At 39.3% G+C, this 144,179-nt stretch overlaps 8 protein-coding genes across 20 annotated transcripts; 5 read left to right on the plus strand and 3 right to left on the minus strand.

Annotated features, from left to right (window-relative positions):
- Nucleotides 1–26,183: 26,183 nt before the first annotated feature.
- LOC116267099 (WAT1-related protein At1g68170-like) lies at nt 26,184–32,654 on the minus strand. Its single transcript, XM_031648669.2, has 7 exons — nt 32,285–32,654; nt 31,978–32,040; nt 30,699–30,815; nt 29,072–29,309; nt 28,388–28,546; nt 27,224–27,375; nt 26,184–26,676 (listed from the first exon to the last, which is right to left on the minus strand). Exons 1-7 carry the CDS (start codon nt 32,461–32,463, stop codon nt 26,463–26,465), a joined length of 1,122 nt encoding a protein of 373 aa, XP_031504529.1. The 5' UTR covers nt 32,464–32,654; the 3' UTR covers nt 26,184–26,462.
- Nucleotides 32,655–35,937: 3,283 nt separating this feature from the next.
- Nucleotides 35,938–55,466, plus strand: LOC116267232 (phosphatidylinositol:ceramide inositolphosphotransferase-like). 8 transcript variants are annotated; one of them, XM_031648851.2, is made up of 15 exons: nt 35,938–36,134; nt 36,385–36,527; nt 43,474–43,557; nt 43,739–43,869; nt 44,109–44,198; nt 50,371–50,457; nt 50,540–50,608; nt 52,388–52,468; nt 53,603–53,674; nt 54,000–54,060; nt 54,156–54,258; nt 54,619–54,714; nt 54,792–54,841; nt 54,925–55,046; nt 55,134–55,466. In XM_031648851.2, exons 4-15 carry the CDS (start codon nt 43,837–43,839, stop codon nt 55,212–55,214), a joined length of 945 nt encoding a protein of 314 aa, XP_031504711.1. In that variant the 5' UTR covers nt 35,938–36,134; nt 36,385–36,527; nt 43,474–43,557; nt 43,739–43,836; the 3' UTR covers nt 55,215–55,466. The 8 variants fall into 8 exon arrangements, with proteins under 8 accessions (XP_031504711.1, XP_049937224.1, XP_031504710.1 ...); XM_050081267.1 differs by having other exon boundaries at nt 36,421–36,527; nt 43,452–43,557; nt 43,718–43,869; XM_031648850.2 differs by having other exon boundaries at nt 36,421–36,527; nt 43,452–43,557.
- A 4,416-nt stretch (nt 55,467–59,882) lies between these two features.
- LOC116267235 (WAT1-related protein At1g68170-like) lies at nt 59,883–64,521 on the plus strand. Its single transcript, XM_031648857.1, has 7 exons — nt 59,883–60,265; nt 60,412–60,474; nt 60,697–60,813; nt 61,833–62,076; nt 62,166–62,324; nt 63,715–63,866; nt 63,974–64,521. The coding sequence occupies exons 1-7, from the start codon at nt 60,063–60,065 to the stop codon at nt 64,179–64,181; spliced, it is 1,146 nt and encodes a 381-aa protein (XP_031504717.1). The 5' UTR covers nt 59,883–60,062; the 3' UTR covers nt 64,182–64,521.
- Nucleotides 64,522–66,419: 1,898 nt separating this feature from the next.
- LOC116266580 (proteasome subunit beta type-3-A) lies at nt 66,420–78,944 on the plus strand. The gene is made up of 7 exons (XM_031647840.2): nt 66,420–66,685; nt 67,546–67,727; nt 67,837–67,944; nt 69,025–69,114; nt 77,542–77,626; nt 78,356–78,450; nt 78,693–78,944. The coding sequence occupies exons 1-7, from the start codon at nt 66,680–66,682 to the stop codon at nt 78,739–78,741; spliced, it is 615 nt and encodes a 204-aa protein (XP_031503700.1). The 5' UTR covers nt 66,420–66,679; the 3' UTR covers nt 78,742–78,944.
- Nucleotides 78,945–82,371: 3,427 nt separating this feature from the next.
- LOC116266731 (pentatricopeptide repeat-containing protein At2g20540-like) lies at nt 82,372–84,495 on the minus strand. Of its 2 annotated transcripts, XM_031648040.2 has the most exons (2): nt 83,725–84,489; nt 82,372–83,628 (listed from the first exon to the last, which is right to left on the minus strand). In XM_031648040.2, the coding sequence occupies exons 1-2, from the start codon at nt 84,221–84,223 to the stop codon at nt 82,565–82,567; spliced, it is 1,563 nt and encodes a 520-aa protein (XP_031503900.1). In that variant the 5' UTR covers nt 84,224–84,489; the 3' UTR covers nt 82,372–82,564. The 2 variants fall into 2 exon arrangements, with proteins under 2 accessions (XP_031503900.1, XP_049937182.1); XM_050081225.1 differs by having other exon boundaries at nt 82,372–84,495.
- A 1,160-nt stretch (nt 84,496–85,655) lies between these two features.
- On the plus strand, nt 85,656–97,644 carry LOC116267222 (cellulose synthase-like protein G3). Of its 3 annotated transcripts, XM_031648835.2 has the most exons (8): nt 85,656–86,085; nt 86,247–87,109; nt 89,059–89,208; nt 92,062–92,187; nt 92,819–93,268; nt 95,087–95,437; nt 95,733–96,303; nt 97,391–97,644. In XM_031648835.2, the coding sequence occupies exons 2-7, from the start codon at nt 86,522–86,524 to the stop codon at nt 96,279–96,281; spliced, it is 2,214 nt and encodes a 737-aa protein (XP_031504695.1). In that variant the 5' UTR covers nt 85,656–86,085; nt 86,247–86,521; the 3' UTR covers nt 96,282–96,303; nt 97,391–97,644. The 3 variants fall into 3 exon arrangements, with proteins under 3 accessions (XP_031504695.1, XP_049937248.1, XP_031504694.1); XM_050081291.1 differs by lacking the exon at nt 97,391–97,644 and having other exon boundaries at nt 86,478–87,109; nt 95,733–96,426; XM_031648834.2 differs by lacking the exon at nt 97,391–97,644 and having other exon boundaries at nt 85,657–86,085; nt 95,733–96,426.
- A 2,816-nt stretch (nt 97,645–100,460) lies between these two features.
- On the minus strand, nt 100,461–115,094 carry LOC116266898 (transcription factor RF2b-like). Its single transcript, XM_031648355.2, has 4 exons — nt 114,364–115,094; nt 113,629–113,761; nt 111,966–112,050; nt 100,461–100,888 (listed from the first exon to the last, which is right to left on the minus strand). The coding sequence occupies exons 1-4, from the start codon at nt 114,945–114,947 to the stop codon at nt 100,626–100,628; spliced, it is 1,065 nt and encodes a 354-aa protein (XP_031504215.1). The 5' UTR covers nt 114,948–115,094; the 3' UTR covers nt 100,461–100,625.
- Nucleotides 115,095–133,330: 18,236 nt separating this feature from the next.
- LOC116267092 (adenine DNA glycosylase) lies at nt 133,331–140,374 on the plus strand. Of its 3 annotated transcripts, none has more exons than XR_004175510.2 (8): nt 133,331–133,914; nt 135,077–135,136; nt 135,934–136,053; nt 136,158–136,255; nt 136,770–137,353; nt 137,806–137,912; nt 138,336–138,488; nt 140,010–140,374. XR_004175510.2 is itself a non-coding variant. In XM_031648659.2 (7 exons), the coding sequence occupies exons 1-7, from the start codon at nt 133,396–133,398 to the stop codon at nt 138,414–138,416; spliced, it is 1,569 nt and encodes a 522-aa protein (XP_031504519.1). In that variant the 5' UTR covers nt 133,331–133,395; the 3' UTR covers nt 138,417–138,585. The 3 variants fall into 3 exon arrangements, 1 of the variants encoding a protein (XP_031504519.1); XR_007575176.1 differs by having other exon boundaries at nt 140,013–140,374; XM_031648659.2 differs by lacking the exon at nt 140,010–140,374 and having other exon boundaries at nt 138,336–138,585.
- Nucleotides 140,375–144,179: the final 3,805 nt, after the last annotated feature.

A 144,179-nucleotide genomic window follows, 5' to 3' on the forward strand; every position in this document is an offset into this window, starting at 1 on the left:
TGTGGAATATTTCTGGTTAAAAACCTCCTTGAAAGTGCTTGAATGGGTCAAGAACAGAACAATACTAGATAATATTCAAGCAACCGATTGGGTTTGATGCTTAAGCAGTTTTCTTGAGTTTTCTGATCTATCCTTGTCTGCATTGTTATTTTTTGGCATGAACGGCTGCTTATTTGACAGAGTACGCTTAGGCCAGTTGATGAATTGCTTATCATTTTTTTAACATCATGAACAGAAGGTTTGAACTCTTTTTTTGTGATCTTGTATAAGATGTTAATTCTGTTTTGCATTTCCTTATTGAAGCAGGCATATTTGACTTTACATACTACCACCATCAGTCATTGATTAAAGTTCTGTTTAGATTGATGAAAACCACTTCAGAAAACAGGCTGAATGACATGTACTGAATATATAGCTACAGACTATCGTTTTTTTTTTTTTCATTTGCATATTCCAGCAGGGAGTCCAGAGCATTGAACTAGTGATCCTAAAATTTAGGAATTAATTATAGCCTTAGACTATGCATTCCTAGAGTATTTTGTTAAACAATGTTGGAATTTCTGGTTGTGAATTTTCCCTTGCTGTTACATTTGCCTTTTATCAATTTATTTTTAAAAAATGTAAAATCAGGAAAAAAAATGGATTCACTCTAGTCTTTAAGTATCGAGTAGGCAACTTCAGATCCTAGTGGGCCTCTATTAGAAGCCCTCCAACACTCAAATTCAGCAAGTTGGCTGGCATACTAGTTTTAGTTCCTATTAATGGCAATAACAAAGGATTTCTAAGAGTTTATATATAACCCGGCCTTCTCTGCCAAGTTATCAAGGATGGCCTTGATACCTTTAACTAGTCTTTTTATAACACTACTAAATAGCAGTACATCATCTGCAAAAATAAGGGCCACAAAAATCAAGAGTCGGCATCTTTGGGTAGTAGATGTTGCCTTCCATGCTCCTTTGGTTAAGGCCTCTCAAGAAACCTCCATCACCATAATGAATGAGTATGAAGACAGGTGCATGTGCTCATAACTAATGCATAAAAATACCCTCAATGAAATGCATTAAAAACAAATGGAAATGAGTCTGCATCCATTTGAGGACCTCAGCCAGAGGTTGGAGCACCCACTCGAGCTATCTAGGCTAAAAAATCTACATGTTGGGAAGAACCATCCGTGAATGACTCAATCCATGTGCAAAGTCTGATAAGTCGAGAAAATAACATATTGCACCTTTTATGCAATTACGTTTAAGCATAAATTATTTGCATTCTTTTATATAGAAAAGAAACGATTGAAGGAATTGCTGTTTCATGGGAAGGGAAAACCATGTGGATTGACATGATGTCGAGGGTTGAGTGGTTGAAATTAAGGAACAGAGACATGTTGTAGCTATAGATTATGTTGTAGCTATAGATATGGAGGAGGAGATGAACTCAGTTATGCTAATAATAAAAACACACACACGAAAGGGAAATACCCTTAAAATAGGGCATTCTAACTATTTGTGTAATAGTCAAACAAAGTGTGAGAATTTGGAGTTAGAATATCTGGAAGGGAGAGCGCCACACATTAATTAATGAATCATTAGTTCAACCGCATTGACCAATAATTGACTGAAGCCTATTTCTCATGCGATTATGAATAAAGAACAATTCTCAAACTAAAATCAAATGCAACTCAGCAACTATTCTTCATTCTATCCTCTCATTTTCAAGATTAAAGAAAATTCCCATTCATACTCACTGACTATTTCTCAAGTATAAAGTCTAGAAATAAAAATAGACACCAGCATCCGGATGGAAAAGCAGAAGCCAATGTTCATAATAAACTATCCTCTTCCCCACACCATGATCAATTACTCAATATCTACAGGGAGAAACACGGGAATTGCGCGTACAAAAATTAACATGCTTAATTCCAAGATGAAAAAGCAAAAGGGGATTGGTCAATTCATCTGTTGAAAATTTTCTTTTGGTCCCTGTAGAAATTTTCAGAAAACGTCTACCTCTGCCCCGGAAACGAAGGTTTTACAAGGGAGATAGAGAGAGAGAGAGAGAAAGTGAGAGACTGAGCTTTACTAGTCCTGCCAGTTAACACAACCCTATCGTCCCATGCGGCGGTGAACACAAGTCTCTTTACCTGTTGTCTCTGTCCAATGGAAGGGAGCAAATCTATAGAAGGGACCAGTTTTGCTGCCGTTGCCCGTTGGGTCATAGTTGGTCTCCGTGGTTGCTTCAGTTTTCGGTTCTAGTTCTAATCATAGGTTCTATTCATAGTAACAAAAACACTTTCTCTAATTCTCTTGTTTTAGACGATCACTTTTTCCTTGGGTATAATATGGTGAGCCAAAAAAATATGAAAAATTATGATAAATTGTAAAAAAATAAAAAAATAAGAAGAAAATAAAATAAGTAAGAAACTAATAACACAATTCAAAAACATAAAAAAATAAGTAGAATTGCAAAAAAATAAAAATTAGAAAATGAAAAGAAACTGTTTGGCATTTAAAAAAAGTGAAATTTTGAATAACAGAAAAATAAAAGAAAAAACATGAATTTTTTTTTTATTAGGCTTTAAATAAGTCTAATTTTTTCATTAAATTCTTCGCTATTCAATAAATTCTTCTATAGTCCAACCTCCTGCCCCCAACATTTTGAAAAAATAATTTACCATTATATTTTTTACAAAAATTTAGCTTGGCCTCTATAAAAACTTTTAAAAATTATACTATGACCCTATAAAATTTTGAAAAATTATATTTTGGCACTTCTCCTGCCAGTAAAAATTTCTTGTTCTGCCTTTACTTCCCAAACGGATTGGGGCAACAAGAAACATCCTGTCTATGACGAAAAACAGATCGGCTATTTTTGCTGTCAAATGTTGTCACGCGCTTTTTAAGGTGCAACATTAAGTATTGAAAAGGAAAACTTGTTAAAATGATAACTTAGAGATGTAGTTTTGAGATCTCCCATCACCTCATCAACCATTCTGTCAACAATTGCAGTTATCATTTAACGCTGATATCTTGGTAATCAAGCATCAATTAACCCCGTAAAATCAAATGACATATCGTTTCTTATCTTCTAGCCTACGTGAAAAGCATTAATAAACAAAAAAGAAAAGTACCAATATTACAAAAAAACAAAAAAAAAAAAAGATTAGAACAAACAACCACAGAGTTTTCATTTTCCTGTTGAAGTCAAGTCTTCATTTCTGCAAAGAAAAAATTAAACCAATCACAGGCGTGGAGGCAGCCATGGACTTCTGTGGGCAATTGCCCACACAGACCCATGAGAAATAATTAGTTCTACACGAATACCTCATGGTTTTTCTCAATTTAAAAATACTTTTATATAAATACTAAACTACTTGGAAAATCAGGGAGGGCATGGCCACTCATAGCTTGGAAACTTTTGGCATCAAAGAGTTAGAACTTCAAAGAAAATGAAAAACTTTACAAGTAGAAAACAAATTAAGCTGGCAAGTCTGAGATGCCCTTACAAACCTAAGTGCTGTTTGTTTACCTAGGAGTTGATGTCGGAGGTGATATGAGATGTTCAAGGACGTCAGATCCGAGGATTTGAGCTCAGACCCGAAGATCTGAAATCCACATTTTTCTATAGATTAAATCTGGTGTTTGTCTATTTTCTGGTCTCTACAGAAAGAGGATTTTGGTAATTAATGAATTTATTTTTTGGACTAATTTTTAAATCCACCACTTTCTTGGCAATCAATCAAACAATGTAAGAGTTGGTACCAAAGCGGCCACCTTGTTCCTGATTTTTTGGAACATGACAAGTGATATTGTATGTGGAATCCAAGATTGCCTAGCAACATTAATTACTACACAAAATTGGAAATTGGTTTTGCTTTTGGTCAGAACAGGTTACGGAACAGTCATGTTCTATCCGAGAGCGGTTTCTTTTCAGGAAGAGGTAAGTTTACTCCCCGACTGTGAGAATGTGTCCTAACTATATTAAACTGCATTACAATAAGAATTTGCATAAAAATTCGGTATACTAAAATAAACTAACATCATTAATTTATGCAACTGATCGGAAACTAATCCGGCCACCGGCCCGCAAAACCGATCTTGGCCCAAAGGAGTTAGCTCAGTTCAAAAGATCCTAATCAACTCAGTACGAGAATTTTCAACTACCATGAAGAGAAAATTCCATGCAATTAAGACAGCTATCCAGTGCACAACACGATAAATGGTTGCATCACGTCGGATTCACAACTCGTTGTATTAATGTTAAACAAAAATATAGTTGTGGTAAAACAACTTAGTGAAGGCACGTTTCTTGCTCATCACAAGCAGCATAGGAAGAAAAACGGAGTTCTAACAGTCCGTGGGTCTCATCAGCTAGACAGATTCCATCGATGGCAATTTTAGTTGGCTACAAATTTTCATCCCTTTTGTGAATTAGAAAGAGAAAGATTCTGAAAGAAAATGATGGAAATTAAAGCCCTGGAGATCAGGAAATGAATATGCTTTACTCGACAACATTTCAGGAGCATAATTTTGAGTACATGAATGAATACATGAAAGGACAAGAAAAGACATGCACAAAGTAGAAGAAAGGAACAGATGTTCTGAAAATATTGCTTTGTTAGCAATTGGTAAAATTCAGAGAATCTGTATAACGTGGGTAGCCAGTTAAACGCAAAGCCAATTTTAGAAAGAAATGAATAATTAGGGCTAGCTTTTTAATAGTTTCTTAAAAAGAAAAACGAAGAGGAAAAAAACGAAGAACATCCAGAGAGAGAGAGAGAGAGAGAGAGAGAGGGAGAGAGTACCTTATTACCAGGCAACCCATGAGTCCACAACCAACGCATTACCGGCGTCTGCCTGCTTCTTTCTCACCCACCTAGACACCATGATTCCGTCCATCTGCTTGCTCATCATGCATCGGAACTATCTCTTCTTGCTTTGTTTTTGTTCAATAAAGGTTCTATGAAAAATTTAAAGGAGTCCGGTATCAAATTTTACAAAAAACTGTTGAGAAATCGATCAGATTTCGTTCGAATCCACTCCTGCACATGCCGCACATGTTCTTCCCATTTTCTGGTGGCGATTTCTGATTTTTAATGCAAAACTGGAGTTTTTTTTTTTATTACAAGTCGGGGCTTTAGAGTGTCATATGATGATTTGGAAACCAGAATAAATAGAAATTGGTCCACATTACGTTCGATTTTGATCAAAATCATGCTGCCAGTCAAGTTTTCTAAAATTCCAGCTACAACTTTGATTTTCAGTAAAAAAAAAAAACGCTGATTTTCTGGTCCAATCCAATTGCTCGAAGCAGAGATGGAGAGATCAAGAGAGACATAGGCAATGCTAATGAGGGATAGAGAGAGCCAAAGAACTCGATCGGTCGATGGTAAGAAATAGAGAACTCACCGTTCATTAAGAACACGAGTACAGAGCTTCTTTTGCTGCCCCTTTTTTTTGTCCCTTACTCCTTCAATCACCACTCTGCGCTGCTTCTCTGGACTTCACTACTTCAGGCTTTAAAGAGTTTTTGGAAGGAAGGAGGGTTTGGTTTGTTGGAAGGAGATCGATCGAGGCCGCATGATGGAGAGGAAGACGAAGGACGAGAGGACGGCGACGGGAGAGTTCCTGTAGGGAGTTTTTCACGGTGCATTTTTACCGCGACTATTTTTCCGGCCGGTTGGGTGTGGTTCAGACAACTGCGTGTTTCGCTTGGATGTCTTGAATCAGTACCAAGCACTGTGAAAAAAGGATCCATCGCCGACACATGACGTTCCATGTGGTGGGAACGGAGCGTTGGCAAAAGTTATATTTGTTGTTTCTACATTACACTACACTGAACCAGACAGAGTTGTTGTTGATCTCAACCTGTAAATTCTAAATATATAGGTTAATTATTGCGTACATTGAGTCGATCAACTTCATTAATGAATCATTAATCAACTACCAACATCGTTATGCAAATATGAAGCATCTTATAGGAAGCAAATCCGGCCACCGGCCGGCAACCCAAAACCAATCTTGGCTCCGTCATTAAGATGATATGCCATACACTGAACCAGACAGAGTTAATCCCGATCAAAACTTCCAAAAGAACATTAACAAGACCAAGAAATGGAAGGAAGGAAGATCAGTTACATGCTGCAAGGAAAATATATATTTACAATTTAATTGAATGGAATCCCTAGCTTATAATCAAATCTTCAAAAACCAGTACAAAGAGAAAAGCTACAAAAAGAAGCACCGTAACTGAAATAAGCGACCATGAAGCCAAGACTGACTGAAGCAACTAGGAAGAACCCGTGACTACCCATGGCCTCGTGCACGCATGACTTCAATCCATCAAGTAATCAAACGCCGGCATGGGGTCCGATTGATCCAGGAGGCCCATAAAGAGATCCATGTCCTCCTGCATCAGAGGGAGTGGGGGTAGGGAATAAGGCGGTGCTTGAGAGACAAGCTGTTGTTGATGCTTCATCATCTTCTGATCATCGATATCAGTGGTGAACGTTTCTTCAGCCATGAAGAAGGCGTTGCTCTCCTGCATCCCCCACCCGAACGCCGCCGGTGTGTGCATGCATGGCGTCGGTTGGGTGCAGTAGTAAGCCGGAGTGGCGCCAGTGATGAGAGCGGCCTCATAGTCGCTGAGCCAGTAGCCGGATGAGCCGCCACCACCACCACAAGGCGCGTTGTAATGGCCGATGTTATTGTCGTAACCCAAATGCACTAGCACTTCTTCTGATTCCGGCAGAGTAATGGTGGCTGCCGGCAGCGCAGGCAGCGGAAGAAGAGCGGACTGCAACGGGGTCTCGCACCATGCGACGTCAAGCCTCTCGGCGCCTCCAAGGCATTGAAAGTGTGGGCTCGTGCTTCCCGGCACCTTCGATGACTCGCCCATGTCTTGGTTGAAGCTATTCTCCTCGAAACCCTTAATGCTGCCGCTCACCTGCTTGATCTTGGAGTCCAGCCGTTGCTGCAAATCGAGAACTTTGTTCAGGTTCATATTTTCCAGGCTCGATCGGTTCCACAGCAACAGAGACGCCAGCTTCGCGTTCTCCTTCCGCCTGTCCTCCAGTTCGTCTTGTAGCTTCTTGTTCTTCGATCGCAGAAGGCTCGAGATGTCCTGCTGCCGCTTGTCGCGCTCCTCCTTAGGCGCTCGCTGGAACCGCTCGATCACCCTCCGGACCTCGGCGGGGTCCTCCGGCCACGTCTGGGGGCAGGAGTCCGGCGCTGAGCTGTAGACGATCATGCACGCCTCCACGTCGCATAGCGTCGAGAACTCAAAGATCTTCTTCGTCAGGCCCCGACGGCGCTTGGTCAAGGTGGTGTTGCGGGATCGTTCGCCGGTGATGAGTTTGTTGGGAAGCTTGGCACGCCCCATCGGAGTTGATCGGGAAACAGGATACGGCGGACGGAAATATGGAGGAAAGCGACGTATGGCCTGGTTGAGTCTCAGAGAGAGAGAGAGAGAGAGAGAGAGAGCAAGAGAAAGAGCGGGACCAGAGGTGCCTCCTTTGATTGCCAACGTCTATTGAAAATCAAATCCGCGTTCCTATTTCGGAAACCCTGCACAGGTGAAGCTGGATTTGTTTCACACTTGAATGTAATCTTGCAATCTTTTGTAATGTCTGTTCAGCACAAAGTGAAAGACGGGATTGAACTAATCAAAACCATCGCCATGTTCAGTCCACTCGTATCTCCATCATCCTGAAATAAGTGGGGCTAGGAATTTTTCTTTGCAATATAGTTTCAAAATTTTAATTGATACTGAAATATAAATTTTCAAAAATTTTATATCGGTGAAACTAAAGTTTTTAAAATTTACATATAAGTTTTTGAAGTTTTGGCTCTGATACGGATAAAGGTACAAGTGTGGAGAGATGACTTGCAGTTTCATTGATCAACGTTATCAATGCTAAATTGAGAAAAAGAGCCGATCAAATGAAATTTAGATGCATTAAAACAAATTTGAGTCACCGATTTTACAAAATTCAACATGAACAAAAGAAATTGGGTTGTGGGGGCTAGAGAAACCAACCTATTTTAATGCAATGGGGGATAGAGAAATATTCACTCGTAGACATGAATATTTCAGACATTTTTTTTCATTTATAAAGTGGTGCTTATTAAAAATTCAAAGTTTTATAAATTGAAGTTTTAAAATATGGTCCCATCCTTGTGCTTGTTCAATTGAACGTTAATTTTTGGCGAAATTTGTGGAATTCATTTATTTTGTTTATTGTTTGGAACGCGTATCTATTTCAGGAGTTTATAAGGATTTTGACGTCTACCTAAACAGACCAACTAATTTAGATCATTAGAGATTAGTTAATGACCAACTAATTTGGATCTCAAAAATATGCCCAAGATTTGATCTAAAGCATTCTTAGACTAATCTATTTTAGAGATGTAGTTTTGAGATATTCCATCACCTCATCAAACGCGTCTCAAATCATAATGCACCATTGTATCAATTATTGTAGTTATCAAGTAACGCCGATTTCTTGGTAATCAAACATACCTAAGTGTTTTTGTTTACCTCGGAGGTGAGATGAGATTTATCGAGGATGTTAGATCCAAGAATTTGAGGTCAGACCGGAAGATCTGAAATCCACATTTTTTATAGATTGAATCTTGTTTGTCTATTTGGTGGGATCTAAAGAAAGAGGATTTTCTTTGGATTAATTTTTGAATCCGCCACTTTCTTGGCAATCAATCGAACAATGTAAGAGTTGGTACAAAAGCGGCCACTTGTTCCTGATTTTTAGGAACATGACAAGTGACGTATGTGGAATCCAAAAATTGGAAACTAGTTTTGCTTTGATTACGAAACAGTAACGTTCTATCCAAGAGCGGTTTCTTTTTATGAAAAGATACAGAACGCAACGCCATAAACGGATTCCACCGACACTTAAAAGTTGCCGGGAGAAGTCAGCGTTCGTAGAATTCACGTGCTTGTTGGAAATGTCGGGAAAAGACTCTCTATGCAACTGAGATTAATATGTCATCTCAGAAAATTATATACATTTTTCAACCTCCATCATCTGCAACCTTTTGTCCTACAGCACCTTGAAGCAAAGCTTCACAGAGCGCATATTTTGCATAAGCAGATACCTGCAAAAGTGTGCAGCATTAGCAGTCTCCACGAGAAAATCCTAACCCTCAAAACTCAAAAAGCAGATGTGGTTGATAAACGATTCACAAAGTCATCGAGATTTAAGATATAAATTTACTGCCACAAGAATCACTTCAACATAAGGAAGGAAGCTACCAAAAGAAACATCAGAAAACAATAGTTTTCTAATTATTGGGACACTTTTTAGGTGTAAAATTGTGATGTTCTAATATGGTTGATTTCAAGAGGAGAAGGCAATAAGAGACCATCTAAATGGCAAAGCCAACCTGTTCAGAACTCTGCAATGGAGCTTCTCAAATACGCATATTCATTGCTATGTCCATAGACATTTCCGGCAGGCACAACAACATTGTCTATGATCCACCCCTACAAGAATAAGAAAGAAAATTCTAGGTGAGTGATTTGTTCCTTAAAGTTCAATTAAAGCTTAATTCACTTCGACTATCTAAACCGTTTCCTGAAATTTTGAAAAAAGGTCGAGAGAGTTGAGACACATAAAAAGAGAGATAGAGCCGATAAAATGGGAATGTATATCAAAATTTGGGGACAAGAAGTCTCTTAGATACAAAAATTGGGGATAAGAAGTCCCCTAGTTACAGTAACAAACCGCATGAGCCAGCCCCAAATTGTATGTCTATACCAAATTTTTCATAAAGATGTCCATCTTAACTTCACATCTCTCCTAGAAAAATCAGACCACAAAATAAAGGAGGCAGTGATGCAATGTCATTTCAATGTCCATCTTAAATTTAATTATAATGCATTGTTCTGTTTGGCATTTTAATAAATCAGAAACTTACACGAGCACATGGAGCAATAGTATATTAACTTAATGCAACAGTGCCTTATAATATGTACAATTATTATTTTCATATAGTATATGCGAAGAATGTGAACTATATTGATGCTTAATTGGACGAGAGCTTTTTTCTGTCAAATTTCACTCGCAATGAGCATTAGCTAATGAATAGTTAGGTTTTTCTCTTTAATTTCCAAATTAAAAACAAAAGCAACAAAAGTTCCATCTACTTGAGTAGGGGTAGTTCAGAGTTTGAACTTTATGATGGTTTGGAGTTCAAATAGTTGGTAGTGCTTGTTTACCTCAGATATTGGATCTGATCTATTACAACTGAGGTTGTGTTTGTTTTACATTGGATCTCAGGTCCATGGTTAGGATGACAGATCCATGAATTTAAGATCGAACCTCCTCCCATCCCTGGGATAACTCTCGGCCAGGCAAGCCAAGTCCCTGGAGGCACCATCGGTGGTACCCTCGGCCAGGCGGGCCGAGCTCCATCTCCAGCAGCTCCTACACTCACCCTCGTTTCCTCGGCCAGGCGGGCCGCTTCCATCCGTCGGCAGATCATCACCATCCTCGGTCAGGCGGATCGAGCCATCCCCTCTTCTCCGCCAGAGTGTGTCGATAGTCCTCGGCATTAGGTCAGCGTCTTTGTCTTGGTCTTCTTGTTTAATGATAGTGTCAAGCCAAGGTCCTGCCTAGTGTAGTCGTCTTGTAATAGGAGTTTGTTTAGCTAGATTTCGGTTTTAGGCTACCCCGAGAAGTCTTGGGTAGAGGATTCGGCCTAGGATAGTGATTCTACTGGCTCAAGGTTTAGTATCCTCAGCAGTTGGTATCAGAGCCTGCTTGAGGATTTCAGTCGTCAGTGCAGATTGCATTCGAGTGTCAGTTGTACCGACTGATACCAACTTAACAGTTGGTATCAAAGTAGCTCGAGGCATCAGCCAGCTTCGTGTTCAGTAGTTTCAATTTTCCTTTATAGGTGTTTTTTATTTTCAGTAGTAGAATTGCAGTCATGTTTCCTTGGAATAGTGAAGATTCGGGCAATGAATCATTTCGGAATCAATACTCGGAAGACAACGAGTCTTATGGGCCATATGAGGACTACTCCGACAACAAAGTCTACAACTCATACCCAGACGAATAATCAAAGGCTCCAGACCAAGACAGCCAGCAGGAGCAAGACTACTCAGATTTGTCATCCAACCCTGGTGAAGACACAGAGGAGGAGCCGGTTGAAAAATCGGAACAAGACTTGGTTGATGAAGAGGAGGCAGAACAAGAAGACAAAGACGAGGAGCGGTCTTCTGACAGTGAAGACGATGATCCTCCCCCCTCCAGTTTCGCAAGTTCCCAGTCCAGTGCAGCTAAGCGGCATGAGTTGAACCACCACAACCTGTTGGGAGACACTTCGGTACCAAGTGGTTACGAGAACCACTATAGGAGTACCAGCACCAACAGGTCAAGCAGCCCTCGCGACCACCGGAGTAACCGTCCCAAACACACAAAGTGGCACATCGTTCTATATGCTTTCGTGGAGGGCTGGTATACATACAAGTGGGTCCTGTGGCAAGGATCGGAAGTCACCAAAGGTTCTCAATGGAGGCACGCACTGGGTGGATCAAACTCTGAATGCGACGTGCGCATCCGAGGCTTGGGTCTAGAAGATTACCATTTTCAGATATGGATGAACCTGCAAAGCCAAGTCTTATGCATCACCAACATCGCCCAAGTGGGGAAGCTCGGAGTAGTTGGATGGATGGTGCAACCTCAAGAGACTGTGCGTATCTGCCTGGAAGAGGCAATCAAGGCCGGAAGTTGGGAGTGCCACTACGCTCTGGCAGTAGAACCCTCTCAACCGAGCCCTACAGAAAGTAAAAGCCCGCAAGCCCACGTAGTGGAGATGCGTTATAGCCCAGCACGTGATTCCAGACCAATGATGTCTTACTCCACCGAGCCAGGCCCAACAGACCGAGCGGCGGCCATGTCCAACCAGGCGTAGCGCAAGAACGAGGCATGCAGTCCGCCTCGGCCAACCTTGGAACAGACAAGCGGGTCGACAACGTCAAAGGGTAAGGCGGCGCAAGCAATGGTAGCTGAACTACCTTTCCACATGGACCGGCAATCTAAAGAACATGGCACCTCAACTCTGGGAGCGCAGAGACAACAGGAGAAATGGAGTCAACCCCAATTGGAACCTGCAAGCAAGCACGAGAAAACCAGTGATGTTCGAGTGTACTGGCACACGTATACCAACCAACCGGTAGCTGGTCATCCTGTCGTACCCACAACGAGCAGCCCTGAGATTAGGGCTCGGTCACAACCGATCGAAGGGTACGAGCCAAGGAAGACCGAAAATGCTACAACTTATCGGCAAGCATACTGCAACACCCTTGCAGATCGCCCCCAACCTGGGACCGCCAAGAGCTCCCAACGAAGCGAGAGTCACCCCCTGCAAGGAGTGATAGTCAAGGTAAGAAGGACAGGGAATGCCAAGGTTTATCGGCAAATATTTGCCAACAATACAAGGAGAATCAGCCCGAGCCAAAGGGAGTCGATACCTGCCCTCAACAAGAAGTACAGACCGGCAGCGCTTGAGCAAACCAGCCAGGCGGAATCATGGACTACATTTGATTGGTTAAAGGAAGTTGACCACGCATGCCAGAGGCTGGATCAGCTCACGGGTGATATGGAGATAGCGGCGGCGGAAGTCGCAACTACCCAAAGGATCGCTGCTCTTAGGCAACTTCCTAAGGATGGTGGACACAATCCACCATCCGAGAAGACTGCGGCAAGAAGCAGAAGGGTAGCCCTACAAAAGCAGGCATTGGAAAAGATCGGCGAAGGAAAAAGCTCGAGCTTGGAAGATGAGTCACTTCTGAGCAAGGCACTAGATGAACGGCTAGGTACAACCAGGCTGCTCCCAACACCTTGGATGGAACTCGAACCTGTTTCCTTGGAAGAGATACTACCAGCATACAGTAAATCGCCAACCAGCCTAGACTCTTCCCAAAAGGCAGAAGGGTACCGGAACCCGCCCGAAGGTGCGACAAGCAAGAGCCCACTGCCAGGCGAAAAAGGAAGATTGCGACCGGCGCCTGCCTTCGTAGTGCCTCCGGCGAAGCCTAAGGAGGGTGGCGCTTCACAAGCCAGAGGAGTAGCCAAGGCTTCGAATGTGGGCCCAGGCAGGGAGCCCCATGCCCGACTACACAATGACTTAGTAAGAGAAACCCCACACTATTATGGGTACTCAGTCAAGGGCAAAGAGCACTAGCCCAAGGAGTGGAATGGCTGATTCAGAGAGAGTGCACAGTGGAAGCGTGGGCAAGGATTGTGATGGCACTCGACAGAGGGAGGGAGCAACGAAGGGCAGAGCGCTACGCAAACTCCAAACAACAGGAAAAACATCGGGGGTTACTGTTAGGAAAACTCCGTCGCGACTACGGTCCCAAACCGAGGGAGGAGCAAATTGAGTTGTTAGAAAAAAATGCCTTCAAGAAGGACAACTTAAGTCTATTCAAGAGGGCCAAGGAAGGTGTTTCTTCAAAGAAAGACTTCCATTGAACTCCTACCGAGAGACTACGGGTCAATCTGTAGAAGAGGGGATCTAGTGGGTGAAAACAAGGAGGATGGGATCTACCCTGAGGAAGACCTAGCAAGCGCTTGGGATCAAGCTCTTTGTAAGGAGGGTGGATTGTTACGAGCCCATCTTAACCCACACCGAGAACAGTTGGGAGAATGGTAGAGGCCGGTCAAGGCAACGCCAAGAGAACATGGCTAGGGCCTAGACCACTTCAATGTTGACCGCAAGCCCACGACCGGGCTAGAAAAGCTAAGGCCCAAGGAGGCTGCGGCCCAGCACGCGGCTGCAGATGGCAGACATCCAAAGGAATAAGCCCCTGCGTCAGGTAATAAGCACCAAGAGTGGATCGGCAATACACGCCCGAACCAGGGAAGGTGATGTTGCCATAGGACCTGCAGCCCAAGAAAGGCGATAACCCAAGGAAAGAGGCGTCAGTTCTACCCAGAAAGAGATAGAGTGCCAAGTAAGGGGAGGCTGTATGAGTGAGGTTAACAACAGACAACAAAGACGTAACGGTTAGCCCTAAAACAAAACTCTCACCCACCACCCATGGCACGACCACACGATGGGGCATAATGCAATCCAACAAGGACGACAACCGACAGGTCATGGTAGGTCACAGCTCAGGCAAGGACCCAGAATGCAACCCGCAAACAGACCAAACGCCGGACACAGATGATGTATCCTATCTAACATGGTCAAGGGTAGTCTTTGACAGCATGGAAGGTTGGAACACGGACAGAGGAGGACCCAGCCTAGAGGAGCCAGTGGAACTCAGACCCAAGCCGAGTCCAAGCCCGAGTCCATCTAGGGAGTCTAGGATCGAGTTCTAAGTTACGTCAAGTCTTAACTAGCTCAAGTTCGTCTATCGCCAATAGTCCTTAAATCAAAGTCGAGTCTAATCCTTTCTTTAATCAGTCTCAGTTTCAGTTAAGTTAAGTCTTGCTAGTGTTTCGGTTCGGTAGCCGAACCGGTTTGAGCTTTTCCATTTAAACTCCTTGTAGCCCTTACGCAAACATTTTTTGGCAAATTAATAGAAGTTTATTTTGAGTTGAAGGCGTTGTCTCTCTCTCCTCCCCACCTGAGTGGTGTGATTCTCTCTGCCGTGTAGGCATGTATTCCCCGTCGTGTAGGTGTGCATCTTCCCTACCTTGTGTAGTAGTGTATTCTCTGTCGGAAGGTGGTGAACAAATCTCTCCAACTATGGTTCTGTCGGAAAAGGAGACTAGAGGTCGTCGCTAAGGAGGTTGCCGATAAATCTCTCTCAACGCCGACTTTCTACGCTATAATACCCTGAAGCTTTTACAATCCATGCACCGTGCAGCTATCCTCAACAACGGAGGGTAGATTGAGGTGGGCGGAGTGATTGGGAAGGCCTGTAAGAAGAACAACCGGTGGATTAGGCTGTACAGTATCAAGGGTGACAACTGACCGGCGGCGAAAGGAAGGTAGGTCCCATGAAACTCCCATCGGATCTTACCCCCTTTCCTGTTCTAGACAAGGTTGACGCCACCCTAGTCGGAAGTCTCCTCCCCGGACACATCGGGAAGGTGGTTGGCCGGAGAGGTCGGCCGACTCCAAGTCTTGGCGAGCTTCGTTAGGACCGACCATAGTAGGTGGCCCATCCCCTACATGATCTAGGGAGTGTGTTGTCGGAAAGGTCGAGCTCGGCGGTAGTTTGATTGGTTTTCGGCTGTAAAGAGCCGTGTGGCATCGACGGTTACTCCCGATTGACGACCGAAAGTGATTATGGTGACCGCAGAAGATTACAGTGGAGACCACGTGTGGCACCAAGCCTGAACTCTATCAGGAGAGAGGGAGATGTTGTGCAAGGAGTACAGCCGAGGCAAAGCCTTGGTATTGATCGCCCAGTCAAGTCTTGCATATTGAGCCAATGAGCAGCTGAAACCCGACCACGGGCGGCTGTTTGACGGAAATCACCGACAACGGCTGGAATTCTCACCGCTGCTACTTTTCTGGCAACCCCTCGTGAACTGAGGTAGTTACCCAAACTGCCCCCATGTAATTAAATTAATTAGAAGACAGGCTCCAACTCGAGGAGGGCAGATTAGTCATTGGTTGGGCTCCATTAAGTTAATTGTGTCAACCGGTGAGTATTAATTCTTCGAAGCAACTCTTGGAGTCCTCCGCATCACCATCGGGGCGCTTGTTCCTCAAGCCTTCCATCTCCACCGTCCATCTGCCACGTGTCTTCATCCGAGGTCTCAAGCCCTTCGAACCCCTAGGCACATTTAAGGTAAGTATCATTATTCACATCGCACCATTCTCCCTTCTCTTCGTAATCCTCATCATTCACTCTCGTAATCTCATCCCTAGCCCTTATTCCTCCTCCATATCCGCACCGGGGTAATAACTCTACCCTCGTGGTCCCCCACCCTCGTTGCCACCCTAGCCTCTTAACTCTCATTTGATACCTTAACTCACCCCTCGATTAACCTATACCTAGCCCGAGTCAACCTAGTCAACCCCTAGCCTACCCCAACTCGTCCTACCTCACACACCCATCTTGAGTTAGCCCAGACCACACTCACTTCTCTACTAAGCTCAACCCCTCATCTCGATCTTAGCCCCGATGTCTTTTAGCCTTGTAGCTAGGCTCCCTCCAAGGCTATTCAGTGTCGGCTGCGTATGACCCGTGGTCATTGCTCCACCATCACCTATTCACCACCAACACTGGCCAGGCGGGCCATTGTCTCCCTCGGCCAGGCGGGCCGAGCACCGTAGACGTTCGCACCTCCACCGGAAACTCTTCTTCGCGGCCTCCCCGCAGCCATTACCAAGCCCTCGTTAAGGGTACCTTGGCGACCTCGGCCAAGCGGGCCAACTCCGTCGTCACCACTCACTCATCGTCAAGATTGCTGCCATAGCGGTAGCAGCCTCTCTAAGCGTATCGTCCTCGCCCCTCGGCGCACTCGACCAGGTGGGACGAGCTCCTCGAATCATTCCCTTGGGTCACTCTCGGCCAGGCAGGCCAAGTCCCTGGAGGTGCCATCGGCGGCACCCTCGTCCAGGCGGGCCAAGCTCCATCTACAGTAGCTCCTACACTCACCCTCGTTCCCTCGGCCAGGCGGGTCGAGCCCCTCACGTATCACCGTCGACCACGGCCAAGCGGGCCGCTACCATCCGTCGGCAGATCATCTCCATCCTCGGTCAGGTGGACCGAGCCATCCCCTCTTCTCCGCCAGAGTGTGCCGACAGTCCTCGGCATTAGGTCAACGGCCTTGTCTTGGTTTTCTTGTTTAATGATAGTGTCAAGCCGGGGTCCTGTCCAACGTAGTCGTCTTGTAATAGGAGTTTGTTTAGCTAGATGTCGGTTTTAGGCTACTCCGAAATGTCTTGGGTAGAGGATTCGGCCTAAGATAGTGATTCTACTAGCTTCAGGTTTAGGGTCATCAATAGAATCCCTCTAACACTCAAATTCAGCAAGTTGGCTAGCATACTAGTTTTAGTTCCTATTAATGGCAATAACAAGGGATTTTTAAGAGTTTATATATAACCCGGCCTTCTCCGCCAACTTATCAAAGAAGGAATTGATACCTTTAATCTTTTTATAACACTACTATATAGCAGTACATCATCTGCAAAAATAAGGGCCACAATGCTGAAATCAAGAGTCGACGTCTTTGGGTAGTAGATCTTGCCTTCCATGCTCCTGCTCCTCTGGTTGAGTCCTCTCAAGAAACCTCCATCACCATAATGAATGAGTATGGAGACAAGTGCATCTCCTCATAACTAATGCATAAAAGTACCCTAATGAAAATGCATTAAAACAAATGGAAATTAGTCTGCATCCATTTGAGGACCTCAACCAGAGGTTGGAGCACCCACTCAGGCCAGCTCGGCTCAAAAATCAACATGTTGGGAAGAACCATCCGTGAATGACTCAATTCATGTGCAAAGCCTCATAAGTCAAGACAATAACATATTGCACATTTTATACAATTACTTTTAAGCATAAATTATTTGCATTCCTTTATATAGAAAATAAAGGATTGATCTAAGGATTTGTTGTTTCATGACAAGGGGAAAGCATGTCGATTGACATGATGTCGAGGGTGAGAGGTTGAAATTAAGGAATAGAGACATGTTGTAGTTAGAGATTATGTTGTCCTTCATCTTCCCTACATGTACGATAAGATGCGAGATGGACTCAGTTATGCTAAACTACTAATAATAAGGCCAAAGCCTCCCAGCCTAGTATTTAGTTGTCTACTTAATTCTTCCAAGATCTCACATATGTAGTAGTGACTCTAGAACCCTCAAATCAGAGCTGCCCGATCACTTTAGATGGGCAGCTCTGAGTTTTAACTTTTTTTATTTTTCATACGTCCTCTCACCAGCAGCCCCCACAGACCCACTGGCGATAGTATGAGGGGAGTCATTGGCACCCCCCTGCCACCTAACCCATGGAAAGGCAAGGAGAGACACAGTGGCTCACTCCATTTCATCGCTGCTAGGTCCACGGACAACAACGTCATGGGGAGAGATACTGGGACTCCCCCTACCCTCTTACCTGTCGTTGGGTTGGCCATGGCAAGCCCACAGGCCATTAAGCATGGCATCGACCTGGGTACCTGTTATTGGGTTGGCTAGGCTCGGTTCGGCCCAATAAGATTTGTTAAATATTATTTTTATTATTTTACATATCATTATAATACTTTATTATGATTAATTATATTTATATATTATTTTATGTTAAAATATATACCTTTTTTAATTTTAATATGGTCGGGCTCAAGTACAGGTTTTAGGTGTCAAGCAAGTCCCAAGCTTGGGAGTATTGGACTGACATTATGCCCAGGCCTATAGGCCATGAGAAGGTGGTCCAATAGAGCTTCCATTCCTGCTCTATTTACCTGTCTATTTGTCTTTGTCCAATAGAACAGAGCAAATCTATAGAAAGGACCAGTTCTGCTGCTGATAGTTGATCTTTGTGGTGGGTTCAGTTTTGGGCGGAAGCTTTTAATTTTGGTGGGCTTAAAAAAAGAAAAAAAAAAATATGAAGAAATATATTAAATTTTTTAAAATTAAAAAAAATGAGGGAAAAATAAAATAAATAAGAAACTAATAACACAATTCAAAAACATAAAAAAATAAGTAGAATTGTGAAAAAATAAAAATTATAAAATGAAAAGAAACAGTTTGGCATTAAAAAAAAGTGAAAATTTGAATAACAGGAAAAAAAACATGAAAAAATATGTTTTTTTTTGTTTTGATGGTTTTTTTTAAATCGTTTATATTTATCGCATTTTTTCATAATAAAAAAATACATTCTAATATGGTTCTTATATAGGTTTTGCTTTGGCTTGGACGCATCACCCCAAGGCTATGAAAGCAATCAGGGATGATGCCTTCACTGCGGCGGTGGGATTAGTCTTTCTATTGGATTCTTTCCTTGTTTTCGGTGAACGCAGCTATTTTAGTGGAATTTTAATATACTTTCTTGCTACACAGGACTAACTATTTTCAATTGGATCCGATGAAGTAAGAACAAGTAGACGCACTTCCTGCACACGACAGTTAGCTCTCTGTTTTTTATCAGCTTTTCTAAAACATATGATTGGAAATGAAGATCTAAACGGAGTTGCCAATAAGACTGGATGGGAGTCAAGAAGTTTGTCTACACAAACTGTTTAACGCTCGGGTCGACCCAAGAATTAAAACCCGAGCTCGACTGGACCCAACTCAATTAAATAAAAAAATATATTTTAAAATATAAAATATATAAATTAATAAAATAAATATTAAAAAATTATTAGGTCCACTCCGGCTGGTGGGGTGCCATTTTTTTGAGGCTGAGTCCCGGTCCCATGCTCAATCTTATGTAAGAATCCATTTTTTAAGGCTTTAAATAAGTCCCTAATTTTTTCAATAAATTCTTCTATATTTCGCCCCCTAACATTTTGGAAAAATAATTTACCATTATATTTTTACGTTCTCGTTCTGCCTTTACTTCCGTTCCCAAACGGATTGGGGCAACAAGAGACATCCTGTCTAGGACGAAAAACAGATCGCCCATTCTTGCTCTCAAATGTTGTCACACGCTTTTTAAGGTGCAACATTAAGTATTGAAAAGGAAAACTTGTTAAAATTATAACTTAGAGATGTAGTTTTGAGATCTCCCATCACCTCATCAACCATTCTGTCAACCATTGCAGTTATCAATTAACGCAGATTTCTTGGTAATCAAGCATCATTAACCCCGTAAAATCAAATGATATATCGTTTCTTATCTTCTAGCCTACGTGAAAAGCATTAAAGAAAAGTACCAATATTACAAAAAAACAAAACAAAAAAAGATTGGTACAAACAACCACAGAGTTTTCATTTTCCTGTTGAAGTGAAGTCTTCATTTCTGCAAAGAAAAAAATTAAACCAATCACAGGCGTGGAGGCAGCCATGGGCTTCTGTGGGCAATTGCCCACACAGACCCATGAAAAATAATTAGTTCTACACGAATACCTCATGGCTTTTTTCCATTTAAAAATACTTTTATATAAAAACTAAACTACTTGGAAAATCAGGGAGGGCATGGCCACTCATAGCTTGGAAACTTTTGGCCTCAAAGAGTTAGAACATCAAAGAAAATGAAAAACTTTACAAGTAGAAAACAAATTAAGCTGGGAAGTCTGAGATGCCCTTGCAAACCTAAGTGTTGTTTGTTTACCTCGGAGGTGATATGAGATGTTCAAGGACGTCAGATCCAAGGGTTTGAGCTCAGACCCGAAGATCTGAAATCCACATTTTTCTATAGATTGAATCTGGTGTTCGTCTATTTTCTGGTCTCTACACAAAAGAGGATTTTGGTAATTAATGAATTTATTTTTTAGACTAATTTTTAAATCCACCAGTTTCTTGGCAATCAATCAAACAATGTAAGAGTTGGTACAAAAGCGGCCACCTTGTTCCTAATTTTTAGGAACTTGACAAGTGATATTGTATGTGGAATCCAAGATTGCCTGACAACATTAATTACTACACAAAATTGGAAATTGGTTTTATGAACAGTCATGTTCAGTCCAAGAGCGGTTTCTTTTTATGAAAAGGTAAGTTTACTCCCGAGTGTGAGAATATGCCCTAACTATATTAAACTGCATTACAATAAGAATTTGTATAAAAAATTGGTATGTTAAAATATACCAACATCAATTTATGCAACTGATCGGAAGCCAATCCGGCCACCGGCCGGCAAACCGATCTTGGCCCAAAGGAGTTAGCTTATTTGCCGAAAGAGAACACACGGAGAAGTAAACTTGCAGCAGTCAATTCAGAAGATCCTAATCAACTCAGTACGAGAATTTTCAACAACTTTGAAGAGAAAATTCCATGCAATTAAGACAACTACACGTCGGATTCACGACTCGTTGTATTAATCTTAAACAAAAATATAGTTGTGCTGAAACAACTTAGTTAAGGCACGTTTCTTGCTCATCACAAGCAGCATAGGAAGAAAAACGAAGTTCTAACAGTCGGTGGGTCTCATCAGCTAGACAGATTCCATCGGCGACAATTATAGTTGGCTACAAATTTTCATCCCTTTTGTGAATTAGACAGAGAAAGATCCTGAAAAAATGATGAAAACTAAAGCCCTAGAGATCAGGAAATCAATATGCTTTACTCGATAACATTGCACGAGCACAATTTTGAGCAAATGAAGGAATACATGAAAGGACAAGAAAAGATATGCACAAAGTAGAAGAAAGAAACAGATGTTCTCAAAATATTGCTTTGTTAGCAATTGATAGATTTCAGAGAATCTGTATAACGTGGGAAGCCAGTTAAAAGCAAAGCCAATTTTAGAAAAGAAATGAAAAATTAGGACTAACTTTTTAAAAATTAAAAATCGGGGCCTTTGTGTATAAACGTATTATGACTGTGCATATGATGACTTGGAAACCAGAATAAATAGAAATTGGTTCACATTAGGTTGGATTTTGATCAAAGTCATGCCGCCAGTCAAGTTTTCTAAAATTCCAGCTACAACTCTTGATTTTCAACTTGATTTTCTGGTCCAATTCAATTGCTCGCAGCAGAGATGGAGAGATCAAGAAAGACACAGGCAATGAGAGAGAGAGGGAGAGAGAGAGAGAGAGGGAGGCCAAAGAACTCGATCGGTCGATAGTAAGAAATAAAGTACTTACCGATCGGTCGATAGTAAGAAATAAAGAACTTACCGTGCATTAAGAACACGAGTACAGAGCTTCTTTTGCTCCCTCCCCTTTTGTTTTTTCCTTGCTCCTTCAATCACCACTCTGCGCTGCTTCTCTGGACTTCACTACTTCAGGCTTTAAATAGATTTTGGAAGGAAGGAGGGTTTGGGTTGTTAGAAGGAGACCGATCGAGGCCGCATGATAGAGAGGAAGACGAAGCGCGAGAGGACGGCGACGGGAGATTTCGTGTAGGGAGTTTTTCACGGTGCAGGGGTTATCTTGGTGAAAGTAGAGAGAGGAAGAAGTGAGGAAAGGAACATACATTGGTTGGGTGTGGTTCTAACAAATGCATGTTTTCCTTTGATGTGATGAAAAAAGAAGCCGTCGCCGACACATGACGTTCCCTGTGTTGGGAACAGAGCGTTGGCAAAAGTTATCTTTGGTGTTACCAGTTTGTGTGGCTCCTTCTATAACATGATCTACATTACATGCACTGAACCAGACAGAGTTGTTGTTGATCTCAACATGTAAATTCTAAATATATAGGTTAATTATTGCGGACATTGAGTCGATCAACTTCATTAATGAATCATTAATCAAGTACCAACATCGTTTATGCAAACATGAAGCATCTTATAGGAAGCAAATCCGGCCATGGGCCACCCAAAACCAATCTTGGCTCCGTCAATAAGATGATATACATTACATTACACTGAACCAGACAGAGTTAATCCCGATGAAAACTTCCAAAGGAACATTAACAAGACCAAGAAATGGAAGGAAGGCAGATCAGTTACATGCTGCAAGGAAAATATATATTTACAATTTAATTGAATGGAATCCCTAGGTTGTAATCAAATCTTCAAAAACCAGTATAAAGAGAATAGCTACAAAAAGAAGCACCGTAACTGAAATAAGCGACCATGATGCCAAGACTGACTGAAGAAACTAGGAAGAACCCGTGACTACCCATGACCTCGTGGAAGCATGACTGCAATCCATCAAGTAATCAAACGCCTGCATGGGGCCGGAGTGATCCAGGAGGCCCATAAAGAGATCCATGTCCTCCTGCATCAGAGGGAGTGGGGGTAGGGAATAAGGCGGTGCTTGAGAGACAAGCTGCTGTTGATGCTTCATCATCTTCTGATCATCGATATCAGTGGTGAACGTTTCTTCAGCCATGAAGAAGGCGTTGCTCTCCTGCATCCCCCACCCGAACGCCGCCGGTGTGTGCATGCATGGCGTCGGTTGGGTGCAGTAGTAAGCCGGAGTGGCGCCAGTGATGAGAGCGGCCTCATAGTCGCTGAGCCAGCAGCCGGATGAGCCACCACCACCACCACAAGGCGCGTTGTAATGGCCGATGTTATTGTCGTAACCCAAATGCACTAGCACTTCTTCTGATTCCGGCAGAGTAATGGTGGCTGCCGGCAGCGCAGGCAGCGGAAGAAGAGCGGACTGCAACGGGGTCTCGCACCATGCGACGTCTAACCTCTCGGCGCCTCCAAGGCATTGAAAGTGTGGGCTCGTGCTTCCCGGCACCTTCGATGACTCGCCCATGTCTTGGTTGAAGCTATTCTCCTCGAGACTCTTAATGGTGCCGCTCAGTGCGCTCACCTGCTTGATCTTGGAGTCCAGCCGTTGCTGCAAATCGAGAACTTTGTTCAGGTTCATATTTTCCAGGCTCGATCGGTTCCACAGCAACAGAGACGCCAGCTTCGCGTTCTCCTTCCGCCTGTCCTCCAGTTCGTCTTGTAGCTTCTTGTTCTTCGATCGCAGAAGGCTCGAGATGTCCTGCTGCCGCTTGTCGCGCTCCTCCTTAGGCGCCCGCTGGAACCGCTCGATCACCCTCCGGACCTCGGCGGGATCCTCCGGCCACGTCTGGGGGCAGGAGTCCGGCGCTGAGCTGTAGACGATCATGCACGCCTCCACGTCGCATAGCGTCGAGAACTCAAACATCTTCTTCGTCAGGCCCCGATGGCGCTTGGTGAAGGTGGCGTTGCGGGATCGTTCGCCGGTGATGAGTTTGATGGGAAGCTTGGCACGCCCCATCGGAGTTGATCGGAAAACAGGATACGGGGGACGGAAATATGGAGGAAAGCAACGTACGGTATGGCCTGGTTGAGTCTCAGAGAGAGAGAGAGAGCAAGAGAAAGAGCGGGAACAGAGGGAGGGTGCCTCTTTTGATTGCAACGTCTATTTAAAATCAAATCCGCCTTCCCATATCGGAAACCCTGCACAGGTGAAGCTGGATTTGTTTCACACTTGAATGTAGATCTTGCAATCTTTTATAATGTCTGTTCAGCACAAAGTGAAAGACGGGATTGAACTAATCAAAACCATCGCCATGTTCACAATTTTAATTGATACTGAAATATAAAATTTCAAAATTTCATATATGTTAAACTAAAGTTTTTGAAATTTACACGCAAGTTTTTGAAGTTTTGGCTCTCATACGGATAAAGGTGCAAGTGTGGAGAGATGACTTGCAGTTTCATTGATCAACGTTATCAACGCAACGCTAAATTGAGAAAAAGAGACGATCAAATGAAAATTAGATGCATTAAAACAAATTTGAGTCACCGATTTTACAAAATTCAACATGAACAGTTGTGGGGGCTAGAGAAACCAACCTATTTTAATGCAGTGGGGGATACAGAAATATTCATTCGTAGACATGAATATTTCATACAATCTTTTTCATTTATAAAGTGGTGCTTATTAAAAATTCAATGTTTTATAATTAATACTCTTTAACCACAGTTGAAATGTGGTCATGCGTATGTGTGGGGATGCAATCATGCAGGGAAATGCAAAAGAGAGTCAAATAAAGACAATTAACTAAGTTTTAAAATATAGTCCCATCCTTGTTCTTGTTCAATTGAAGGCAACATTAATTTTTGGCGAAATAAGTGGAATTCATTTATTTTGTTTATTGTTTGGAACGCGTACCTATTTCAGGAGTTTACCATTTGGGTGAATTAAGTTAAGGATTTTGACATCTACCCAAACAGACCAACTAATTTAATTTAGATCATTAGAGATTAGTAGTTGACCAACTAATTTGGATCTCAAAAATATGCCCAAGATTTGATCTAAAGCCCTCTTAGGCTAATCAATTTTAGAGATGCAGTTTTGAGATATTCCATCACCTCATCAAACACGTCTCAAATCATAATGCATCATTGTATCAATTATTGTAGTTATCAAGTAACGCCGATTTCTTGGTAATCAAACATACCTAACTGTCGTTTGTTTACCTCGGAGGTGACATGAGATTTATCGAGGATGTTAGATCCAAGGATTTGAGGTCAGACAAGAAGATCTGAAATCCGCATTTTTTATAGATTGAATCTTGTTTGTCTATTGGTGGGATCTACAGAAAGAGGATTTTTTTTTTTTGATTAATTATTAAATCCGTCACTTTCTTGGCAATCAATCGAACAATGTAGGAGCTGGAATAATCTTGGCCACTTGTTCCTAATTTTTAGGAACATGACAAGTGACGTATGTGGAATCCAAGATTGCCTACCGACAGTAATTAACCACCCAAAATTGGAATTTAGTTTTGCTTCTGGTCAGAACAGATTACGGAACAGTAATGTTCTATCCAAGAGCGGTTTCTTTTTATGAAAAGATGTAGAACACAACACCATAGACGGCCTCCACCGACATTTAAAATTTGCCGGGAGAAGTCAGTGCTGGCATTTTTCCGGTGATGGCTTTGCCTGTGTTCGGAAAACCATAGCCGGCAGTTTCGTAGAATTGTCAGGGTTTAAGGTTTAGTCCCAAGTTCAGTCATGAATTGTATGACCTGTACTTGTGCATGGCATGTGCAATGCTGTCATGATGATGGAAGAAGCCTAGCTCCTTCTTCTACCGCAGGTGCGACAGCCACCGAAGGTTACACTGTGATCCTCAACTCAAGTTCGTCTTCTTAATTGAAGCCATGAAAAAAAAAAAAAAGATTGTCAACATCTGAGTTATGGCCACCCCCAACAAGGTGGTGTTGCGGGATCGCTCTGCGGTGATGAGGTTGATCGGTAGCTTGGCATTGCCCATCAAACGAGTCGATCGGAAGAGAGGAGAGGGCCGCACGAAAATGGAGGAAAGCAACATCGTAGAAGAAAGACTACTCCTGAAGCGAGAATAGATGCCTCGCTCTTTTGAATTTTCTTGCTGAACTTACGTGATGGAGTTGCTTTAGTTATATATACAAGAGCATGAACGGAGGACGGTGGAAACCAGAAAGTGTTCCGGCGGTTTTGAATAATTATGGAAAGCGGTGAGATTTTTTTTCGTCCACTTGCCTTAACGAAAGAGATCTTCTGACAAGATTTCCTGCTGTCACCCTCAACTCTTGCGTCGACGTGGAATGTTTGAAAGTTTGAAACTATCTGTTTGATTTCTACTGTCATATAATCTAACAAGAGATATAATTAGTGAGAAATAATACATAAGATCACAAGTTTTTTAGATCGAATTAAAGAGGGCATTGTTTACCCCTTCTTTTTGATTCCTGTTAGTCCATGTACTCTACATGCGCAGATGTTGGCAACTCGACGTCGTTTCATGCATCATTGCTTGAACATCGCATGCATGTCTGAACATGTTTTCTTTTCCTTTTTCTTTTTGTTTGTTGGAGGTTTTAATTCACTGTGATCAAAGATATTGCAGTTCCATGTCTCTCTTTTCTCTCGACAGAAATAGCGACTCTTCCCCAATGCCCAATGTCAAGAGTTACAGTCTACTTGAGAAAATTTTTCCTGAGAAAAAATCTTGATCACGCGGCGAGGATTAAGCCAGGAGGGTTGCTTTCTTTCCTGCTGCCTTCTGATTTCTCGTCACGATCTGAAGCCTGAGATTCTGGGCACACGGCAGCACTGTCTGGGGCTGATGGTCTTCGGCTGGGCAGCTTCACAAGCTTCTGCATCTCCTTCCCCTTGCCCCACAACACAGAGTACAGTCCAACGATGATCAGAGCAGCACCAAGAATGCTACAACCACAATGAAGGCAAGATGGCAGCTGGTTAGCACACGAATCTAGATGCTGAGTAGGGGCAAAGCTAAGAATTTTTTAACTGAATTGTATTTTTCAAATTTTAAACGATCAAAATACAATGTTCAAAACTTTTATATAAGCTAAATGAAAATGTTTAAAAATACTTTTTCGAAATTTTGAAGGGGAGCCATGGCCCCTAGGAACCCCTGATTCTGCCATGATGCTAGTGGAGCAACAAATTTGAACCTAAAGGAGTAGTTAATTATCTTTTGAGAGTTTATCTAATTAGAGAAGTTGTAAGTTCTTTTTATAATACAACGTCAAGGGCGTACTTGAAATACTAATTTGAGAGATGCCATTTTCTCCTTAATATAATTTTGAAAAGAAGTGTTTTATTTTCTTTTTTATATTTCCAATATCATGTTGTTGTTCTACACAGTCCTGCTCCTCAATCATTTACTTATAGACATATGAACTCGATGATCTGACACCATTTATTAATTTATTATTGCTATCAATATCGCTATTTAAAACTCTAGTACCTTCCGAGATGGAGAATCTCATCGAGGAGGAGGGAGCCCAGAAGTGCCACTATAATAAGCATCAGAGGATTGAATACTGAAACAAAGAGTGGACCTCTCTTCTGTAGGCACCATGAAATGGGTGGCATCATCAACGCTGTAACCAATATCCCCTGCAAATTAACAAAAGAAAAGAAAAAAAAAATTAATTAATTATATCGTCATAACCGCATGCACAATCGTTTGTTTTCGAAATGGCTTGTTTGGCAGCAAGGACACATAGTGAATGTCTAATAAATCTGCCTCAAATATTAGGACATGTTCATGAAACAATAGTTTTAACGTTTCATCAACCTGCCCTAATATCTAAGGCAGATCCGTTAGACACTCTTTGAATGCTCTTCCTACCAAATGACCTAGAAACGTTTAATACTGACAAGAGACACTCAACTTTTGAAAATACTTGCTCCCCCTACTATGTTTGATCTTCCAAGAGATGAGTGATTGTCGTGATAAATATTTTTCTCTAATTTTTACATTATAAATTAATAATTTTAGGTAATTCTATGAGAACTTCTCTCAAATCTTAAGCACCTATTGTTAGCTTTTAGATATTGAAGGGTAATAATGTGTTATTTTCCTAAACAACAAGTGCTCAGACTCTCACAGCACATAATAGTCATTATATATACGTGCAAAGGAATTAGTGATTCCAAAATGGAATGTGGCCATGGAGGGAGAAATGTAGAAAATATAATGTTCTCTTTTGCCTTTCATCATATCATAGAAAGATGAACCATGAAGAGATATATATATATATATATATATATATGAGGCAACAAATATACACCCCCAACAAAGAGAAAGTGCTAAGGGCATTTTAGAAATTTTTTATAATAAAATGTAATTTTTAATCTTTTTACCTTTTTACAATGTCAAAACCTTCATTTTTTTTCACTTTATGAGATGCACTTTAGCTATTACACACACCTCTATGAGAGAAGGAGCGAGCTAACAATCGTCTCTTGAACCTCTCAACCTAATACCAACATCCGTCAAAGCCATTAACAATGCAGTTCTACCGTGAATTGAAGAGGAGATGTGCTCATTACATGCAAACTTGGCCCGACTAATTGTGCTACTCCTCGTTTAGAGACTGAGATCGAGACAGAGAAGAAGTCATACCGCGTAAGCGACTGTGAGAAACTTAACATCCCAGACAAGCTTCCAGGCAGCGGGGTCGCGATCAGTAACCGCAGCAATGCAAGTGGATTGGATGGCAGCCATTAGGCAGATAAGTGCTGTGTTGGAATATGGATGTGGGTACTTCTCTGTCATCTTGGCCTGCACCAATGGATCGAACACTCTGTTAGTTTAACGGCCCCGGCGAGGGCAGGTGGATGTCAACGGATCGGATTCGGATCGAATATATCTTTAATTATATCCACTTTTTTCGGATATTCATATATTCAGATTCAGATTCGAATTCGAATAAAGCAAAGTCATATCCAAATCCGTATCCGAAATCCGATTTTACAATCCGAATCCGATTTTTATATTTATATCCGAATCCGAATTTTGAACCGGATTTTGCCATTTTCCAAGTATTAGATAGAGGATATTTGTCTAAAAATGAATCCGATCCGAATCCGTATCCGAATCTGATCTGATATTCATGTATATCCGAATCTGAATCCGATCGGATGTCATTTATGAAATCCGAATCCGATCCAATTTCTGAATCGGATATTAAATTTTTATCCATATCTGATTTTTTCAGATCGGATCGGTCGGATATCCGATTCAAATCGGATATATTGACATCCCTAGTTGTGATCAATGTTTTTGATAATGAAAAAGGATCGCGACCTGGATTATCAACCACATTGCATAACAGAAATTGCTGGCCGTGGCTAGAAGCGAGCCCATGGATGGGTTACTGGGCTGGAGTCCGCCGGCGTGCTGGTGCAGCAGGTGGGCATGGATGGTCCAGAAGTTGAAACTTGGGCCCTTATAGAACGTGAGCAGCATGGCCCCGGCGATACATATGAGCGTTCCTACCACCTTGGCTTGCCCTGCTGCCGTCATTATTGCCAGCCTTTCTAGTCTGTTCGGCAGTGTACCATTAATTTGCCAAGGATCAGGCGAAATAAGCAAATTGATTGATCATGATCATGGTTCATGATGTAGCCCAAAGGCCCAAACCAAAAATTCACGAGAGAATAGGTGCAGGCAACAGATAATGAAAAAAAATAAAGAAGGTGGGAGTAGGAATATTTTGAAATTTTTTAAAAAAGAAATGTCTTTTTTTAGACTTTTAATTTCTTCACTACATATTTTTGTCCTAAAGGATTCTCCTTTTTTTTTTTTTTTGCTGACCAAAGGCATTATGATCATTATATATTTTTTTGTACTTTTTTTTACATAAAGTAGTGCGTCAAGGTATGAAATGACCATAATGCAAAGGAATAAGCATTTGTATTTTATAAGGATAAAAAGATGTAAAATGGAAAAATGAAATAATTCCCAGAAATGCGTTTTTTCAAAAATGACTAAAATGCCCTCACAAATGTTGGTGTGTATTTGTTGTGGCTGGATGTATCTGCCGCCGATGTGGTTTTCCAAACGTTTGGCTGGCTTTTTATTAGTGCTTTTCACTATATATAATTGTATAAATGCGGAGTGCATAATGTCGAAAGCATATGTTTAAAAAATAAAAAATGATTTATACAGTTAATTTCATAGATATAGTAACGTCAATGGTTTTAACATTCCCAAAGCAAAAGTTCGACGGAGATATATATACCCATGTTTTGTTTCTTGTATTGTATTTGTAGGGGAAAAGTTTCAAAAATACATACATACACACAATGGACGGCTTAGAAGATAAATGGCAGGGTTCATTCCACACATGGGAGTCATATACGTATATATAAAAGGTCTCTAGATTCTACATATCGATTATATGGTAGTGTAAAAGACATCAATTAATATAGGAGACTAGCATAGAAAGAGATGTGTGGCTATGATGCCTTTAAGCGAAAGACCAAATGAGGAAGCTTGATATTTTATGAAAACACAAAAGGGATTCTTATATAAAGGAAAGTTTCACATCTTAACAGTTGAGAGTTGGTGGACACATGTGACGCCATTGATGAGTTTTTATGTGCATAAAACTTTACGTGATTGTATATATGCTAAAACATCCCTAAAGAAGCATCATTGACGACACTAAAACAGCTTTAAACCCTGAGAGGAAGGGAGAGAGGAAGAGTCATTAGCCCTTACTCAGACCATAGGATTAGCCTTCTACTCACCCAAACAATAATATATATGCCGGATCATTAATTTATTTCTTCCTTAATTATGATGGCAAGGTTTCTTAATTAACCAAGATAAGTAACATCATAGCTAAATTTATATAGAAAAGGGAACATCTAATTACAGTGAAATTAAACCGAGAGGGAAGAAAGAGGGAAACTGGAAAATTATTTACCGAAAAAGTATGGCGAGGATGAAAGTGATGGCAGGAAGCAGGTTGGCCATTGCACTTACAAATGTTGCTGAAGTCATCCGCATCGCCGAAATGTAGAAATTTTGTGCTAATGTTGACCTGCATGCATGAGATTAGTGTTTCCTTTTAACACAATTAGAAAATAAGAAAGAATTAACAAGCTGGTTTAATTTAAAGAAAATCAGCGGCAAATTGATTCAATTCATACTTATTATTAGTTTCTTTAATATTTTATAAAGTTATTCTACTTCATTTTAATTTCTATAAATTTTTCATTTGATTTTTTAATCAAGAACATGCAGATTAAATAGGCAGCTCCGTCTATTTTGGGTGAGTTGGGTTTTTCACTGCTTGGTAGAAGGCCGAAGACCTAACCCAATCTCTTATTTTGTTATAGTGCAGGATTTACTTTTGGTGTTTCGAGTTGTCACTCTTGTCGCACTTCAACTTCTGCAAACATGGCTTCCTTTTTGCTAAACAAAAATGACATAAAGAGGATTTGAAAACAACTTCTCCACCATTTCCATTGCCCCAAGCTCATTCAAAATGGCAGCTCTGCCTATTGGCACGCAGTTCAACTTTTGAATCTCATATGTTACATACATAACATACAACGAGCGTAATTAAGCAAAACTCGTTATGTTAACACTCTTAATGCACGAGAAAATTATGCACTGGGACATGAAATGACTAAAATACTCTCATTAAAATAAGTAAAAAAGAAAACTTTTTAAAAGGGTAAAAAGAAGTGTATAAAAGTTAAAAAAATTAAAAAATATCTATTATTTTATTAAAAAAATTCAAAAATACAACTCACTCGGTCTAGTAATTAAGAATCACGAACTGCCAACGCTTTCCAGTACTAATATCATGAACTTGGTCAACTGTGAAAGATGGAAGTTGAGAAAACAGAGAACAAGCCGTCCAATCTAGAAATATTTTAAGAAAAGGTGTATACGCAGCAGTCGACAAGTATGTAACAGCTTCACTTTCCTTGTGATAACAAAGCAAGAATTCATGCTACTATTCATTCTCTCTCTCTCTCTCTCCCTCCCTCTGAAAACCCTAAAAGGTGTGCCAGAAGAGGAGATGAAGCAGAAAATGATCAGAAAAAGTTTGCCTATAAAGACGGCGACATCCCTGAATTATCGGGATTACCAAATTCCCATCTTCATTAATCATCATGATGCAAATTGTGCTACAGTCCGATCGCCGGCGATCGTTATCATTCATTAACTTTCAGCAGGTGTACATTGCTCACCCGAAAAAGCCGCAGCAGAAAGCCTGCCCTACCACCATCCATGTCAACTTCGTCCTGTTCTTCCTGCACCACCACCACACGTCAAAAGAAGCACAACTTCGTAACATTTTCCATGGGAAACGACCATCCACAAACACGGGGATCCAGCGTCTTCCATGGAAACGAAACGAGCACCAGCATCCATGCATGGAAAAGAAAAACCAAGAAGAAGACCACAGGGAACGACTTTTCTTATGTGTGCGGGAAACAAACGCGAAATACCCACCAGATATGACCAGGAAGAACTAAGAAGTAATATTATGCGTACCTCTCCACGAAGAAGGCGAAAGGGCATAAGAGGGCAGCGCCGAAGAGGAAGCGGTAGGCGATGAGCACCCGAAGGCTGATCCCCTCCGCCACCGACAGCTTGTAAAGCACGTTCATCCCCGCCAGAACCACCTGCACCATCACCATCAGCACCACCGGCTTCATTTTCTCCACCTCCATTCCCTCCTCCCCTTCCTTCTTCCTTCTTCCTTCTTCTTTCCCCCTTCCTTCCACCCGCCGATCGTAGCCGGCGAAAAGAAGAGGAAAAGAAACAGAAGGAAGAAGGCAGTACACGATCGGACCTGTATCGCCCCCCTGATTAATTTCTCAGATCGTTATATATATATATGAGAGAGAGAGAGAGAGAGAGAGAGAGAAGCCTTGGTGATTCCCCAGGAAATCGTTGCCGTCGCCTTTCCTTGGTTTGTTACAGCAGCGTCTCCTTTTTCTTTCTTTTTCCTGAAAGATCGGAGCAGCAACCGAGTCGGTTTAACCGGACGGACCGATTCCGTTGCAATTACCGTGGCTGGTCGAGGAACGTCTGGCAGCATCCCCTGCACAATTAAGTCAAATCTTTTCAAGGCAATATCAACATGCAACGAACAGGGTTGAGTGAGACCCGGGTTGAGAGAGACCCGGTTTGAAAGGTGGGACTCGTTCACTGTAGGAGCTTCTAGAGAGTCGGCCATCTAGGCAACAGAGTAAATGACCAAAATGCACGACCCAGGGCTCTTTTTTGTTGCAACGTTTTCTGTTTGGGGGAGGGTAATAAGGTAAAAATGCTTGCAGAAGGTTGTGTTGACAGCGTGAAGACAGAGAAGGTGCGGGTTGGAAGGAGCTGTGGGTGTGGCTACTCGTGTTTGTTATCTAAATTTGGAATCATCACCAGCTTCTTGCATTGGTGTGCAATGGCGAATTCAGATTTTTTTTTTACTCAGAAGCATTAATTAAAAAAAAATTAAATTTTAAGAAGCACCATCATATACAAATGAATAAATCATGGGCAGAATCATACTTTTTTTTTTTCAATCATACATTAAATAATTAAATAAAAAGTTAACAAATTTTCAATTGACCTTGAGACAATGACACAGATCTCGTGGGCTGCCTTATGTAATTAGATTCAGGTTCACTCAAATCCAACATGTAAATTTAAAGATTTAGATTAAACTTTGTTATACCCTATGGAAACCCTAAGTATTTCTGCCCCTTATGCAAATTATTGAAGGTAGCTACATATATATATATTAGGAAATCTTGATGAGCAAATGCCTACACCAACCTATATACTATTCTGCCATTGGTTCGACCTGATAATGGAAATAAACAATATAGATTAAATTATATTTGTTTCCTCATGTGGGGAAAATTAAAAAATTTGTGATTTCTTGATGTGAAATGAGTTGATTAAAATTGCTGTGTCTTTTGTGAAGTTTATTAGGTGTTTTTGTCTTCTAATATTGGTTGTAAATCTACTACTTAATTATTATATGTAGTTTTATATAGGAATGTCAATGGGTTAGTTTCAAATGTATCCATCTTTTTTTTTATACTCATGCATTTGGATTCGAAAATGCAAGTAAATAGACTTGTATATGAATCTGAATTTCAAATTTGATTTCACAATATGGATTTGATTTTAATCTTATTTTACATTCACATATGAATATGAATCCGAATTTTGAACTGAATCTGGTCAATTTTTGAAATGTAAGTGCATATTTATTTAAAACTAAATTCGATGTGAATCCAAATTTGGATCGGATCGAATAATGATGTACATTTGATCATGGATTGTAAATTATGTACAAAATAGTTTTAAGAATATGAATAATTTTTTCCTATTTGGATTGGATCGAATAATCCTAGTTATGTAAATTATTTATAAAATAGGAATGATCTTTTCCTTTCCATGTGCAATGTGTATATGCTTCAGAAATTGGTAGTGTAATTGCACTCCTTATCGCTTTATGCCTCTAATTCTTTACCTTCTTGCAAGATAGCACCATGGTACTACAGTCGTGGATTTTGAATTAAAAAACATAATATATATGCTCCTAAACTTATAACATTAGGTCTATATTCAATAGGTAGGACAAGTTTTTGCCATTAAAAAAAAAGAAGTAAAAATCATTTTACTAAAGTTTTCCCAAACGCCTCAATGGGTGCATGCTAGCTAGTTGCATGGAGAAAGTGAATGACACATGAGCACTACGTTTCTGTGTTGCATGAGATCGATCGTCTCACAATTATGTTCTTTCAAACAAAACAATGCTTTGCTTATTAGGCAAAACCTTTTCTATTTTAAAATATAAAAAAGGGCTTTCTCTCAAACCATCTTATGTATACAACCTTCTCATTCTTTTTAAAAAAAAAAAAAAAATAGTATGGAAAACCTATAGTGAAATTTTTTTTTGGAGGTTCCACCTTTGATCGAACCTGAAGGGGTGCTTAATAGCTTCAGACATAAGATCCAAGGTGATTTGGGATTGTTGAAATTCTTGGATCCATTAATTTGAGGTTACACCTTCCTTCCTCATAAGGATTTCAAATTATCTTTTTCACGTAGTGGTAAAATTCGTTGTTTCATTACATTTCACATTTTAGGTATGACATAAAAAAGAGTTTAGATCAATCTCGGATCTTCTATCCCAGGCTATCAAATGTACTCTAAGGATAGACAAGTTAACTTAAAATCTAAGGGTATCTCCACAAATGGGACAGTATGTCATGTCAAATATATGTGGTTGTTATGTTGAAATGAATGTAATTGATTGGTTTATGCAATTCAAGAAATTTCAAAAGGGCTCCCAGATTTTAGTGGTTTACATACATGTTTAAGTTTGAAAATATTCATTTAACATCCTTTTTTACTTTTAAGTTGCTAAACACAAGGCATGCAAACATGATAAAGCTCATTCATAAGTATAGTTTGTATTGTTCGAATTTGAAGTGCCACAATTTTACTCTTTATACTCCATGAAAGCTGCAACCATAGAAATCAAATAGAGCATCGGGTCGGCCCGACCCGATAACGAGTCGGGCCTGGGCTCGACTGGACTTGAAAAACCTGAGCCGCGCCCGATTAAATTTTAAAATAATATTTTAATATAAAATAATATATAAATATAATTAATTATAATAAAATTATTATAATTATATAAATTAATAAAAAATAAATTATTAGGTCTGAATCAAACTTATCAAGCCCACTCACGCCGGCTCGTTAACGAGTCGGACCGGCTCGAGTCCCTTTTTTTTCAGTCCCAGGCCCAAACCTGGGTCGGGGCCGAATACCGGGTACTCAGTGGCTCCGCCCAATGCTCAACCTTAACTATACTACACCAAAATAAATGCATAAATGCTTTGAAAAACATGATTCTACCATTCATGGATTGTTTCACTCTATTACTCTTCAGGTTGTTTTAAGTTCATGAAACAACAGATGGAAAATATTGAATCCAAATTTCTCATCCTATCAAACACAAGCCCAATTTATTTGGTGAACGAAGGAAAAAAATTTCCTTGACGCTGCTCTAAGGCAGTTTCTTTCGAAGCAATAGTGGGGCCCGCGGAAACGATGAAAATTGAAACAGACAGGCGGCCCCCACTGGACCGGCCCATGTCCTTCAGACCCGCTGTCCAAAGGCTTTTTGCATGGCCCATCGATGATCAACGCCGAAGCCCCTGTCGGAAATTTTGAATCAGAGCACCCTCGCAGGCTCCCTCCCCTCTCTCTCTCTTCCTCCTCCTCGCCGTCTTCGTTTTCCAGATTTACGACTTGCTTCAGTGCCATCCGGCGTGCGCCATCGCCGTTGTTCGTTGCACGTTAGCCGTCGCCTATTCACACTGTACGTCTCATTCTCTTTCATTCGCTTTTTCTTCTTGTTCTTGGCATCTGATTGGGCATTTTTGGTCGTCGATATGGGGGTGTCAGTTGGGGTTACAATTTGGGCATTCTGATTTGGGAGTTTCTGTTTAGGCGTTTTGAATCTTTGCTTTGGGGGTTCTGATTTTATGTGTTTGTTTGGACGCAATTTGAATCGCAACCTAGTTCCTCCGTTGCTCTCGTCGCTTCTGTGGTGATTAACCTGATTGCAGTTTTTTTTTTCCCCTGCCCTTGCATCTTCGTCCCAGGTTACGCCCGAGCGCTTGCTGCATCTTCGTCTTCGGCTGCTGCTTTCCGCCCCGTGCATCCTCCTCTTCAGCAGCTTTCTTCCTGTCCGGCCGCTCTTGGATAAGACGTGCTCATCTCTCTCTCTCTCTCTCTCTCTCTCTCTCTCTCTCTCTTTCTTTCCCGCCGGCCAGCGATGGTCACTCTGACGGACGGACGGACCGCCCCTCTTTCATTTTTTTTTTGGGCCGGTGATGGCCAGGCGGATCCGCGCCGTCTTTCATTTTTTAGTCTCTTGCTCCTTCCTTGTTGAGGAATTGTAGCACTACTGACCAAGTCCGCCAAGTTCATGTTCAACTTGTCGTCCATGTCTTCCCTTTTCATAACCATTTTCTGTTGAAGCTTGCCGAGTTCAGGTGCATGGCCTATGCTCACCCAACCTTTGATCATCTGCCTGTTCTGAACGATTTCTCCTGGAATATCATGATTAAGAACCTTAGTTGCCAAGGCGTCATGGCTTGCCTAGCCTAAAAAGGCGGCTGAATCCAGTATTACATTTCTTTGGTTATTTTTAGTTGTAACATGTTGGTTTTGTGTTTTATGTATTAACTTAGCATGTTAGCAAGTTAGTATCAGTCAAAATCAACTTATAAAACAACAAAATAAAATGTTTTATGTATTTTTTGTAGAAACTTCCTGTAGAAACTTCCTTCTCGGTTTCCACAATCAGAATTTACCTTTTTAACAGTTTTTATAACTGTATTTAGCAGTAATTATCTGTTAAATTAAGTATTATCTGTTAAACAAGTCAATTTTACCGCAAAAGGTATACAACTTTTTTATTCCCATGGGTAGGCGCCTCGTATTCATGCCTAGGCGCCAACCCATATTCAAGTGATGGACTTAGGGGATGGAGGTCGCCTGGCATCTAGGCGATGCCTAGGCGTCGCCTTAACAACCAAGTTAAGAACCATGCCATCAACGGCCTTCCAGATAATTCAATCTTTTTATACTCTAAAATGCTTGAAAATTCCATCAAACCGAGTAATTTCACCTTTCCCATGGTGCTAAAAGCTTGTTCACCTATCTTGGCTATTGAAGAAGGCAAGCAGATCCATGCCATGTACTGAAACTTGGGTTTAATTCGAATTTGAATGATGGGAACTCTATTAGCTTCTATTCATCATTTCCTTCCATAAACACCATAGAGCAAGTATTTGGTTAAATGCCTGAGAGAAATCTGGTATCATGGAACTCAATTATTGCAGTGTATGTCAATGTTGGTGAAGTTGAGATTGCACATTGATTGTTTAATGAAATTCTTATGCTATGGAATGTGGTATATTGGACTTCACTAATAGGTGGATATGGTCAAGATGCAAGACCAGTTGAGATGGTGCATTTGTTTGTTCAAATGTTTGATTTCAATAGACGATGTTAATCTAAGTTAAGCTACTATGGTGTGTCTTGTATCAGTTCAGACCTTTGTAACTTTGGGGCAAGTGGATTTGTGCATTAACAAAGTTCCTTCAGATATGATATTGAGCACTTCTGGGTCTCTATGGTGAATGTGGCATGATTTATAAAGCACAGAAAATGTTTAATTCCGTGTCAGGAAAAAATTTGATATTCTGGAATGCAATGATTAATTGTTATGTGCAGTTCAAGATGCCAAATGAAGCAATTCGTTTATTTGATTAGATCATTAGATGTATAGGGAAGACATCAAACCAAATGAGATCACTATGGTGAATTTGCTATCTGCTTGTGCTGTTTTAGCCTTTTAGGTGTATTAACCTTGGAAAGTGGCTTCATCTTTGTATAAGTAGGAGTTTTCTCAATTTGAATGTGATCCTAGGACTGCTCTAGTGCTCTGGTTGACATGTACTCCGAATGTGGATGTCTAGATAATGCTTGTCATGTTTTTGTACAGATGCTGAGCAAATATGTAGTTACTTGGAATTCTATGATATATGGTGGCTTCATCTTTGTATAAGTAGGAGTTTTCTCAATTTGAATGTGATCCTAGGACTGCTCTAGTGCTCTGGTTGACGTGTACTCCAAATGTGGATCTCTAGATAATGCTTGTCATGTTTTTGTAAAGATGCTGAGCAAATATATAGTTACTTGGAATTCTATGATATCTGGAGTCCTGGACTCGCAACCCATGGAAATGGTAAGGATGTACTTACTATTCTTGCTCAGATGAAGAGAGTTGTTTTGCTTCCTAATAATATCACTTTTGTTGGAATTCTTTGTGCCCTCGACTCTCACTACTTTGCGTTACTATAGGCGTGAATGCAGCTAGGCTCACCATTGTTGTACATCTTGACCACAAGCATCTAAATGGTTGCACTTACAAGGGGTACAATGATTGTGAAGGAGAACTAGAACAACATGATGCCTTCTAAAGTGCTTACCATGTCAAAGTTTACAAAACAACTATAGGTGAAAAATCAAGTTTTGATACTGAAAGTAAAGAATTTCTGTATGTTTTTAGTGTTAAACCGAAATAACAAATCGAGCACTTATCTTGTCTTTGAGTGGCTTTCTACAGCCTAGACAGTAAGGCCCCGTTTGATGGCTGGGGTAAAATGAGAGGAGGGGGTGAAATTTGTATGGGCGGGTGAAATTTCACCCGCCCGACTAAAAACACAACAAATGGGGTGAAATTTCACCCGTTTGTTGTAAAAGGGAGCGGGTGAAATTTCACCCGCTCGACATGCTTTCTCACCGTTGCATTTGAGTCGTTGGCGGCAATCGCCGTTTCTCTCCACATCTCTGCACCCTCATCTCTTTCAATCTATCATCTCCACATCTCCGTTTCCCTCATCTCTTCCAATCTATCATCTCCACATCTCCGTTTATCTCTTGGCCGCGCATCATCAATGAAGTTCAGAAGCTGCTCTTTCGTCACCTCATGAGTTTCAAAGATGCTCGTCGTGTCATGAGTTCCAGAGATGCTCGACAATGAAAAGAAGAACTAGGGCTTTGCGTGGGATGAAGATCGACCTTCAGGCAGACTTCCCAATCTTGGGGGTTGGCTTGGAGCAGTACGACGGCCATTGTAGGGATAAGAATGGAATAAAATCCTGTTCAAGTTCTTCCCAGCATCCACCCTCACCGAAACTCCACCGCCTCCCGCCTGAACCCAACATCGATTGTTCCCCCACCATCCCATGATTGTGAAGCATTCGAGCTGTGCTTGTTAAACCAACATCGTTCTTGTGTGATTCCTTTGTTTTGGTAAGTCCTCCCCTATCTGACCGCTATTATTGGCTTCTGCCTTGCAATGCATCATTCTTAGTTATTTTCCCTCTCTCGGTGGTCGAGCTCAACCACCAGTAACCATTTGAAACCTCAGTGTCATTCAGCTCTGGCCCCAGCATCATTCGCCGATGCCATCCCTGCTTCACTGCTCGCTTGCTTCATTGTCCATTGCCCCTGTCCATCGGCTTCAGCCAGAATCGACAAGCGACGCCATTGTCTTCACCTCCTTCCAATTGCCTCCCCATTTTCAGCCGCTTCTTTCTTCCTGTGCATCAAACAAGATTAAATTTACCACGTTAAATTTCACCCGACAATCAAACAGGGACTTAGATTGGAAGAGGGAGAAATTTCATCTTGTAAATTTTTCCAGAAAAATTTACCATAGTAAATTTATCATGTTAAATTTACCGTGTTAAATTTCAACCGACAATCAAACGGGCCCTAAGGATGTCCCTGATAATTTATCTAGTTAATCAAAGCACAATGCCCTTTGCAAACCAAGAACAAGCTGGACTCTCTTTATAGTACCATAGTCACAAATAATGTTTTGGAGTTTTAAACGGTGAGGTTTTTCTTGGGTATAATACAGCGAGCTCGAAAAAAAGGAAAAAATGGGGAAAGTATGGTAAATTTTTTTTTTTTTTAAAATCCTAAAAATTAAGGAAAATAAAATAAATAAAAAACTTATAAGACAATACATGTATGATTTTATATATATGTATATTATATGATTATAATTATATATACAACATAAACACAATAACCATGCATTATTAAGCTGCACCCACTGCACACCCAATGTGCACCTGATTTCTTGTGTAGCAGCAAATTTACAGCGTGGTCAGCACCCATGTGACAAACCTAGTAATCACGATCTTTTAATGGACACACTTCAACACGATGTGTGCAGTCCATTTAGAGCCCCTTAATCCACACGAACATGTAACCCATCATAAGAACGTGAGAAGTTAAAAACAAGAGGGAGCGAGAGACACTGAGAGAACCGCTGGCTGTGTGGAAACTGGACACCCAGCATAGCAACGGCAGAAACTGAGGGATGGGTAAAAGAATGGACAGAAATTGAGAGAGATGGAAGGAGAACAGGCAGAAAGAGAGACGGGGAATAGAGAGATTGCTAAGAAGAGATTTAAACTTTGGGTAAGACCTAAAGAGAAAGAAAATGAAGAATGAAATCTGTTGCCTATCTCAATGGACTGAATAAGCAGTTGTTTTCTCCAACTCCCATGGCATAACTCGGCTTTTTCAGAAACCCTAGAACGCCCATTTCCTTCCTTCGAACTCGATTTAGGTATAATCGATGAAGTCGACCTTTTTTTTACGTCTGTTTACTTTAAAGCCATTATACTTTTCAAATATTACAAGTTATTCCACCGAGCCCCAAAAAAATTTACACATCAAAAAAGACATGAGAAAATGCGTTTTAAATGTGTATCTTTTGTGTCTTTTTCATTTTTTCTGTTTTTTCAAAAAAATGCGAATTTTTTCCCTTTTTTTGGCAAATGCATTTCTTGCGTTTTTTCACGTTTTTTTCTAAAATAAATCTTTTTATACTAAAGTATTGTGGTGAGCTATTGGCTTTGGCTTATGTTATTTGATGGTTTCCTTAATTACGAGCTATGAAAGGAAAAAGAAAGAAGATTAATATTTTTTTTTTCAAGAGAGAACAAAGGGGGTTGAAGTTAGACAGCTGATATCTAAAAGACTAAAACTACCAGTTGAACAGTGATATTATATGGTTGAGGTGCATGCATCAGGCCTTGTGCTCAGCGAGACCAGTGAGAATCATGACAGCAAATAACTGCCCTTGCTTCTTGTCTAAGGTCATCATCCATTTTGATCTCAGTGGCATGGCATTGCTTTTGGCTTCATGGCCCTGCTTGGCAAGGCAGACAAGTTAAGGTCTAGTTGCTGCTAAATGTTGTTAAAGGTGTATGCTTCGAGGCATCAACCATAGTCACAAATATTGATAATGGGTTTCAAACGATGGGGTTTTCTCTTGAGTATTTTTTGCCAAAGCTGAAAATCTCGAAAAATGTTCGTCAATTTTTTAGAAAAGAAAAAATCTTAAAAATTAGGAAAACGTAAAATAAATGAAAAATAACAAAAAAAATTCATAAAATGATAAAACTGATGTTTTAGTAATGATAGAAATGAAGACAAATAATTTAACTTAAGTTTTAAACTTTAAAGCAAAAATAATATAAAAATAACGAGAAAAAGCAAAAAAACGTGAAAAATGCTAAAAAACACAAAAAAAAATTCATTTTGGAGTTATTTTTAACATAAAAAGTGGGTTTCCTTTGTCTTCATTGTTTTTGACATTTTTTGGGTCTTTTTCGAAAAAGTCGGGTTTTTGTGACTATGCAGTGAACTGTATGCCTCAAAGCATTTTCAAATAAAAGGCACCTCAAAGCATTAAGTGCAAGCCTCATTTGATTTGCATATCATGCCTGAGGCATGACTTTTTTTTTTCTTATAGAAAAAAAAAAACAAAACTTGAGGTTATCTCATTTTCACCTTTTCTTTTGCTGCATAACCTACCGAACCTTCTCTCCTCTTGTTCCTCATCATTGAAGCTGCCAAGGGTTCACTGCTACCTAGCTTCTCTCAAAATTCATTGTCAGTGCTACTTAGGGGTCTCTTTCTTTTTCTGTCTCCCTCTCTCAATTGAGGGCTGTTGGAGAGGGAGGCTCAGTCAAGTTGAGTGCCAGATAGGGATTTCTTTAACAGAATTGTTAATAGCCAAAGTAGAAGTCTTGATTGTTTGGGGAAACCACACAATTTTGGTTAGCATCTAGCATGCTGCACCAGATGGGTGGCTATGTTGATGTAAATGTTTTTGCAGTTGATATTGTTTTCTTTCTCTTCTTCTCTACGCGTTTGGCTTTCAGGATGTGATTTTACTGTTATAATGGGACATGTATAGATATACCCCTGTTCCCCTGCACGCCAACAAATCAACAATAAGATGTTCTTGTGATTTGATAGAATGCAGATCATACCTTTTATATCTACTATGAGTATTGTACAAAATGGTATTCTTCGCACCTTGCATCAGTACTATATTTTGTCTCCTTTCTTCACTGTATAATTTCTTGGAATATTTTGAATACTGAATTGCATACCTTTTAGTTTGGCAGTCAGGCTTCATTCAATTTACTACATCTCATCCTCTTGCTTTTTTGCGCATTAGAGGATAGGTAATGTGAGTGTGTGTCCCTTTCATCACTAAGATCCATGATTTTCACATGTGACTGGTCGTATAGTTGTTTTCTGTATGTCATTTTCTTAACCATGAGTGTGCAATCCTGACGGGCTCCAGTAACAGGCTTTGTTGCCATCTTGAGAGCAAACATATAATTTGCACTGCTTATTTTTATGTTTTTATCAGCACAAAAGTTTGTATGAGTGTTAGTGTTTGAGTTGTTTGGAGTCATCTTCATAGTCGTGTGCATTCTTATGTTAATTACAGTAACTGCTTCTCATGTTTAGGCTACAATCCAGGTCTTAGGAAACCATTGAGCATATTAGGGATAGTGCAGAAGAGGGTTGTACATGAAAATTCTAGTAGCTGATTGGTTTTCTGTTTTTTTCTTTTTCTTTTGTTCTTCTTTTATTCTTTTTAGATACTTGGTGTTACAGAAGGCTATTTAGCACAGTTGCTGATTTTGTTGTAGTAATGGCTTAAGATGTTACATTTGTATGTTCATCTTGTTGTTTTTCATCCTTAAGCTCAGTTATGAAAATCACTTATGGTGAGCAGAAATCTTCTATTCATGGAGCAGGGAATGGAGTCGGCCAGGAATTGTGATTCTCAAACATGAGCCTGATTTGTTTTGTTGGAGGTGCGGGCTTGAGAAGGTCCTTGGGTAAGAATTAGTACTTGGACCATTATCTTTTCCATTCAAGATGGAGGCTGACTTTGGGATCGATTCAATAGATAAGAATTAATTTGTTTATGTGGGTTTTCTTTTAATTTTTTTCATTATTTTAGTGGATATTATATATTTTACAATTTTGATCCTGAAGCCTATGCTTCAACAATGCAAGGCCTATGCCTCGCCTTACAATAGGCTCAATGCGTTGCTTCGCCTCGTTGCATTTAACAACATTGGCTCCTGCTAGCACAGAGAGTGGCGGATCGAGGGATGACGCTTTACATTGCTCGTGAAGCTTCCAAGGCATGTTTTTTTTTTCTCTATCTTTTCCTCTTCTTCCATTCTCTTCTCCTTCTCTCTTTGTTTTCCCTTCTTTTTGTTTTATCCATTTTCGTTCTTTTTGTTTGGAGCTCGACACAAGTTGTCAATTTTTATCTAACAGAGATGGCTAATGAGAATTTGCCAAAAAAAGAACTTTTTCTTTTTCCTTTATTTATTTATTTTGCTGATTTAAGTCAAACGCCAACGCATTTCACTGACAGCTATGGAGGAGGATCACGTTGGAGATGACGATAGAGTTACTTCTTCTGGCTGAGAAATGGAAGTTTCTTCTGCTAGGACTTATTTTTCAGGTTCTCTCTCTCTCTCTCTCTCTCTCTCTTGTGCGCGCACAATCACTCTCACACTCTCTTTCTTTTGAATTTCTTGATAACTGTGGATTGTGTTCATGGCAAGGGTCTTTATTGAATATCTATATGTTCGAGGGTTTGATTTGTTTAGTTTTCATCTTCAAAAAGAGGCTTCCCGTTGAAGAAATTATAGAGACCGAAGGCAATTTATGGGTCAAGTATTGTGAGGAATTAGCTTCCCATTGTTCGGAAATGTATCCTCTTTCATCAAACAATAATGTATTCTATGTGTCTTTATAGTTTTATGGTTTAATGTTTCAAAACCTGTAAGGTGATCATTGCATACTTAGGTACTGCCTGATAGAAATGTAGCACCAATATCTGTAACCCGAAAACAGCACTCACGCAGGAAGATAGAGAGAGAGAGAGAGAGAGAGAGAGAGAGAGAGAGAATGAAAACAAGAAGAAACTGAGGAGAAGAAGCCGTAGCCAAAATGGTTTGCACGGCCTCTATTTATAATCTCATTTTCAGAATTCTAAGAGTCTCCAATCGTAGAATCCTAGGAGATTTCACAAGCTCCAAGGACATTAATTACATCATAGAAACCTAAGAGACTTCACATATTACAAGGATATTAACTACAACATAGAATCCTAGGAGACTTCCCATATAGATATTAACTATAACATAGAATCCTAAGAGACTCTTCACATGTTACAAGGACATTAAATATTTTAACACATTCTACAAGGAGGTGGAATCCTAAGAGACTCCTCTTCAACGTGCTGGTGAAGGATTTATATTTTAACACCCTCCCTCAAGTTGTGCATGGTTTTGCACCATGTACAACTTGCCTTTTAGAAACCAGAATCGTTCCTTTGTTAATCCTTTTGTAAATAAGTCTGCAACTTGTTCATCTGTACGAACATAAATAGGCTGAATTTCCTTGTCTTCCACCTTTTGTCTAACAAAGTGTTGATCAATCTCAATGTGCTTTGTTCGACCATGTTGTACGGGATTAAAGGCAATGTTAATAGCGCTTTGATTATCGCACATTAACATTGATGTTTTAATCTTTTCTCCAATGTCTTCTAGCAAATGTCTAACCCATGTAACTTCAGCAGTACCTGCAGCCATGCATCTGTATTCAGCTTCAGTGCTGGATCTTGCTACTGCCTTTTGCTTTCGACAACTCCAAGACACAAGATTACGTCCAATGAAAATACAAAAACCAGAAATGGACTTTCTTTGATCGGGATCTCCAGCCCAATCTGCATCTGTGAATGTCATAAGTTGATGTCCAGTAGTTATATTTTCACTCTTACCATAAACTAAGCCATCTCCTGCTGTCCCTTTAAGATATCTTAATATTCTTTTGACAGCATCCATGTGAGTATCTCTAGGTGCAGGCATAAATTGGGATACTTGATTCACAGCATATATAATATCTGGTCTAGTAAATGTAAGATATTGAAGTGCCCCAACAATACTTCGATATTGCGTAGGATCTTCATATAACTCCCCATCTTGAGCACTTAGTCTTTGATTTAGAACACTAGGAGTTCCAACAGGCTTACAATCAGACATACCTGACTTTTTCAACAAATCCAACGTGTATTTCTGTTGTGTCAATGTGAGGCGATTATTGTGCCTATCAATCTCCACTCCAAGAAAGAATCGTAAATCACCAAGCTCTTTCATTTTGAAGTTTTGCATCATCAAAACTTTAGCTTCTTCTATGTGTTTTTCTGAATTGCCTGTGATAACAATATCATCAACATATATAAGAAGTAAAGTAAATATGTTTTCCTTTCGATAAATGAAAAGAGAGTGATCTAGAGGACATCTCCGAAAACCACATTCTTGAATCTTGCAAGAGAAACTGTCAAACCACGAACGTGAGGCCTGTTTAAGTCCATAAATAGATTTTCTTAGTTTGCAAACCCATGCATGAGAGTCTCCTTTCGTGTATCCTGGAGGTTGTTCCATATATACTTCCTCCCTTAAATCACCATGAAGAAAAGCATTCTTCACGTCCATTTGATGTAGTCTCCATCCATATTCAACTGCCAATGATATAATCACGCGAATTGTTCCCATTTTGATCACAGGGCTGAATGTCTCATCATAATCTTCTCCATATTGTTGTGTAAACCCTTTTGCTACTAACCTTGCTTTGTGTCTTTCTATGCTGCCGTCAGGTTTGTATTTAATTTTGTATACCCATTTGGAGCCCACTACGTTCTTTTCGTGTGGCCTCGGAACGATCTCCCATGTTCCACATTCATGCAAGGCATCCATTTCTTCTTTCATAGCCTTTCTCCAATGATGTGATTTTGATGCTTCATCAAATGAAGTAGGTTCTTCCTCCTTGCCAACTTTTGCCATGAATAACTGAAAATCAAGTGATAAAGAATCATAGCTAACCCACCTGTGAATGGGATGACGAATGCGTTGGGATCTTCTAAGGTGGGGCATGTTGTCTTCTTCACTGTGAGCATCTCTGTCCCTTAGTCGTCGACTGTAGATAAGACCCGAATACCGATGTGCATCGTTGCTCTGTTCATTATTGTTTTCGTGATGACTTAATGACTGTGTTGGATCTTCTTGATTTTCACTTTGAGCCATATCCGACGGTTGTATTGCTCTCTCTGAATCTTCACTTTGAGGCACATCATTTTCTATAACAGGATCTGCATTGAATAACTGTGTACTGGTCCAGGGATCATAAGATTCAATGGTCATAGGCATTTCATTTGTATTATCAAAACTATGTTCATCAAAAATGACATTTCTTGAAGTTTTGATACGTTTAGTTGTTGGATCATAGCATCGAAAACCTTTATATTCATCAGCATATCCAACGAATCTACATTGAATAGCTTTGTCTTGAAACTTGTTCCTCAAGGCAGCATCAACGTGAACATAGCATACACAACCAAAAACCTTCAAGTTCTTGTAATCAGGTTGTTTGCCTAAGAGTGTAAAATATGGCGATTTAGACATCAAGAGTGTCATAGGCAAACAATTTATTATGTATACAGCAGTATGGAAGGCTTCAGTCCACAAGGAAATGGGCACATTAGTATCATGCATCATGCTCATAGCGCTTTCAACTATATGTCGATGTTTTCGCTCAACTACACCATTTTGTTGTGGTGTGTAAGGGCAGGAAATTTGTCTAGTTATCCCTTTTTCACGTAGAAATTCAATAAAATCAAGCGAGGAATATTCTCCTCCTCCATCACATTGAAAATGCACCACATTGGATGAAAATTTAGTTTGAATCATGGCATAGAAGTTTCGAAATATGTGAGGTACTTCTGATTTGTGTTTCATGAAGTAAATCCAGGTGAAACGTGAGTAAGAGTCAATGAATAAGACATAATATCTTGACCCAGACATGGAATCAATAGGGGCTGGCCCCCATACATCAGAAAAAATAGTTTCAAAAGGTTTGGAAGCCCTTTGATTTATATTATGGAAAGGTAAAACATGACTCTTACAAAGTCCACAACTTGAACATTTTTTGACACTTGAAGTAAGAGGTAAACTTGATCTTGGAATGAGACTATCTGTGACAAGTTTTTCAATGAAATGTCGACCACAGTGTCCTAGCCGACTATGCCACAAATCAGACTCCAAAAATTGGTTAGGGCCCCTTACTTTTGATTGAAAATGGCAAGAACTTGGCACTGATGACGCATTATGAGAAAGAGAAAATGTCTTCAATCCTATATCAAAAGTGGATGAATCCTTGGGTAGACATTCCTTGAGGACGTACATATTCCCTTGACGCTCCCCTCTAGCGAACATTTTCTTCGTTTGGAGGTCCTTGACATAGACAGAAGAAGGTGTGAATTCAACAGAAGAGCTTGTATCATCAATGAGTTTAGAAATGGATATGATGTTCTTTTTGATATTGGGAGCAAGAACAACATTAGACAGTGATAGAGACGAGGATGACAATGGAATATGTGCATTTCCAATATGTGTAATAGGATGAGATTTTCCATCACCTGTTATAATGCAACTTCTACCGTAATGAGGGGATAAGTTAGTCAATTTACCTGCATTTCCTGTCACATGGGTAGCTGCACCTGAATCCAAGAACCATTCTCCCTGCTCATTTTGCTTTATAGTCATCTTTGAGAATGCGGCCATCAATAGCTGTTGCATATCTTCAGCGGTGGATTTAGAACTTTGTCCTCCTTGTTTATAATCATGTCTTACCCCTTTGTTTTTATTTTGAGGATTAAACCAACATTGTGCCTTCATGTGTCCTTTCTTGTTGCACTGAAAACAAATTGGTATTTTTCTTGAAGTATCCAAAAGAGACATACCTTGGTTATGTGGTGTTGGTAGAATGCCACGACCACTATGGTTGGAGTTCCCATGGCTCTTACCAAACTTTACATTCATAGCCAACACATTTTGGGAGTTCCCTTGATCAGTCCTTTCAATGACTCTTTTCATATTCATTTCATGTTGGAGAAGTTTACCTTGTAGTTCGTTGAAGGAAGGCAGAACAGGAAGGACCTCAAGAGCTGTAATAAAAGCATGATAATCATGCCCAAGTCCATTCAAGGTTTGCTGCACCTTTTCCTTATCAGAAATGTTATTCCCTGAGGCAGCAAGTTGGTCTGCGACGGCCTTAATACGCCCCAAATAATCCATGATAGACGTTGAACCTTTGCTCAAATTCTGAAATTCTTTCTTTAAGTACATAATTCGAGCTTCTGATATTTGGAAAAAGGTATCAGCAAGGGTTTCCCATAATTCTTCTGCAGTACAATCATCAGAAACTGAAAGTAACACTTGTTGAGATAAAGTGGACAAAATATACGCAACCAGACTTTGATCACGTCTCATCCACATAGCATGTTCAGGATTGTTGTCTTCATGAACAGCAATAACTTCTCCTGCCTCATTTTTTATTTCCTGTAAGACGGATATTGGTGGAGCCTTTGTTGAACTATCGAGATGTCCAAAGAGGCCTTGACTTCTTATGAAAGGCATGATTTGCCTTTTCCAGATCAGATAATTCTCATGGTTGAGTTTTTCGGTAATAAGGTGAGGAAGAAAACTTGAGGACATGCCAGAATGCGAAAGGTTTTCCATGACAACAGAAAGGAATGGTATATAGGTAGAAGATGAGAGAGAAAGAAGACACGATATAACAAGATGTGCCCTTGGTAAGCAAGAAGAAAAAGGAACAAGAATTGCGCAAGGGAAAAGTAAATTCAGGATAGAGACAAGATGAGAAAAGAGTTCTAACCAGATCAGACTTGTTTGGGCATTTCGTTTGGTAGAGATAACGTAACCTGGCGCTCTGATACCATGATAGAAATGTAGCACCAATATCTGTAACCCGAAAACAGCACTCACGCAGGAAGATAGAGAGAGAGAGAGAGAGAGAGAGAGAGAGAGAGAATGAAAACAAGAAGAAACTGAGGAGAAGAAGCCGTAGCCAAAATGGTTTGCACGGCCTCTATTTATAATCTCATTTTCAGAATTCTAAGAGTCTCCAATCGTAGAATCCTAGGAGATTTCACAAGCTCCAAGGACATTAATTACATCATAGAAACCTAAGAGACTTCACATATTACAAGGATATTAACTACAACATAGAATCCTAGGATACTTCCCATATAGATATTAACTATAACATAGAATCCTAGGAGACTCTTCACATGTTACAAGGACATTAAATATTTTAACACATTCTACAAGGAGGTGGAATCCTAAGAGACTCCTCTTCAACGTGCTGGTGAAGGATTTATATTTTAACACTGCCTTCCATAATATAGTTACTGAGTGACGAGAAAAGTTCACCTTATTGCAAGCTTCTGTTCTGCCTGAAAATAAAAATATCAATATCAAGTTCTGGATGACTCTTGTTCTGGTTAGCCATTCATTATCATTACAACCCTTCTGACCATCAGGAAATTGAAAGAGTATCGAAAGAAAAATGAAGAGCTGTTGGTTATTGAGGTCTTTTGCTTGGACACACTATCGTTGTTTCTTAATCTATGTGTGGCTTGCAAGCACATCAAATTGGCTCTATTCTTTTCTCACGCACTCTTTTCAGTAGTTCCACTATTTTTTATTTTTGCTTTTATTCTGCTGATTGTTATTTGAGGGATCATGCTTACTATCTATTTCCATGTGCAGTATCTCCATGGATTGGCTGCTCGAGGAGTTCATTATTTGCATCGTCCAGGTCCAATACTTCAAGATGTTGGGTTTGCGATTCTTCCAGTATGTATACTCTTGCTTCTTGTTGGACAATTGGTCTTTTGAGTGCATTTGGAGAATAAATTAATCACTTGGCATGTCTTAGGAGCTTGGTCCAGATGAAGGGTACATTAGTGAGACCGTCTTTACATTCATTTTCTTCTCCTTCGTCTTGGTGAGCTTCTATTTCTCCTTGTTCAACATATTGTGAATCTTGTTTCCTTACCTTGTTCAACATATTGTGAATCTTGTTTCCTTACCTTGTTCAACATATTGTGAATCTTGTTTTCATGGGCCAAGTGAAAGTCCTATGTGTGAAGATTCTTACTCAGTGATTGGTCTACTCATAATAACCTTGGATTTACTTCCTGTCTTTAATTGCAACTGCTGCATCACTAAAACCTTTAAGTTTATCTATGCATTTCCTTATAAAATGAAGTGTTATACATCTTAATTTGTTGAACCGAGAGTTTAAGAATAGTCTGCTTGGTAAAGAGGTTCCTTCAGAATTTAAAAAGAAATAGAAGGAGAGAAAAAAAATGTGCCTTTCTATTTTGAATTTCTGTGCATTTTCTAAGAAGTTCAGTGCTGAAAATAATGGAGAAGATGGACCATGACAACTCAGTTTAATAATTTAATCTGAAGGTTGCATTTGATAGTAGATATTACACAGATAAACAATGAACCTTACCATGCAAATTTTTGTTGCCGAATTCCTATGACGGTAATTCAAATTGAGGGCAGTTAATGAGAATTCGGGCTCAAATTTGACTTCCTTGGGGGAAATAAGGATTGGGAAAAACCAGAACTTGTTGTACAGCTGTTTCATGTGTTTAATGACAAAGTATACTGTTATCCCTTTGAATGTAAATTTGCTCTGATCATCTCTCTATTGCTTGGACTATCTTCAACAATCAGCATTTTGAAATCGGTTTCGTTATAGCCTCAGATAGGTTCTTTTTGACCGAATTTTCATTTTTCACTTTTATTTGTTTTTGGCCACTAATTCCGCTTTTTTCTAGTGATGTTAGATAGTGTTGCTTTTAGGAGTTTATGTATCAGAGTAGCCAAACATAAATGTGAGGTGCTTACATGCAAGATGCTTCTATCTTTGGCGTTTTTGTTTATGAGTTGCAATGAAGTACTTTTGTCACACACTAGAAGTTAGAGACTCAGCACACTCTTTTGCCCCATTCTTCTTCATTAGCCATTTTCGATGATTTTCCTAGTTGTTGTTACCATCAATTTGCTCCACCTTGTTGGTCATTGTATGAGGACAATCAGGTATAGATTTCTTGTAATAATATTCTGCAGCTTTGCAAATATGACCTGTTTAGAGCAGACAAGATTGGGGCTCTAGGTCTAAGTGCTTCGTGAGGTCCTTGGAACGAGATTCTTCCTTGAGAATGTAAAGCTCCGACTTCTGTTTGCAACTTAGGAATTAGTGGAGATAATCCTGTTTGTGTATTTTTTCTCCCTCACATGTTTGATGATTTATTATTTGTTCACAGCATTGCTGTTCGAAGACGATGTTGTATTGCACAAAACAGAGAATTATGGTCCGGTTGTTAATAATTTTAATCTTGTAGCCAAACACTAGACATGTATGGAATCGACAGTCAACCTGAAGCAGCCATTATGCTTGAACCATGATTGAGTTGGTTATGGGATCTGGACAAGAACATGTGTTTCCTTTGATCACTGCTGAGTTCAGTTTACCTTTTCTCTAATCTATTGGTTGCTTTGCTACCTTTTCTTTCTGTTCCATCTTTGTGTGCATGTGCATGCATTGGTGTATGATCTCTGCTTGCGTGTGTGCACATGTGCAGGTGCTAGTGTGTACTTGATATCTTTCTGTTAGCTGTGTAACTACAGTTGTTGAATGATGTTGCCTTGTTCTCTTGTTAGTGTTTCATTTGTTGATTATTCTAATTGTCCGTCATTGCTGTTGCAGTGGACTTTTAATCCTTTTATCTTTCACAGCAAGAGGTTCTACACTGTACTGCTCTGGTGTAGGGTGCTGGCTTTTCTAGTGGTCAGTTGAGATTTATCAAATTTTGTTCTCTTTTTTTTTGTATAATTTTGTAGCACTGGCATGAAGTTAGTTTAATTACATCTGCAATCAATAGCACCTATCAACATTATTCTATTCCTGTATAGGTTTAGAAAACCTATATGGTATGCTTACGATACACGCCATATAGGTTTAGAAAACTTGTACGGTGTGCTTACGATAGACGATATGCTCGTGTGTTGTAAGCATATCGTCCGTATCGTACGATATGGGCGATGCACCCCCGTATCGTACGATACAGGGAGAAACACAAAAAAGGGGCCCAACGCCCCCTTTTTTGCGTTATGTTTTAAAGTTTAAAGTTTAAACACTCTTCTCTCTCTCTCTCTTTTCTTGTTTCTAAAGACTGTGGGGGGGAGAGATTTTGCCTATTTTCAGTAAAAATCACTGAGGATTCATCGATTTGGGAGAGCCTACTAGCTGGTGAAGAAGCTTTCTCGTAGTGGGAACAGTGGGAAGCTTGTTGAAAGAGGGTTTTTTTGGTTCCTAAGATTCTATAAAATTTTCAAGATTAAAATTGTGATCAAAGCTTATTATGTTATTTTGAATTTTTGATTTCTTACTTTTGAATGTGTTGTTGATATACATGAATGTTCCTTATATATGATGATTTTTTTATATTGAATACATTTTTCTTGATTTTTCTGTTTTTTTTGTTTATTTTCTGGAATTTTTATGATTCTTTCTCTATTTTTTCTGATTTTAATATATTTTAACTTAAAAAATTAATTTTATGATACGCTACGCTACATTTGTGATACGTTACGATACGGCGTATAGGTCGGCCTGACCGATGGCTGTTACTCTACACCTTTTACAACATTGCAATAAGTTACTAAATTCTAGTCCAGCATGAAACTTCTTTCCAACATTTAAGTTGCTTAAAATTTACCAATGAGGATGACCTCTAGAACAGGTACACTTAAACAGTCCCCATGCCTTGGTGCATTACGTGCATGGAATGTTGCATTTCTTGCATTTTGCTTGCTTAAAATATCAAGGTGTAAGCATTTCAGCACAAATGACCGTCATTCTATTGAAGCTTCTGGTCACGGTATGCTGATATGCATCATTATCTTTCAATTGCTTACACAGGCTTGTCAATTTTTGAGAATCCTTACTTTCATGGCAACTCAGCTTCCAGGCCCCAACTATCATTGTCGTGAGGTTTGTATTTAATGTGAATATTGCGCACATGCTTTTGGAATAGGAAAAAGGAAATTGGTGTAAAGTTTCGGGTGTTTACTAGGTCATTATGGAGGTTTGTGAGGCTGGTCTAAAACATCTTCAAAAATGGGTTAAACATATAAACAGGTTAACTTTTTAGTGGGGTAGAATTAAAAATAGTTTTGCTAAGAAAGGCTTAAATGGATTTTTGTAGACTGATAAAATATCCATTTGAAAATCCATTTTGTAAAATTAGGGGTGACCTTTTCATCAGCCGTTCAGCAAGTATTCTATTTAATGTGTGTTTCATTTATTTCTTTTTCAGGGAGCGAAGCTTGCTCGTTTGCCACCCCCAAGGAGTGCTCTGGAAGTGCTTTTGATCAACTGTATGGCGTCTGCTGATGGGAATTTGTGTTTCAGTTGATGTTATACTAATGTCTCTGATTTATTATTATTTTTTTCACCTGTTTGACATGTGCAGTCCCTAGAGGCGTGTTATTTGGCTGTGGTGACCTCATATTTTCATCGCATATGATCTTCAGTCTTGTATTTGTTCGAACATACCAAAAATATGGGGCAAAGAGGTATCTCTGTTTGTGTGTGTGTGTGTGTGTGTTTGTGTGTGTGCAGGCAAACAACTGCATGTTGCATTTGGGCTTAGGTTGTTGGTTTTTCCCAGTCCTTGGTACTTGCTAGTAGTCATTCATTTTTGGACTGTGTCAAAGCTATGCAGCAAGAACAGTTAAAATGACAGAATGTGTCGTTCCATAGTAAAAAGGTGCTGCACGAACAAATTAGTCATGGTAACAAATTGGACAGTTTGTAATCGAGTATTTGACTATTAACATTCTTTCACAGTGCATATTTTTCCTGAAATTTCAGAAAATAATTTTAGTTTTATCATTTTATTGCCTTTTACGGGTCTTTTGCATGGACATGTGCAGATTGATAAAGCAGCTTGCTTGGCTGGTGGTGGTTATTCAAAGTCTGCTGATCATTGCTTCCCGCAAACACTATACAGTTGATGTTGTTGTTGCATGGTAATAAATTGTTAAATTTGCTCGTCAACCTACTATTTTTGTCCGAATGATGTCCGTGTTGTCTTTAAATAAAATAGGTATACCGTGAATTTGGTGGTGTACTTCGTGGAGAAACAGCTACCTGAAGGTCAGTGGTCTATCTTTGGAATTCACTGGTGCTATTTTCCTAGCATGGATCGCTCTCAAATATGGTTGTCTTTCTTCATGCAGACATAGTGGAACGTAATGGCGGAAATCCATCACTGTTGCTGCCCATGAATGGAAAAGATGTTAGATCCAAAGAAGAGCTCCTCAAGTTGATCAATGGAAACTCTATTGATAACACTGATCGGGTATTGTCTAAGGTCACAAATTTCTCATTTTACAGAACCACAAATTCGTTTCTGATGTTTTAACGCTTGGGGCATTTGGTATCTCAGAGGCCAAGAATAGAAGGAAACGGAAAGATTTTGGATGATGGAAACCAAGTTCACGTTGATTTGGGGATGAATGGTGCTTGAGACAAGCTGCCTGTTCCACTAGTTCTGGCATTTGTGTGGCACAGTATTCCTATTGGACACTACTGCAAGCAACTGTCTAAATCTGCATAGTTGATTCTTCAACAAGCAATGGTAACCCAGGTGTTTTTAGATTGGGTTCTCAATTTTGATACATCTCTCTGTATCATGGAAGTAAATAGTGTATCAAGTGAATAGAATGGTGATTATTTTTTTGGCCTTATTGATTTTAAATTGAAGCGGTGACTTGGTCCACTGAGCCATGTCCGATTGTGTGGCTGTGTGAGCTTTTGTTCACTTACAAAGGCGATGGCCACTGGAGTTGTCGTTCTTGTGGAAGCATATGGGAGTTGTGTACCCCGGTACATCTAAAGCACCGAAACAAAACAGGAGCATGTGTGCCCTTGGGAGCATGTGTTAACAACCTCTGATAGAAGGTTCCATTGGAAAAATTATTTATTTCAGGGCACTTCGTCTCTTTCCTTTGTTTTGGAAGAAGTGTGAGGATAAGTGATAAGAAGATATTGAAACAAGAATTTGCAAGATGTGATGGAAGCGGGGGGGTATAAAAATTCTAGAATGACATCTTACATCACCACGAAGCGTACAGGTATCCATTGTACAAATCTTGCTCGTGAAAACACTTTCTAGTAGACGGTACAAAAGATAAGGCAGTTGATTCGTAGCACGAATGATATAAATACTACTGGTGCTTTAGCTTTACCCATATCAGTTGCATATTTCTATGCAAGCCATACTAAAAAGGGATCTCAATGATGCCTATTATTTTAAAAATAGTTTTGACGATTTTTCTAGAGTTATTTCTGTTTTTCTAATGAAGTACATTGATGAACCTCTTCTATCATTAAGAGTTTATACACTTATTGAAAACCAAATTGGTAAAAGAGTGAAAAATTGAACAGATCGGGACTAAATTGTCAAAACAAATGGAATCTCGTTTGAGGGCAATGGGGATACAGTGCCAACATAGTTGCATTGGCATGCCTCAAAAAATTGAGTAGGGAATACAAACACCATGATTTTTCGAATGCAGCTTGTGTTCTCTCTTTTCAAAGTGGACTTCCCACAAAATTTTGAGGAGAAAGCATCATAACTGCCACTTAACTCTTGAACCAAATTAAGAACTAGTGATATCTCAAACAGCCTTTTATGAGGTTTTACACAACCATCCTAGCTCCTAAATATGAACACTCCACATCTTTTGAATGTCTTTGTTATGCTTATAACATCCATAAGCAAAAAGATGCATCTTTGTAGGTTACCCATATGGCTAAAGCGCATAAATTTATGATTTAGAAAACAATATATCTTTTACTGCTCGAGATGTTTGCTTTTGTGAAAATAAGTTTCCTTGTAAAAAAAAAAAGGCCAAATCTAATACTACCTCAAACAATTTGTGTCACGAACCACTCCACTCCACCAATCTAGATTCTAAACCTCATTCAAATGTTCCTGTAACCGCATCTGAAACTACTCATAGATCCTTGTGACCCAAGCATACTCCTGCTCATTTCAAGGACTATCTATCGCTCATGTCTTGCCCCCGACTCCAACCCAGAGCACAAAATTTCGGTGGATTCAAGGCATACTTAAACATTTGGGTCTTGAGTACAAAAGTCCATGAATGAATTTGTGTGGTGACAATCAAGCTGCAATGTATATAGTAGCAAATCCACTCTCTCAAGAGAGGACCAAACACGTAAAAATATATTGTCATTTAATTAGGGACAAAATATAGTTAGAGGAGACCAATACTAGATTTGTGCTATCAAAAGAACAGCTCAGTGATATTTTTACTGTGAACTTTTGGGCAGGAGATATCTGTTCATCTTAAGCAAATTGGCGCTTATTGATGTGGAAGTGCCAACTTGAGGGGAAGTGTGAAGATGCATGTTGATAAGGACGAGCCATTATTGGCTTTGCCCATTTGGATATTTTCACATCTGGCCTGCATGATTGTAGCAATGTTTACATTCATTTCCATATTTTGTTGTCATAAACAGGAAAGCGATACCTAATGCCTATCATTGTTGCTATCTTGCATATTCTATCGTTCTGTATTGTATTGTTATAAATGCTTGGACCCAATGCAAAGAAGAGCTGTGAGTCTTATTGCTTGTTATTCAGTTGTCTTTCTCCACTTTCTTCAAGTTCTTTACTCTTGACACAACGAAAAGAGTACGTGTAAGAGAATTTGCCGCACCCATTATGCTTCTGATTCTACATGTAGTCTGCAAGACAAATAGTAAAATATAGCATAAGTTTTTGTAGTTATGATCCTCATTAGCTTGCAAAACTTTGGTGTCTAGCTTTAAGAAAAACTACAAAAAGGTCGCGCATTTTGTTATACAACAGGTATATATAGCTTGTTGTATAAAAAACGACCTTATTGAATTCAATGAAACTGTAATATGTGCAGGCATGGATGCTATTTCCTATGATTCATGCACATTTTAGAGCTTTCTACAGCCCACACACACACACACACACACACACACAGAGAGAGAGAGAGAGAGAGAGAGAGAGAGAGAGAGAGAGAGAGAGAGCTTGTGAGCTGCAATGGCTGTCTACATGCATCGTGCTGAATATTACATTTCTCGCTTTCTTGCATTACTTTTTTGTTCAATGCAGTGTTCAAAACTACGGAGCTGATTTCTTTTGAGAAGCATTGCATCGGGACGGGTGTAAACCGCCTCTAGCTAGTTCAATAGCTTTAATGGTTTCTATTAGATGCTGCTGGCCTTGTAGCCTAGTGGTGATCAAAAGATGACACATAGATACTTAAGTGGATGCTTGATAGGAAGCCACTGTACGCCTTTCTATGGATTTAAATTACCTGGAATATATAACACAGTAGGAGTTCCAATGGGCTTCACCACTTTCATCAATCCACGGCTTTCTATTACCAATTTTGTTCCAAGATTAACGCTAAACATGCAAGATCTTATAGTTGATGGACCGGTGTGTAAGAATTAAAATGAGGAAGAAAGAATCGCTTTTTTAGTTCATTCTATGTTCACTTCTAGAAACATCACTGGTTCGGATACTACCCACTACATTATTGCAATACGAATCAAACTTAATTAGCCGAATTCATATGAAACGAAGATCCAAAATAGTTGGTATATAGATGCCGCTAATGTGTTAAATATATGCAGCTACCAACAACAATTAATTTGCTCGGACGACTGATCTGCCAAAAGGAAGAAAAGATGATAGCAGGATCCAATTAAATTTGATGTACATGGGGGGTTTTGGATCTGGGTATGCTTTTTAGTCCAAAAACCAACTTAACGTATATCCAATAAAATTAAAAAAACTAACCAGTTACATGAAATGATGAAAGTTTTGCATATTATGCTAGTCAAAATATGGAACATTCAGTTCTAAAAAATTTAGGCCTGATTTGGATTCGAAATCCCGAGCCTTCTTAGATTCAAGAAACTGATTAGCTAAATCCAAATCTAGATTAGAATTTTCAGGTGAACGGGAGGATTAATTGCACCACTCAAGCGACTCTTCCTCTTTCTCTTTCTGTATCACGTGGTGAGATCTCCACATGCTTCAACTTTCAACTTTCAAGTAAAAGAATCCTACCCCCATAAGTAAGTCGAAGTGGAGAGGTGCTACTATAAGTTCACTCATTTGAGTTATGCCCCTCAAGACCTTTGGTTATCTAGGTATCGGAATTTTGAGTTGCTTACTAGAGAATTAAACGAGTTGTGTGGACTTGGATACCCACTAAGCCCACTGAATTTGTGAAGTTTGGACTCAGACCCGGACCCGATGGGTTCGGATCACGACGAAGGTGAGGTGGGAAGCCAATTTTGTGCAGTTTGGACCCGGACCCGATGGGTTCGGATCACGACAAAGCTGAGGTGGGAGGCCAGTGATCCGGCCCTCCCCGTTTCAGGCGCTGGCTTTCTCGGACGTCATCTCTCGCCCGGCTCACGCGGCGCCCAAGACGTGGCAGCAAAGCTGGAGATGCGGCAGAGACGTGGCCCGTTATTGGCACCAACATAGTAAATCACGCTCAGAGATACATTGGTGAGCAAACCCCCTCACGGTAGCACCATAATTTACTAACTTACCTTCTCAAGAACTCACATAAATGCACCCGAGCTAGCTTTGATAAAAGTATAATGCTTACTCGCAATGAAATCAAAACGAGTTGAACTCTGCATTGAAGAACATTCTTTCTAACTAAGTGCAATTTAAGTGTCGAAATGTTACCAACTTTAAAATGAATCGTATGATATATGTTCTTGAGTGCATAGATGATTGCTTCTTCCAATGATTATTTGACAAATTGTATTGTGCCTAAAACCCTCAAAGCCTTATGTGTTTAAGATTCTAACTTATGTCGAGGTTTATATAGATTTAAGACACAATTTTTCAATTTGGGTTCTAACTTATTTCGAGGTCGAGACTCATATTCTACATTCTTCAACTTCGGGTTGATCACCAATTCAAATATACAAGCCGATGTCTTTCAAAATCCATTCGAATGCTAAGATTTACACCGCCATTGTCAGGCGGAGGCTTTTCTCGAAAACCATCTTCCACTTCCCTCTCTCGTAAGGCCTATATAAGTGGACTACCTCGCACGACAAATTCTCCCAGGAGATCTTTATTTTCCTGCCTTCTTTACACTCTTGCTCAACCACTCTGTCCGTCTAGATCTTGCATGAAATTGTTGCATATTAGAAGAAGCAATTACCATCTTTCTTTCTCTCTGAAAACTCGTGGGGAGCTTTTCTTTTCTTAATTCTCCGGCCACCCAGGCGATTACCGATCTTGGGGATCGAAGAAGTCTGGCAGGGCGGGTGCATGCAGATGGGGAGGGGAATCCGAGGGAGGTTTAAGGCGGCGATGCCGGCGATGTCGATGGTTTTAGCGCAGATCGTGTTCGCAGGGCTCAACATACTCTACAAGATCGCCGTCGACCGGGGGATGAGCCTCCGGGTTCTCGTCACCTATCGTTTCATCGTCGGAGCCGCCTTCTTGGCTCCTATGGCTCTCTTCTTGGAGAGGTATACAACCCATCTCTCTCTCCCTCTCTTTTTTGCGTGTCTTTGTGGTTTCTTTTACTTCTGCATGTCTCAGTCCCTGTTTGGTTTCGACGTCTGTCCTGTTGATCAGTACTGTTTGGTTTCTGATTCTGACGTTCTTGGTGCAGGAGGAACAGGGAAAGGCTCACCCCTCTCGTGCTGGTGGAATCCTTCTGCTGTGGATTGTTCGGGTACGTTTCAGTAGAATAAAAAGAACATAAGAATGAGGAAAATTTCACAGAAAGAGAGCGCGAGAGAGCTAGAAAGCAACTAAGCTTACTTGGAATGAAGATGGAAACAAAATGGTGAAAATCCTAATCAATTAGAGGAAAAGACGACCAAGATCTTGAAAATATTGATGTCCTTGGTCATTTTTCAATTTTATTCTCTTAATCTTTCCTTTTATGATTCAGGGGATCGTTGGCACAGAATCTATACATAGCCTCCATGAAGATGACCTCTGCATCATTCGTATCTGCAATGAGTAACTTGCAACCAACATTCACCTTCATCTTGGCCATCATCTTCAGGTATTCCCATTAGTCAATCTGGCCGACCCTTGTCATCCTATAATCATCCGTGATCTTATTGTGCGTGCGTGATCATCTTCCTTTTTTTTTTTCTTTTTTTTTTCTTTTTTTGCAATAACAGAAAAACCACTGTTGGGGTTTTCCATTGGAGGCCTAAGCGAGCTGGTTTAATCTGCCATAGTCCATCTCTTCAACAGTTTACACTCCAAGGTTGAGGTCCCTTAAACCCCGAGTATTTTCACCCGAAAATGCACGCTAGACTGTCGTATGGTGAAGTTTACCTGACATTTTTTGTGTCCAGTGTGCATGATCTTCGCCAATAAACATATCACAGTTGAATACTCAGTTGAGTTATTTAATGGTTGTTTGGTTGTAACTAAGATGAATTTTTTTAAAAGATTGTGGCAGATTCATTATACATGTGTTTCAAAAGATTGGGGCTTATAAAATATTTTATTTATCAAACAACCCTGCAAATAAAACAGTAACTGTTTCATGAACGTAATTTAAAAAATAAAGCTGATTCACGAAACTGTTACATACTCACTTTCTACTACCATGGTTGAATACTCGGTTCGAGAATCATGCTTTCCTGTCTCAATGCATGCCTCAGTTTTAGAGAAGGAAAACTACCAACTTTGTAACTCCAGTTCAGTAATTGAATTTACTTCAAAAATTTGCAACACAAAAGAAATAAATAAAAATAAAAATATGACTTTGGTGTTGGCCTTCTTGTTTCGGGGAAGGAAGGGCGATCAGCAAGGGTCTCTAATCTAAATAATCCAACTTAGGTGGCATAAAGATATGCATAAAGATAGTGCATCACACACACACACACATATTTATATATATATATATATGAGAGAGAGAGAGAGAGAGAGAACTGTTAATCATAAACCTATTGCATCAAAGTAACATATCGTTTTCCTTTTTTCTTAACATTGGCACGCATGGTTTGTATAATTAACTAGCTACAACAATGAATTAGCTGGAAGTGAAGTTTTTGCTAAACTTAACAGAATGGAGAGACTGGCAATAAGGAAGGCGGCAGGACAGGCCAAGATCGTGGGGACCCTGATTGGGCTTGGTGGTGCAATGCTGCTGAGCTTCTACAGGGGAGCCAACATCCAGTCGTGGTCGGTCCAGACTCACTTGCTGCACCATCCCGATCGGGGTGGCTCAAAAGCGACGGGTAATCGAGCCCTAGGTTCGCTCTTGGCTGTAGGCAGCACTTTATGTTATTCAGTTTGGCTCATACTCCAGGTGACGCTTACCACAAGTAGCAACTCACTGCTGTCCTCCACAGTTACATATATTCTCTTTTTTTTTTTTCTCACACACAGACCTTGCAGGCGAGACTGAGTGAGCACTACCCTCACCCTTACACCAGCACGGCCCTCTTGTGCCTCATGGCGGCGGTTCAATCTGCGTGCTTCGCCGGGATCTGCGACAAGGAGGCGGCCGCGTGGAAGCTCCGCTGGGACGTCAAGCTCCTCACTGTTATATATGCGGTACTCTTCTTTCTTCTTGGTGTTGATGTGATAATAAAAGAGCACTTGGCTTCATGCTGCAGAGCCTGCCCAGTTCATGTTTACTCTAGCTACATTCAACTGAGTCATTTGGTAGGTTACATGTACTTGTAATTTTACTTGTTCATCCTTCTATGCCATAACTCCATTAATTGGTAGGTCTCATTATCTTGTTCACCTTTCTAGAACATATATAAAGAGATTGAGTTGCATTCACAAAAGTGTAGAACAAGAAATATGCACCAAAGGAGGATGGAGATATTTTTAAAATTTTGTATAAAGGAAGTGGAAATTTTAGATTTTTTCACTTTTTCAGAAATTTGTTTCACCCTTTTAAAAAGTTTTTTTATGATTATTTTAATTGGAGTATTTTGGTCGTTCCTACCCCTATGCACCAATATTTAGTGCACACACACCCCTATGTGCACGTAACCAGCTCCGATATATAAACCTAAGCAGCCAATGCAGCAGCCAAAATAATTGAGTGGATGAAGTATCGAGTACCAGCCAGTACCATGCAGGAAAGAGTGGTTCAATGGTTTTGTGGGGCTCATTTCCACAGGTTATGTGCTTGGCTAGCATATGTTTGGGGCTCAACTTGAACTTAGCTAGCATATGTTTGAGGCTCGACTCGAACTTGCATGTTGAACTTGAGTTGAATTCGACTCGTTTAATGAACCAATTGGGTTCGAGTTGAGAAGTGAACTTGGTCGAATTTAAAGCTAGGCAGGCACGGCTCATTTGAACTTTATTAAACTAGTTGTGATGAGAATATATATAATATGTTTTACAACATTTTCACTAAAGAAAGGTAGTTCAAGTAGGTTTTCCATGTGCCTTATAAACTTTTGACTACTTGAGGTCCTGCAAGTCCCTCTGTAATTGTTTAACTTAAAAACTAAGTTTTTCTATTAACTGGTTCAGGTTAGTTGGCTAGGCTAAGGTCAAACCAAATCTTAAGGTACCCAAGCCGAGTGCAGCTCGGCTCTAACTCAGCTCCTGTTCAGCCTCATGTACAAGGTTCCCCCTTCAGAAGAGGAAATGAGAAAACCATTTTCCCCCCTTTTTTCTTCTTCTACAAAGCTTTTCTTTGATGACATTTGCAAAAATGACCCGGGAAATCAGCTTGATACTATTGCTCTGTTATGTTTTATGGGTTAAGGAGGAACAAAGTGTATCGCATTCAATTCAATTGGTAAACATCGATTTTTCATTAAAAGGGGTCTATAAATTATGTTTAGTGTAAGTTAAAATCCTAATCCTAGATTACCATTGATCGGAAGCAAACTAACAGCCTGAACTATATATATATATATATATATACATATATATATATGGTGTCTAAACGCATGTTGTGGGATATTGGATGTAGGGTGTGATGGTATCGGGACTGATGCTGACTGTGTCCAGTTGGTGCGTTCAAAAGAGAGGGCCCTTGTTCGTTGCCGTCTTCAACCCCTTGATGCTCATCATCGTCGTCGTCTTTAGCTCCCTCTTCCTAAACGAGACCCTTCACCTTGGAAGGTACAAAGCTGCGCCACCCAACCTACTTTACTTGATCTTACTGTATGAACTACGAAGTATAACAAGATTGCAGTGGTTTATGGTTTCATACGTTTATATGTACATAGTGTCCTTGGAGGCGCCCTGATCGTGATAGGATTGTACGTGGTTTTGTGGGGCAAAGGAAAAGAGAAGCAGGAGATGGCGAAGCTCCCCAGCCGTCGTTCAGTAACTCAAGCTACAACCACGACGGCTGCCTCTGCGAGCATCTGCCCGGAATCTTCCTCATCTTTGTCGTCGGACGGTCAGAAACCAGGTGTCAGTGGTGAAGTGTAACTGGAGAGTTAGTGGTGGCGAGGATTTCTGGAAACACCTGTGCTCGTGATCAGCTGTGGCCTGGTGTTGATGCATTTTTGCAAAACTAGAAAGATCTTTAGAGCATTCTTTTATTTGTTCAAATTCTTCCATAATGTGAGCATTTGGGCAAGTGAAAGCTTTAAGGCCGTTTCAGTATAGGGGAGTTCTTCATGTCGGGAGGAAGATGACAATGTAATCAAAGAGAATCTATATACGCATCATAGTGCTCTGAAAGTGAAAGAAGCAAGTTCTTTTAGTTGTCTATTCCTATGAAAATGCCAAATTTGTCCTAGATCATTGGATTTCCCATAGAAATTTATGTAACTTTTGGTTCTGAAGTTTGTGATTTTTTTAATTGTCAATTTTATTGAAGTGCATGCACTTGCTTAATTCATTAATCAATTGGACCAAATAATTTAAGGACTACCACCTTTTCTATTAGCCAAGTAGTGTTGGTAATGCAATACCCAGTATCCATGTTATATGATGTTGAGAGGGATATTGAGTAAGAGAGAGAGAGAGAGAACATTAGATTCTTGGTATAGCAAGTTTTCTCATTTTTCTAGCAATTGCTTCTTCTACCCCAAAATAAGATATTTGGTGCAGGCCCCTTATTAAGTGGAAAAGATTACAGTATAGAATGGCCTTTGTAATCACTACTTCTACGGGTGACTATCAAAGGTTATTGTTAGAAACCTCTTTCCTTGTAGTGACATGAAAATCTTTAATATTTTCTCCTTTTCCTTTTACCTCAAGTACTATATCTTGCGCCCTTTAAAATAGTTGAAAATGGATATATATATATATATATATATTATATCAAGAGAGAGAGAGAGAGAGAGAGAGAGAAACTTAGGTCAGGGATAGAAACCAGACCCATTAATTTTTTGCTAAAAAAATAATTTTAAAGAACATATAAACATCCTAATGTGTTTATAAAACCTATTTTGATAGAAACCATGCTTTGAATCAAGTTGTTATTATGAAAGATGTTGATTTTTATATTATCAAAATGTTGATGCAACGAGAGCCATTCATTTTTGCTTATTATAAAAACACTATTAAAAACCAAAAAATGACCAACTTAATATTCATTCTACATCAACCTAACCTTAAAATCATATTGGTAAGGTTAGATTTCCAAAAAAATACTTTAAATAACATATTTAATGGGTTTGGTTTTTGTCCCTGACCTCTTGGTATAGTCTCTACCAATCACTAAATATAAATATAAATATAAAAATATATATATATATATATATATATATATATATATATATATATATATATATATATAGCCACAAACCATTTTAACCTTAACCTTGTTGTACTTCATATTAAGGTAGAGCAAAATTGGTTGGTAATTGCCTCAGCTTATGCAATCAGATCATGCATCATCAAATCTAAAAAAGAGTCAGATTGTGTAAAGATTGCAAGCTGGTTATGTACACTTCACTTGCAGGCCCAGGGTGAAGGCCTATTCATTTCAAATCCTCACAATGGCGGAGCCATGAATTTTAGGTTCCACAACATTAATTAAAAAGGACCCTTGTGTCTTAAGGAGCACCATTTCTTAAGGAGATTTTATCGGCTGTGTGGGCAATTGCCCACTCCTGCCTATACATGGGTCTGGCAGTACTGAGCCTCTGCAAGTGAAGTGGGCCAAGTGAGCTCATGTCATGGAGGGGTGGAATCGAACTCGATGCACCTTCAAGCATAAAGACCACCCTCCATATAGATCAGTCCCTGGGTAGTTTGCCCGCACTAACCCCTCAATGTTTCTTTATTTTCACATTAATATAATATACAAATATTTATTGTGATATGTATATAAGCGCCCCTTTGTATGCAGAAATCTATGAATGAGTATCCATTCAATCGGGCTCAGCAACTAAGTATTTTGAAATTTAGGGTACATATATACTGTCACACAGAAAAATTACCAAATAGTTTTTTTTTAATGTTAAAAACTATCACAAATGATGCATTTCATGGCTGAAAATTGTGACCAATGATTTGTCAGTGCAAAATAAACCATTTATGATATTTTTTAGTGTCATAAAATTTAACTCAAGATTAACACTCTAAAATCCGAATTACAGCTGGCCAACCCAACGCTTCCTGAGAAACAGGAGTTTCGGATCCGAAGAGAGGGAGAGAGAAAAGGTTGGGGTCCGAACAGAATCCGACCCGCTAACATTGGGCAACCGGAGGGAGACTTGCTCACTACGACAGGCAGATTCAGGAGGAAAACTTTGGGAAAAGACTCGCAGCAGGGGGGGAGATCAAGATCATTCGGCAGCCAGAGAGAACTTGCTCACAGCGACAGGAAAAGTTGGACGCTGGGAGAGAGAGTTTCTGTGTGCGATTAACGCTGCTGCGCTAACCCCAAACCTGGGAGGCCGCGGACTTCCTTCCTATCTCCTGAAATATCCTGCAGTTGGTATTTTCTAGCAGATTTGAACTCCGAAATCGACATGTCGGTCAGTATCTCCCTCATCAAAGCCTAATCTTGAAATTAGTTGTTTTCTTTACTCTACATTTTCAACAAACGCTTCAGATTTTGACTCTCTCTAAACATAATATATTTTGGTTTCGATTGGTAATCGAATCGATCTTTGGTGATGGGGTTGCATTTCTTCCCAGTTTCTCGCTTTCAATTTCTCCATTGAGCTTTTTGGTTATCCTTTTTCCTCCATTTCTCCACCATCTCTGTTTTTAATGTAATAACGATAAGGGGAGAAATTCTTGAGTCCAATTGAGCAGGAAACTACAAGATGCTATCTCTCTTGGGTCTTTAGGATCAAACTTTTATGAAATAATCAACAGTATATGGTACTATTCTTACTGTATCAGAAGCTTTTTTTTTTTTCTCGACAAGGGTTCCCAGCAGCACACTCATTTTGAGTTACTTTTTCTTTTGCAACTCTTTCTTGATTTGCATGGTACTTGATGATTAAGAACTAGCAACGACATGTCTCTGGAAAAAGATGTATACAGGGAACCCGGGATTTGCCTGAGGGAAGGCACGGTTTCAATACCTTTTGGGGTTTCCCGAAATTGAGATTATTGTCATTGCTTGAGCATGATTATTTCAGTAATTCGAATATTTCCCTCTTCCTTTCAGTTTTTGAAGTTTTTGATCTTTTTTAACAAATTTTGGTTTTGCATCATGTTACATATTGCAACTTTCTGAGGCACCTGACTTATTGCATAGTTTAGTCGAGCGATAGCAGTTAAAACAGGGCCATTTAACGATTAGGCAACACGAGTTTAGAGTATGAGAGCCTGTCATGTCTTTTATAGATTCTGGTGTTTATGTGTGAAATGGGGTTTCCTTCAGATATTCGAGTACAATGGAAGCTCATTGGTTGCAATGGTGGGGAAGAATTGTTTTGCTATTGCCAGTGATCGTCGGCTAGGTGTGCAGCTTCAGACTATTGCAACTGATTTTCAAAGGATCTCAAAGATCCATGATAAACTTTATATTGGTTTAGCTGGTCTAGCAACAGATGCCCAAACCCTGTAAGAAATGCCAGGATTGTCTAAGTTTGTTTCCTTCCTTGTTTCCTAATTTTTTGTACATAACATTGCATATTATTTGTTTTGACACCAAATTCACAATAATCTAAAGGTATCAGCGACTTGTGTTTCGTCATAAGCTTTATCAGTTGCGAGAGGAAAGGAACATGAAGCCTGAGACATTTGCAAGTGTTGTTTCTGCATTGCTATACGAGAAAAGGTATGTAAAAGTTTCCAACTTGTATGTAAAAATATTTTAGAAGTATAATTTAGTGAGCCAGAAACCACTCCTAAATGTCATTTTAAAAGCCATCTATGTCTGATTTCCAAATGCTTTCTGCACCTTAATGTGAAAAAGGTCTTTAGATTTGTTTCAAAACTTAAAACCTTTTCATGATTAATAGATTGGTTGTTTGTCCTTGTTTGTTTTACTTTTAACTCTCTTAAATACGTCCTTCATTCTTAGAATTTCTCAGTTTTCTTGTTCACTGGATCCTTCTGTTTTGAGAAAGCTTACAATACTTATTTTACTTAAACCATTCTAGAAGCACATCTGCAAGTGGTGTTGCATATTCCAGAATTTAGCCGCACAATGTGTGGCTTGAGGCTGAATTCTATGAACTCTATCTTAGGTCAAGTTACACATCCTGGAAAAATACAATAATGCCCTTGGTATGAACGATGCTTTACTCAATTAACATAGTTTTTTTGGATTTGGATCTGATCTGATCTGAGATCCAAATAAAAAATGCCATTCCTTAACACTGAACGGCCACCTAGGCAAGCCCATCCCGATTGGTGAACTCCCATGGGTTAGAAACTTGTATTATATTTTAAATAATTCATTTCTTCAGCAGATGCTGGAGAAAACTTGATATGTGAGTAGGTGATGTATGAAGCAATTTTTCCTCTTTGTGCCCATTTTTTCTTTAATTTATCAGTATTTTGTAATTGGTTTTTATTCTAGTCATTGTGGTTTTTTATACAAATGATTCGTTTCTTCAATAGATGCTGGAGAGAACTTGATATATGAGTGAGCAGATTATCATCTAAGTTTTAGGTTATGCGTAAAAACAATTCTCCTCTCGGTCACCTTTTTTGTTCACTTACAGTACGTTATTGTTTCCTATTATATTCGTTTTTGAAGGGATGCAGTGCCCTTGACCTATTCTCAAACTATTCTATTTGTTTCTGTTTATGTTCTCCTTTCTTGGAAATATTGTTCTTTTCATTTTCATGTCAATATTTTTGTTATTATGACATATTTGATGGCAAATTTCTTTTGCTCTTATGCCTTTAGGTTTGGTCCCTATTTTTGTCAACCTGTGATTGCTGGATTGGGGGATGATGACAAGCCATTCATCTGCACCATGGACTCAATAGGTGCCAAGTATGTATCCTAATAAATTTTATGAAAGTTGCATCACTAGTGCACTCCTTTCACTTTGAATGCAGATGAATGCTTTTGAAGCAGAATTCCGTCTTATCCCTCTTTTTTGCTCTTCTCTTCCGTGAGTATCATTTGGTTGCCATATTTAAATTGTACATAGTTCATTACATGCATCTTTGAGTTTAGTAGACTTTCTAATTGGTTAGATAACTTGTTTGGAATTGTTTGTCCAATTCTCTTGAGCACCATATAGTTGCATTGTTAAGCTGTTTTGGCCCTCAATGAAAGTTGTGTTTGATATGCATTCGTGATGCCTTTTATAGAAAAGTCAGTTATGTGTCTATGTGGACATATGCTAAGATGGTTGACATATAGACTTCATAATTCATATTATATAATGGTGGTTCCCAAATCCTTATTGGAGATTATTCTGGCTAGTTTATCAGTTAGTTCAGTTAATGTAAGTTATACTAGATCACATGGATTCTCACAGCTTTTGGCTTGCATCAAAGTCATCATCAGTGTGATGAATCTCATCATTCAATAGTTAGGAACCTGCATTTTTTGTGTTCTAGCTTTTTCTTTTCTTCCCTAAATGCTGTGTCACACAGGTACTGCCAAAATGGCATAGTACCTATGTCCATTGCGGTGTGGCTCAGGCCATAGGTTGGAGACCGGTCAAAACATACTGGATATGGTCAACACACCCATGACCGTACCCATTTTTGGACTCGGCCAAAGTTGACAGAGTCTATCCCAAAATTGAGGCTTTTTTTTTTGCTGGACATATCATGTGTGCTGTATATTGCTAGTGTTTTGTGTTGTTTTTTTAACTTTATATGCTATACAATGCTGTTACTGTTGTGTATTATTATTTATTAGTGTATTAATACACTTTTGCTTGATGATCATAGCATTAGGACTCTAACACCAATTGTTGTCATGAGTCTATTAAACTTTATATATATATATATATATATATATATATATATACAAATTATAATCACAAAAAACGCATTATTTTTAAAAAAAAACGTGAGAAATTCATTTGCTGCAAAAAGGGAAACATTTGTGTTTTTGTTGAAAAAAAACAAAAAAAATGAAATTTTGATGCGTTCATTTTTTTGGGGTTCGGTGGCATAAACTGTAATATTTGAAAATTATAATGGATTTAAAGTAAACAAATGTAAAAAGAAAAAAAGGACGATACTTGAATCAACATCAAAGGAAGGAAATGGGTGTTCTAGGGTTTCTAAAAAGACAAGTTATGCCGTGAGAGTTGGGGAAATGAACTGCTCATTCCAGTGTTATCCGTATCTCATGATACGGGCCCGTATCGTGCGATACGTAGCGCATAGATACGTATTGTATAGGTTCGAAAAAACCTATACGATATGCCTATGATACATGATACGCATGTGTATCGTGTGATACGATTGATACGCTCCCGTATGTTGCAATATGCGGACAAAACGGGAAAAACCTTGTTTTTTGTGCTTCTTTTTAAAATACCTCCTCCCTTCTACTTTCTAAACATCTCTAAGAACTCTGGGAGGGGGACGTTTTACTAGTTTTCCAAAAAAATCAATCATATGTTGGTGAAGACATTCCATTTGAAGGCATTGAAAATTAAAATTTAAAACAATTAACAAAGAAAATGAGAATGAATACGAAGATGATGATTATCATTGATTGATGATAATCATGATATTTGGTACTTGGCAATAACAAATTATATGGTGTGGACTTGTGATATAATCTAAAACATTTTAAACTTGTGATTGATGCTTAGTATGTTATTCTTAATTTATGATTCTCGTTTCTGAATGTGTTATTAGTATATTATAGCTTATGAATGATGTGTTAAAATATAAATCCTTCACCAGCACGTTGAAGAGGAGTCTCTTAGGATTCCACCTCCTTGTAGAATGTGTTAAGATATTTAATGTCCTTGTAACATGTGAAGAGTCTATTCTATGTTGTAGTTAATATCCTTGTTATATGTGAAGTCTTCTAGGATTCTATGTTGTAGTTAATATCCTTGTAATATGTGAAGTCTCTTAGGTTTCTATGATGTAATTAATGTCCTTGGAGCTTGTGAAATCTCCTAGGATTCTACGATTGGAGACTGTTAGAATTCTGGAAATGGGATTATAAATAGAGGTTGTGCAAACCATTTTGGCTATGGCTTCTTCTCCTCAGTTTCTTCTTGTTTTCATTCTCTCTTTCTCTCTCTCTCTCTCTCTCTCTATCTCTATCTTCCTGCATGAGTACTGTTTTCTGGTTACAGATATTGGTGCTAGATTTCTATCATGGTATCAGAGCGTCAGGTTACGTTATCTCTACCAAACGAAATGCCCAAACAGGTCTGATCTGGTTAGAACTCTTTTATCATCTTGTCTCTATCCTGAATTTACTTTTCTCTTGCGCAATTCTTGTTCCTTTTTCTTCTTGCTTACCTAAGGACACATCTTGTTATATCGTGTCTTCTTTCCCTCTCATCTTCTACCTATATACAATTCCTTTCTGCTGTCATGGAAAACCGTTCGCATTCTGGCATGTCCTCAAGTTTTTTTCCTCACCTTATTACCGAAAAACTCAACCATGAGAATTATCTGATTTGGAAAAGGCAAATCATGCCTTTCATAAGAAGTCAAGGCCTCTTTGGACATATCGATGGTTCAACAAAGGCTCCACCAATATCCGTTTTACATGAAATAAAAAATGAGGCAGGAGAAGTTATTGCTGTTCATGAAGACAGCAATCCTGAACATGCTATGTGGATGAGACGTGACCAAAGTCTGGTTGCGTATATTTTGTCCACTTTATCTCAACAAGTGTTACTTTCAGTTTCTGATGATTGTACTGCAGAAGAATTATGGGAAACCCTTGCTGATACCTTTTCCCAAATATCAGAAGCTCGAATTATGTACTTAAAGAAAGAATTTCAGAATTTGAGCAAAGGTTCAACGTCTATCATAGATTATTTGGGGCGTATTAAGGCCGTCGCAGACCAACTTGCTGCCTCAAGGAATAACATTTCTAATAAGGAAAATGTGCAGCAAACCTTGAATGGACTTGGGCATGATTATCATGCTTTTATTACAGCTCTTGAGGTCCTTCCTGTTATGCCTTCCTTCAACGAACTACAACGTAAACTTCTCCAACACGAAATGAATATGAAAAGAGTCATTGAAAGGACTGATCAAGGGAACTTCCAAAATGTGTTGGCTATAAATGTAAAGTTTGGTAAGAGCCATGGGAACTCCAACCATGGTGGTCGTGGCATTCTACCAACACCACATAACCAAGGTATGTCTCCTTTGGATACTTCAAGAAAAATACCAATTTGTTTTCAGTGCAACAAGAAAGGGCACAGTGTTGGTTTAATCCTCAAAATAAAAACAAATGGGTAAGATATGATTATAAACAAGGAAGACAAAGTTCTAAATCCACCGCTGAAGATATGCAACAGCTGTTGATGACCGCATTCTCAAATATGACTATAAAGCAAAATGAGCAGGGAGAATGGTTCTTGGATTCAGGTGCAACTACCCATGTGACAAGAAATGCAAGTAAATTGACTAACTTATCCCCTCATTACGGTAGAAGTTGCATTATAATAGGTGATGGAAAATCTCATCCCATTACACATATTGGAAATGCACATATTCCATTGTCATCCTCGTCTCTATCACTGTCTAATGTTGTTCTTGCTCCCAATATAAAAAAGAACATCATATCCATTTCTAAACTCATTGATGATACAAGCTCTTCTGTTGAATTCACACCTTCTTCTGTCTATGTCAAAGACCTCCAAATGAAGAAAATGTTCGCTAGAGGGGAGCGTCAAGGGAATATGTACGTCCTCAAGGAATGTCTACCCAAGGATTCATCCACTTTTGATATAGGATTGAAGACATTTTCTCTTTCTCATAATGCGTCATCAGTGCCAAGTTTTTGCCATTTTCAATCAAAAGTAAGGGGCCCTAACCAATTTTTGGAGTCTGATTTGTGGCATAGTCGGCTAGGACACTGTGGTTGACATTTCATTGAAAAACTTGTCACAGATAGTCTCATTCCAAGATCAAGCTTACCTCTTACTTCAAGTATCAAAAAATGTTCAAGTTGTGGACTTTGTAAGGGTCATGTTTTACCTTTCCATAATATAAATCAAAGGGCTTCCAAACCTTTTGAAACTATTTTTTCTGATGTATGGGGGCCAGCCCCTATTGATTCCATGTCTGGGTCAAGATATTATGTCTTATTCATTGACTCTTACTCATGTTTCACCTGGATTTACTTCATGAAACACAAATCAGAAGTACCCCACATATTTCGAAACTTCTATGCCATGATTCAAACTAAATTTTCATCCAATGTGGTGCATTTTCAATGTGGAGGGGGAGAATATTCCTCGCTTGATTTTATTGAATTTCTACGTGAAAAATAGATAACTAGACAAATTTCCTGCCCTTACACACCACAACAAAATGGTGTAGTTGAGCGGAAACATCGACATATAGTTGAACGCGCCATGAGCATGATACTAATGTGCCCATTTCCTTGTAGACTGAAGTCTTCCATACTGCTGTATACATAATAAATTGTTTGCCTATGACACTCTTGATGTCTAAATCGCCATATTTTACACTCTTAGGCAAACAACCTGATTACAAGAACTTGAAGGTTTTTGGTTGTGTATGCTATGTTCATGTTGATGCTGCTTTGAGGAACAAGTTTCAAGACAAAACTATTCAATGTAGATTCGTTGGATATGCTGATAAATATAAAGGTTTTCGATGCTATGATCCAACAACTAAACGTATCAAAACTTCAAGAAATGTCATTTTTGATGAATATAGTTTTGATAATACAAATGAAATGCTTATGACCATTGAATCTTATGATCCCTGGACCAGTACATAGTTATTCAATGCAGATCCTGTTATAGAAAATGATGTGCCTCAAAATGAAGATCCAGAAAGAGCAATACAACCGTCGGATATGGCTCAAAGTGAAAATCAAGAAGATCCAACACAGTCATCAAGTCATCACGAAAGCAATAATGAAGAACAGAGCAACGATGCACATCGGTATTCGGGTCTTATCTACATTCGGGTCTTATCTACAGTCGACGACTAAGGGACAAAGATGCTCACAGTGAAGAAGACAACATGCCCCACCTTAGAAGATCCCAACGCATTCGTCATCCCATTCACAGGTGGGTTAGCTATGATTCTTTATCACTTGATTTTCAGTTATTCATGGCAAAAGTTGGTAAGGAGGAAGAACCTACTTCATTTGATCAAGCATCAAAATCACATCATTGGAGAAAGGCAGTGAAAGAAGAAATGGATGCCTTGCATGAATGTGGAACATGGGAGATCGTTCCGAGGCCACACGAAAAGAACGTAGTGGGCTTCAAATGGGTATACAAAATTAAATACAAACCTGACGGCAGCATAGAAAGACACAAAGCAAGGTTAGTAGCAAAAGGGTTTACACAACAATATGGAGAAGAATATGATGAGACAATCAGCCCTGTGATCAAAATGGGAACAATTCGCGTGATTATATCATTGGCAGTTGAATATGGATGGAGACTACATCAAGTGGACGTGAAGAATGCTTTTCTTCATGGTGATTTAAGGGAGGAAGTATATATGGAACAACCTCCAGGATACACGAAAGGAGACTCTCATGCATGGGTTTGCAAACTAAGAAAATCTATTTGTGGACTTAAACAGGCCTCACGTTCGTGGTTTGACAGTTTCTCCTGCAAGATTCAAGAATGTGGTTTTCGGAGATGTCCTCTAGATCACTCTCTTTTCATTTATCGAAAGGAAAACATATTTACTTTACTTCTTATATATGTTGATGATATTGTTATCACAGACAATTCAGAAAAACACATAGAAGAAGCTAAAGTTTTGATGATGCAAAACTTCAAAATGAAAGAGCTTGGTGATTTACGATTCTTTCTTGGAGTGGAGATTGATAGGCACAATAATCGCCTCACATTGACACAACAGAAATACACGTTGGATCTGCTGAAAAAGTCAGGTATGTCTGATTGTAAGCCTGTTGGAACTCCTAGTGTTCTAAATCAAAGACCAAGTGCTCAGGATGGGGAGTTATATGAAGATCCTATGCAATATCGAAGTATTGTTGGGGCACTTCAATATCTTACATTTACTAGACCAGATATTATATATGCTGTGAATCAAGTATCTCAATTTATGCATGCACCTAGAGATACTCACATGGATGCTGTCAAAAGAATATTAAGATATCTTAAAGGGACAACAGGAGATGGCTTAGTTTATGGTAAGAGTGAAAATATAACTACTGGACATCAACTTATGACATTCACAGATGCAGATTGGGCTGGAGATCCTGATCAAAGAAAGTCCATTTCTGGTTTTTGTATTTTCATTGGACGTAATCTTGTGTCTTGGAGTTGTCGAAAGCAAAAGGCAGTAGCAAGATCCAGTACTGAAGTTGAATACAGATGCATGGCTGCAGGTACTGCTGAAGTTACATGGGTTAGACATTTGCTAGAAGACATTGGAGAAAAGATTAAAATGTCAATGTTAATGTGCGATAATCAAAGCGCTATTAACATTGCCTTTAATCCCATACAACATGGTCAAACAAAGCACATTGAGATTGATCAACACTTTGTTAGACAAAAAGTGGAAGACAAGGAGATTCAGCCTATTTATGTTCGTACAGATGAACAAGTTGCAAACTTATTTACAAAAGGATTAACAAAGGAACGATTCTGGTTTCTAAAAGGCAAGTTGTACATGATGCAGAACTATGCACAACTTGAGGGAGGGTGTTAAAACATAAATCCTTCACCTGCACGTTGAAGAGGAGTCTCTTAGGATTCCACCTCCTTGTAGAATGTGTTAAGATATTTAATGTCCTTGTAACATGTGAAGAGTCTCCTAGGCTTCTATGTTGTAGTTAATATCCTTGTTATATGTGAAGTCTCCTAGGATTCTATGTTGTAGTTAATATCCTTGTAATATGTGAAGTCTCTTAGGTTTCTATGATGTAATTAATGTCCTTGGAGCTTGTGAAATCTCCTAGGATTCTACGATTGGAGACTCTTAGAATTCTGGAAATGAGATTATAAATAGAGGCCGTGCAAACCATTTTGGCTACGGCTTCTTCTCCTCAGTTTCTTCTTGTTTTCATTCTCTCTCTCTCTCTCTCTCTCTATCTTCCTGCGTGAGTACTGTTTTCTGGTTACAGATATTGGTGCTAGATTTCTATCATGATGAATCACGAACATTCTTTATGTGAGATGTGTTTTCTATATGGAATACATTTTTCCTGATTTTTTCTATTTTTTCTATTTTTTGTATTTTTTTGAATTAAAAAATTAATTTTATGATATGCTACACTACATTTACGATACAGCGTATAGGTCAGCCTGACCGATACACATTACGATACGCCTTTCAACAATGGCTCATTCAGTCCATTGAGGTAGGCAACAAATGTCATTCTTCCTTTTCTTTCTCTTTAGGTCTTACCCAAAGTTTAAGTCTCTTCTTAGCCATCTCTCTCTTCCTCATCTCTTTTTCTATCTGTTCTCCTTCCATCTCTCTCAATTTCTGTCCCTTCTTTTCCCCGTCTCTCAGTTGCTACCGTTGCTCTGCTGGGTTTCCAGTTTCCACACAACAGTGATTCTCTTAGGGTCTCTCACTCCTTGTATATGTTCACGTCTTTTTGATGAAGTCGGCATCTGTAGTTCTTGTCAGGGAAAACTGGGAACTGGTAATACTTATGTCCTCCCTAGATTAAAAACAGTACAAGCGGTTCAAACTTCAAACTGCCCATTTAGATCCTTCCAACTTTTAGTGTCAAGAATTTGGAAAAAAACGGTGTATTTGTTTATGTTGTGTACACGTGCCTCAGTAATACTTCCCATGTGAAGATGAAAAATGTCCCATTGTAATCTCTCTCTCTCCCTCTCTTTCTTTTAAATTACAAAAATATGCTAACCCAAAATGCCAAGTTGGCAGCCATCAAGGCATTAAGGAATCACATGAAGTCAAAGAAAATGATGAGATTCAAGGTTAGTTTCTCATATTTTTCTATGGCGAGGTACTATGATATTTAATATTTTTGTCTGAATTATTGAACACTCTGACTCCAGGACTTCACCCATATTATTGGCAGGTGATTGTTTTGTTGCTAATTGTTGTGTGACTTTCATGAGTTTATGGTTTGAACATAATTTTCTCTTCGTGTTCTAGTAACTCCAACTACTTTTGACATAATGATTGTGATTTTGCCCTTACTGCACCCTGTTCCTTGTTGAAGAACTGTCTCTTGAGTTAAAGTTCCATCCATTTTCATTGCTTTATGTTGGTTATATGATGTAATTATTCTTTATTTAAAATGCAGAGAGTTGGCAAAGGACTTTGTTGTAGGTGGTACATCGTCTGAATCTCTTTATGGTGCTTGTGAATCAATGTACAAGCCTGACATGGTTAGTTACCTACTTCCAAGATTTCATCTTCTTTCTTCTTTGTGTATTTACTATGCTTTAGTGGAAATTAATTCTTCTAGGTTTAGAGGGTAAGTTCTATGAGACAAATGTTTCTTTCTGATGACTTGAAATGTACTACAAAATTCCGGTCTGTTTTGCTGTTCTGGATCATAGTTGTTGAAATCCTGACTAGTCAGTCTAGTACTGCTAGTTGGTTAAGTTGGTCATTGACCCAACCTTTGTTTCAAACCAGCATCTAGTTGGTCAGACTAGTGAATTAGTCAACCCAATAGTTGGTCAGTTGATTCTTGAACTATAAGTATATGTGTATATTCATCGTAAATGTATGCATTTATCTATTTATTTGTTTATAGTTTATACTTTATAGTCATTCGATGTTGGCTGAGTTGAAGCAGCTAGTCCTGACTAATCCTGATTAGTCTTTTTATGGTCTTGACTGACCTGTGTCTGACTTCTGATTTGATAACCTGGGTCTGGATTTTGGAAAGACTTGCAGTTTCATCTTAGGCACTCTTCCTTTTTTGTCTGCATGTAGTCCAAATTACATTTATTTTGGATGAAAGAAGTGCTAGGCAGTTTTGTTTTGGCAACTGAAAATGCATTAATTGGTATAGCTTGCCTTCAACAAGCCATGCATCCTTCGTCTTTGTATCCAATTTTGAGACGCTGATTGCAGACCATGACACAATCTGCATTCGATTATTTCAGGGGCCTGATGAATTATTTGAGACGATTTCTCAAGCTCTTTTAGCATCAATTGATCGTGACTGCCTGAGTGGCTGGGGTGCACACGTATTTGTTGTGTAAGTAAATCCTCCATCACTATTCTTGTTTACTCGCATGAATCTACTATTGAATGTAAAACTTGAGTTTTCAAATTTTGCTGAGTATGCTTGTATCAAAGATCAACGTGGACCAACCAATTATGTGACACTTAACTTGTTGAATTTACTCATGTCGTTCTTGTATTTCGAGTGTTATTTTGTTGTCATGCATTTCCAACAATCATATCCATCTTATGTATCCACATGATTTGTTGTTGCAGTACACCAACTGAAATCAAGGAGAGAACCCTGAAGGGGCGGATGGATTAACCATCAACATTGGTTTGTGCTCAATGTAGTAATGTTTCTGGGTAACTGAGCAACTGCTTTCTTTTTCGATTATCTGCTTATTTGAACATTTCACTATGCATGATTTAGGCAACATTGTTTTAGCTTGCCATCCTTCCCATGCAGTGGCCAGGCTTATTTGTGGCAGACTTAAAGAATTTTCTTTTTGAGAACAATATGAGACAGCTCTCTCTCTCTCTCACACACACACACACACACATTGCTTGTTCCTGCCTTTTCATCATTTGGCCCTCAGAAATCATTAGTCTAATAGATCTCATTTGTTGCAACAATTGTTCCCATTTTTCCCACTCCTTTTCTCGTGGTATTTTTTGGCCACACCTTCACAGTCCACCCATGTGAACGGCTGTTATTTTCTTCGGCTGAAGTAGCAATTTTTTTCCTAAGGCACTTGTTTTATTTTCTCCGAAACATTCATGCTTGAATGAGCTCTTATGTTGTGTGCCGCTTCGACCATTACGCTTTGAGAGTTTGCAATCTGAGATTTCCTATGCATCGTGTTTGCAAAACGTGGTCGTTGAGGATCATGAAGGAATTTATTGTTCTGGAATCAGACTCCTCAAGGCACTGATTATTGACAAACGTTTTACTCAGAAGTGGCGTGGGTTCCTCACATTTGCCATGGTTGCGATGACAATGTCAAGAAAATGTGCAGTGGATATAGGCTTGATTGTTTAACCCTATTCTGGAAACCAAATTTCCTTATTTTATTTATAGAGGGTAGTCATCGACAGCGTAATACTTGTGGTTTCATTATTTTCCAGGAAGAGAATAGCAAGGATTATCATGCCCTTCTTCCCACTTGGTTAACACTGCTTAAAGACTTCATAGAAGCTTCTAGGTCGGCATTGATTGAATAAATAGATTTTGTGAAATATCAGATAGTGATACCACTATGTTGGGTTTCAGGGCAATGAAAAAAAAGGGACTTTTTTGAAGCATCCCCAAATGGTGGAGCGTGGCTACATAGTGGAATTGTTTAGTTTAAATCATAAGATCATAAGTGAATTGATCCCCACGAGATATTTTTTGTCTAATCCTGCATTATCAAACCATTGGTTTTAATTCTATAACCAAATATATACTCATGGAAATATAAGAGATAACGTTGAAGCGCATCCTTTCTATTCCTCAAAACTTAGGTGTGCCTTTGCCTAATATTTGCATATGGCCGACAGATACATATATTTTGACTTCATGAAATATGATTTTGCCTTTTCCTTTTTTCCTTTTTCCCAGATCGGCGGTACTTGCCTGTGAAAAATCCAATCGAACTGCATTGGGATTTGATACCGGCGTTTAATCAGAACCAGGCTTAGGAAGGTTAATTTTGTAGCTTCGACCAATCGACACCAGAAATTTCCGACCATGAATCTTGAACTATGGCATTGAACTTATTCGGGTGAGTGCCAAAAATGTGAAGTATTTGAACTTCATAACAAGGTTAAAAGTGGCCTTGGATCAAGAGATATTTAGGTTCGAACCTTGGAAGCATGAGGGAGGACGAAGGGGCAGAATCGTTAGGCAGAGGAGGATCACGTCTGGGCCTGACCTGCCAAACCCGTAGAAAGGGTATGGACTGCCTCCCTTGGTTGGGTCGGTGCTTCAAGTTCCTCTCTTTTTTTTTACGTAATCTTCTTACACAACCTGCTTGAAGAGAAATCCTCACTCATTTGGCTCTGGATGGTAATCTCCTACTCAACCGTGGGCCATTTTTCTTAAATCTACATACAATGTTCCCAACGGCCTTTATCATTGACGTCCAGATCGCTGATCCCTTCTAATTTTTTCATCTGGAAATCATGGCTCAGAGCTCTTCGTCACCTGTGCAGTCCTCTGGACTTCCACATTCAGATTTTGGTCGCTGCGACTCAACTCCACGTCTTTATAGAACACTTAATCCACAGATGTTGCAATGGTTTCCAAAGTTTGCTCCGGTCCTACACGCAGATGGCTTATTGCTGTGGATCATATCCAAATTCTCTCTAACTTGAAAACCTTTACGGGCGTTTGATAGTCTCAGATTTGAGATCTTTAGGGTTTGAAAACCATGGATTTAAGATTAGACCCTTTCCCTTCAATCTTAAAGCAGACCTGTTTCCAATGCAAAGAAGTAAAATAAAGATCTTAAATGTTGATCTTAGGTTTGGTCTAAGGATAAACCTTGAATTTTGCCATGGATCTTTTGGCATATCAGCAAAAGCATGGCATGTCAAATCCACATCAGATTTGTGAATTTCAAATCCGGAGTAACCAAATACCCGTTAGGCTTTCAACTAGCAAGCAGGTGCATCCTGTGCTGCAGGTCAGAAGAAACGGCTGAGCACCTGTTTTGGACCTGTTCAATGGTTCAGAATACTAGAACTCCCCCTCATTTCAAGTCCACGAAGGAGCAATGATACGGGTCCTTATTGTTGGCTCTTCCACAAGAAATGGTTCTTTTTATGGGTAAGATGGTTGTTTACCATGTGGGAGGGAATATGGACAGAGAGAAATGGTAGGACCTACAGAGAATACCTCAACCTACCAACTTTATCTCATAGATTCATGTTTTTTTTTTTTCATCTGTAAATCCGGATGGAAGATGTTTTCCTGGGATTAATTTCTGACCTCCATGGTCTCTGAACAGTTTTCTTGTATGTAGGTGCTGCTTTCAGCACTGCCCAAGCATCGTTCGGCAGGCAGTTAGTGATGTTACTCTCTCTCTCTCTCTTTCTCTCCCTCTCTCTCTCTCGTCTATTTGTTATTTTGTTGTCTGCAGCAAGAACTAAAGAGTGAAGACTACACTAAGAATCTTGTAGTTAGTATCGTTTTCATTTTAATTGTTTACTTTTTCTCATAGATTCTAGTTATTTTTCTTATTCATTTTGTTGATCAGTTTGTTTCTTTTCTTCTTTTCTTGCCCATGGTGTGGATTGGCTGACTGAAGGTTTCTGTGATCTCATTTTCTTTATCATTTATTATACACAAACAAAATGGGAATTGGACTCTTGTAACTTTTTTCAAGGCCCCATGGATGAGATTATTTATAATATGCACTTCTAGCAAGAAAACCTCAAATGTGATGAAGCTAAGTGTTGGTGTCCTCCTACTTAAATTTCTGTTTTCTATCCAATCATAATGCAAAGCTATCTGATTTATCTTAGTTTGATAGAAAGATGATATGTGAGCTTCCATGGCAGGAACCTACCGAAATGAATTTGTGGGAAATCGTACAAGTGGAACTGGAAATTTATATTGTTTAACAGAAGTACTTCTTCATTTCTTCCAGGATTTAAGCTAGATTTTTTTCTTGTTCCATTACTATTACTGTTTATTGTTATTATTTCGTCACAATTTGGAAGACGCCTTTTTTCTTTTTAAGTACAGTGAAATCCAGTTGCAAGATCAGAGTCCCAACTCAACTGTTTTTAAGCTACTGTCCCTCTCATGAAGCCCGCTTAACTCCCAACAAGTATTGCCTAACCAAGTGCAGCGACGCTTGCATTGCAAGGTGCCACAATGAAGCTTAAAATGCCCAGCCATGCTAACATATTCAACACAATCTCCTCACTCTAGTCCTGCTTCCTTGGTCCGTGAAAATCTATGATATCCAGTACTAGGCTTAAGATACTTATTATTAGAGTTAAGCACTAAGTATTTCACTGGGAACAGGTGGGAACTAAGACAAATAGTTTGCTCTCAATTTCCTCTAGGACTGTCTTCCACAGTTTCCAACAAACTGTCGAGTTCTGCCGCATTGATGGCAATCCAGACCTGCTCTGTTTTACACGAAACGGTCAATTTAAGAGCAATCCTCTTCAGAATTCTTGTAACGGTTCATCCTCGGCTTATAACCAGATGTCCCCAGGTGATCAGTTAGCATTGCTAAAACTTCATAAATTTCAGTAGAATCAGGGTGGCACCACTCTCTGGCATGAAACTCGTGAACTAAGCCATTCACTTCAATGGAGCTATACCCAGGCGTTTTAGTCACCCCACTTTCCTTCATAGCAGCTCTGACACGGTCAGCATCCTCCCACCTACCAAGTTCAGCATACATATTGGCAAGAAGCACATAGTTCCCACTGTTCCGTGGATCTAGCTCTATAAGCTTCTCAAGTGCAATCTCCCCAAGATCAAGATTACCATGAATTCTACAAGCGCCTAACAGTGCTCCCCACACTACTTCATTTGGCTCCATCGGCATGTATCTAATAAGCTCATATGCCTCATTCACGCACCCAGCACGGCCTAGGAGGTCCACCATGCATCCATAATGATCAACATTTGGTTCAATTCCATATCTATTTATCATGTAATCGAAGTAATGCCGGCCCTCCTCGACCAGTCCTGCATGTGTGCAGGCACATAGAACATTAGACAACGTGATAGCGTTCGGCATTGCCTGCTTTTCTTCCATCTGAACAAACATCTCTATTGCCTCCTCAGCATGTCCATGCATGGCAAAGCCTCCAATGATGGCATTCCATGAAGCTGAATTTTTTTCATGCATTCGATTGAAAATGGTGAGCGCACTGGTTGTATCTCCACACTTGCAAAACATATCAATTAGAGCAGTCCCCATGAACACAGATAACTCCAAGCCACGTCTCACCACATATCCATGAATAGACAAGCCCAGTTTTAAAACTCCCAAGTTTGAACAAGCAGACAGAGCACTCACTATAGCAAACTCAGTAGCTTCTACGCCCTCTTCAAGCATCTCAACAAAGGAAGACAAAGCTTCATTGTGGTATCCATTCTGAGCATATCCACTGATCATAGCCCCCCACGCAACCACATCCTTCTCCGGCATCAATCCAAACAGCAACCCGGCATTGTTTACATCTCCCACCTGACAATAACCTGAAATCAACGTCGTCCAAGAGACAACATCCGGTTCAGACATTTCATCAAACACTTGGCGCGCAAGACCTACATAACCTAGCCCGCAATACGCACCAATGGCAGAATTCTGCACATAGATATTGCAATCAAGACCAGATTTGAAGGCACGAGAATAAGTGGACAGAGCAAATTCCAAAGCAGACAAGCTCGCACAAGACCTGAAAACTAAAGGGAAGGTGAAAAAGTCAGGCTTGATGTCTTCCTGTAGCATATGGAGATAGAGATGCAGTATCTCATCAAAGAGACCATGTTGCTCATAACCCTTCATGAGCATGTTGCATAAGAGGGTGTTGGGTTTTCTTGTTTGGTTGAACAGAAGGCGGGCATGATGGAGGAGATCAAACTGAGTGTAGAGAGAGAGGAGTTTGGAAACGTAGAACTTGTTGTTGGAGTTGTTGGTCTTGATGAAGTGCGCATGGATTTGGTGGAGATGGTTTTGGTGTTGGCATTGAAGGAAGAGGGAGAGAATGGAAGGATTGGTGGCGAGAGAGTGAGGAGGAACGGACTGCACAGTGCAAGCAGATATGGTGAACTTCATCTGCATCACCAGCATTGGTGAAACAGCTGAGGTGCTGCGCAGGTAGATTTCAGATATGCTCTGGATCTTGCTTTCAGACGCTACGAATTTGTGGAATGGAAGTTGGGAAGCAATTTTATCTCTGTGCTGGTGAAACGATAATTTGAAGGATATTGGAAGCGAAAGATTTTGAATGTGAAATGTCGAGAAAACATGCTCACCTATCCATAGGGTATCAGGATCAAGTCCGGATAGGAGAATGCATAAGCAACAGAATCAGAATTCAATTAGATAGAAATCAACAAAACCTTCAAACCAAAATTCAGACCACTTGCAACCTAACGCCTTGGTTGTATAGAGGGAGGGAAAGAGAAGGAAACAACAATGATTAATTAAGAAAACTAAAGTAAAAAACTTGTTTGGTTGCAAAGGAAAAAAAAAAAAAAGAAGACAAAAAATGAAATGATACTTTAATGTAAATCTAATCCTTCAAAGGGAATAAACAACGTTTTACATGATAGGAGCTACCACTGTTCACGTAAACCACTGCAACTAAGCTTCTTCTTCAGGTTTGTTTCTTTTATCATCTCCGTCTATCATTTTACCACCATTTATGACGCCTCTTCCCTCTTTCCATAGTTGAGGTATTATTATAAAATAATAAAAATTATATCATATCATTTCCTTTACTTCATCTAGTTCAAACAAACATAATTTTAACAATTTATTTATTTTTATTTAAATAATTTTTATAATCACTTCTTTACTTTTCATTCTTTTTCTTTACTATTTCTTTCCATCAATTTTTTTCCTTTCCTTTTTACCCTTTCCTTTCTCCCCATCCAAACAAACAAAGTCAGGTGTGGATATGGACATGTGGGTATGGCCACGATAATATTATATTATAATGTGCTTACGGAGTATATATATATATATATATATATATATATATATATATATATATATATATATATATATATAGAGGTCGATGGAGGGAGCCCCCAGGTGCTCTTAAGATCATGTTAATAAGGTTAAATTGTAAAATAAATTATTTTAATAATTAATTTTGAAGGCTCACGTTTTTGTTTCTTTATCAAAGTGATCATGTTTGCACCAACTTATATATATATATATATATATATATATATATATATATATATATATATATATATATATATTATAATAAAATAAATGACAAAGCATCACTAAGCCATCGCCAATATCCTATATAAGATGAACTTTTTTATTTTTAATAGGCAACCGCCACATTTGAATCATGATATATATATATATATATATAAGCAAAATGAAAGACGAAAAAGACTAGAAGCCAAGTGAAAGACAGAAAAGGAGGTCAGCCGAGGTGCTTTTTATGAGTTTTAGAGTTTGAACATCTCACGTAGTTGAAGACATCGGATAAAATTGGAACGATACATGTACCTCGTGAAGTTGTTAAAGTTGGATGTGGCTACCCGTTTCTTGGACTAATCAAACATCGCCTAGGTCGGACTTAGTGTAAAATTCAAATTTAGTTCTACCAAATGCAAAACTGATTCCCAGTTTCGAGTCTTTTGACATGCATTTGAACGCAAACGTCCGTCCAAGACGATAGGCCAATCTGTTCTGCCTTTCAATCTCCCTTTTTCTATGGTTGTTTTTTGTTATTTATTTGACAGATCTGTTCCCCCAAACAAGACTTTAGCTGTGAAGAAATGGTGGACTTGATTCATAGAGGAAATCTGGAGGCTCGTTCGCAGGGAGCCTAGATGATAATCGGGTAACGATAGGCCGATCTGTCTCAGTTTTGATCTTCTGCATTGTTCGGCCGTAGAGAAATGATGGATCTGATATGTAGAGGAATGTGGAAGTGCATCTGCAGAGAGAGCCTAGATTTTGAGGTAAGGACAGAGGAATGTGCGTTTTCGATCTTTTTCTTTGTTGATCTTTTTCATCTTTCGTTTCCTTTTTTATGTTTCTTTCGCATTCAATGTCGTTAATCATTTCCCAATTTCTTTGTTGAATGGAGCTTCTTCTTCAATAATTCTGCTTTTCTTATCAGGTCGGTGGCATGACATTATTGGTGGAATCTAGGGTTTTACTTTTCCTGTGCTAATTCTTTATATAAAAATCTTTGGCATTTCATTTCCACCAACTCCAATCAAGATCGAATCTGTTTCCAGATGCTGATCCTAGAATTATTCTAAAGGAGGACTCTTCTCCAGTTCCTGTTTTTTTTCTTGCTGGACTCTCTCTCTCTCTTATTTCTTCATCCCTACAATTGCAACCACAGGACTAATCAGGTCTCCCACTGTATTGAGTTTTAGAGGTTGGGAAATGGAGAAGCAACAACTCCCATTGAACACAAGCCAATCAGACCCTTTGATCTGGTTCAATCGTTTCCACGCCATATCCTACACACTTGCTCTGTTTGCCCTCTTCTACCACAGATCTCTCTCCCTCCTTCGATCCCCAACCCTCTTCTCCTTCATCTCGTTCCTCATCCTGACCTTTGCAGACCTGGTGCTCTCCCTCTTGTGGATCCTAACCCAGGCCTTCCGCTGGTCGCCGGTCCGGCGCCGCGCCTACGCGGAGAACCTCAAGGCCAGGCTCACCGCACCGGACCTCCCGGCTCTCGACGTGTTCATATGCACTGCGGATCCTTACAAGGAGCCTCCAGTCGACGTCGTGAACACGGCATTGTCCGCCATGGCGTTCGACTACCCGGCGGAGAAGATCTCGGTGTACGTCTCCGACGACGGAGGGTCGAAGCTCACGCTCTTTGCTTTCATGGAGGCTGCGGGGTTTGCTAGGCACTGGATCCCCTTCTGCAAGGAGAACAGTGTAAAGGAGAGGAACCCACAGGCTTACTTTGCCAATGGTGCCAACAGTGGCTTCCCGCACAATGGGTGGAGGGACTTGCAGGTAAGCCCAATATTCCTGTCGTCATTTTTTTCCTTTGCCTGTCGGCGCCACCGAACAGATTCGTCGCGTCGCGTGTTCGAGGGCCGAACAGGGATTGCCTCTGTTCGGCCCCTCACACGGTACCTTGGGTTATTCTAAAAAGACGGCATTTTGGACATTTTATAAAAAGTAACTTTTCTCTCTTTCCTTTTTTTCCCTATAAAGAGAGTTCCCTTTACAAAGAAGGGCCTTTCGGTCATTTTGGCTGAGTTGACTGATCTTTAAAAGGATAAGTGTATATATTTATAAAGGGTCGTTTAATTCATCATGACCAAAATGCTAGATATTTTTGTTATCTAACATTAATTCACATATTTTTATTATTTTTTTTTGTCTCAACCTTTCACAATCACTATAAACTAGATGACATTCATTCCAAAAGTTGAATTGAGACCAGGCGCCTCCTTAAATGCATGGGCCCATCCAAATTATCGTTGAATGATTCTAAGAGTTGGATTGAGATCAGGCGCCGCCTTAAATGCATGTGACCCCTCCAAATTTTCGTGTGTCAAAGCGGGACAATGGCTATCCAGGTTTCCAAAATCTATATATTTAAAAAAAGATCATAGATGCTATGATCTTATTTGGGCTCTATTATTTAGAAAGGATTTGTCTGCAACCAAAATGAAAAATAAAAATCTATTTTCCCTCACCTTACTCCTCCCCCTTACTTTTCCCTTTTCTCTCGATATCTAATAGATACAAAGAATTTTGAGGGAGTAGGAGAAAAAAAGAGAAAAAGAAATGGAACAAGATACGTGTGTATATATATATATATAAGTCAAATTCTTTGTATGAAAAATATTGATTTTTCTATTAGTAAAATGTTGATATAGTTCAACACTTTTCATTAAAACAAATTGAATCAAAGGATGTTTTATATCAAAATAATCTTTATAAACATATTAAGATGTTTATATTTTATTTTAAACAGTTTTTTAACAAAAAATTAATGGGTTTGGTTTTTATCTCTAACTTAAGTGTTTGGTTTTTACCATTCATTATATATATATATATATATATATATATATATATATATATATATATATATATATATATATAGAGAGAGAGAGAGAGAGAGAGAGGTAAGTCAGGGATGAAAACCAAAACTTTGATTTTTAATTTTTTTTTTATGCAATCTAACCTTATAGAAAATATATATCAAGATGATCATTTGTTAGACTTTAATGGTGTTTTTATAATAAGAAAAAATGAACAATGCTCCTGACATGACAATAAAAAATTCAACAGTTTTCATTAAAACAATTTGAATTAAAGCATATTTTATATCAAAATAGTATTTATAAACATATTAAGATGTTTATATTTTATTTAAAATAGTTATATATATATATATATATAGATATATATATATATATATATATAATCACCTGAAATCTTTAGACAGTGGCAGTGGGTTGCGTATGCGAGAGGGAGTACATTTCTGACAGGAGAAATCTTACAAATGCTCCGAGCTGGCAGTGGGTTGTATATATATACATTCCGTTACTAAGAATCAGACTCTCTTGCTTTCACAGAATCAATGGTTTAATTTCTTTATATCTGCATGTAAATTCAGCAGTCATTCAGTTAATGATGCCTCAAGGCATGAAGGTAATTGACGAATATATACATGTTATTGAAGGTAGTCACTGTTTAATGTTGAGCGACAATTAAGATTGCTAACTCAAAGATGGGGTTGTCTTAATTTATTGATGGTTCCATTAGATGTACTTATTTTGTAAATTATAACATTATATATATATATATATATATATATATATATATATATATATATATATATATATATAGGCATCATAATAGCTGTTCTCTTCCTTTCTCTCTCCTGCTCTCATTCAACAGCCTTTAAGAGATCTGATTTCTCGTTTAACTAAAACATGGAAATGCAGGCTATGTATGAACGTATGAAAGCGAGGATAGAGAGTGCAGTGGAAAGTGGGGATGTCGCTGTTGATCAAGTTTCCAGTGTCGAGTATCGCAAGGCTTTCGAAAGATGGACAGTTGGATTTACACGCAAGGACCATCCTGCAGTTATTGAGGTCTCTCTCTCTCTACACACACACACGCACACACACACACACATATATATATATATATATATATATATATATATATATATATATATATATATATATATATATATATATATATATATATATATGAGTGTTTGATAGAAACGTGACACTTATGTCATGGATAAAACCAGACCCTTTTATTTTGACTTTTAAAATGCTTTTTTTTGCAATCTAACCTTATTGATTGATATGATCCTGATGCAAAACATATACTAAATTCATCATTTGTTAGATTTTAATGGTGTTTTTATAATAAGAAAAAATGGGTGGCTCTCATGACATGATAATAAACAAATCAATATTTTTCGTTAAAATAACTTGAATCAAAGCATCTTTTATATCAAAATAGTTTTTATAAACACATTAAGATCCATTTTATTTAAAATAGTTTTTTATAAAAGATCATTGGGTCTCGTTTTTATCTCTGACATAAATGTTAGGTCACAGATAAAAACCAGACCCAATGATCTTTTATTAAGTTAGGGACAAAAAAATTGATCCTTTAGCTTTTTGCTAAAAACCTATTTTAAATAATATATAAACATTCTAATATATTTATAAAAACGAATTTGATATAAAACATGCCTTGGTTCAAGTTGTTTTTATGAAAAATATGGATTTTTTTATTATCAAAATGTTAATGTTATGAGAGCCATTCATTTTGCTTATTGTAAAAATATTATTAAAGTCTAAAAAATGATCAATTTAATATTTGTTGTTCATTAACCTTATGCCCATGATCTGTTCGTATAATTTCTTGGAGAAAAGGGTAGAGTGCTCCAAATGCACATCCTCTCACTTAGTAAAACTTCATTTTTTCGTAAAGAGACGTTATTTTGCTCATCAACATACAACTTTTAGTAGAAAACAAATTTTTAGATCATGGTACGTATCCCAAAATCATGAAAAAAAACCACAATATGCCAATTTGTAAAGCTTGAAAAATTACGATTTCGTGCCCTAGAACACATTTACTGATAATCTCTATCAACTAGATCTCGTACTCTGAGCAGATAAGATATACTTGCATTAACACAGCTTGTAGAATGGGAAAAAGAACCCTCACGCACTTGCACAATCGTTCTACGTCCTATCTCCACGAGGTTTAGACACTTAGTTAAAAGAAGGTCCGGACCATAAAAATAGAAAGCAATCGATCAACTAGAACCCCATATTTCAGCTAAGCTTGCAATTTGCTATGAACATTATTTATATTTTGCGTTTGTTGAATGACAATCTCAAATAAAACAATGGGTTCTGCGATGGGAGGTCTCCCAAGCCTTTATATCATTGCATTCAATGCGTTCTATTATAAGCTTGCAATAAAAAATACACAAAAGATGAGGTTCCAATTACTTTTCATAAAGAGAAGAACCATTTGGAAGGAGCGCCAAAGCCCCTCTCTTTTCTCCTTTTGCTGAAGACCCACTAAAATACCATGCGAGATGAGACCTACTATAAGTAGGGCTCCGTGGATGGGATTTTATATAAAAATAACCCGTCTGATTCAACCAGAAGACAAAAGGATGGGCTATCAATAAGTGTCGGCATGGGGCAGGCAAATAAATATATATATTTTATTTTAATTAATCATATTTGTATGTTATATTGTATTTTTTTTATATACTATATTATATTTTTATATGTATTTTATTATAATAAGACAGGGTCAGACTGAGCTCGGGTTGCGAGTCGCTGGGTCAAGCTATGGCACGGCCCCATGCCCAAATCCTAGGCCCATGTAGTCAGTCCATGCCCAATCTTAAGGCCCAGGGGAAGGGGCAAGCCGGTCAGAGGATGGTCCCACCATTTTCTAGAGATGGTTCCATTATCATGATCAACGCCTGTCAAAATTTTCTACGCCTATGGATTTTTGCCAATATATATGGCCTTTTACTTTATCATTATTGATGCCATGAGACGGGCCCCAGAATTATTTTAGGCTTTGGTATGAGAATTCAAGCTTTAGTCATTTTGAAGAGACATCCCACTATACTATTAGGGCAAATTGAACAATTCAGCTCATTTTTTATTTTAAAACTGCTTACAATTAATTTTTATTAAAAATCAAATGTCAGAAAATTAGAAAGATTCATCTAGGCTGCCTCCGCTCCCTCACTTTATTAATGGACAGGATAGATGATAAATCGTTTAAATATTTTTTGAGCTGCCATTTACAAAGACTTCATAACAGGTTTTGTTCTGCTTTTGGTTTTCCTTTTGACAAAGTGATATGAATCAGAACCTGGCAAAATTGACGCAAACAATACGCTGGAGTTTAACTTCATTTTAACTTGAAACTCTTATATTTATGAGCATCGGTGCTGTCGGTATTAGTTTTGAGTGTGGTATGTGTTTTCCAAAGGATGGTGTATCTCTCGGCCGATATGCATGGGCGTGTATCGGTCTACCTTTCTACTTTTATTTTACAATAATAATAAACAATTTTTTAAAATATTTTACAAAACAAAAATTTTCAAGCCCGAGTGATCCAACGTCCTTCCAGTTTACTGTTCATACTATGTTCCTCGGCCGACACAGCATATGCTAATTATGTTTGACAGAGAAGGTAAAAAATAGTACACAAAACTTCTGATTTACAAGCCTTCCAGGCCAACCAGCTATGCTACCGCTTGAGGCTAATGTCTTCTAATTTTTCAAAAGGATCATGAATACTTGTTTAATCTCTCAAAAATGTTATATAACTATTCTAAGCTACCACTGCTCTCATATTTTGCCTCTTTAAGGACCTAGTGTTACACCAATGTTCGTTCGGGTGGATGATCACTGAGCCCTCCTGAGAATTCTGTTGATCAGGTATTGGTGGCAGCAGACAAGGATACGGACGGTATGGGGAATGCCATGCCAAACATTATATACATGTCCAGAGAAAAGAGCACGGCTTGTCATCACCATTTCAAGGCTGGAGCCCTCAATTCTTTGGTAAGTTGGCTATGATGGATAATAATGATGATTTATGATTGCCACGGTAGGAATGGTGAACATTGATGATTATTGTTGCATATTGCCATCACATGTTCATCCATTCATCTCCAATATATAGACAGACATAACTGCTCGTTGTTGGCCCATGCAAATTCTCCTTTTTGTTCCAGTGGTAGGTCTAACCATGCGGTTTCTCTGATCAAGAGATCAATATCTACATTGGGGATTTGATGTTCTTGATGTGCATTGAACATCAGTAGGAAAGTGCACGAGTATGATAGTTTTATCTGCAACAATAGTTAGAAGAGCAAAACCTTAAGAACTATATTCTTTTTTGCATGGATCGTACTCATGCACAGTTGATCCATCCGTAGCTGTTTAGTCCTTATTCTACTAGCCAGACTCTTATCATTTGATGCTTGGCTATATAATAACCTCTGATCTGATGTTGAAGAGTACCTTTTTAATATTTCTGGCCTACAGTATGCCAAGCATAATATGGTCCTAAAGTTGAGTTGAACCTACTACAGACCTTAGTTATTGGTAGCAATGTGAAGATCTTTGGAACCTGCTTAAACCCTGCTTTGCAATGAAAATGAAAGTGACGTGAAGTTCTTGCTGTTTCAAGCTGAGGGTATCATCTCTGATGAGCAATGCTCCCATAATTCTGAACCTGGACTGCGACGTGTACTCAACTGATCCTGAGGCGCCGCTCCGAGCTCTATGTTTCTTGCTGGACCCAGCTCTATGCAGCAACCTCGCGTTCGTCCAGTTTCCCCAGATCTTCCCCGGAATCAACAAGAATGACATCTATGGCAACGAGTACAAGCGCCTCTATCAAATCAACCCTTTGGGTATGGATGGGTCATGGGGACCTAATTACCTTGGGACCGGCTGCTTTTTCCAGCGCCGGGCTTTCGCCGGCCCGGCTCTGTCGCCTCCGCATCCAGAGATCGTGCCGACAGGTTCTTCTAGCAGAAGCGGTGGCGGAGAGCGAATTTGGCGCGCGGCAACCTTAGAAGCAGCCGAGAGAGTTGCTGGATGTCATTACGAGAAAGGGACTGAATGGGGCTCCACCGTAAGTGCATGATTCTCTTTCTTCCTCAATGCACACGTACACATATGCATACATAAACACACACATATACAACCCACAGGAAAACATGTTTAGGAATGTCAATTCATCCGATTCGGATTGAAAGGCTGATCGAATTGCTACGACAGAATTGGATATAAAAAAAATTAATATATGATTAAAAATTTTGATCAAATTAAGATGTAAAAACGCATCCAATCGGAATCAATTTTGAATTGAAGTAAATATCCGATTGTTTTAGTTCTAAATAAATGTCTTAGTTGATATCCAAACATTTTGAAAGTCAGATCTTTACTTATCGTAATGTGGTTTGGATCCCTATGAATTTAAAATCAGATTTAAATCGGAAATAAATTGTGAATTCAGATTTTGAACATGGCTTCAAATTTTTCTTTATTGTTTGAATCTAAATTCGAACATGGATATGTAAATATCTGATAAAGCAGATGCAACAATGAGTATATCTGATTCCAATCAAATCTGTTGACATCCTTACTGAGTTAGCGTATTCACGAGGCATGAAATGACCAGAGAGCCTCATGCCTATAAAAAGGACGGCCGCCTCTTCAGGGGTAGAGAAGGAAACAGGCTTTTTGCAAAATGTTCAGTATGTCCATTTCATTTGTAAAAAAAAAATGGCCAAGTATACTCATCTGTTTTTTTTTTTCAGTATTCACATACTAGGATTCCAATATAAATTTGAATACAAAAAAAAAAAACTATATCCTAATTTGAATCTGAATGTCAATTTTACAGTATGAATCCATTTTGAATCTGATTTCTGCATTCATATCTGAATTTTGAACCAAATACGTCTGATTTTCGAAATGTAAGAGAATTGTATATCGGACATTTGTTTAAAATTAAATCAGTTCTGAATCTGATCAGACTCGAATCCAGTCGGATGTCATTTCCTAAATTTAAATCTGATCTGATTTCCTAATCAATAAAAAAACTTTTTTATATCCAATTTTTTTTAATGGTTCAATAAGACATCTTATTCAAGTCAAGTCGGATATATTGATATCTCTATATTTTGATTGCATGCACTAGAGTGGTCGATGCAGGTGTCAAGTCTCCTGACTCACCCAAGGCATATACGCAAAGAAAGGTGCCCATTTCAAATAGTTTTTCTTAGAAATGTGCTTCTGTAATGTATTAATTATGCTTTAGAAAGATACTTCCAACAATAAAAGATGAACTCAGTAAGACTTGATAATGAGATATTCTGGCCCTTTATATGCAAATCAGTTATCTCAAGCGTCATTTTTAATATATAAAATTATGGATGTATTATAGGTCTAAATTAACAACAAAAGTTAACCTAGTTGTGTTGTTCGAAACAATTGGAATAAGTTGGAAATATTTTAGTCGTGCTTACCTAGCTTGGAGATAAGACAACAACAATAGACATGTTAAAGCGGTGAAGAGTGTTAAGATGAAGTCCCGCGATCAAATTCCAATCCTGTCTCTCTACACCAATGTTTTAAATCACAAAGATCCAGAACTCGAACTGGCCATTATGAATTCCTAACAAGGCAGGTCAACTCGGTGAGTATTATTAATTTTAAAAGAAAAATGATATATAGTAAGACCATAGAATGATTTATTACTTGTACGTTTCAGATATAAGTCAAATTACCGTCAGGTAAAGTCATACAAATTATATTTACTTAGATAATTATAAAAAAAATAGACCAATAAACCACTCCATAGTTGCATACTTTAACATGGAATAACTAAACAACAGTGATAACAAAACCTGTAACACATGCTATATATATTTTGGTTCATCTGCAGATTGGGTTCAGGTATGGTTCCCTGTCGGAGGATTTTTTCACGGGCTACAGCATGCAATGTGAAGGGTGGCGGTCGGTGTTTTACAGTCCGGAGGAGCCATCTTTTGTAGGCGACTTTCCTGCCACCTTGAATGACTTGTTGTCTCAGTGCAAGAGGTGGTCGCTGGGGCTGTTGCAGGCGGGCTTCTCTTGTTCCAAGTGCCCCATCACCTACGGCATCCGAAGAGCCTCGTTCATCACCGGAATGTCCTATGCACACAATGCCTTCTGGCCTCTCTGGTCCATACCCATCACCATCTATGCGCTCCTCCCACAGTTTGCTCTGCTTCTTAGCATGCCTCTCTTTCCCAAGGTCTCTCTCTCTCTCTCTCTCTCTCTCTCTCTCTCTCTCTCTCTCTCTCTCTCTCTCCCATTTTATCGGCTCTCTCTCTCTCTCTCACACACACACACACACACACACACACCATACAGGAGACTGAAACTTGTCTTCATGCTAATACTAGGTTTTAACATGGTTTGAGGCTTTGAGCATTCACCCAAATGGGACGAAGCAGTCATACTGCTGATCCCAAGATCAGGGATGATGGAAAAAACAGCTTTTCAATCGGTAACAAACTGAAATGACCCTGCATTTTTACTTGCTATAGGCATCTGATCCATGGATCTACCTCTACACGTACCTCTTCCTTGGCTCCTATGGTCAAGACATGATTGATTTCATCATGGAGGGCGGCACCTTTCAGAGGTGGTGGAGTGACCAGAGGATATGGCTGATCAAAGGGGTTTCCTCTTTCCTATTTGGCCTCATTGAGTACCTCCTGCAACGGATGGGCATCTCCGTAGCTGGATTCAACATAACCAGCAAGGTGGTAGATGATCAAATTGTTAAGAGATATAAGCAAGGTGCTTTTGAGTTCGGAACCGTGTCGCCATTCTTCGTTACTATTTCTGCTGCTGCAGTTATCAGCCTGATCTCACTGATAGTTGGAGCAGTTAGGGCAGTGTCTCAGGGGGCTATGGCCGATATGCTTGTTCAGCTGTTCATATCTGGCTTTGTTGTGGTGAATTCTTGGCCGATATATGAGGGCATGTTTCTCAGGAAAGACAGCGGAAAGATGCCCAAGAAGGTCACTGCGTTGGCCGGGTTGCTCGGCTGTGCTTTTTATTTGACGGCAGAGTTTGCGAGGAAAGGCTAATATATGTGATCACTCTCTGTTGGTAAATGATCAGGCCCATAATTGCAGTTACCTTTTCGAATATTTTGTGAAGTTTCAGTGCCTGATCTTTGAAAATTATCATGTGAAACTTTTGATAAATAACCCATGGCCCCACTTATTTAAAGTTTCTCTCGCTCCTCTTCTGGTTCAAACTCATATTGCCTATACATGGGCCAGCTCAGCTTTTCTCAACATCAGACACAAGCTAAGTCAGCTGACTTTATAAGCAAATGACAAACCTCAAACATGATGAGTTGCAAGTGGGCCATGAACTGATCTTCCTAGATAGGAAGCCCAACAAAGCCAGTTATTGTGCTGATAGGATCTGCACTAGAACCATGAAAAAGGCCGAATCCAGAGAATTGAGCTGGAACCTATCGAACCTAGTGGACCCAAGAGATCAACCGTCCTTGTTTCTCATTGATCACTCCTTACTAGCTGTCACTACACTTCTAGTCGCTCACAAGATTCCCGTATCCCATTTCTAAGTTTGTCCATTGCAAGGCTCAATACGTATCCATCAATCCTTGCCACTCATTCAGTTCGACCTACCATAGCGACTAACATTGCTTGGCACTGAAAAGAACATAGGTTGTCAAGATGGTCATAAGGATAGGGAACGAAGAATTGTTGTTGATAGAGGAGGTTGATAAATTGATAACTAAGATTCTATTTTCTATCATTGTGTCTTTCTATTTTTCTGTTGTATCCTACTATTTCAGTTACTTTATGAGGCTATCTTCTTGCCTCTTGTATCCATCTTCTAGTTGTATCATCTTCTCAATATAAATGCATAGGCTTGCAGTAGTGAACAAGAAAGTCTGACAAGTTTTACAGGTCTGATGTCTGTATTTCATGGTATCAGGGCTCTTGTGAGCATGATATCATGGTTGTCATGAATCTGGATCCTTAGTTGAATGCCACAGCAAATTGAAATGCATACAAACTTCAAATAGAATTATTTCTGTTACATTGAAATGCATACAAAAGATAAATTTGGTCCAACCATTATCAATTGGTTGAATTAGACAAACCAATTGATGCATATTCTCTAACTTGCATGCTTACACTCTAATTGTGTAACACAGGCATGGTCATCGTGCTATACATCCTCAACATATCATGTTCATGCAGCAACAACTTGAGTTTCATGTAGCAATGAATACCCAACAATATTGCCTTCATAGTTTCTGCAAGCTCCCAAGCACATCATCAACTCCATAATGTTATCAACAAACTTTGACAATTGGAATATACTTGCTGAACAATTGCTTAATTTGTCTATCCACAATTTTAACTAGAAAGTTGTTGGTGGTACAACATTTGTTTAGCTCAATGCCTTCATAACATATAACATGTGTTTGATCACGGATATACTACGGGAGTAACTCCCACTATAGCAGCAAGAGCAAGACATGTAGGCGGATCAATTCATCAAGTTCCCATTGAAATCGGATCTACATAAGGAAAAGCACTTGCCATTTGTTTGTTATTAGGGGCATAAAATGTTCAGTTTGAAATATGGCTTTTATATTAAGTTCTGAATCAGTTGATCTCTTCAACATACAACACAATATTTACTGATCATACTTCTTGCTAGCCTAAAAATACACCCTACAAAATTTTCAACCTCAAAGGAAAGTTGTCTTCTTTTGTCGCCTGCTTAACTCTTTTTTTCTGCTTTGAGAAGCAAATAGTTTCCACCTTATCAATTGCACTTCTTTAGAATAATGATGTAGTATTGGAGAAATATCTCCTACTTTAGCTGTCCAACATTTGACCACAACTTATGAAGAACTACAAGGCCACTCATACAGTTCTTCAATGTAGGCTTGCTTAAGTGATATCAAAAGGATGTCATAATCTTTCAAGAACTTTAGTGATACTGTCACATGCTTGACAACTTTTACAAGAGAACATTTCAATTTCTTGTGGTTCATGCAGACCTCAACCTGCTCATGTACAAGTAATGTCATGTATTCAATGCAAAATCGCAATTTCTGATTCATGAGCATGCATGGGGTAGTTGCACTCATGATGCTTTAATTTGAGATGTATAAGTCTGCTATTCTGCATAAGCACACCTCTCATGCCAATATGTGAACCATTAGTACAGACCACAAACCTAAAATTGTATCTAAAGGCAATGCCAATGCTTGTACTATAGGCAATCACTACTTGATCTCTTAAAAACTATGTTCCTTACAAGGACTTTGAACAAATTTTATTCCCTTCTGAAGGAGTCTCATCAAAACTGCAATACAAGATAAATTCTGGATAGCCCTCCAATCATATCTTGCTCGTACCAAGAAACTCAAAATCTCAAGAAACTATGAATCTCCAATCAATTTATCAAAAGTATCACCAAGACTTTGATGATTATCATGAGCGAACTGCCTCCACCTTAACTAAATCAACTGATGCACCATCTGCAGAGATCACATCCCTCAAGAAAATCATCTATCAAGCCAAAACTCACATTTTATGCACCTTAACTAGATCAACTGATGCACCATCAACTGAATCCTCTGTCTAATTAGTCTAACAACTCGTTAGCTCATTTACTTGTAATACCCCCACTTTGATAAGTTTAGTCCCGTATGAAATATTTAAGGGCTTATAAATGAGGTTGTTAAGTTGTTGATTGTTCTAGTTCCTAGCTTTTTTTTTATGTTAGAATTAAAGTTGTTAGGGAGTGGGTTGGGATCCATTAAACTAGGGGTCTGATCCTAGTGGGAGAGTGGGTTGGGTCGTTATAGTGATTGCAAAGTATGGTTTAGTACTCGGACATAAGGTCCTACACCCATTCATCCACATGTGTGGGTGCGTGTGCCTTAAAAGAGTGGATTGTAAAGCCTCACTTTGAGAAACTTAGTTTTGTATTGAAGATTGTAGAGAACTTCAAGGGCTTGTAAAGGGAGTTTGTTAAGCAGTTGGCTGTCCTGGTTCTTAAGTTTTTTTCAAGACCAAATTGCTAAGGGTGGGTTGAGATCTACTGGACCAAGGGCCCGAGCCTGATGAGGAAGTGGGTTGGGTCATTACAGTAATACTATGGATGTCATGCTCTAGGGTGTCTTTGAATCGTTATGTTGGGTGTCATTTGACAAAAGTAACACATTATTGTTGTCCCATGAATCTACCCAAGAAATAGAGCAGAAACACTTGTTATAGTATTTATTTTTTTTAGGCCACTTCATAGGATGGTAATAGAGTGTTACTATTGCCAAATAGCCCCTTATGTATCACATTAGTCATCAACTCAATCTCATGTGGAGGTGGTGAGGTAAGTAAATCATGCACTACCTTAACATTTGTGTAATCACATGGGGGACAAATATTAGCTAAAAACACACAACGTTCTTCTCCACCATCTCTTGAATCTTCAAGGCTTACACCGCCTTTCCTTCACAATAAGCCTTGCCCATGTAGTACTTTATCTTAAGTAGATTGGGCAAGAAAAAACTGCTTTTTAGTAAAGATCAAAATTCAACAGAGAAATCGAGACAAATCCAAGGAGAATTGGATGAAAGAGCGCAGGATGAAAAAGATAATTCCTCTGCTTCAGTCGTTGCCTGGATATGTCTTTTGGACGAACGGTATATGGAGTTTCACATCAATTTGCAGTCTTTTCCTTTGTTGAATACCTGCTAAAAGTTGATGCAACGCTTTGATATGAAAGTAATTGATGCCACAGTTGATCCCATAATTTTCCCGACGAATTAAACGCACCATTGAACACTTTCGATCGGTTTGAAGACAAAATAAAAGGATGGTTTGTTAAGATGACAATACAGTTGGTTTTCCTCCAACAAGTGGAAAAAATGACGACAAAAATCTTGCTCATGGGCTTCTCTCTTTCAATCTTGAGTTTGAAAATTGGCTAACACATTAAAAGAGGCAATGGATTCTTACAGCCTTGAACAGGATCTATTCTTTGGTTGGACAACACTAACCTTTCACACTGTTCCAGAACCCAGGCATTTCCATTTTATCATATCAGGCTTACTTTAGGATAAAAAACTCAAACCAAGTTGCTTGAATTTTATTGTTGACACCTGAGACTTCAGTTTCTATGGATCTTACGACGCTTCTTACTTGGATCTATCCACTCACAAGCCAGTCCCAGAAGAGACGTCACCCTTGTCATAACCTGGGCCGTTTTAAGTGTTAACTTTGATATCATTGATGAACTTACAGTCTGTCTCGCATATATACACACAACATGGATACTTCAGAACTATTTTGCACTTAACCTCTGAAACATGGTTCATCAACCAACCCTTCCATCTTCAATGTGGATATGAGCCATTCCTATTTGTAGCCTTAATTGTTGCCAGATCCTCCGGTGAAATCCACGGATTTCTGCTGAGATTGATCTGCAAGAGGCTCTCCGCTTGACATTGGTGGACACAAATGGGGATGCTGAACATGGGCTCGACCTAGATGATGCAGTTGCAGATTCTGACGGAAGAATGGCGCATTCGCCTGTGGCATGCCCCTGCTGAAACTGTTTCCATTCATAGGTGGTACTTGTCCAGTTGCAATCTTTAGTCGTTGGACTTCTTCCCTCAATGCTTCGTTCAGGGCTGTTAAACAGTAGCATATGTTGAGCAACAGCAAGGACATAATGAGATCAAAGCAAATCTAACTTGCATTATGTGATGGCCCTTTCTGGAAGAAAATCAAGTGATATATATATATACAGTTCCTCATGTCCTGACTTAAAACTGCTTAAGGTCAATTAGGTGTTCGAAAGTTTTCCATGGAAACAAGAAAGCGCTTACGATCAAGATATTCATCTTGTTGAAAGGGTCTTCTGAGTGACATTTTAGTTTTGTAAACTCGTACCTCATGTTTTGAAAATCATGAGATGCAAATCTAACTTGCATTATTTTCTTACTGTTGTGCAACTAAAGGCATGGTGTAAGTAATGACATCAAGGGAAGCAGCATTTGCATGCTCATGCATTTTAAAAAATAAAAAAATAAAAATAGAAGGGGAGAGGTACTGTGATAGCATTGAGCATGGAAGTAGACATGTCTAGCAATACAGGTATACTCTATTGTACCCAAAAAAAAAAGAAACTGAAAATACATAGTGGATAGCAAAAATGGTAACCTCTACAGCAACCGTTCACTTTTCTCAGATGGAACCTACCTTTTCTAAAGAGGAAAAGTGAGTGGAAGCTATTAGAATATATAAACCATATGATGCATACTGACCACTATGCTAGCTAGTAGCTACTCAATTTTCCTTCAGAAAAGGGTGAAATAGACCTTTAAGGCCGAGAACATCATTCAGTTACACACATATATATAGAATATTTGGACTGAGTATATTTGAGCACTTGATTAAGTATAAATAATAATTTTCTAGTTAACTTAACTCAAGGTGCCTAGGAGAAATGGTATCCATCCATCATATGCCTACTACTCAACCATAAAGCGTCTTCAGCATCTTCGATGAAAAGGAAAAGTCATATTACACAACATTTTAGTGGATAATAGCAGATACACACACACACACACACACACACATATATATATATGTATTGAGAGAGACAAGACATGCATGTGGCAAGGAACTAATCATTTGAGTCACCACCTCAGGAAAATTTGGTGCTTTGGGTAATAAGATCACACAAATCTTGTTAGATTTTCCTACAAAACACATTTCTATCTAAAAACTGTCCTTCCATTTCTTTCCTAACACTTCAAGCAGTGAGTGAAGATCAGCCAGTATATTGAAATTGCTGCCATATCTATTCTTTCAGTGCAACTTCAGGAATTCATCTGATTCCTGTACACTGTTCCTTTCCTAAAGCATGATGAACACTGAATTTGAATGTGAACTGGTCAAAACAAACAGAAGGCTATATTAAGAAAAGCACATGATAAACAATAAGCTCAGCCAACTGGTCATACAGGACCCCATGTATGTAAGGCTTGAGAATAATGCTATATTGAAGATCTAAAAAAAGATTTTTGGTTTATATAATCGTCTCCCTGCTACCTGCTGTTTTGGCTCATAACTTTTTAGGTGTGAGTCGAAGCCAGTAGCAAGGTGGGGTGAGGTCCATCTCACCAAGCACTCCAGTTAAAGTTTGCTTCACATCACTAAAATTGGTAGCCAAACCAAGTTAAACACACGGATCAGAATCTCATACACATGGATGTGTTTGCCTTAAGGAAGATGCATTGTAACACCCCATGTGTGTAAAGGATGAGAATAGTCTGGTTCAAGGTTTTATATATTCATGTGCCCCAGTGATATTTAAAGAAACTAACAGACTGATCAATAAATGACAAACAGGTACAAGTTCTGACATCACCACAGCCCACCACTTTGTCACTTACACAGCTATCAGTTGTCTAGGTTTCATGGCCTTTCTAGGTGCACAGCTATCAGTTGTCTAGGTTTCATGGCCTTTCTAGGTGCGAACAAAGCTGGCTACAAGGTCAATTGGTATCGCTGTACCAGGAAGACCAATCACTTAGATCATGTTGTTGGAATTGTCATGGATCTTGCATATCATCATGCAGCCAGTAAACCTTACACAAACACTTCTTCATACTATACATGTCCATCCCAAATTTAAGGACAAAATCCACACAAAGACATTCGCCCTATGTGATGACTGATGAGTCAACCTCTGAATGGAGATATCAATGACTATGAAGGTAGCAAATTAAAAATATTTAAATTGAAAATTTCCTGATGTGATGCATTTCCAACTAATACAATATTTCAGGCCAGCCACAATCACATATGAACCTCATTCATTCATATTTTATCTCTCGTCTCCATCAGAAATCAGTCTATGTTTTGCATTGTATACAATGTCCGGATCAAGAAACCAATCTCATCCATTCATTATCATAAGTGATGATAGTTATTCATCAACCAAATATCCGTATAATTCTAATTGTTCTGATGGTAGCACCAGATCTACTGGATTAGCAGCTCGTGAACTTTTGCATTACAAGAAAATGTCTTCTCGTTCTATATGGGAACATGTTCAATAGACGGATCATCATTACAGCATTATAAAGTCAACAAGTCGGGCTACTGTGCCTCGTATCTTCCAGATGCATCGTGGAAGTCACAAGCATCGTTAATGGGTTCCAAGTGGTAAGGTTTTCCTCGGGTATTTCTCGCAAAGCTGAAAATCTCAGGAAAAAATTTGGCACTTTTTTAGAAAATAAAATAATCATAAAAAATTAGGAAAAAGTAAAATAAATGACAAACTAACAAGAAACATAAAAAAACAACTTGATAAATTTATAAAAATGATGTTTTAGTAATAAAAGAAATGAAGATAAATAATTTAACTTAAGTTCTAACTTTTAAAAAAAATAACATAAAAATAATGAAAAAAAACACAATAAAAATGTGAAAAAAATCACTTTGGAGCTTTTTCAAAAAAGGGGAAAGAGATTGATTTTTACCGTTTTCATTGTCTTTTAACATTTCTCTCAAGTTTTTTGGAAAAAAAGAAAAAAAAACACTTTCTGCAACTATGGTTGAAACACACTGAGTTACCTATCCCTTGTTTCATAGGTTAAGGCTGCACCTAATAAATATATATTAGACTTTGCCAAGATTGAGAAATTGAACAGTGATCATTATGACATACGGAACTGGAAAACTCCATTCGCACTGCAAGAGGATCAAGCTTGATCTCCATCATGTTGCAAGCAAACCTAAGAATAATAACACTATGCAATGTCATAAGAACAAAGAGATCTATGAAGGCTGGAAGCGCATTAATAGTGTGGCAAGAGTTATTAGGCTATGTGCAATGCAGGACAACTTCATGTGTCAGTTTGAGCAGTATGGCACAATTCACTAGATATGGTTGATATTGAAAGACAAGTATAGGGGTACATCAGCAACCAAATTTATAAAATTCACTATAAGTTTTTATTCATATTCACAATCCTCCTCAGCACACTAGGAGATTGCACCTTAAGGAGATGGCAAACATGATCAGAAAGTTGAACTTGTTCAGAGATCATTTAACAACTAAAGAGCAGGTCAAACCAGTGACACATCACTGCCAAATAGTTGGAAACATGTGAAAATGAACATGAAAACAATGAGAATATCAAGACATTTGATCATGTTGCATGTCATCTACAATTGGAGTAAAAGCACCTGGAGGCTGCTAAAATGAGTAATTGAGCATTTGGTGCTAAAAACCCCAAGAAGCATCCCAACTTCAAGAAAAAAGAGGAAATAGACCAGAGCAGTTCACTAAAAATCCATTTAACATAACTCAAATGAGGGATCGAAGGTAGTGAAGAAACAGAAATTCAAACCCAATCAACACCGAGGAAAGCATGATGGCAAGGAAGCTAACATTGTGATGAAATGTTTTAAATGTAGTAAGATGGCCCATTTTGCTCATGAATGTGTTGACAGAAAGCAAGTATTTGCTACCAAACATTTATATTATCATGCACATATTTCCAGTTTTTTTTTATGCCAGTTGAATATCATATCTTATAGATTATTGACTCACAAGCAACAAACCACGCAAACAAGTACCACAGCTTGTATGTTGAATACCGGCAAATCTCAGTAGGATAGGAGTAGTTATTCCTAGGGATTAACAGCAAAGCTGAAGTCAAAGGAATCGAAACCTGCAAATTAGATTTGCAAGGAGGGCAGACATGATTTCTGCATGATCTATTCCATTTTCATTCGATTTTCCAGATATTTGAAAGAGCCTCACTCTGTTTCTGCTCTTTTGTTATAGCAACCACCTGCTAACTACCACCAGTTACAAGAAAATGCTCACCCACACGCACTGCCATAACCCAATTAGAGTGACACTCACCACAGGAAAATCCCCATTACATAGATATCCCTAATTTCACCCCCAATTCCCTTATTTATAGCCATTTTCTGGGTCAATCCAGTACACCCGATCCCGACCCAATTCTAGAACCGAAACCTGTACACTAACATTACTCCCCCCTTCCCTTCAAATGTGATGAACAAAATCAAATGTTGACAGACAAGAGTCCTCCCATGACTGCAGCCAACTAGGGCAGTAGCAAACAGTAAAAACATGGCTCAACAATGGCCATGATAGTGAAAGGATACATTTGAAAATCAGCTTCTCCAGCTCAAAAACTTCCTCCAAGTTGGCATGAGACAGTACTCCCAATAATGGCAAACCAGCTGCGTGGCTACTGGACCCTCATTTCTAGCTTCCTTGTTCTATGTTAGAATGGCTGCAGTTGAGTTCTGCATTTAGGGTTAATGCAAAACATGCCTGCCCTAGAAGATGCTTTGATACGGGTGGCCAAGGAACTTCTCCCATGTCCAGTCCGGTGGGATGATTTGAGCACATCTTGCACCGGCTTAGGTCAGTCCAATCTTGTAACATTTTCCTTATTTTGGCCATGGCTGGCTGGTATAAAGAACATTTCCCCCTAATCATAAGAGATGAGCAAGTGGCAAACAAGCCTGTTTTTATCTTCAGCATATCATGATAGAACACAGCATTCTACATCTGAGCTTCAATAATTGGCAATATGACCTATGGATGAAGACGACCACATAATTCAGCTGTAATTTTACGAACATCTTCAAACTCCAATAAATGAAAGGCCCTATTTACTAGGAAGGGGCTATGCAATCTTCATCATCATTCTCATCACATTTTCTAGATGTCTCCAATTTACCATGCACGCTGGAGGAGTTCAGATCATTTAGAACTCGCAGAGGAAGTAACCTAATAAGGAGAAGTGGACATAGCCGATCGAACAGCATATCCTTCAACTCAATGGAATCATTTTCTGTGCAACATCCAGCCTTCCATTTGCAAAGCAGGAATTCATTAAATATCTTTTTTACTACACATATCCAATAAAATGCGGTGAAAAACTACATTCCCAAGACCTGCCATTTCCTCGCTAATGTAACTCAAAAGTGGAGAAGAACTGCATTTGATCGATCACCAAACATTTTGTCCATCAAAGGCTCAATCAGACTGTTTCGGTCCGAACACTTGCAGACCACTTAGGTGTCAATCGAAGAACCAAATCAATGTCCTCTCTTAAACATGACCATAAATAGAACATCTGAGGTTATAGTTTCTGCTGCTTGCGCTGAAACTTTTGAGGCATTTGAACTGTGACTAAAATCTCTAACGCAGTCAAGAAGTACAGATACTGCATTAAGTTTGTCTTTCCAACATTTCAGTAATGTAACCACAGCATCACTAGCAAAAACTGGACTCACTTATCATGACAATAGATGTATTTCAGCAAAGCAGGCAGAATAAAAGTAGGATCAAGCTGCGAGAGCAGTTTGGCTGCCGATACGCATTTTACAAGCTCTTCATCACCAAGGGTTCCAACAAGTGTTTTCCTATGTCACGCCTTAACGAAGAAGGCAGTTCATTTCCTGAATCTGAACATAAAGCCATGAGCTCAGAAAGAACATCTATAGCATTTCTCCTTTGGATGTGATTTTTTGAGTCAAGCCGCCCAAAAAGTTCTTGAAGACCTTGATCTGGATATAAGAAGCAATATTATGCAGTGAATGAGACAACAGCTCTTGCAAGAACATCTCGTCCATCCAAAAATTGAGCAACAATGGTAATGCTGTTTCCATTTGACCAAAATTAGGAGGCTTACTTTCAAATGCAGGAGAACATCTTCTAAAAATAATAGTCTTGCAAGAACATCTCGTCGCCTTTCTTATTCTCTAATCACTGCCAGATACTCCTCACTCTCCCTGGCGTCCCTAAACTGCAACAGTGGAGGCTTCCCTGGTTGCTCCAATGGTTCTCTATCGTAGTGTACTCTCGATCAAGTGCAGAGGGAAACCACTCAAGATGCCTTTGGCCACCACCGGCTCCCGACCGGAATCACTCCAATTCTTGTGCTATTTGTAATTAGCCTAGCTGATGCAACATGCCCAAGTCCGTGGAACCCGCCATGCCTGTGTTGGGTTTTCAACCTGATTTTTAGTGCATTTTTTGAGGGGCATTTGGCGCCATTTTGGGACTATGAGCGTCTTCCTCTTGAAGATGCAGAAATCTCTACCAGATCTCTTCCTTGGTTACATGGCAGATGACTGCTCTCTTAGATTGGAATGGGAGTGGAAAGACATTAACCCTTTCGTCCGCCTCTCTTAAGAACTCACCTCCAGCTTCAACAAACTGGTCGTTGTCGGTGACTGGGTGCTCAACGACACGACCGATCGTCCTCTATGGTAGGACTCAACGTGGGAGAACAACATCTTCAACCTCTTAAACTGTACAACATTTTCTTGCAGTGTCGCCCGTGAGTAGGGTATTTGACCCAACACTTGGAGCATCTTCTTCAGATTTGCAATCTGAAGTTTCTGAATCGGTACTCAATCGTGCGTGAAATTCCTTGTCTGAAAGAGCAACCTCGGTTAGTTTCTTGCCTAGAAACTTTTCCAGCATCAGACTCATCTGCCTGTATTCGGCCATCATAGTCTCCCACAAGTCATTTATGCCATCTCGTTTTTGGTCAATCCTTGCAACGGAAGTCTCCATCTTCTCCGAATGACACTCTCCAGAGTTTGCCGACTGCATCCTCAGACATTGGCGCTCTGATACCTTGTTAGCAACCACCCGCTAACTTCCACCAGCTACAAGATAATATGCACCCACATGCACTGCCCTAACCCAGTTTGAGCGACCTCACCAGAGAAAAATCCTTATTACATCGATATCCCTAATTGTGCCCCAATTCCCTTATTTATAGCCATTTTCTGGGTCAGTCCAGTAGACCTGATTCCAGAACCGAAACCTGGACACTAACATTTTGACTTTGGATTATGAATTCTTGCTTGGAAACTCTTGTATGGATATTTACCTTGACACTGCACTTATATGTTCTGAACTTGTCTCTGCAACCAATTTTATGGAGTTATTTTTCAAACCTGATATGGTAAATTGTGGTCCTAAGGAATTCCCAGGGATATTGAAATCTAATCTCTACTTTCATTCATGTCCAAGTTTTTATTCACCTTCCCTTAATTCATCTTCTTCCTTTCTCCCTTTGTTCATATTTCTTTCATCCTTCCTATCGTCACAATTTTCTAAATCCATTTTCTTACCAATCTGTTTCTAAATCTTTCCTTCAATAGCAGAAAAATGTGGTTCCCCAGTCGACAATAGGAGAAAGCCCTTATTTTTCTGTGTTTGAGTTTTCCCTTTAAAACGTGGGCTGTGGTTTCTCCTTTATTCCATCCTTCAGTCTGTTCTTGTTTTTGTTTCTTAATTCTGATCCAATATCTATTTTCCGTGCTTATCTTCTGGTCAATATCTGTCTTCCAAACGTTCATACTCTTCTTGATGTCTTGCCCTAATTCTGAAATTCGAAAATCTGAAATCCCTAATTCTAAATCCCTGATTCAGAAATCTGGCCTGCCTGTCCTTGCCTCCTGAAATTGGCCTTCTTTTGAGCACTGAAGTACACTGTGACCAGAAGTGCTGAAGATCACAGCACTGAAATATACATTGTCATGAGGATTGACCTTCTCAGCACTGAAAATCAATCTTTGATCAATTCAGTCTACTAGTATGTGTTGACTGGGGTAAGCAACATATTCAAACTGTCCTGATGCCAAAAAGAAAGAGAAGAAAAGATAGAGAAAGAGATAGAGAGAGATGTGTCCAAGTTTGGTGGGTGGTGACTTAAAAATTACTTATAGCTGTGCTGATTTCCAGGCATGTTTCTAAGCATAGTGACTGAAAAATTGCTTCCACCTACGCCAAGTATTCCAGATCACATTTCTTCCTTGTCATCCATATCTTAATTTTCATCTTATTTTGTCTTTGTTTGCCTGCTCATGGATTACTCCCCATCTCAATCTAAACTTTCTAATTTGAGTCATCTTGTCTCTAAAAAGTTGAATCGGTTCTGATTTTCTTAAACTGAAAGAGATAAATTCTTCCTTTTATCAAGAGACAGGATATATTTGATATGCCAGCTTGAGTGCCACACTGCATCTGTGGCAGTCTCACAAGAAAAAAGAAGAGAAAAGAAGAGGCAGAGAGATGAGGAAGAAAGAGGAGGAGGAAGAGGAAGAAGGAAGGAGGAAGGGTGGCCTGGATGCAGCTGAAGAGGTAGAGCTGGGATAATGATGGTTACGATTTCCCATGCAGGAGGCAAAGAACGGTGAAGGGGCAGTCAGCTAATTTTCTTCACAATCCTGAGTTTGTCTCATTGATAAAAAGTGATCACTGATCAGGTCTTGGTGGCCCACATTACCTCCACTTTTTGCCAAGAGGTAGTGGTGTCTATTCTAGATGGCTGTTTTGCAAAGGAACTTTGGAACAAATTGGTCCAAAGCTACCCTCAAGTTTCAGAAGCCCAAATGTTATAACACAGGTGAATTCCAACTTCTGAAGAAAGGATCTAGGACAGTGTCGAAGTATTTGAACGAAATAAAGGGTATTACAAATCAATTGGCAATTGTTGGGAGCGATGTCTCAAATAAAAAGAAGGTACAACAGAGATTAACTGGTTTAGGGCCAGAGTTCCACGCTGTTGTGACCACATTGCCATATCTTCCAATTCTTCCTACCTTTGAGGAGTTACATATTATCGTATGAGATAAGCCTGAGGAACCTCAAAGATGACATACTGTCCAGTCAAATTATCATAACATTCTTGCTCTAGGGGTTGTTTGTGAATGTGGATGTGAACTGTGAAGGCACCGGCTTTCATAGAGAAGAGGTAAGTGGGAGATATGGATAGGGAGGACGTGGTTTGCTCTCTACTCCAAATATACCTCGCAGTTCGAATGCAGGCAATCGAAGGTATGTTCCTGCTTCTTTTTTGTAAAAGTGGATTATTGGTTCAATCCGAAAAATAAAGGAAAGACTATGTCACATAGGTACGGGTGCAGACAAAATTCAAAATCACGGGCACACGGGTACGGCTGGCTGTACATATAATATATACATATATATATATATAGACACACACACACACAATATGCAAAAATACATTCATTAAGATTACAATCCAATACAATGCACATAATTATATCGTAATGTATTGAATATATAAATTCTATGTTGTATATTGAACATATAATTACAGATACAGCAATACACGGGTGTGCCTGTGCATCTGAAGTGTCGGAGGCATGTCCATATCCACACACGTGTCCAAGCAAATTGACTCCAACACTTCAGGTGCACAGGCACACACGTGTATCAGAGAGGAAAGATAACCTCAACTTGAATCAATAAGGCAATCCAATGGGAGAAAACTGAATGTTAATTCACACCAGTTGTTATACATTATCTTCTACATCTGAACATCAAGCAAAATTACTTGGGTGTCCGTGTCTGGTATGTGAATCCTATGCATTGTCATAAATATTGTTCTTGATTCATTGGGTTTTCAATGGCAAAATTTTTCACGGGTGTTTTTGCCAGTTTTTTGGCAAAGTTATTTTTCCTGGGAAAACATTGGGAAATTGTGGAAATTTGTTTAAAAAAAGAAAAAATCACAAAATTAGATAAAGTAAAATAAATGAGAAACTAAAAAGAAGACATAAAAAAATAACTAGATAAGATGATAACAATAAAGTTTAATGATGATAAATAATTTAGGTTAAGTTTAAAGCTTAATCCATGATGGTATTAATGTCAGAAAGATAAAAATGAAAAAAAAGGGGAAAATGCGATAAAAATGTGTTACTTAATTTTCACCTTACTTAAAAAAATGTTTTTTTTTTCACTTTTCTCATGTGTTCCTTTTTAAGGCTATATATTGTGTATTTTTCAAAAACATGTGATATCTAGAATGGTTCTATGACAGTGACTCATGTTGTAGGAGATGTCGATAAGTTATGAAACTCCAAAGTTACACGGGTGCAGGGTGCAAGGTGCAGGTGCAGCAATAAATAAATATATGTGTACGTGTGAAGAAGTTAAAAGTAAAGAAAATTTCTCTTACAATAAGCCTATTACTGTAAAAACAGAGGCTCTGAAAAGCATTATGGTAAGAAATGAAAGGTAAGATGGTAAGAAATTTTAAAAGAAATGGGTCCCTTTCTCGAAATGTTAATAATGAGGAAAATTAAAACAAAACAAAAAAAAGCTTATGAAAACCCTAATACCATTTCCTTTTATCATTCTTCTCTCTTGCCGATAGTCCACCTCTCCTCTCCTCCTCCTTCTCCTCTTCCTCTTCAGTTTTCATCCTTCTTTTCCCTCCTCCTCCTTCTTCCTCCTCCCTCCTCCTTTCTGCTCCTTCCTTTCTCCTTGTTCCTCGTTTTTCCCTTTTTTTGAGTAAAGGCACAACCCAGCAGAACCTGCATCACGTCGACACACGTGTGGCAGTGGCACCCAAAGTGCCTCATCCTTGTGTTGTAGTCAAACTCTATTTCTTGTTTTAGAGAAAGCAATATTTTGACTAGAGATATCCACTCCTAAGACCTTATATAAAGTTAGTGGCACTATAACACTCATTTGATAAGGATAAAACCAAAATCATCTTGATTCAAAACCATGTTAATTATTTCATGCAAGCACAACACTTTCAGCCTCAATTGTAAGGGGAACTAGACATATAGGTGCTCAGTAAACCATTATGATCTGCAAAAATTTTACTCCAAAGCATGAAAGGGACATAACAATGGTATACAAATTACCATCACGAAGATGTGCTTGTTGCTCCATAGCTTGCAAACGTAGTTTGAGTTCCTTGTTCTCAACTGTCAGCCCATTAGTATCCCTCTGTTTTAGAAGAGAATATGCATTACTGGGCTTGCTCAAGTCGTAAGAAGAGTATAGGGTCATACTAGAACTGGAGAATAAAACTTCATACTATGTCATGTGAATCATGCAAGTTAATAAACATAGATAACTGAACAAAATATTCTACATTTCACAACTGTAATGAGTTTTTGCTAGTAGAACAACTTATAGTGATCTACTAATTCAGTTGCATGGTCCAGCATGTGTGTTTTAACCTAAAGATGACTAAACAAGCAGAAAATCAAACAAGATTAAATCATTGTCAAATCTGATTCTTTTTTGCAAATTCCAAAGCATTTCCATCTATGCAAGGGGAAAAGGGATACTAGAAACCAAAATGTCAAGGAAACAACATATCTTAGCAGCCCAAAACATAACAAGTTGATGCTCTAAGTGAAAGGAAATACCACTAGAAGCTTTGCAACATAATCTGGTGTGCTAAAAAATGTGCCTAGTCCCCAAGCTTTGACTGGTTGGTTAAGTTCCTTGTTCCCAAACATTGAAATTGGCTAACCCGTGACCTAGGCACTCAACAACCTAGCCTTTTTTTCTTCAACAACCTACCCTTTTTTTCTTCAACAACCTAGATTTTCTTCTTCTTCTTCTTCTTCTTCTTCTTCTTCTTCTTCTTCTTCTTTTGTTATCTGAGGCAATTGATTTATCTTTTCAACAAAAGGTAGCTTTCCCGCTTTTTCTTCTTGAGTAATTGTATCATTCCTCTGGTGTAAATTTTTCTCCTTTTTCATACTTTTTATTTTTCTGTTTTACATCAACAATTCATGAGTTTGACCAAGCCAGCCATTAGCTAACTCTCAATGGCAAGAATTCTCACCATCGAAGCTAGCCCAATAACTAGCTTGGCCTTTCATCTTGTATAAATAAAAGAGATGTCCTCCCTTGTTAATTATGCTTTTCAAGCAAATATCATCTATTATTTCTTTTATATGCCTTATTGCAATTGCATGAGCATTTGGCGCATAGGTTCATCTGAACCATTGAGATTGCATGTTTCCACCTTAGTGATCATTATTGTTGGTCTATTTTCATGGTATCCAAATTGAGGCTTATATTGTACTTAAAGTATTCATTTTTGCCTCATTTTAAGAGCCATTTGGAGAAAAAGATCCATCTTGGTGCTATTGAAGATTCAAAGGGCATGAAATCATTCACCATGACTGATTACTAATAAAATCTCCCCAACAATGCAAACTTTGAAAATGTGCAATTTCCTGATTAGATTATTAATCAAATCTCTATTGGTTATGATTTCCAGCAGAATTTATTTGTAAAAAGGTTTCTCGTCCCAATAAATTTATTCTTAAAAGCAGAACTCTAAAACGTGAATGTCCAATTTCCTGACCAAAAGAAGCATCACTCCCAACCGCATCACCAAAACAAGACATTATCCAATGGAAAAACATCCAATAATTTCAAATTACAATCACAAATTATTGATAATTTGCAGGTCAGTAGCACCAATGACATATGCTCTCCCACAAGAGTTTTCGGGGACAAGCATAAACCAACAAAAGCAATATCAAGCTAGCACTCTACTACCTGAAGCAGCGTAAGCTGCGCTGACAATGTAGTTGCCTCTGTCTGAAGTGTCTGTACCTTCCTTTCTAGCTCACTTGTATAACGTATCTTTCGCTCCTTTGACCGTGCGGCAGATTGCCGGTTGGCAAGAATTCTACATTAGAGACACCCAAGAAAACTCAGATAAAGGAAAAATATAAAACAAGACAAACCATACGACAATCTCAGAAGACATCTATATCAAAAACAACAGTCACAACCAGTATTCTTCAAACCAACACCACATATCTCAAACTTTATCAGGGAAGCACTCTTCCCTGCAACAACTATATAAGCTACCTGAATAAGGAAATTACAGAAAAAAAAGATACCAATGCTTATAACAATGAAAAGCAACTTGAACGCTAGAAAAAGTAGCGTCAAATACCACAATAAACGCTGCAAGCATTCAATGATTATGTACAGAATTTTTAATAAATTTATAAAATTATGAAAGCAAAAACCGATAACATGTAGTCATCGGGATGGGATCGACGATAACAATGACAGAAAACAAATGTTATTCAAAGAAAACTTCGTCCTAAGTATGTATATGGAAGACAAACAATGAATCGAGATCTGAGGTACTCCAGTGCAGCAACAAACCCTTAAATCCGCAAGCAATCAGAAGTTAAAGATAGAGTGCGTCCAGCCAAAAGAAAAGACATGATAAATAGCAGAAAGCGGCTACAAGAAAAGAAAAAGCGAAAGCCACGCCTTTTAGCCCTCCTTGGATCGATTAGAGAGAGCTCGGCGAGCTTATCCGCAGGCATCGCCTTCTTCACGTCCGCCACCGACTCCACCGCAACCGGAAACGATGAAGGCCCTGGAAACCCATCGACCGATCCGGCCCTCCGGTGCTGCGGTCTCCACCCAGCTTCCGGCATCGGCGCTGTCGGGGCCCCGTTCTCCGCTGCTCCTGCCTTGAACCCCAGGCCGTCCAGGAATGCCGCGTCCATAGACAAACTTCTCAAGTGTGTGGCACCTCCTCCTCCACCAGATCCAACCTCCTCCTTGACTACGCTCGTGGGCTCCGGGGACTTCTCGGTGTCCATGAGCGCCAGAAACTGCAACCCGTCTCCGGAATTGTTGTCCTCAGAGAGCGATGGGACGTCAAGGAACGGTAATTCAGCGTCAACGTCGAATAGGAAATCGTCCGGCAGTCGGAAGGCGATTTCCGAGTGGGCTCGGCGGTGCGAGCCCCGTCGTGGGTTGTCCGCCATCTGATCGAGGGTTTCCCTGCCGGAATTTCCGCCAGATAAGGAACCTCCGGCGCCCCCGCCGGAGAACTGGGTCTCCATAACGGTCGGAGAAATTCGAGATCAATCGCCGGAACGCGGGTTGGTCCGCCCTTCTACTACTCCCATTCGATGATGAAGTGTGCTTTTGCCGTTTCCCTCAACTCAGAGAGAGGGAGAGAGAACAGGAAGCCCTCCGTGGGACAACGGTGGAAAAACGGTAAAAAGATTTCTTTGGCCGTGGGACCCACGGAACTGCAGGAGTCGCCGTTTCCGGATGCAAGGCAGCTGAATCTTAGCTTTAACTGTGTACGTGGATAGCATTTTTTTTTATTTTACAACTTTTTATTTTATAATGTTTCAACGCATAATGATTGATCATTTTCCACAAATATCATATCTTACTAAGATGATTTCAATTTTCACAAATATCTTGTCAAACTATGGACGATTTTATACAAGTAAACAATAGTCTCTCCGTGGCATAAGCATGCTCAATTTCTTCATGGTGGAAACATGCTTTCATATGAAGGCTTTGGAAACCTCCATTAGAACATCAAATTTCATTTTCTCCTGAAAATTCCTACGTATTCATCATTCCTGGTGACAACTAAATACTCCAATCAATGTTTCATGAATATAATGTTATGATCTGTTGACGAAGTTTACTTTGCAAAGTCACAAATTAGTCATGAACTTGACAACAATCTCAAGCAATAGCTGACATTATGTGACCATGGCGTGGAGCAAGTCACAAATGATTAGCCATTGCACATTAATTAGTGTTTTACAGTAATGTAACTACAATTTTGAAGACAAAATTAGTGTTTTACATATAAAATAGATGCAATACAGTTGAACTTCTGGTACCATTTAATTTGACTTAATCTTTGTTGTTTGATTTATCCATTGTTGATGAAGAAGTTGAGGGGTATAAGATATCATATGTTGCATCCAAATGTTACTCTTATCAGCAAAAGAGACTGAATGGTCACCAAAATGGCCTATAAATATAGTTGTAAATGTTGATGACAACAATGGGAGAGAAATAGCAGCCATGAACCAATTGGTTGAAGATGTTAATGAAATATTAATTGCGAGTAGCTTTTATAGTGCAGTAGTTAAAGATGTAATGGATACAATAGCTAATGGTTTTATGAATGCACTCATACTTGAGCAAAGGAGAACCCAGTGTGATGATACAGATGGAACAAAAGAAAATATTTCGGTAGATGCATGTATCCATGAACAAAGCATAGAAGACCTTCCATATGTTGCGTACTTGAATAGAGGAACAACCGCCCTAATGCATATGGAGCAAAGGAAAGATGTTTTGATACTTCAAAGTGGATCTATTGTGCGAAGAGTGTGTTATGCTCCTCGGTTGTGTGTCATGTCCCTTTCCCTAAGCAACCAACTCCTTTCCTTTCCATTAATGATACTGAAGGTCACTGATTCAGGTCAGACAAATCCTGATATGTGCACACGATTAATGATACTGAAGGTCACTGATTCAGGTCAGACAAATCCTGATATGTGCACACGTTCATGAATAAAGCACAAAGGATTTTATTGTCATTGGAGATTTCACATGAAGGAATGAAGTTTAGTGATGAAGAATGCATTCACCTTCTACAATAATTATGCATTCTAACATGAGTTTTGTGTTAAAAGAAGTAATCATGGTAAAAATAAAAAACATGATGGTTGCAAAGCAGACTTAATGTGTCCACAAGAGGGATAAATGAAGAAGAGCATGACAGCAAAATTCAATTAGGACTTCAAGTTGTAGACTTGGTATAAGGATGGTGATAAGAGACATAAATTTTAGATCTATTGCTTAAAATATTTGTAAGCAAAAACAACTGGCCCATGCCTTTTCGTGTTATTGCCTACATGATGATGCCACACGTAATGGTAATGCAAGCTCATGCTACAATTGAAGAAATAGCATTTAATGTTGGTATTGTTATAAAACAAACATATAACTACATTGACGAGATAATGGCAGGTATAAAAATGTGTCTTTTACATTGTTTGAACTAAAGAACCACCCCCCCCCCCCAACAAAAACAAATAATCTATCATAGAGAGCAATAAAATATGTCTTGTACTAGCTATTTGCAGAAGTTGAATGGAACCTGAATGAATGTTATAGTGTCTTTCCATTGGATGACAACGAATATGTATTAAACATGTTTTAAAATAATGTTTGACGGTTGATAAACCATAAGGACAAAGGGAAGTGAGTAATGACATGTGACCTACAACATTTCTATACAAACACGATTGACACCCAAAGGGTTGAGAGTATGCATGCGATACTTAAGAAGAACATCTACTTGTGCTTAACAATTTTCCGTTTCTTTGAGCAAGATGAGTTGCTTGTAAAGAATTTTGGAAGCAATGAGCATTGGATTGTAAAGGATTCACGCAATCTCGATAAAGATGGGGATGAAGATGTTGATGCATATAACATATGTATACACTCTCACTATGTTTGAGAGAGTGAAAGTTGAACTTATTGAAGCTATTAATAGTTAACTAGAAATAACTGTATTCAAGGATAATGTGTACAAATACTAGGTGGGGTTATATATGGTGACTTGCAACATAGAAGGCATGACACTTCAATGCTCATCTACAAAATTCAAATTTAGTAATATTTTTTGTTAACATGCATTGAAACTGCTGATACAGGAGAGCATAAATGAAATATCTCCATAATATGTACCACAATGTTGAACCAATAATGCTAAAAACATGTTGCTAGGTATTTATAACATTACTAAGACCAACAACAACGACATATGTCTCATTGCTTCCCCATACTGACATTTATGTTGCTTGTTAATGCTTGTTGAAATTGTCAAATGGTTGCAACTGAAACTATTGAGGTGCAAGATGTAGAAACTTGAACAACCTACAAAAGCGACTGTCTTGTGGAACTACTAAGAATTTGTTTCAGCCCAATAATTACTAATATATATTGGTTTACACATTCAGTACATTATGTATATTGTTTATGTTGTAGGAGCTAATATGCATGGACTTTTCTTGTAGCATCTGAAGTGCATGAGACGCATGGTAAGCAAAGTGCATCTGACATACCATTTTTGAGTTTTACATGACATAGAATGTGAAGTACATGTGAGATAGCATGCAAAGTGCATTTGGCATAGTACACAAAGTGCCACCCCCTAGTAGAGTACGTGACATTTCCATATGAACATTTCCAAAGTGATGTTGTTTGCTTGGATTATGATATGTCAAATGGCACAAGGAGATGTTTGAACAACTATCCATGTGTGCAAAAGTTGCAAAATGGCGACAGACCTCTTTACAAACAATTTTTTTGGGGCTTCTTCCCTTTGTTGTTGTCGAATGTTCTTATTTTCAAGAAAATATTTTACTCAACATTTTTTGTTTAGAAATATTTAATGTTCTTAATTTTAGGAAATATTTTGCTGGACTTGCATTTTTGTTGAGAAATATTTAATGTTCTCTCAACTATCATCTATTCTTGCCATATGCCAAAACGACCCTGCTAGAGGTTATGCCTCCGATTAAATTAATCAAAAAATTAAGCTGATGAAAAAGGAATATACAAAATTACTCAAACAAGGATCAGAAGAATGATGGTGTTACCTATGACCCACAAAAAACCCGACCCAAGGGAAAGAGTGTTAAGGCATAACATCAAGAAGTAAGGAGAGGATTTCCACTGATGGCTCAAGCAAGCTGCAAACAAAAAGATGGATTGCCGCAGCTATAGCAGCATGTCCCTTAGAAAACCTCGTCCTACCCATACAACAACTTTTGATCCAATTTAGCCAAAAAATTTGGTTAGAAAGTAACAAAATTGAGTTCCATTTGTCAGCATGAATAGTACACAGCAGGTTGTTGAGGGCGTTGGTTATAGGGAGAAGCAAATCACCGTCTACTATCTCTATGTGTGCGCACCAAAATTGTCCAGTATAGTTTTTCACATCGTATGCGATGAATTTTTTTTCCGCCCCTGCTTAGTGAGACAATTTGGACACAAACCTGACCTAGTTGAATGGCAGGTCAGCTATCCATAGAGCAACCAGTTAACATCCAAGCCCTGAAGTGTTGTGATTCGGTGTTACTTCTACCGGCAGCTATACAAGCATCTCCAGTAGTGTTCAAAATTTTACAGCACTCAGATGAGAGATTTGAGTTGGCGAAGCCTAGCATATACCTATTCCTAAAATACATAGGCCTTAAACTATGGTGCCAAAGAAAATCTTCCAACACCTCACCAACCATCCTAGTTTGGGACCGCTATTGAACCATCTTTTAAGAGCAACCACCGTGTTATCACTAGCAACTAACTTCTTTTTAAACTTGGTCATGTCCTACCCCCAAACCTATTTGGCCAAAGAACATGTCAAAAGAACATGAGAGATACTTTCTTCCTTTGCTTGGCAAACATGGCAGCGATTGGCGAGCAAGATTTCTCTTCTTTGGCTGCGGTCTTGAGTTGGGAGGTGTCCTTCCATGGCCATGTAGGTGAACCATTGCACCTGAGGTGGGTTTGGTTATTCCAAATCCATAGTCTCCAAGAGTCATTGGCAGTCTTCACTCTAAGTGTTGCCACAAGTCATGAAGGTAGATCTCCCTACTTAGAATCCCATGGAAGGTCAAGGAATTAGGGATCTATGAGATAAGAGGGAGATCAACACCTACCCAAAGGCAGAAGGCTTTGAACGACGGCTCCAACCTGAGATCAGACTAGATAACCTCTTGGACAGAGCAACAGAGAAAATTGCTAGCCCCAGCTATAATCGTTAGCTATAAGGAGCAGCACTAGGCACCTCTCGGACCAATTGTCATACCAAAAATTAATCCGACCAACCCCCGACACCCATCTGACCTGCTCCTCAATCTTCTTCCATCCCCTATCAACTCCACGAAAGAACTAGGGTTTTTGCCTTTGGCTTTGACAATGACAGCCCATCCATTCAGGTACTTTTGTGCCACAAGAGACTCTCACCAATTGCATGTAGAGACCACATTTAAAGCCATCTTCGCCAGATGCACCAAGTTCTCCTCTTTGATATGCTTGAGTCCTACTCCCCCTTCGAGAATGGGCTTACAGTTTCTTGCCCAAGGTATATAGTGGAGATGTCTGGCATAAGAGGATTCGCCCCAGAGGAACGCAGCCATAGTGGAGTTCAATTGGTTGACAACAATAATATGAATGTAAAAAATGCAACTCCAAAATTGTATAACATGGCTTAAAACATGCTTTATAAGGCTCAATCTTCTAGCAAAATAAAAAGTCTTGGACTTCCAAAAAGACAATTTTTTATCAACTTTGTCCAATAGCGGTGAGCAAGAATTGAATAGCGGCAAGCCTAAGTACATGGTGGGAAGAAGAATGGTGCTCCAGCCAAGATTCCCATTAATATCATCAACAATGAAGAGTTAGCATTGAAAGGTATAATACCTAATTGGGGTGCATTGCTCCTCATGCCGACACACCTTTTCAATTCTGCCAAGGAGAGTTTGATTTCCATAATGGAGTGCTTCTTCTATTTAGAGAAAATTAAGATGTTGTTTGCATAAGAAATAATGAGAGGGCAAGGACCAACTAGTGGAATGAGGGGCGTCTTGATTAGGTCGGCTGAAACTTTGTGTCGAAGATGACTCAAAAGAATCTTTATAACTACTATGAAGAGATACAGGGATATATGATCCCTTATCGGAATCCATTCCTGAGCTTGAAGTATTCTCTTGAGGACCCCTTAATCACCATAGCTGCGGAAGCCGATACGAGCCCACTTAGAGCTCGGTCATCCCGCGCCGAGACCTCCACCGAAGGCGCCTTGAATCTAAGTGAAGTTATCCTTTCTTGTGAGGGCGTGACTATGGGAGCGGCTACGGGAGGCGTCAAGAAACCTAGGGAGGTTAATTCGTCAGGATTGGAGGTAGCATCTATGAGCCAAGGCATGATTTTCTATTGTGAGGTTACCCCTCAAGAGCAGAGTTCTATGGAGCGAAGTGGAAGACGCGTTGCAAACCTCTGTGAGGTTGAGCACGAGGTTGGAAGATGAAGGCCTAGGCAACGCTAGCCTAGATGAGGAAGACCTAGGCGACCCTAGCCTAGATGAGGAAGACCTAGGCGACCCTAGCCTAGATGAGGAAGACCTAGGCGACCTTTGCCAAGACGATGAAGATAGTGGGCTCGGCATGGAGAGGAGATCACTTCAGCCTAGTGCTACTCAGGCAAACTGGGCTTGAGCCCAGTGCACGGACCAAACAAGAAGAGCTCAGGCGAGACATGGGTGAGGTGGGGCTTCGGCCCATTCATAGACTTTGACTTTGTTTATGTTTGACTTTACTTTTGATACTCATTTGCTTTTGTATCGGTTTGTTATTTGATTTGGTTCTTTGTGTGTCTCAACTCGAGACTTGTGTGAACCCGTTTGACCCTTGTATATAAACAAAAACCAAGACATTTTATTCATTCTTGCTTAATGAAAAAGTTGATTTCTCTTTCTTCTATATGTGGAGATCTTCTGGTCCTTAGGGCATGGCTTTCTTGAGCACTACACTACAACACTCACCCAGCCATGAGAAAATGGCCGGAAACTCTCCAAATGAATGGCTACCGATAAGCCATTAACGGAGGTTTCTAGCAACGAACACCTGAACCGATCGAGGGTAAACTTTCGTGCAATCCCCTTGAACACGAAGGGGTTTAGATGCAAGAGATCTATAGGGAGCAAGGAGAAGACAGGCGGTGCCGGTGGCTCTGCAGCGGTGTCAACTCCCATTCGACCACTGGTGAAACCTTTCTAACGAGCTAAGTATTCTTCTTCTTCAATACTTGGCTGGAAGGTTCTGGGAACATTCCAATCTTTGACATCAACATGGAAAGGGCTTGAGAATCCAGGGAATCCTCGCTTAAATCAGGTACTTCCCATGGTATTGAAGAGATTGAAGATCTAAACGGCAGACCTTCGGGGATACATAGGCATTTGGGCAGAGCGGGTTGGGTCAGGGTCCAGACCCGGACCCTAGCCCCACGCGAGGGAGCCTGACGTCGTCTCTCCTCCCTCTCTTTCTCTTCTCCTTCGTTTTCCTCTTACCGTCTCCTCCTTACCCACGACCGGAACTCAGGGAAGAAGACGACGGCGACGGCGGCGGCGACGGCGACGACGGCGGCGGCGACGGCGACGGCGACGACGGCGGCGACGGCAACGACGGCAGCGACGGCAACGACGGCGGCGGCGAGGGCGACAGCGACGACGGCGGCACTTGAGGTGAACCCTGTCGTCCCCTGCCTCTTCCTCTCTTCTCTCTTCTTCTTCCCGTTTTCTTTTCCCTCCTCCCTCTCCCACTGTCTCTCGTCTCCCCTCTTCACCCAACGCCTCTCTCTGGCCGTCTCCCTCTTTTCTCTCGTGCCCTCTTCTCCACACAATCCCTCTCCTCACTCTCCACCGTCTCTCTCTTCTCTCCCGTCCTCTCCCCTCACTGCCTTCTTTTCCCCTTTTGACCGAACCCTCTCCCCTATCAGTCCCCCTCCGTTTTTCTCTCTTTCTCCCTCTATTCCACCTCCCTCTTTGTCCACGCTTCACGCTCTCTCCCCATTTTCTGTTTGTTTTCTATTTTCTCCAATCAAGCACTCTCTCTCACTGATTTTCACTATTCTATCACTGTTGGATCTGATTTCAGCTTGGGGATTTGTCCTCCCCCTTGTAACAGCAATTAGAGAAGGCCTTGGTAGTGGCGGCATTGGAGGATTTTAGCCGTTTGGGGACCACTTGGACGCGTGAGGTGGCTGCCGGGAGGATTACAGCAGTTTAGACCTTCAATCGGGGTGAGCAAGGCGAAATTGAACCTATTTTATGATATATTTTTCTTGGGAACGCGTATAATTATTGTTTGAGCATGCTAGAGCTTAGAATTGATTATTTGGAGCACATGTTAGTGATTTCGTTTTTGGGGGAAAGCTTGCAATTATGTTGGAAAGCGAAGATTCATATATTGGATGATTATTTAAGCTTGATGGATTAATTTTCGAAGCATTAGGGGAAACATGGTAGGATTTGTGAGGTTGTAGGGAGGATTTAGGACCGTTTTAGTGAGCTTGTAGCACGCGTTTTTTGTGAACGGGTGCATCTTGGAGTTAAATAGGGATAACGTACATAAGTTGGATGTATCTTTGGGGTAGATGCCTTGATTTAAGAAAAAGAGAGTTTTGAGAAAGGCGTTAGTGATAGACGGATTGAGGGCTTTGAGTTTTGGCATCTATTGGCACGACTAGAAGTTGGGAAGTGACCTATTGGAGAACTTGTGGGTCGACACTACCCGTCGACACCCTCTTGAGGCGATGACACGTGCCTCAATGATTTTGTTTTGTTTTTGTTTGAATTGTTGAGGTACGTAGTAGGAATCTTATCTTGTGTTTGTGTTTGCAGGTACACCGGGTACGTTCCGTCGACCTTGAGCTACCGGATTCGAAGCTCGAGGCATTTTGAAGATTCTTGTGAACGCGCCACAGGTATGGCGACATTCCAGGCAAATCCCTGCCTGGGCAAGTGAATGAATGTGTGTTCCTAGGATCATGGGATCCTAGGATTTGTGCTGTGAATTGATTGAGTGTTCCGTGAATGAATGTGTGTATGCATGTACATAAATTGATATATGATATGAATTGTTTTGAAAGGCTTATAGTAATTGTTTTGATAATGTTACGCATTTGCATGTGCATGCTAGAATTGATAATTGTTTAGGACAGATCAGGCGGGGTATCGAGTCGAGTGTCTCCTCGACCCCAATTGTGCATTAGAAAGCATCCTAAAATGATAACTGCATAGGACAGCTACGAGCCCACCACAGATTGAGACTACTCTCTGTGGTTTGGCTAAGTTTTCAAAGATGTGATTGTTATGATGATGAATGTGAATGTTATGTTTATTGAATACCCATTGTCGCGGGCAATGACCCAAATGTTTGCACAGTGGGTAGTTGTACTCATATTGTTATGACGGCTAGCCAAAACTGTTGTGGTTATGTGTAACCCTCATGTGAAGGCAATTGGAGGTGTGAGTTCACTCGTGAAGTGAACCAACCTCATGAGCTAGCCAGTTAATTGTGTTTGTGCAAGTATAAGTATAAGAATGAAAGAATAAGAGATGAGAGGCCAGTGAGATGTGACTATGTGTATGAGAGTTGTCCCGCTTTCGCCACTGGTCTCTCCTGTTCGGAGCGCAGGCGGTGCAAGGCCCCAGGGTACTGTTGTGTGATGTGCTTGGAGCGTAGGCTCCCGCCTTCCCAACCTGAGTGTCCTAGGGAAGGCTGAGTATCTCTCATTGGAATTCACACATCCATGGATGAGTGCTCTACCGCTGCAGTGGATAGATGGATCCATACTGTTCTGGGCCATCACGGGGGTTGTCTCTCAGCTGTGGGCCGCCCGCGGTGTGCACGTGCCTGTGTTTGCACCCACAGGAACTGTAAATTCACTGATAGTAATGAAACTGAAATGTATGTGATTGAAATGTATAGGATTGTTGTGCATGTGACTGTTGTGCTTATGAATGCAAGTGACTTATTAAGGATGCCTTGCATGTGATTGAAATTATGTTATTGTAGCCATTGAGTGGCCTTTGCATGTCGTGTCTTGACACGACATAATGATAGATTGTTCTGATGTTTGCTTGTGTGCTGAGCCCGACCTAAGAGGGTTTGGACTTTTCCTGGCTTGTTGCCATACTGCGAAGGCTAAGCCTTCAGTTGTTTCTTTTTTCAGGTTTTGGTGGACCCGGGTAGCAGGCTGAGCAGACTGGGGAGGTTTTGGGTTTTGTTTTGTTTTTTTTTTGTAGTGCCGGCGCGTCGGGTTTTGGTTTTACTGATGCCTTGTTTTTTATTAGGCATCGATGTTGTGATTTTGGGGCATTTTTGTCAAATGTACAGTTGAATTGAAATGCTATATAATGGAAAGATTGCCCCATTGTTTTGAATTGCTTGGCTCATTCCTTTCTGAACTATTGTGTAGTCACACATCGATGTTGGATGTTAGAAAAAAAAAATGTTTGAGTGTCAAAAGGTCGGGGTGTGACACATGACTTTCTTGAGCACTACACTACAACACTCACCCAGCCGTGAGAAAATGGCCGGAAACTCTCCAGAGGAATGGCTACCGGTAAGCCATTAACGGAGGTTTCTAGCAACGAACACCTGAACCGATCGAGGGTAAACTTTCGTGCAATCCCCTTGAACACGAAGGGGTTTAGATGCAAGAGATCTATAGGGAGCAAGGAGAAGACAGGCGGTGCCGGTGGCTCTGCAGCGGTGTCAACTCCCATTCGACCACTGGTGAAACCTTTCTAACGAGCTAAGTATTTTTCTTCTTCAATACTTGGCTGGAAGGTTTTGGGAACATTCCAATCTTTGACATCAACATGGAAAGGGCTTGAGAATCCAGGGAATCCTAGCTTAAATCATGTACTTCCCACGGTATTGAAGAGATTGAAGATCTAAACGGCAGACCTTCGGGGATACATTTGGCGCATTCGGCTGCCTCAGGCAGCAATCTAACACCAAATGATTCTCTGAAGTTCCACGGATAGATGATGGGGTTTCACGTGACAATAAGAAAGTCTGATTGCTGATTGTTTACTACGTGAAATGAGGAAGAAGAAGGACCTCACGGAAGAGAAGAGAAGAAGATCATGGAAGAAGAGGATAGCAGATTCCTGAAGAGGACGACAGATAACATCTCTGATCAACAGGTTGTTTCTGGAGATTTCCAGGGAGTTAGAAGGTGTACAATATACCGTTGGAAAGCTATAGGTGTCAGCTACAACATATTAAAATTTGGTGTATCGAGCTTGGGAAGATAGTCAAATCTATGGAGAAACAGACCCTGTTCCACCGTCGCTGCAGATCCGCTTGTTGCAAAGGCTGTTTTCGACGAACCAATGGGAGTTATTAGGCATGCTACACTGTTGGATTCGTAATTAAATTTCCTACAACATATTCAAATTTCATGGTGATCGGACCAAAATTGACCTTCAAACCATCGTCTGCAAGTTTCTACTTGTCGCCAGTCTTCTTGTCGGATCTCATGGTGTAGTTCAGAATTCCGACCGCATACGGTTGTAAAAGTCTCACACCCTTGCTAGATTTCTATAGTAGGTTGAAACCGGGTTGGGTAACCTCTCTTGTATCCAGTCCTAGGGGTTTATTTGAGCTGGGGTTGTTGTCCAGCGGGAAAAATTTTGTATAACCCTCATATTTTATCAGCCACACTAGCCTCCTCCAATTGATCTTGGGAGAAGGATCGGACTTTGGCAGCATGTCCAGTCGCCACGAGGTTGGGTCCTATCACTTAGTCTGTAAGATGAACAATCCTTGTCAATTACAAGAACATTATTGGTAACTGTTAAGCTGCTTTTTAGATTTATTTTCTCAATGGAGTCTTGCACTATTACTAGTAAATTCAAATACAACCACATTGCAAATCTCAGACAGCGAAACTGCTTTGACTGTGGTGTGTTTGTCTTCAAATACATAGTGTGTAATAATGGACAAATCCATGAACTTCACCCAAGACTACATGCCTAAAAGTTGAGCTCAAAAGAAATTGCTCAATTTCCTTCAGCAAAGCCAAGAGAACCAAAAGACTTTGCATGACAAGTTAAAATTTTCACCCAAGACTACATGCCTAAAAGTTGAGCACAACTGTATGAGAAATTGCTCAATTTCCTTCAGCAAAACCAAGAGAACCAAAAGACTTTGCATGACAAGTTAAAATTTATTGTATGTAATAAAGGTCAGAAACGCCCCTCATTTTTTGTAAATTTGCAACAGTTTGAATTTATTTTTTGTATGGATGTGTATTTTTGCATTTTTTTAAGAATCAATCATTTGAAAATATGTAGACTCTTTCCGTTCATTTTTTGTTAGATAGTATATAATCTTTTTATTTATTTTTTAGACTGCTATGCATTTTTTGGCTGGTGGGTCATAGTTTGCAAGCATGAGTAAAGTAGCCTACAAGAAGTGGTTTGTGGATGCAAGAAGCTGGGTTTGCTATCCAGATCGCTTGTCCATGCAAACACAACTCCATGAACTCATTTTCCTTTTCTCCAACTACCAGATCACTTTTCTTCAACTTTCTGTAGTTGGTAAAAAAAATGCCAAGCGATAGAGAATTGACCACTTATGTCTTGGGAGAAGTTGATAATCTTGGTCAACACCTGCCCCAAGCCATATGTGCCCAAGTTTTGTATCACAATACATTTTGCTAATCAACTGTCAAACTAAAAATAATTTAATATAACGAGAGTTTTTCTTACTACCCCCAGAGAAGCTCTGGCTATTGGAGGTAGGGATGAGGTGATTTCCGATCTTATGAAAGCAAGGGATCATTATGATCGTAGCAGATCTAGTAATTTGGCATTCTCAAGATGGGAAGTGAAGATTTTTTTACTAAGATTCACTAAAATCACACAGAGTTAAGGTCAAGAAAAAATCGCATACATGAAAAGTGGGAGATTTTATTCACAATTTGATGTTCTTGAAATGGGAAAATGATGAGTCTTTCTGGAATTAATGGAAATGATTCACAATTTGGGTCAATTGAGATTTCGAAACTCCCTTCCACTTTTATATTTTCCCTTTCATTGTGCACTACGGGGCTAGCGAAATATGACTGGTCTTCACCTTTAATATTTTTCTTATAAAACTTCAAATTGTATCCATGAAACGTGCTCTTCATTTTTAATATTTTGAACTCATATTTTTTCAACAATATGGCTTGTGGTTCTGAATGAACCTTCAAAAAGTTGTTCAATTTATAAAGAAACAATGCTTCTAAGAAGGTTTACGTAAGGTTTTATAAACTTTTAAAATCAACCATTGAATTTTGTTTTGAATTATAAAATTCAGTTAACATGTTAAAGAAGCATGATTCTATATTGATTTTATATTTTTAAATCTGCAGATCACATGCCTAATATTTTTTTCAAGTAATAAAAATATTCATTCCTCATATATAAGCTTTTTCATAAGGAGGTGTAGGATAGCTAGTCAGGTACGTAGGTTGGTGAAAAGTAGGTCATAGGTTCAATTCTTATGGCCGCTATTCTTTTCAACTACAAACAATGGTAGACCTTGATCTCAAGTTAAAGGCAGTACCAGAGCTTCTTCCCCTTCTAAATATTTCTCCCTTGTCGGAATAAATCCTGGTTGGAATTGTTCGGATTCAAACCATCGACCATGTTCAACCCGTTCGCATGAGAGGGCAATTTGGAAATTTCGTTTACATTGAGGGCTGGACACGCCCTTCCCCTCCCCCCGCCCTATAAATGATTGTTTTAGGCCACCCTAAGTTTTGCTTTACTCAAGCCGAGAGCTTCCGCCTCCTCGGCGGCAACCGGTTTCGATTATTTTTTGAGCAAATTCTCTTCCTTTTTCCGACTTTCTGTTTCAACTTTTGGTTGAACGTCGATTGCAAGTTGACCTTGCTGCGGTTTTGGCATTTTATTTTATACATTTTTTCGTCTTAGAGTTTTAGTTTTTGATGTTTTGTTCATTATGTTGGTTTCTCTGGAGTCAGTTTTATCACTGGGGTTGGGTTTTTCAAGTACTTTTTTTGGTCATTCTTGTATATCCTTTGATCATACTTTCTGTTGCTTTTTGGAATTTGCAGGTGTTGGGGTTTCTTTCCGTTTCCGTTTGGGGCTTTGGGATTGTTATGGATGTTATTTTTCGCCGGATCTAGTTGCATATTTCGTTGATATGTACATAAAGTCCTTCTTTGTGTGGGTTCCTTTAAGTATATGGCGATTCATAGGCGTAATTTTTTCTGTGGTCCCTTGCGATTATGTCTGTTGAGATTTGCCTTTGTTTCCGTTTTCTGACTCTTTCGTGTTGTTGTTTCTTGTCTCTTCACCTTCGTTGGATTTCTTTTACGACTTCCGGGATGGATCTCGAACAGCTGTTTTGTGATTTGCAGGTTTTCTTGGTGCCCAATGATGGAAAACATAATCAGGTCAAGAGCGGTGGCACTGGTCTTTAGCTTGGGCTTCTGCAAGCTCTCTTTCTCTCGCTCTTTCCTTTCTTTTTTCATTTCCTTTCCTTTCTTCTTCTTCTTCTTCTTCGTTATATCCACCTTTCTCCTTCGTTCTATCCACCTTACTTCTTCGTTCTATCCACCTCCTTTGTGCAGGAGCCCATGTTGAAGGCCTTTGTCGTATAGCCGTCGATGATTGTTTTATAGCTATGAGATCTGAGGGCACCAATTAAAGTGAAAAAGTGCATTTTTGTTGTTTGCGTTATTAAGAGAAAGGAGTTCTAGCAAATTAGTCTTTGCATTGTTAGGAGAAAGAAAGAAGGTTGTTTTATCCAACTGGTCTCTGCACCAAAAGTCGTCCTTCCTCATCTGGCTATTCTGCAATATGGTTCTTACTTTTTCCAAGTACTATCGCAGATGCTTCAAATTTCAAGCCCGGATAGAGAGAAGTAAGCGGTTTTGTTATTTATTCTCGAAAACACTTTGAAGGTCCCGTATTTTTCACGATAGTTTTCGCCTTAATTTAAAGTGGAACATTTTGCAAAAATGTCTTGAAACCAGAATAGGATGGTAAAAAAAAAGTGTTCAGGACTTTTCTTCATGGTCATTTGTGTTATGACTGCAAATCGGGTATAAATGGTTTGTATACTTGCTTCTTTCCTTCTGAAGTGGCTTATCCATGCTTCTTTGTGATTTGTAAAAGACTTAGTCCCATGAAGTTGGCGAAAAGGACCTTTGTTTTGAATATGCGTGACGGATTCTTGCAATTTGGTTCATAAAGATTTATTTATTTTTTTATCAAACTAATGGCTCAAAGAAAGATGTTGAGAAACTGTTATAGAAAAATAATTTTTTCAAGGGGAAAACAGTCTAAAACACAGTGTTTTGGTGGTATGATAGAAATACCCTTTAGTTTCGTGTTTCTTTGGAAGACACCCTTTAAAATCTGGCTATGAGGAAACCAGGTTTTTTGGAAACCTGGTTTTCTAAGCCATGTTGGAAAACCTGGTTTGTCTGGTTGGATGTCAATATCCAAACCAGGTTTTAACTATTTAACCTGGTTTTCGTTTGGATGACAAAACCAGGTTATTCATGAAGCTAATAGAAATGAATTGCAGCTGAACATTGAGAACAGTTAAATAACAGTAGACCAAATACAATAACCCATTATACACAATGGAGTATTTCATAAATTAGTACTCTCATGAAAAGTTGATTTTTCTTGCTCTTGGAGCAACTTGTAACACAATCAGTATACTTATAAATGTTGCTTACATTAGCACGGAACACTATAGTACATACATAGATGTAATGTTGACTTATCAGTGCTCTCAACGGCAAAAAAACATTCAAGTGAAATGACGAAAACCTAGCCGATTCCAATAGAGCAATCCAACTAAAACAAGATTGACAATTTGACAAACTAATTTTGAGCTAGTTTAAAATGGTCTCATCCAAATGGACCATGTAAAAGAAAACACTTTAAGCTAGCACAATTAGCTTTTTCAACTAATTTTGAGTTCTAGCAGGACCAGTTTGATGCCAGTCATGTAATTAGCAAAAGAGTCAATAAATTCCAAAGTATAGTGTGTACGAGGTCGATGTAAATGTTTGCAATCTCCTGATCTAAGTGCACCTAATGGCATCATAACTTGCTCCAGTAAAATCATGCACTTAAAAGACTTGCTTACATGATACCATAATTCACTTTCTATTCCGCTGCAACCCTGCGGGGGAATCACCCCAAAATCATAACTCACTTTCTATTAAATACACGTTTTGTAACATCAGTTGAATGCCTAATCTTGAAAACATAAGAAGATAGGAACTTCAATGATCTTTGATTCCATTCCTTTTGATAGTACCAAATCTAGATAAAAAACAGATTTAAAGCTATTGAAAATCATGTTGCAATTAGATAGACTTTTGGAATATCGATATGCAGAATACATATGCATTGAACATGATTTATACATAGATCTAACCATGCAATTTTGAATAAATTAGTTTATTAGCGAAGTGACAAGTTTTAGTACTCTAGAATCCTAGATGACATGCGACTGAGATAATGGATTTGCACTTTATTTTCAGGCCAGTCGGTCTGCACAGGGTTGAGTAAAAGTGCATGAGATATGAAAAGGAAGGATTAGAGCAGAAGGGAGTAGTGCTAGGTATGGTGGCGCTGGGAAGCAATATTGATGATGATAGTGTTTGTAGGTTCATGAGGGGTGAAGAGGGTGTCATGCTTTGAGAATGGAGGAAAAAAAAGACATGAAGCATCTACCGAAAAACATCTGCAGAAGCAAAATTTACCACTGTTGGCCATTCCAGATGTAATGGTAACATTTGTTTTTTCTTTTCAAAAAGCATATCGTAAACAGGAAAAACAACCCCACAAATACACTAATTAACTACAGGACACTTCTCAATAGTAGGGGAAAAATGAAGGCCAATATGAAATTCATGTATTGCATTTCCATCAGCCGGTCTGTTGCTTGAGCTGCACCATGAGGTGAAACTTCACCCCTTTCCCCCTGCAGCTGGTCTGTTGCTTCATTTGCATCTCATGTTATGGGAAACTTAAACCAACAAATGGTCTTAAAAAAAATTGAAGGCATGGCCTTGGATACAATTAAACTTGTCTTTGTTGAAACAAGATGTAGAAAAAATAAGGTCCTGCATCTCTTCAATTTGAAGATTTGCAAATCCTTCTTTACGCATCATCTCTTCCGAGTCGATCCTGAGAATTGAATGTGCTTCTTCAATTCAGAGCTCTTAGGATCCATCCTTCTCAATCTCATCAGTTTTGTGTCATCACCTTATTGCCTTCACTGTAGACAGACATTACATGCAACAGTAACTTAGAGACAGTGCATTGGCTCAATTCATGTGAGGTGGTGCATGTATTTATCCACAGTTTTTACGTAATCTGCTAAGTTGAATTCCAATTCAATCTCAAGATGGTTTAGCCAGCCGGAAAGTGGTCTGCTGATATGCAAAAGTATGTTCGTTCTTTAACACCGAAGTTTCCGTACAGCAGTGGCTGTGATTGTTCAGAGGTCCGGATGACAGGAGGATTTCACGTTGTCTCTCACAAACAGATTTACATAACAAGTCTCATAAGAGTATATATATATATATATATATATATAAACTAATTGTCATATATATAGGGGAAGAAAACCCACAACTCAAGCTTCTTTCCTAAACTTTTGTCATTCAAGAATCAAAAGTGAATAGACCAAGTTTAATTCCCAAAAGACCTACGGACCACATGAATAGATTTTCTCTGACATATTTCAGTAAAATAATTCATAGATTACAGCACGCATTGACACCTTGAAGAACTTGTCTTTGACCTGCATACAAGAAATCCTAATTGATAATATTAGTTCCCAAATAGAACTTAGATGCAGGTGGTGATGCTGGCGTTGATGCAGGCATTTCTTTGCACATTAGTACCTGTTAATAGAGTTAGCAGGTTGCCCGTGTAGACAGGAAATGACAACCATAATGTCAATTAGGGAAAGCAGGAACAAGCTAATTCTGCACGGGATTTTATGAGTAGCAGAAAAGCAAACCCATATTAGATGGCTTAAATTTAAGTGGGTATTTCACCTTCAAGTAGTTCTATTTCAGTTGAAGAATATTTTTCCTCTTCTGTTTTTGTTCTTATATCGGCACTTTTTCATCCAATGTGCTTATTGATCTAAGGGCATCAGTAGTAAGGTGTCTCATACATAGAGACTTGCGAAAATTCTTAGCCAGAAATTTCTATCTCCATCCCTGAACTAAAGACACATTAAAAATGCACCATATTAATGAAAGGGCTGCTGAGATAGCTGAAGACTCATGAATGTCAATGGATTTAGAAGTTTTTGGTTGATCTAAAGACTAAAGACACATTAAAACTAAAGACACATTAAAAATGCACCATATCTCTCTTCGGTTAGGCCACATTTGAATACTTGTATTAAAATGAGTGACATTAAAATGTCACATTTACTACCATGTAGTTGTCATAGTGGAACAAAAGTTTCAAGTTCCACCTACCACATCTTGTGATCTGAAACTTTTGATTCACCCATTTAGATGAAACTCTAATGGCCACCTCTCTCTCTCAAAAGTTTTACAAGTTTAGGTGGAACTCTAATCTGAGACTAAGGTTGTGTTTGTTTCATAGCGGATCTCACATCTGTGGTGACTTGAGATCCATAGATTTAAGGTGGACCTTCCCCATCTAATATTAAATCAATGGTTTTTAAAACGTAGCATGAATTTTTAAATCCATATTACTTTTATCTTCCGTTTAAACTATCTCTCAAAACAAAACTTTTTATATTCAATGTTCGAAACCTAAAGTCCTATATTTGTTTTACCATGGAACGATTTCTGACTCCCAATCAAATACCACGTATTCAAACGTGGCCTTAGGGGGGAGATGCTCCTCAGACTGTGATGACCACTTGGGCTGCTGCTCAATTTGAATGTCTACTAATTGACGAGAGGATTGCTTCTTGCTATTGTAGGAAAAAGCGACGAAGTTCGAAAACCCGCCCCCCCGCGCACCCCCTGGCTCTCTCTCGTCAGGCCCCGTCGTACTCGATGGAGGGAAGGGAGAGGAGACATCGGACGGCGAAGGCGAAGCCCAAGAAAGAGGAGGAGGAGGTCGAAGAAGAAAGGGTCCTTCCAGATATCGAGGATTTCTCTGTGGAAGAAGTCCAAAAGATCAGGGCGTCCCTGCTCAGATGGTACGATACGAACCAGAGAGTGCTGCCATGGAGGAGCAGCCAACCAAAAGAAAAAGATGGTGCCAATGATGAGAAGACGAAGGAGGAGGAAGAGATTCGTGCGTATGCCGTCTGGGTCTCGGAGGTGATGCTGCAGCAGACTCGAGTTGCGAAGGTCATAGACTACTACAACCGTTGGATGCAGAAATGGCCCACTCTTTATCACCTCGCCAATGCGTCTCAGGAGGTAATCTGTATTCTTATTTTGCATTTTTTTTCAGCATTTCTCTTCATCACCTGAACAGTTTCTAACTTCAGAAATTTTGGGAAGTTGTTGAAGAATGCGGACTTTCTCGAATACTTTTGTTTATTTTTTGTGAAGCGGAAACCATCATAACCGAGCCCTGGTTGGCCGCAATTTATATAGCAAACTTGGAAGAGTGAATTGGCTCCCAAATTCTGCTCTATATCTGTTGCGCTCTCGATGTCAATCACTAAAAAGAGGTCGTTCTCGTCAAATCCTTTTGGTGATTCATGGAAACTGTTTTGTTGCCTCCCCATCAAAGCTTTCATGCTTCATCACCTTTATTGCAAATTCATTTGGTCTCTGAAGACATTTTTTGCTCGAAATTTTGTCTCAGAAGTATGGGTTGGATACATTTATACCTTTCTGTATAGTCAACATGCGGTTCATTTTATTACTAGTTTAGTGGGGCTAGGAATTAAGCTTCACCAACCAAAATGGAGTTGAAGAAGGAGAGTCACTACAAAAACCAATATTTTGGAAGATTGCGCCTTCAAGCTTGTTATTCCAATAACCAAACTTATGGTAGCAAGGAGATGGAAGGCTATTACATATTTTAAATTTTCTTAATCAGGTTGTGCTTCTCAGAGAATGCAGATATACTTGTATCTTTTTTTTTTGGTTTACGAGATACAATTGTTTTCTGCCACTTTCTGACCCAATGGCCTATTTGGGAAGGTTTATGACCAACTGAAGGAACAACTCGAGCACTCCAAAGTACAGGGACAGGCTAGGTGTAGCTCTTTGGACTTTACGGTGCAAACAACAATGTTGGTGTGGGAATTTTAAAATGGCAATAACGATGCCTGGGATCAATGGCCTTCCGAAAGGTCCTCATGGTGGTCGTTGAATGATAGCGGTACTCTGGCTACGAGCATGGGGACATCGGTTTGAAGCTTAGGGCAGCCGTTTCTTGTATAAAAGGAGGATAGGACCACTAATTACATACCCTTAAGGCCTTAACACTACAGTATGGGGCCACTGTTTTGCTGTGAAACCATATTCTGCTTTGCGTTCATAGTTAACAACTTTTCAACAATTTAGGCTTGTTTCTGAAGAACTTCAATTACTTTGCTGCATTCTGATTTTTGTAGCATTCTTGCAGGAGGTAAATGAGATGTGGGCTGGATTAGGTTACTACAGGCGTGCTCGTTTTCTTCTAGAGGTACAATACATGACCTGATTGCTGGTTTATTTTTTCCAATAACCTATACCCCAATTGTGTATTGGACCAAGCTCATGCTCTTTATCTCTCTCTCTCTCTCTCTCTCTCTCACACACACACACACACACACACACACACACACAAACAATTACTGAAGTGGAAAATAAGTGCAAGCTATATCAACTGGATCCCACTGCATTTAATTTGATATGTTTGCAAAAGGTTGGACCTTGGATCATGTTATCTTAGTGATTAACATGATTTATTTAGTCACCAGTTTCTGACACAATATGTGCCATTACATTTTTGAAACCCTTGGAAAACTTATGCCCTAATAATATGTTCCAGAAACCATCTTATATTAAATAAACCATATACATCATATCCGTAAGGTCAGAAAATGATGAATAAATAAATGAGGGAATGATGACTGGTCGTTATTGCTCAATAGTTCCAGAATTAAATTAGGAACACGTATAAATTCCTCATGCACCTACCATGTGATGCATGCAGCATGGACTAAAATCTCGACAAAAATGGAAATTTGGCCTTCCATAATTCTGAGTTTGTCATGGAATAAATATGGATCTTCATTCTTATTCTGCTTCTTTTATTTGCTTGTGTAAATGATGATTCATAAATGCAGGTGAAGGTTACTGGATGTCGTTCTTCCATCTTTGTTTTTATATCGACTAGGAAAGTAGTTGTGGCAATTGATGTAAGAGTATTAAAGATATGCAGATCATCATGTTCAAGAGCATGAAAAACTAATTTATCCTCTAAGTTGATTATGCTAGGGAGCAAAATCAATTGTAGAAAAGGGTGGCAAGTTTCCAGGGACAGTAGACACCCTTCGGAGGGTCAAGGGAATAGGGGATTATACGGCAGGTGCCATAGCTTCCATAGCATTTAACCAGGTCAGCTTCTGTACTCGTCCTTTTCTCTACCATGATGAATATGAAAGTCATTTTAAATTCTTGTCTCCTTCATAAATGGATTCATCATGACTCAACGATCACAGGCAGTACCTGTGGTTGATGGCAATGTGACCAGAGTTGTCTGCAGACTTAAAGCCATTTCTGCAAATCCAAAAGATTCTGCTACAGAAAAGTGTTTATGGTGAGTTCTCCTACCATCCTCAATGACAACTTGGCTCCTCAGAGAATGAAGATGAGATGCTCCAAATGAAAGTGTTCGCAACACATACAAAAAGGGTGGGTACCCCAAAAGCTGACCATTAATGACTAGTTTGAATACCTGGAGGCAAGCACAATAATAAAGGGCAAGGGCAAATTTTCAGGTAATGGAAAATCACACAGGTCAAGAATGATTAGGAGATGGAACTCTTCTGGACTGCGGATTTTTAACAGCCTTTCTTTGTATAGGAGCGACACTGAACAGAGTTACAGAATCAGACATTAAATTGGGAATAATCAGCAGCCTGCTTAGAGTCATTGACTACCCATCTAAGGCCTTGTGTAGTTGCGAAACATGATCTGCACTTCAAGAAACTAACTGAAAATTTCTTAGAAAAAGAGAAGTAGCTGTTTACAAATAACTATTCAATCAATACAGAGTTAGAATTTTCTTTAGGGTAAGCTTTTGAATGACAATGTTTCTTGATGCACTGCAGGAAACTAGCTGGGCAATTAGTTGATCCCATCAGACCTGGAGATTTTAATCAGGCACTCATGGAACTAGGATCCACTGTGTGCACAAGATCAAGCCCAGCATGTTCTGCATGTCCCATTTCTTATCAGTGCCGTGCACTTCTGATGTCAAAAGGTCATGACACAAATAATAAAAGTCGAGAAAAGGGCACTAACCACATCTTAGTTACAGATTATCCTATGAAGGTGGCTAAAGCAAAACAAAGGCACAATTTTGCTGCTGTTTGTGTTCTTCAAATTAGAAAGGAATCTCAACCTAACCTGTGGAAGATGGACAGTGACCAAGATGTTTTTCTCCTTAAAAGGAGACCCAATGATGGGCTGCTTGCAGGGCTTTGGGAATTTCCATCTGTTCTTCTGGACAAACATGAGACTGATTCAAGATTGAGGAGGGTAGCACTGAACCAGTACTTGAAAAGGTTATTGGGTATTGATGTCATGAAGAATTGCAAGGTTATTATGAGGGAGGATATTGGAGAATATGTCCACATTTTTTCCCATATTCGACTACATATGAGCATCGAGTGGCTAGTACTTCATCCGAAATGTAAGTTCAGTTCTGTGCAATCTTCTCTGCTTTTTGTTGCATAAGAATTTTATCTTTAAACCTTCAGAGTTGAACACTCACATGGGTTTTGCTAAAATTCTTTGGCTATCTTTGGCTGGGTTTTATATCTGTACTATCAAAGTAAAAGGCCAAGGAAGTTAATGTGGGACAGGTTATTTTTAAACTCCGTTGGAGAGTTGAACACTCACATGGGTTTTGCTAGTCTTTGGACATCCTGGCTTGGGTTTATATCTGTAGTATCAAAATAGAAGCCAAGGGAAGTTCATGTGGGACAGGTTCCTTGTACCTTTCAATGAGTATTGAATCCTGTGAGGATCATACCTAGGCTATTATGTTATTTCAAAATTATTCACTTAGGTATGTTATTGATCTTTGCTTTGATAAGGATGTCATTGTACAAAAAGTCACCACAAATTTTCCGTGCCATGCAGGTGGATTAGATTCTTTATTGCATGGGGAGAATCAAGATAGTGCTGTTTGGAAAACGGTAGATGGGACTGCCATCAGGACAATGGGACTAACATCCGGCGTGAGAAAGGTATAAAAGTTTCATGTTTCGGTCAACAGGAAGACTATACAAAAACTTGAAATGCTAATATTTCAATAAAAAACTTGCCATGAACATTCAAGTAGGCTTCCTGGACTGGGCCATAAGAGTTATTTCATGAATTTGGGAAAGTGATCCTTCAATTCAATGAAAAAAGAATAGATGCCTCAATTTCCATGAATATCCTAAATTCAACTATATCCTACCCTATCAAATCCTTTCCCCCTAACCAACCTTTTGTGTTACTTTGACCAATCTACGAGCTCTTCAATTGGTTACCAGAATCCAGCATCTTATGTGACATAGCTTTCCATGTTTTCATCTGTTAGATAACGGCTATCAGACTATTGGTAGGATGTTCTCATTATATCCCTTTGTATTAATGCATGTGGTCTCCTTTTTTCTTTGATAAAGGTATACCACATGATGGAGGAATTCAAGCAAAGCAATTTGCAAAAAGGAAAACGAGAGGTGAAGAAAAGGAAGAAGGGCTAGAGTTCGTGATTGCATGCCATGATAATGATTGCTACTTTGAGAAGCTCCGATTGCCTTCGATGATTTATTGCGGTTAGTTGTGATATATGGATGACCCTAAAATTTTGGGACTTTTTTCCAAAGCAGAAATAGTGCAAAAGCTTTTTACAATAACAAATCATAGCTGTCATCTATTGACTTCATAAGGTCAGACCCTGTATGTTTGTCTAAATAATAGAAAAAAAAACAATTTAAAAAACAAAAGCTTAAGTAATCATGGGCTAGTGATCGAGCATTCGATGTGATCATCAAGTCTCCAACAGTCCAACTAAACTGTCTCGTCCTTCATCTGATCGCTAGCACTTGAACAAAATCTCTATAAAAAGTAAAATCACAAAGTTTACTCCCAGCCAAGCACAAACTAATTTGAACCTCACATAAAAGTAACAAGACCTGTATACAGAGACAAAATTCATCAACTCTTATGCACTAAACAAAGTAATGCAAGCAGTAAACGTGCATATGCAAATGTATATAAGTAACTTAATTATCTTTCATCACTTTCGGTGCCTTGCACCAATTGATGCTGGAACAATATTTTTAGTTTCAACAACTATTGCAGGAACTAAATGCAGTTAAGACATAGATGAAAATAGGCTTAATGATTGAGTATTTTATCATGCAATTTCTTTTCGAAGGTGCAGTTAATCTCCAGATTTCATTGGATGATCTTGTAGGCAGGGAAAAACGTATCATGTCAATGAGTCTTGCACTACTCAAAGCATCCTGTATCCTGGACTGGAGGCTTGATATTTCACCATCAAAATTATTATTATTGCTACTTTTTTACCATGTTGATAAACTAATTTACATGTAACACGCATGTGCCAAAATCATACTCATATCCATCCAAGGTAAATAATATATAATACAAACATATTTTAATTCATTCACATGCTCGAACATCTATCATATGCATTAGTCAAGCAACAAATTTATGCACCTGAATGTTGCATCATAACAAAATTTCATATGCATCAAAATTCCATAACATGGCATGGTTCATAACATAAGGCTATAAGTTTAATCTTCCGCTAATGGGTCACACTCACCTTTGAGTAGTACTTAGGTGTTGAACGAAATTCCAACAACGTGCATCTATATTTCACGCCAATGACAAAGTTTAACATTCAACATAAAATGATTTTGTTTGAAGTTAAGAACAACCCCCCCATATCCCACCCCCAACACACACACACACACACACAGAAATATTGAGAGAGATGGTTAATCCCACATTACTGAAAAAAAGAAAAAGAAAAAGAGAAAATCCCTCGCCCTCCCTCACAATCCCCACTTCCTCCTCATCCATCATGCCCAGTGTTCCTTCCTTGATTGTCCAGCATGATTATGGATTTCGGAGTAGAACATCAAGATCCTTTTCCAATATTTTAGATTTATTTATTGCTCTTTTTTATTTGGATCCAGATCCATGGGTTCTCTTTTAGTCTATATAATGGTGTTAAGATTCATTTGTAAGCATAGATCAGCTTAAATGGAAAACCCTAATCTTTCTTCGTGTTTTGTCCTTCTTTTGTATGACTGGATGAGTAGCAGGAATTGGTGTTACTGCTAGGTGTCGTGGAGAATGGCGAATGGACATCTCTGATCCAGCTTCTTCACCTTAAACCTACTTTGAATCCATCCCCATACTTGATCCAAATTCCAAACCTATTATTTTTCCCTCTAATCTAAACCTAAGTCAACTTCGAAATGCAAAACCCAAATGCCAACCTCAACCTTGGTTCAAACCCATGTCCAGGCCTAAATCCAATCTAATACTGAACCTGCACCATTACCCAAACCAGTATATAAGCTCAGACCTGATTCCAAATTAGAACCACTTGACTTGAAACTGATACCGCCCTCCCATATGCACACATCTAGAGCTGGCAAATTTGATTCTTTGAGGACGACTCTTTTCAACCAGAGGAGAATGACGTATAGTGGAGCATCAAGATCTATTTCCAATATTTTAGATTTCGTTTATTGTTCTTCCTTCTCTTCCTGTTCATTGATGACAAATCTCATAGTATAGTACTTCTTGGATCATATCATACACCTGTGAAAGCTGATCACATTTCATTGCGTGTCACGTCGTGAGGGAGGAATTCCTCTGGGCAAATTATGGTTTTTCACCAAGGGCGTGGATCGTTAATATGTTAATATCAAGCCTTCCCACCCACATTGACTTCCCTGATCTCCTGCTTGGCTTGTTTCAAAGAGCTTGACTTTCAAGTTACTGTTCGAGATGGAGTGGAAGAAGGGAGGAGACTCTCGAAACGAGGAAAAGGATCCAATTCCTTCGAAAGAATGCGTCCCTTCCTCGTTCTGATTCCCAATCAAACCTCCCCTGGGAGAGTTCAAGATTTTGCTTTTCTTCTGGCTCTCACACCAACCTTTCCACATAGTAGCCTCAGATAGCATCATGTACGTCTATGAATGTTCCCAATCCTTGAGAATGAGGAGCATATCTCTAGACCTTGATCTAAAGGAAAGCAGCCAGTTGGTTCGGGCTGTTAGTCAAGTCAGGTCCTACCCGGCAAGCCATCCAAGCGAGTTGGTCTGACGTCTGTGATGAAAAAAAAGGCCAGTAGTGCGGGACCTACTAGCTGGCTCACCGGCTATCACCGAGTGGCTTGCAAAACTATCTCACATGTATAAGGTGTGGCATTCTCAAGTAGTTTGGTTTGATTATTGTAAACTATTGTTTGCCCCTATTCCTAGTAGTGCTTTTATTTTCGTCTGTGCTGTCTCAAACTCACTTGCTTCGCAACTCACATAGTCCACAGTGGTAGGCTCTGCTCACCTTCCTTTAGTCTCACAGAATAAGTCATCCATCCTACAACTTTGCTCGCTTTGTAGACTCTTGTAGGCTCGTGTAGACGATCACTCTACGCTCACAGGCTCAACATTCTTGGAAAATAATTGAGGTTTTTTCTGTTTTTGCGATCAAATTGGTGTTGTGTCTCAAGCATATATCATCACCGGCATTTGACTGAGTTGGGGGCCGTAACTACAGTCAGTTGGCACCATATGCTTTGAAAAATAGGAGAAATAGCCAGGAAAGGTGGCCTAGGGCTTGATCTCATAAAACCAAAGACACCCCGAGCAAGACAAGGTACAACTGTTGAGAAGGAAATAGACATGATCAATAGAACCCGGCTGGATCCGAATGGGGATAGTGGTACCCATTCCTCACCAGTTATGTAAACACAAGGTTTGCTCCAACCTAGGAAAGGAAGGATGGTCCCAGACCTATCTGACCTACTCATAAGGGGTGGCATAGCGCAGCCCTCATCGATGTGAGTGACTGGACACCACATATCGACATTGATTTGCAGCCATTGGGAAGGGAACCGAAGGAGGCAGTAGGAACGACAGAGGCGGGAAGCTACCACTTCTAGTTATGTTATGGACCATCGTTATGGTCTAGAATAGAAGCGAGTCGCTTCCGGTGTAGTTGTAGTCACATTAATAACAACAATCTGAATCAACCCTAATGCAATTCGCTCGCAAAGTCACGAGCAAAGCCCTCTTTGTGAGTGCTTTGTGGGCTTTGCTCATCAATTGATGTAGGATCTCGACCAACAAAACAAGAGATTTCTAAACTCATACTGGGGAGAAGGGAAATAAACTACGACATTCACTGACACAGGGAGCCGCTTCGCTAGTGGGTGTGAAGGTCAGGTCAGGTTGATCAGTGTGCCTAAAAGGCTCTTTTTGTCACACCCCAATCTTTTGACCCTCAAATAATTTTTTTCTCTTAAACATAAAGCATTGAGGTGCGATGACACAACAATTCAAAAAAGAGGGAGTTATGTCATTCGAAACATTGAGGCAAACTTTCATTTATATAACAATTTCAGTTCATACAAAATCACGTCTGTACATAACAAAAGTGCCACAAAATGCCCAACAAAAACAAGACAACAATAAAATCAAAATAAGACGCGCTAGCACTACAAAAGACCCAAAACCTCTCCAGTATGATGTGAATGAAGCCAACTGATCAACCTGCTGCCCTGGGTTTGCCAAAACATGAAAAATGAAACAACTGAAGGCTTAGCCTTTGAAGTATGACAACAAGCCAGTAAATCCCCAAACCTTTTAGGTATGAGCTTAAATATGAGATAATCATAATTATAAAAACAAATCATCATCATGTCGTGATATGGCCTTGTTACATGACTTAACAAGAAGGCCTTTCACATATACCATGACAGGTAAAGGCCACTCAATAGTCATGATAATATAATTCCAATTCCAATGCAAGGCATGCATAAATATATCATTCTCATTCATTTCATTCACATGCACATCATTCAGATACTTTTCATTCATATTCTTTTCATTTTCATTAGTTTCAGTGAATTGACAGTTTTTGTGGGTGCAAACACAGGCACGTGCACACTGCGGGCGGTAGAGCACTCATTCATGAATGTGTGAATTCCAAGGAGAGATACTCAGTCTTCCCTTTGACACCCAGGTTGGGAAAGCGGGAGCCCAACACTCTAAACACATCACACAACAGTACCATAGGACCTTACACCACCTGTGCTCCGAACAGGAGAGACCAAGAGGCGGGACAACTCCCAAACACAATGCCACAACCCACTGGTCTCTCATCACTTATTCTTTCATTTTTATCATTATAATTACACATTAATAAAAAGACTGGCTAGCTCATGAGGTTGGTTCACTTCACGAGTGCACCCACACCTTCAACTGTCTCTAGACGAAGGCCATACATATCATTAACATTCTTAGCTAGCCGTCATACAATACAGATATAACTACCTTCCAATTTCATTCATTTGTATCATTTCCCATGACAATACATGTGTAACAAATCACAACATTCACATTCATAAAAATTCACATCTTATCAAACACATCAATCACATCTTTCAAAACTTAGCCAAATCCTAGAGAGTAGTCTCGATCCGTGATTGGCTTGTAGTTGTCCTAAGCAGTTATCATTCTAGGATGCTTCCTAATGCACAATTGGGGTCGATGAGACACTCGACTCGATACCCCATCTCATCTGTCCTAAGCAGTTTTCAATCTAACATGCACATGCATATGCACTTGCATAGAAATTTTTAAACAAAACTAATCACATAAGCATCAAACTCTCATGCATACATTCATTCAATCACTTTACAATCAATCAATCATATCACAATCTTAGGATCCAACGATCCTATGAACACACATTCACAAGTTGGCCCTAGGCGAGGATTTGCCTAGAATGCTGCCATACTTGTCGCGTGTCTACAAAACACCCAAAATGCCTCGAGCTACGAATCTGGTCACTCAAGGTCTACTGGATGTGCCCGATGTACTTGCAAACGTACACAAGTGGTTAAATCCCTATTTGTTTAGTTTTACAATCCATGCAAATATAAAACAACATCATTGAGGCACATGCCATTGCCTCAAGAGGCTGTCGACCGGTATTGTCGACCCACAAAACCCTCCAATACGTTCTTCCCAACTTTTTGAGGTTATGACCAAGCCTCTAAACTCAAAGCTTCGATCAATCTATCACTAACACATTTCTCACTTGTTTTCTCTAGTTGAGGCGTCTTCCCCACCATAATATTCTCAACAAACAACGTATGTGGATATCAATAAAAGCATACTTTCCAATCCCGCTAAAACGATTCTAAACGTTCTCCACAACATTACAATCTCTACCATGCTCCCTAATTGATTCGA

Source organism: Nymphaea colorata, chromosome 13, assembly GCF_008831285.2.
Source record: "Nymphaea colorata isolate Beijing-Zhang1983 chromosome 13, ASM883128v2, whole genome shotgun sequence".
NCBI lineage: Eukaryota > Viridiplantae > Streptophyta > Magnoliopsida > Nymphaeales > Nymphaeaceae > Nymphaea > Nymphaea colorata.

Bases quoted from the DNA above. Each gene is read 5' to 3' on its own strand.
- LOC116267099 (XM_031648669.2), bottom strand. From the start codon at position 32,463: ATGGAGGTGGAGAAAATGAAGCCGGTGGTGCTGATGGTGATGGTGCAG. The intron at 30,816-31,977 runs GTGAGCAATGTA...TCATGCATGCAG, and splicing joins TTCTGCTGCGGCTTTTTCGG to GTCAACATTAGCACAAAATT. The intron at 28,547-29,071 runs GTCGCGATCCTT...CCATTGGTGCAG, and splicing joins CAATGTGGTTGATAATCCAG to GCCAAGATGACAGAGAAGTA.
- LOC116267232 (XM_031648851.2), top strand. From the start codon at position 43,837: ATGACGCTTTACATTGCTCGTGAAGCTTCCAAG. The intron at 44,199-50,370 runs GTTCTCTCTCTC...TTCCATGTGCAG, and splicing joins TGCTAGGACTTATTTTTCAG to TATCTCCATGGATTGGCTGC. The intron at 50,458-50,539 runs GTATGTATACTC...GGCATGTCTTAG, and splicing joins TTGGGTTTGCGATTCTTCCA to GAGCTTGGTCCAGATGAAGG.
- LOC116267235 (XM_031648857.1), top strand. From the start codon at position 60,063: ATGCAGATGGGGAGGGGAATCCGAGGGAGGTTTAAGGCGGCGATGCCG. The intron at 60,814-61,832 runs GTATTCCCATTA...TAAACTTAACAG, and splicing joins ATCTTGGCCATCATCTTCAG to AATGGAGAGACTGGCAATAA. The intron at 62,077-62,165 runs GTGACGCTTACC...CAGACCTTGCAG, and splicing joins CAGTTTGGCTCATACTCCAG to GCGAGACTGAGTGAGCACTA.
- LOC116266580 (XM_031647840.2), top strand. The intron at 67,728-67,836 runs GTAAGAAATGCC...AATAATCTAAAG, and splicing joins GCAACAGATGCCCAAACCCT to GTATCAGCGACTTGTGTTTC. The intron at 77,627-78,355 runs GTTAGTTACCTA...CGATTATTTCAG, and splicing joins CAATGTACAAGCCTGACATG to GGGCCTGATGAATTATTTGA.
- LOC116266731 (XM_050081225.1), bottom strand. From the start codon at position 84,223: ATGCTGGTGATGCAGATGAAGTTCACCATATCTGCTTGCACTGTGCAG.
- LOC116267222 (XM_031648835.2), top strand. From the start codon at position 86,522: ATGGAGAAGCAACAACTCCCATTGAACACAAGCCAATCAGACCCTTTG. The intron at 89,209-92,061 runs GTCTCTCTCTCT...TCTGTTGATCAG, and splicing joins ACCATCCTGCAGTTATTGAG to GTATTGGTGGCAGCAGACAA. The intron at 95,438-95,732 runs GTCTCTCTCTCT...TACTTGCTATAG, and splicing joins GCATGCCTCTCTTTCCCAAG to GCATCTGATCCATGGATCTA.
- LOC116266898 (XM_031648355.2), bottom strand. From the start codon at position 114,947: ATGGAGACCCAGTTCTCCGGCGGGGGCGCCGGAGGTTCCTTATCTGGC. The intron at 113,762-114,363 runs GCGTGGCTTTCG...TCTCTAATGTAG, and splicing joins GATCCAAGGAGGGCTAAAAG to AATTCTTGCCAACCGGCAAT. The intron at 112,051-113,628 runs GTAGTAGAGTGC...CTTCTAAAACAG, and splicing joins CGCAGCTTACGCTGCTTCAG to AGGGATACTAATGGGCTGAC.
- LOC116267092 (XM_031648659.2), top strand. From the start codon at position 133,396: ATGACCACTTGGGCTGCTGCTCAATTTGAATGTCTACTAATTGACGAG. The intron at 133,915-135,076 runs GTAATCTGTATT...GCATTCTTGCAG, and splicing joins TCGCCAATGCGTCTCAGGAG to GAGGTAAATGAGATGTGGGC. The intron at 135,137-135,933 runs GTACAATACATG...TGATTATGCTAG, and splicing joins GTGCTCGTTTTCTTCTAGAG to GGAGCAAAATCAATTGTAGA.